A 107,925-nucleotide genomic window follows, 5' to 3' on the forward strand; every position below is an offset into this window, starting at 1 on the left:
TTGGATTGTGAGTTAAAGGAAAAGTCCGGCTAAAATTTTTATTAAAGTATTGTATTGCCCCCCAAAAGTTATACAAATCCCCAGTGTACACTAATATTACGGGGGGACACTGAGGGACACAGGGCACTGGAGGGACACCGAGCATCCCCCTGCCATCATCCTCTTCAGCAGCCACAGCCCTCACAGCTCTGGGAGTCGGGTCGTGACATCACCATGTTATCCAGGAAGTGAAGCCTTGATGCAGTAGTAAATGCAGGGAAAAAGGCACTTAATAAGCATTTCCCATAATAAGTGTATATTGGGGATTTGTATAATTTTTGGGGGGCAATACAATCCTCTAATAAAAATTTTAGTTGGACTTCTTCTTTTAGAGTCCAGGTTTATTTATTTGTTTTTCATTCATCTCAGTGGCAATTTGTCTACAGTATTTTTTTTGCTCTTTTTAAGTTTATGTGCTCAATATAATTGATTGCTTAATCTTTTATAGTTTTATATTACACATATATAATATTATACATTATATTATACAGTATAAAATGTACAGATAGAGTATAATGCAGTATTATATTTAGGGTGACTTTGTGGCAGTATTATATTCAGGGGCACTGTATGTGGCAGTAATATATCCAAAGGGTGCAGTTTGTGACAGTATGAGGAACTTACTGTGGTAAACAGCTTACGATCTGCTTCAAAAGTGAGGGTCCTTTATTCACTGCCCGACATAGGGGCGTGCAAGGATGCAAGGCGTTCATTTTCAGTGCCTCTTGAAGCAGGGACGATTCTGGGTTCTCTGCAAACCTCAGGTGGCCACCCAATCACTGGCGTGTCCCCCCGGAACATGCATAACCACCCAAACCACAACCAGCGCCCCCCACCCCCGGCGACCTGACCGCCACAGCGCGACCCCCGTCGACCCCTAGTACTAGAGTGGAGGGCAGGGGTGATGACAGCTGCTTGATGACATCGCGTACTGAGCCCGGCGGGACGTGGGGACAGTGGTGAGTGTGGGCGGCGGGTGGCTGCGGCAGGACAGGTGAGGAGCTAAGGGCAGTGGCTGCTGTCATTTTTGTTAAGTGAAACTTAACTAAAATGACAGCAGAGGGGACATTATGCCGCCCCCTGCAGGACCGCAGAATCTGCCACCTGAGGTGGAATGCTCATTCCGCCTCATGGCAGAAGCGGCCCTGTATAGAAGGCACAATTAATCATTATAGGAGAAATCCAGCGATTTTAATAAATTGCCATCAGGGGCAGGGAAGAACATAATAAATAATCATTGCTTACCTCTCCACACGCCCACAAAGCGCTGTGCCAAGATCTGTCCTGGGGTCCATTCAGCAGGTGATGCAGTTATTGTCCTAAAAAACAAAAGTTTAACCCCTTAAGGACCGGGCCAATTTCGGTTTTTGTGTTTTCGTTTTTTCCTCCTTGTGCTTAAAAGGCCATAGCACTTCCAATTTATCACCTAGAAACCCACATAAGCCCTTATTTTTTGCGCCACTAATTGTACTTTGCAATGACAGGCTGAATTTTTCATAAAGTACACTGCAAAAGCAGGAAAAAATTCAATGTGTGGTGAAATTGAAAAAAAAAATGCATTTTGTTTATTTAGGGGGGAATTTGTTTTTACGCCATTCGCCCTGGGGTAAAACTGACTTGTTATATATGTTCCTCAAGTTGTTACAATTAAAACAATATGTAACATGTATAACTTTTCTTTTATGTGATGGCTTGTAAAAAAATTCAAACCATTGTTAACAAAAATATGTTCCTTAAAATCGCTCCATTCCCAAGCTTATAGTGCTTTTATCCTTGGGTCTATAGGGCTGAGGGGTGTTAGCTGTCATGTTTTGTGCCAAGATGTGTTTTTTCTATCGGTACCTTGATTGCGCATATGCGACTTTTTGATTTTGGGATTTTTTTGCACTTGCGCCGTTTACCATGCTAGATCAGGAATGAGATAAATTAATAGTTCGGGCAATTACGCACGCAGCGCTAACAAACATGTTTATTTATTTATTTTTATTTATAACATGGGAAAAGGGGGGTGATTCAAACTTTTATTAGCGGAGGAGGCTTTTTATTAATAACACTTTTTTTTTTACACTTAAACTAGAAGCCCCCCTGGGGGACTTCTAGTATAAGCACTCTGATCTCTCATTGACCCATGCTGTATATAGTACAGCAACCGAGTGCCGAGCCGGGATCACCGCCATTGAGGCGCAGAACCCGGCCGGCAGCAGATATAGGGATCGCTGCTCGGGGGGGGGGCAATCTCCCCCACTAGACACCAGGGAACGGCTGCATCAGGCAATCGGATGCAGCTGTCATCTTTGACAGCTGCATCTGATTACCATATCAGCAGGCACGGCGATCGGACCGTGCCCGCTAATAGCCGCGGTCCTGGGCTACATGCGGCACCCAGGACCGCGGCGGTTCAAAGCAGGGTTGCCGCACGGCCCTGCTTTGAACACCCTTACCGACTGCAGAGCATAAATATACACCCGCGGTCGGTAGGGGGTTAAACTTGCAGCCTTTGCCAAATTGGTGTGGCCTAGAGTGTCTATGCCCTAGGCTTGCAATGCCTCTCTGTCCCTCCTCCCTGTCCTCTTAACCATAAGGAATGCCCCAGGCAGGATTTCTTCTATTCATCACCTGTGTGAACACTGCACATGTGTTGGATTGTTAAGGCACCTGTGCAGTGTTCATACTGGTGATGAATAGGAGAAAAGCTGCCCAGGGGCGTTCCAAATGATGAGGAGGGCAGGGAGGAGGGACGGAGAGTCGGTGCAAGCCTAGGGGATAGACACTCTAGGCCACGCCAATTTGTCACAGGGCTGCATGTTTTTAGGACAATAACTGCATCACCTGCCGAATGGACCCCGGGACAGATCTTGGATTGAAAGCAGCTATCTGAAGGAACAAGTGGTTTGGGGAGGTCAGATTGTGAGTACAGAGTCTCTTTAATACATGCCTATTTTTATGTAGTTTAAAAATGGGGGGGGTGCTTTGCATTGTAAGCAGCATGACAGAAATTAAATCTAGGACCTTTCTCATGATTCCACTTAGTAAGTAAGCGCTTCAGACCTGAATGTGATGTGGAGATCTGTCAAAAGTAAGGGAGAACCCTGAACACTGCTAGGTTAAAATTTGTTGGTAACTGAAGAGGATTTAGTAGCAGAAGACAGGTGTGGGCTGAAAGAAAAGAAGTGACCAAGCCTCTGTTACCTAGGGAGGATGAACTGCACTGCCAAGCATCAGCTCTGTTCAATGAATCGTTGTCAATGAGTGATACTCCCCATTCAGCACTATAATATTGTACATAATTAATGTCTATCACATCATCACCTACATAGTTACATAGTTAATACGGTTGAAAAAAGACTCATGTCCATCAAGTTCAACCAAGGAGGGGATGGATGCAGGGAAAGGGGACGGATGATGATAGGTTCCCTACATATGCATGTTATTTTGGTCTAAGCCTATTTTGAAGCCTTCCACTGTTTTTGCTGTGACCAGATCCTGTGGTAGACTGTTCCACAGATTCACAGTTCTCATGGTAAAGAAGGCTTGTTGCCTCCGGAGATTGAACCTTTTTTTCTCCAGGCGGAGGCAGTGCCCCCTTGTCCTTTGAGGAAGTTTTACCTGAAGCATCTTTTCCCCATATTTCTTGTAGGGGCCATTTATATATTTAAATAAATTAATCATATCTCCCCTTAAACGTCTCTTCTCAAGACTAAACAAGTTTAATTCTATTAATCTATATGCAAAACTAAGATGCTCCATTCCCCTTATTACTTTGGTTGCTGTAACATCTGCACATCCTGTAACATCTGCACATCCTCTATAGACTGTACTGTACTACAAATCTTGGTGTCATCTGCAAAGATAGAAACATTGCTGTTAATTCCATTCTCAATATCATTGATAAACAAGTTAAACAGAAGAGGGCCCAGTACTGACCCTTGGGGTACACCACTTATTACCAGGGACCATTAGGAGTAGGAATCATTGACCACCACTCTCTGGGTACGATTATTAAGCCAGTTTTTAACCCTTTGGCGACCTGGACATATCTATACGTCCAGGGCCACCTACATGTGCTCAGAGCGGGGCCGAGCGGCGGCCGCGCTCTAAACCGCAGCGGTCTTGGGTGCCGCATGTACCCGGGACCGCGGCTATTAACGGGCACAGTCCGATCGCCGTGCCTGCTAATAAAGTAATCGGATGCAGCTGTCAAGGTTGACAGCTGCATCCGATTACTTGAATGCAGCCATCCCTAGTGTCTAGTGGGGTCGATCCGTTGTCCCGGAGGAGCGATCCACACATCCTCCGCCGTCTGGGCTCAGGATAGATCTCAATGAGCGATCAAAGTACCTATACTAGAAGTCCCCCAGGGGGGCTTCTAGTGTAAGTGTAAAAGAAAAAAAAAAGTGTTATTATTAATAAAAAGCCCCCTCCCCTAATAAAAGTTTGAATCACCCCCCTTTTCCCATGTTATAAATAATAATAAATAAATAAGCATGTTTAGTATCGCCGCGTGCGTAATCGCCCGAACTATTAATTTATCACATTCCTGATCTCGCACAGTACATGGCGTAAGCGTAAAAAATCCCAAAGTGCAAAATTGCGCATTATTAGTCGCATCAAATCCAGAAAAATTGTAATAAAAAGCGATCAAAAAGTCGTATATGCGCAATCAAGGTACCGAAAGAATACATAATGGCGCAAAAAATGACACCTGACACAGCCCCATAGACCAAAGGATAAAAGCGCTATAAGCCTGGGAATAGAGCGATTTTAAGGAACATATATTTGTTAACAATGGTTTGAATTTTTTACAGGCCATCTCAAACAATAAAAGTTATACATGTTACATATCGTTGTAATCGTAATGACTTGAGGAACATGCATAACAAGTCAGTTTTACCCCAGGGCGAGCGGCGTAAAAACGAAAAAAAATAAAATAAAATAAAAGAAATGCGTTTTTTTATTTCAATTTCACCACACATTGAATTTTTTTCTGGTTTTGCTGTGTGTTTTATGAAAAAATTCAGCCTGTCATTGCAAAGTACAATTAGTGGCGCAAAAAATAAGGGCTCATGTGGGTTTCAAGGTGAAAAAATGCAAGTGCTATGGCCTTTTAAGCACAAGGAGGAAAAAACAAAAATGCAAAAATTGAAATTGGCCCGGTCCTCTAAGGGTTAATACAGTTACAGACTAAACTTTTCAAACCCACAGACCTTAACTTACCCATCAGACGCCCACGAGGGACTGTGTCAAAAGCTTTTGCAAAATGCAGGTACACGATATCCACAGCCGCGCTCCCATCCAGGCTTCTACTTACCTCTTCATAAAAACATAATAGGTTGGTTTGACAGCTTCTGTCCTTAGTAAAACCATGCTGGTTATCACTTATAATACTATTAGCCACTACATATTCCTGGATGTAGTCCCATATAAGGCCCTCAAATACTTTCCTTACAATTGACGTTAAGCTTACGGGTCTATAGTTACCTGGGGAAGTTCGAGAGCCCTTTTTGAAGATCGGCACTACATTTGCCTTACGCCAGTTCCTCTGCACAATACCAGTCACCAAAGAATCACTGAATATTTCATACAAAGGTAAAGAAATTACAGAACTGAGTTTCCTAAGAACTCTGGGGTGCAATCCATCAGGCCCTGGAACTTTGCTTACATTGAGTTTATTTAATTTATCTTGGACCATATCTATAGTAAACCAGTTCAGTACATTACATGTGTTAGCAGCACTGGCCCCTACCACCTCAGTACTGGCCCCACCCACCTCAGCTCCATCCTCTTTTGTATATACAGAGCTGAAGAACACGTTCAGTAACTCAGCTTTCTCCTGATTCCCAGTTATTAACTCCCCATCACCATTATTTAGGGGTCCTACATGCTCTGACCTTGGCTTTTTTGCATTAATATATTTGAAGAATTTTTGGAGGGTTTCTTTTGCTATCTATGGCTACCTGCCTTTCATTGTGAATTTTTGCTGCTTTTATTACATTTTTACAGGTTTTGTTGACTTCTTTGTAATGTTTAAAGGCTAAAGCTGACCCTTCTAGCCCTTCTAACCTCAGTTGTAAGCCATGTGGGATTTGATTTTAATTGTTTCTATTTGTTACCCATAGTAATATATTAAGCAGTACAGTTATTTAATGTGGATTGAAAGATTTCCCATTTTTTAGCTGTATCAGTATGTGACTCTCACTGACAGACATAAACTCACACCCTAAGGTGATATAACGTTTATTTACAATATCGCTAAAAACTTGACCAACAACAACAAAATCTTTGTGAACAAACATGCTTCTTAACAATACACCAGGGGTCTCTATAGATATGGGGGGACTCAAGATTTAAGGCAAAGGGGAGGGATGTGCTCTCTCACAGCTAATTCAGATGTAAAACACTCACCCTGCCTTTTGGGGTGCCCACCTCCTTAATAGAGTGGCCCAAACCATGGTGCCAGTCCCTCCCTAGCCACTAGGTGCAGGGAAAAAATAACAAAAGGAGTGACAAAAAGAACATGTGTTTTAAAACCAAGCTAAAAAAAGCCTCACCAAACCCTATATACAGTAATATATGTACAGTTCTGACGTGTTTCTCCTGTCCAGTTTTACAGGTTCATCAGGGAAACAGGTGTATTACTAAGTCGTATGAATTAACAATAGCAGATAAATGTAATCAATAATTTGTTAAATAATGCAAAACAGACTACACATGAATTTATCACAAATATTAGGTTCAGGTGGTCAACTATTGTCACAGAAACATTATTACACTTTTTACACACACATATTATAATGTCACAAGCCCACTGAGATCAATCACAGTATGCAACCAAGATCATTACTGCAGTATGCATTCTTCTATCAACAGTATACTACCCTCCTTTAGGGTGCCTTCACACCTACCGGATCCACAGTGGATCTCACTTCTGCGGATTCAAAGCAAGAACCGCTGTGGATCTGGTATCAATTCACCCCTATGATAGCACATATTCGCAGCGGGATTAACATCCCGCTGTGAATATGTGCTTTAACTCCCTGGTGACCGCAGCCCCGCCGGCGCATCCCCCCATCCCGGCCACATCCCCCCATCAGCCCACCCCCAGCCCGCCGCAGCCTGCATCCCACCGCCGCGAGCATACAGTACCTGCTTGGCGGTGTGGCTGCAGTGAGGCTGCCGACTCCGGTCCCGCTCACATCAGCTGAGCGGGGCCAGAGCCGGGAGCCTCACTGCAGCCGCGCCGCCGAGCAGGTAATGTATGCTCGCGGCGGCGGGCCGGAGATGGGCTGATGGGGGATGTGGCCGGGATGGGGGGGATGTGCCGACAGCGGGGCTGCGGGCACCAGGGAGTTAAAGTACATATTCACAGCGGGATGTTAATCCCGCTGCGAATATGTGCTATCATAGGGGTGAATTGATACCAGATCCACAGCGGTTCTCGCTTCGAATCCGCAGAAGTGAGATCCGCTGTGGATCCGGTAGGTGTGAAGGCACCCTTAAGGTCCCGGCATCCGCCATTAGGTTTAACTTGACGCCCAATAGAATGATAACAATATACTGGATAGAGGGATACTTAGCTCTATAGATCAATGATGGGAGATGTCTCCATTCCGGCTACCCCAGAAGATATCAGCATAGTGGATGTGTGTCTAGCAATAATGTTGGTCAGAACACATCTTGCCAGACACATATCTACTGTGTCATGCTGATATCTTCTGGGCCAGCCGGAACGGAGACAGCTCCCATCATTGATCTATAGAGCTAAGTATCCCTCTATCCAGTATATTGTTATCATACTATTGGGCGTCAAGTTAGAGCAGTTGAAGCTTTATTTTTTTAATACAATAGTGTCTGATTGTAGTCACCAATAGATGCTGTTGTAAAACTAGTCAGTTTTATGTATAAGTAGAAGGCTTAACCCATTCAGGACCATAGACATAGCTGTACATCCATTTGTGCAGTGTATTTCCGCTCTTGGATGCACAGTTATGTCCTCGGGTGAAAGTGGCACAGAAGCTGCGCCTTCTCCATCCGCGTTAGGTGCTGGCTGTCATTTAAAGCCAGGGCATCCGATGCAACTGCTGAGACAACTGCCGTGGCGGTTAACCCTATAGGTGCTGCGATCAGTGTGATCACAGCATCTATGGAGGAAGACAGAGGGAGAATTCTCCCTCTGTTCACTATTGGGGCTGTGCGGAGTGATCGCACAGTCCTGATGGTTGCCATGACAACCAGAGGCCTCTACGGTGACTGATCAGGCTCAGCTCTAAGGCTGAGTCTGTCGAGCTGTGCCTATGACAGCCACATTACGTTGCAATGTAGATCATGACGTACGGTAAAATAGCTTAAATTTGATGACGGACTATGCATTATGAGGGATACCCTCTTCATCTGCTCCTTGGTGATATTCTTTTGGGGGGAAGGATAAAGTTTGTCAGCTCCTCCATATGCTGGATATGGGATATTTCTGAATTCGACTCCTCCAGAGCTGGAGGCTCTGCAGACTTCCATCATCAAGGGATTACTGTTTTAGCAACTTGCTCACATTAGCAATTTTTTATAGACTGTACCATGTTAAATATAAACAGAAAGAGAGCCTCCGGCATGTTGGGAATTGTGACTCTTGGTACCCCCTGTATTATGTTTAAGTTGTGTTCACACATTCTGTATATGCTGAAGACTTGATTCTGTAAATTTTAGCCTGTGTTCCGAAATTTGTTTAGGTTGTATTCACACGTACAGGACCTGCAGCAGATGTGTGTTCCATCATTTAAGTACATTGATATCTGTAGCATCAAATCTGCAATTTCAGATATGCAGCAGATGCTGTACTTGTGAATGGACCCTAACACAACATAATATCTGCAGCATGTACAGCATGTTTTTTCCAATGATAAAGCTTATTTACAACTTCTATAAATAAACATATATTGGTAAATAAAGTTTTACTGCCCATCTGTGAACGTTCATGCTTTCCTTCTGCATCTGAAGCTTTTCATTATATTGAACTCAATGATAAAATAGCCCTTTGTACCTACACACATTTATTTTATGGCCATAACTTTTATGGCTGTAAACTTAAAGAAAAAAAAAACCTTTTCACTTGTTACAGAGACATTGACAAAGAGTAAGATTTCCAGCATTCCAGTCACCCAATATTCTTTATTGCAACAATGTGAAGTATAGAGAATGGCAAAGTTTTGACCGTGACATAGGGGACCATGTGAAGCCATTGACTGGAATGCTTAATGTCTAAGGCTAGGTTCACACTATGTAACTGTGCGGCTGTATTTTTTATGCGGCTGTAAATGTGCAGATGAAACTACGGCCGTGGGAAAAAATAGACATGCGGCTCAAAACATACGGTCATTTACTTGGAAATCTGGTTCAACTAAAAATAACAAATAAAATCTTAAGAAAGTGATGCAAACACCTCTGGATGCATCTGGGAAAGCAGGGAACACAGTTTACATGAATTGCTATTACCGGGGTTTGCGATCCTCTGCACTATAGCCGATGTCTCTCATGGTTAATATATTAACCCCTTAAGGTCAAAGCCTATTTTCGTTTTTGCGCTTTTGCTTATTCCATTTTAAGTTTAAAAGTCCATAGCGCTTGCATTTTTTCACCTAGAGACCCATATGAGCGCTTATTTTTTGCGAAACCAATTGTACTTTGCAATGACAGGCATTATTTTTCCATAACATATGCTGCGAAACCGGAAAAAAATCATTTGCGCTGTCAAATTGAAAAAAAAAAGAATTTGTTTTGATTTCGGGGAGTTTTGCATTTACGCCGTCCGTCCTATGGTAAAACTGACTTGTTATGCATGTTCCTCAAGTCGTTGCGATTACTATGATATATAAAATGTATAACTTATATTGTATCGGATGGCCTGTAAAAAATTCAAACCATTGTTAACAAATATACGTTCCTTAAAATCGCTCCATTCCCAGGCTTATAGCGCTTTTATCCTTTGGTCTATGGGGCTGTGTGAGGTGTCAGTTTTTGCGCCATGATGTGTTCTTTCTATCGGTACCTTGATTGCGCATATACGACTTTTTGATCGTTTTTTATTACATTTTTTCTGGATTTGATGCGACCAAAAATGCGCAATTTTGCACTTTGGAATTTTTTTGCGCTGACGCCGTTTACCGTGCGAGATCAGGAATGTGATTAATTAATAGTTCGGGCGATTACGCGCGCGGCGATACTAAATATGTTTATTTATTTATTTATTTATTTATTTATATTTATAAAATGGGAAAAGGGGGGTGATTTGGACTTTTATTAGGGGAGGGGATTTTTTATTAATAAAAACACTTTTTTACTTTTTTTTTACTGTAACTAGAAGCCCACCTGGGGGACTTGTATATAGACAGCACTGATCTCTCATAGAGATCAATGCTGTGTATATACACAGCAAAGATCGATTAGATCGGTCATAGATTACTATGGCCTGATGCAGGCCATAGCAATCTATTGCCGAGCCGGGATCAGTCCCACTAGACACCAGGGATGTGTTTACCTGAGCCTCTAAGTGCAGCTGTCAGGTTTGACAGCTGCACTTAGAGGCTTAATTAGCCGGCGCGGCAACGGGACCCGCGCCGGCTAATAGAGGCACTGCCCGGCTGCACGTGTCAGCCGGGATCAGCGCCGTTCAGAGCGGGGTCCCGGCGGGACCCCGCTCTGAACACCCCGAGCGGCACCATGACGTATCAGATACGTCATGGGTCGCTAAGGGGTTAAAATAATAAAACACATTTTCGTTGTAATAAAGTGCCTTTCGTTGTTCAATAATTAAATTTAAACGAATCCATCATTTTGCAATTAAATATACTGTTAAAATAAATAGATATATAAATAAATGTATATTTATATATATATTTATTTTTTGACAGTATATTTAATTGCAAAATGATGGATTCGTTAGAATTAAATTATTGAACAACGAAACTGAATTTATTTAATCGAAAATGTGTTTTATTAATTAAATATTAATTAGTACAGGAAGCTCCATAAGCCGTTAATTCATATTGCCGGCAAAAGAGCATTCTGTACTAATCATCACTTTACTTTAATGAAAACATCAAATGTTTCTTCTAATTATAGCATTATTAGAAGAAACATTTAGAATTATATGTGCGCTCAGCTGATTGGCTGATCGGCTGAGCGCACATATAATGAGCCGGTCCGCAGTGCAGTCACTTCATTGTGCTGCGGACCAGCGAAGAGGACACATCGGGGTGAGTATAGAGCTCTCCCCACCCCCTCCCCAGCACTGCACCCCTCCCAGCAAGGAAGGGGGGTCACTTAATTATTTATTTATTTAAAAAAAAAAACGACAGCAGCCTGGTAACACCAGGGTGGGAAGAGCCATTGGTTTAGGCCCTCCCCAGCCTAAATCTTACCAGCCTGCTGCCGCCCGGTCCAGGAGCGACAATTTTGACGCTCCGGGACCACTGGCACCCGGCTGTTCCCAGTACCCCTGGTGGCATTGGGTACTGGGGTAATAATAGGGGGTTAGTGTTAGCCATTTTATACCGGCTAACACTAGGCCCCAACTTAGTAATGGATTCCGTCTATTAGACGGCTTCCACTACTAAGTCTATAAAGTAAAGAAATAAAGACAAGACACAAGTTAAAAAATTTTTTTATTCAAATAAAAACACCCCCACACCCCTCATTGACCATTTTATTAAAAAAATAAAATAAAAAAAACGCTGGTCATAGACGTAGTCCACGGAATCCGACGGAATCCCCAGGATACCGATATCTGTAAAACAAAAAGGGAGAAACACACAAAAAACACACAAACAGGAGCACAACACCCATCATTGTGAGCGGTGTTGTGCACCTTACAGTATGCAGCATCTTTACAGATCGCTGCTTACAGTCTGGCCCCCAAGGGGTTAAGGGAGGATGTATTGCATCCCCCTTAACCCCTTGGGGGCCAGACTGATGTCAGACTGCACCCATCCCAGCAAGGAAGGGGTTAACTGACCCCCCTTCCTTGCTGGGAGGGGTGCAGTGCTGGGGAGGGGGTGGGGAGAGCTCTATACTCACCCCGATGTGTCCTCTTCGCTGGTCCGCAGCACAATGAAGTCACTGTGCTGCGGACCGGCTCATTATATGTGCGCTGAGCCGATCAGCCAATCAGCTGAGCGCACATATAATTCTAAATGTTTCTTCTAATAATGCTATTGTGATAACATAATTAGAAGAAACATTTGATGTTTTCATTAAAGTAAAGTGATGATTAGTACAGAAAGCTCTTTTGTCGGCATATGAATTAACGGCTTATGGAGCTTCCTGTACTAATTAATATTTAATTAATAAAACACAATTTCGATTAAATAAATTCAGTTTCGTTGTTCAATAATTTAATTCTAACGAATCCATCATTGTGCAATTAAATATACTGTCAAAAAATAAATATATATATAAATATACATTTATTTATACATCTATTTATTTTAACAGTATATTTAATTGCAAAATGATGGATTCGTTAGAATTAAATTATTGACCAACGAAAGGGACTTTATTACAAAGAAAATGTGTTTTATTAATTTAATATATTAACTATTAGAGGCATCGGCATTCGGCATCATTGCCGGCTATTTTTGAAGTACTCCGTACGGACCGCCTGTCAATCCACGGCCGCATGTCCAGCCGCAAACAATGGTCTGGTTCATTTTTTACGGGTCCGTTTACGATCGGGCCGTAGATTCATACAAAGTGTGCACTGTGCAGCCGTATATCCTATACTTTCCAGCGTATGCATGAACCACCAAAAATACCGCCGCACAATTACAGCCGCAAATACAGCCGCACAGTTACATAGTCTGAACCTGGCCTAATAGTGCGTTTACACAGACAGATTTATCTGACAGATTTTGGAAGCCAAAGCCAGGAATGGATTTGAGAAGAGAAGAAATCTGGGTCTTTCCTATATGACCTGATCCCTGTGTATAGTCTGTTCCTGGTTTTGGCTTCAAAAATCTGTCAGATAAATCTGTCTGACTAAACGCACCATAAGGGTCCTATTACATGGGCCAATTATGGCCCGATCATTTTAGTAAACGAGCACTGTTCTGCTAGATTGGCGCTTGTTTACTGGAGCTATTAGACGGCCAGATAATCATGTAGTAAGGGCTTCATGGACATCGTTAGCGATGTCCATGCAGCCCTTGCCCAAACTCCTGATACCTTACCTCTCCCCACTCCCGGTCTTCTCTCCTGCTGGAACTGCCGCCAGGAACGGGAAGCTGCAGAGCACAGGTTAGAAAACCTGGAGTGGGGAGAGGTAAGGTATCAGGTGTTTGGGCATTCATCAGCTGTCAGCGGCGCATCGCTATTACATGTAGCAATGCGCAGTCCGTGCAGACTTTGCCCAAGCAGTTTACATTACCTGTCCACATTCTTGTTGTTCTCCTGTGTGCTGCTTCCTCCCCGGTCCCGCACGCTTCAGAGCCACCTGACAGCCCGCTCAGCCAATCGCTGGCCGAGCCAGCCCCGTGCGGTGATTGGCTAAAGGGCCTGTCAGTGGCCTGTCAGCAGCTTGCAGAAACGGGGAGGAAGAAGAGCGCAGGAGAACAACGAGAATGTGAACAGGTAGTGTAAACTGTTTCTTCAACCGTCAGCCATGCATCTCTATTGCATGTAGCGATGCGCGGTTGGCGGCTGATCGTTGCCTCTATTGCATGAAGCGAAAATCGGCCAAATCACTCCGTGTAATAGGGTCCTTACATTATTTGACCATCTATTTCATGGAAATGTGGACTTTTACCTCCTCGTTCTGCTGATAAAACGTTTCGTTTTATTTAATATAAATGATGAGGGTATGACATTCCTGCTTGCTGGTACGAACCACTGAAGATTTTTACAACCATCATGTTTCATTTTAAATATTTGTACAGTACTTAAAATTGTAAAGTTTTAGGTGTTTTCCTCTCTCCAAAGCAGTACACATGATATGTTATCTTTCTCCAGCCATAATTACACTATTATCTAGACATACTGTATTTGCTCTTTCAGTTAGTATTTTCAGGAGAAGGATTATCTTCAACAACTTATTTATTTGTTTTTATGTTACATATGATTTTCAAGCGCACAGAAGATATGTTGCACATACATTTTGTGTAATGTATAATAGTAATTTTCGATTGTGACACTGAAGGAGGAGAGCCAAAATGAAAAGTTCAGGTAACGAGCTTGACGAGCATTTTACATGTTATGTAATAATTGAATAGTACATAAAAAGTCCTCAAAGAAATCAAATTAGGAAACCTGAGAGGCTTGCTTGAAAAGATGAGGTTTGAGGGCAAATTTGAAGTTTTGGGTATTAGAAGTGAATTTGACATTGTTAGGCAATAAATTCCATAGAACTGGTGCAGCTCGGGTAAAGTCCTGGAGACAAGGAGTGAGATGTGCAGATTAAGGAGGATTTTAGGTACAAAGTATTAGAGAAGCGTAAAGCATGGGTAGGACTGTAGACAGAGATGAGGGAGAAGATGTAGGGAGGTGCAGCACTGTGGAGAGCTTTGTGTGTGAGCAGGAGGAGTTTGTATTGTATCCTTTCCCTAATAGGGAGCCAATGTAGTCATTGGCACAGTGGGGAGGCATCAGTATAGTGGCTGGACGGGGAGGTCAGCCTGGTTGCTTTTAGGAACAGTTTTTGTAGGGGTGCAAGGGTGATATCAGGGGAGGAGGTCATCAGCATAGAGATGGTACCAAAAACCAAACTTACTGATGATTTGCCCAATAGGTAAAGTGAGAAAAGAAGAGAACCCAACACTGATCCCTGAGGAACCTCAACAGTAAGGGGACGAGAAAATGAGGTGGAGGCGGCAAATGATACACTAAAGCAGGGGTGGGGAACCTTTTCCATGTCGAGGGCCGGTCGGGCATTAATAAAATCATTCGAAGGCCGCATACCGTGCGCGGCAGTTAGTAGCGGGGGTTTGCAGCACCCAGGACAAGGCATAGTATTGTTCCCCTAGTGCCCCTGCTATTGTAGTTAACCCCCAGTGATACCCCTTGTAGTCTAGTTAACCCCCAAGTCATGTCCCTGGTAGCCTAGTTAACCCCCATCAGGCATGTCCCTGGTAGCCTAGTTATTCCCCCCCCATCAGTCATGTCTCTGGTAGCCTAGTTGTCCCCCCCATCAGTCATGTCCCTGGTAGCCTAGTTATTCCCCCCCCATCAGTCATGTCCCTGGTAGCCTAGTTGTCCCCCCCCATCAGTCATGTCCCTGGTAGCCTAGTTATTCCCCCCCCCCCCCCATCAGTCATGTCCCTGGTAGCCTAGTTATTCCCCCCCCATCAGTCATGTCCCTGGTAGCCTAGTTGTCCCCCCCCATCAGTCATGTCCCTGGTAGCCTAGTTGTCCCCCCCCCCCCATCAGTCATGTCCCTGGTAGCCTAGTTGTCCCCCCCATCAGTCATGTCCCTGGTAGCCTAGTTGTCCCCCCCCCCCATCAGTCATGTCCCTGGTAGCCTAGTTGTCCCCCCCATCAGTCATGTCCCTGGTAGCCTAGTTATTCCCCCCCATCAGTCATGTCCCTGGTAGCCTAGTTGTCCCCCCCATCAGTCATGTCCCTGGTAGCCTAGTTATTCCCCCCCCCCCCGTCAGGCATGTCCCTGGTAGCCTAGTTAACCCCCATCAGGCATGTCCCTGGTAGCCTAGTTGTCCCCCCCCCCCATCAGTTATGTCCCTGGTAGCCTAGTTATTCCCCCCCCCCCATCAGTCATGTCTCTGGTAGCCTAGTTATCCCCCCCCCCCCATCAGGCATGTCCCTGGTAGCCTAGTTATTCCCCCCCCCCCCCCATCAGTCATGTCCCTGGTAGCCTAGTTGTCCCCCCCATCAGTCATGTCCCTGGTAGCCTAGTTATTCCCCCCCCCCCCATCAGTCATGTCCCTGGTAGCCTAGTTATTCCCCCCCCCCCATCAGTCATGTCCCTGGTAGCCTAGTTGTCCCCCCCCCCATCAGTCATGTCCCTGGTAGCCTAGTTGTCCCCCCCCCCATCAGTCATGTCCCTGGTAGCCTAGTTGTCCCCCCCCATCAGTCATGTCCCTGGTAGCCTAGTTGTCCCCCCCCCATCAGTCATGTCCCTGGTAGCCTAGTTGTCCCCCCCCATCAGTCATGTCCCTGGTAGCCTAGTTGTCCCCCCATCAGTCATGTCCCTGGTAGCCTAGTTGTCCCCCCCCATCAGTCATGTCCCTGGTAGCCTAGTTGTCCCCCCATCAGTCATGTCCCTGGTAGCCTAGTTGTCCCCCCCATCAGGCATGTCCCTGGTAGCCTAGTTGTCCCCCCCATCAGTCATGTCCCTGGTAGCCTAGTTGTCCCCCCCCATCAGTCATGTCCCTGGTAGCCTAGTTGTCCCCCCCATCTGGCATGTCCCTGGGATCCTAGTTAACCCCCAAATAAAAAAATAAACATCCCACTCACCTTACCTCCGTTCCCACGCTGCCCAGGTCCTCTTCTCTCCCAGGTCCTCTGTGCCGGTCTTCTCCTGCAGGCGGCGCGCGATGAAATGACGTCATCGCGCGCGGCCCGCAAGAGAGTAAAGACACGCGCCGCTCTGCTGGGGAAGAAGCCGGCACAGACAGCATCCTCCGGTGTCCGCCAGCTGTCACAGACACCGGAGGATGCGGTGTATGCCGGCTTCTTCCCCAGCAGAGCGGCGAGTATCACAGGGGAGCTGCGGGCCACATCGGGAGCGCTCAGGGGCCGGATGCGGCCCGCGGGCCGGAGGTTCCCCACCCCTGCACTAAAGGGTCAGAGTCCATGAGACCAATGGTGCAGAGTCCTTGAGGCCAATAGTGGAGCATATTGAGGAGGAGCTGGTGGTCTACAGTGTCAAAAGCTGCAGAGAGGTCTAGGAGAATTAGTAAAGAGTGGTCACCTATAGTTTTGGCAGTGAGGAGATCATTAGAAACTTTGGTTGGGACAGTTTCTGTAGAAATGAGATTTCAGAGAGATAGTGGGCTAGGCAGGAATAGACCAGGCATTCCAAGAGTTTAGGGATAAAAGGGAAATTAGAGACAGGTCGATATTTGGCTTTACAGGATGGGTCTAGAGAAGGTTTTTTCAGAAGTGGGGTGATGGCTGAATGTTTGAAAGTTGAGCGAAAGATCCCAGAGGAAAGGGAGAGAATTGAATTAAAGGGGTTATCCAGTGCTACATGGCCACTTTCTTTCAGAGATAACACGACTCTTCTCTCCAGCTCAGGTGCGGTTTGCAATTAAGTTCCATTCACTTCAATAAAACTGAGCAGCAAAACCCCGTCCAAGCTGGAGACAAGAGTGGGGCTGTCTCTGGAAACAAGTGGCCATGTTTTTTGTAGCACTGGATAACCCCTTTAAGTGGTAAGAGCAGGAGAGAGAGAGAGATTGGAGGTCTAAGGCAGAGAGGTGTGAGGAAATAGTTTCACTAAAGCTATTAGAACATAACAGCAATTCACTTGCTCTCTCTCTCTCTCTCTCTCTCTCTCTCTATATATATATATATATATATATATATACTGTATATACACTGCCTCAGGGGTCCCATCCATCCAATACACTAGGCCTCCTGAACTGTCATCATACTACCAAGGGAGATGCCTATCATGGGGGATACTATGTGCGTGGGGGCAGGATACTAGGCGAGATGCCTACCATGGGGGACACATGGGGGCACTATCTACTGGGGGATACCAGGGGAGATACATATGCTATCTACTGGGTGGAGGGCTAACTGGGCGAGGTGAGGGGCCCAATAAAAAGTTTCCTATGGGGCCCAGCCTATTCTAGTTACGCCCCTATATATATATATATTTATATATATATATATATATATACAGTGGTGCCTTGGATTACGAGCATAATTCGTTCCGGGGCCGTGCTTGTAATACAAATCCACTCTTAAACCAAACCACATTTTCCCATAAGAAATCATTGATATGCTGACAATTGGTTCCACACCCCAAAATAATGATTTAATATTCTGAATAATATGTAAAACTAATGAAACAAACAATGAGAAACATCAGAATATGTGATATTATAAGTTACTGTACAGTAATAGAGAGGATGGTAAACACAAGGGCGGACAGAGAATGCAGGGAGCAGGAAGGAATGAGCAGGACAGATGTGGGCACATACATGCAGCACTCTCTGTCCGAGGAGAGAGGGGTTACAGCTATGAAGAGATTACCTCCACTGTCCTGTCCCCTGATGTAAGCCCCAGCCTGGAGTGGATCTGCTATGATTTGGAAGGTGAGGGAGACTTCCTGGGTCAGAGTACAGGGCTGTAGACCCCGCTATGCAGACCATGCACCTCCTCCACTCGCTCCCACCCAGTACAGGGAGCTCTTAAACCAAAGCAATGCTCTTACACCAAGTCACAATTTTGAAAAACTGTAAACTCTTAAACCAAAACGCTCTTAAACCAAGTTACTCTTAAACCAAGGCACCACTGTATATATATATATATATATATATATATATATATATATATTCATTCTGCACAATGCAGGGTACATTTTCTATATTCCTGAGACCACTGCCAGACTGAGCACTCAAGTCAGAAAGAGAGTCTAATTCTGCGCTTCCTGTATATCCTTGTGGTAGATGAGGTTGCCTGGAAAACAGCTGCATAACTAGATTTTAACCTCTTAAGGACGGAGCCAATTTTCGTTTTTGCATTTTCATTTTTTCCTCCTTGTGTTTAACAGGCCATAGCACTTGCATTTTTTCACCTAGAAACCCACATGAGCCCTTATTTTTTGCGTCACTAATTGTACTTTGTAATGGCTGACTTAATTTTTGTGTAAAATATGCTGCGAAACCAGGAAAAAATTATATGCACAATTAATATGGAAAAACTGACATGTTGTATATGTTACTCAAGTCGGTACGATTAAAATGATATGAAACTTGCATAACTTTTATATTACTTGATGGCTTTTCAAAAAATAAAACCTTTTATAGAAAAAAAGAGTTCCTTAAAATTGCTCTATTACTATGCTTATAACGCTTTTATCCTTTGGTCTATGGGGCTGTGTGAGGTGTCATTTTTTGCGCCATGATGTGTTCTTTCTATTGGTACCTTGATTGCATATATGCGACTTTTTGATCGCTTTTTATTACAATTTTTCTGGATTTGATGTGACCAAAATTACACAATGTTTGCACTTTGGCGGACATTAGCGCTTACGCCGCTGTGCGAGATCAGAAATATGATAAATTTATGGTTCACGCGATTACGCACGCGGCGATACCAAGCGTGTTTATTTATTTTTATTTATAAAATGCGAAAAGGGGGGTGATTCATACTTTTATTAGGAGAGCGGGTTTTGTATTAATGAAAACACTTTTTTTTAACTTACACAGTAATTAGAAGTCCCACTGGGGGACATCTAATACAGCTACACTGATCTTCCATAGAGATCAGTGTAGTTGTATTACACAGCAACAATCCATGAGATCGGTGCTCTATCGCTTTGGTCTGCTGATTCCCGGGCCGGTAAGATGAAGAGATTCCCCTTCTGCGGTCCCATTGTGGGGGGGGGGGGGGGGGGATCCCGCCACTAGACACCAGGGAAGGCTGCATATAAGACAGTTAGATGCAGCTGTCATGTTTGACAGCTGCATTTAACGGTCTTAATTAGCAGGAGCGGCGATTGGCCGCTCCTGCTAATAGCCACGGTCCCGTGCTGCAGATAGCAGTCGGGATCGCGGCAGTTCAGAGCGAAGTCGCGGCGCGGCCCCTCTCTGAGCCCCCCTTGCGGACATATGACGTACCCTTAAGGTATACGTCCTCAAGAGGTTAAAGAGACCACCTAGCATAGTCAGGGATGGGCCACCATTACCAGGGCCAGTTCACACAGAGCAAAAGCAGCGGAATTTCGCGGCAGAACTCTCCTCCACGGAATCCTGCCTGCATCAGTGTCCCACAGTGTCTTTATGGGAGGGCTCGTTCACCTCCACTTACGTTGCTCTACGCTCACAGAATCGACATGGCTGGTAGTTGATGCATTCACAAAGACCTTTCCTAGGTGAAAGTAATGTGAAAGTAAAGTGAGAGTAATGTGAACAACAAACAAACACTGCTGCCATTGTGGGGAGAAGCCAGTTACTTACCCTCTTATTCCTGAATCTGAGTAGTCCCTATTCCCTATTAGCCTATGATCCCTATAGCAACGGCTTTGACATTTACCTATACCCATGCTGGGAGGGACAAAATATTTACCAAATATTGCCCTGTATCTTCTGGAGCCAATGGGGGAGATTTATGAAAAGGTGTAAATATACAGCTGGTGTAAACTGCCCACAGCAGCCAATCACTGCTCAGCTTTCAGCTCTGGTAAAATATAAGTGGAGCTGTGATTGGTTGCTGTGTTGTGACTGAGTTCAGTGCACACAAAAGGTCTCAGTCTTGTTAAAGGGGTACTCCAGCGTGGGGGCTATTTTGGGATCTGGACGGGGAGGAGGTGGCTGAGAGAAAAGACATCCACTCACCTCCCCGGATCCAGCGGCAGGTTCCGTATCGCGGCACTCCAGTCCCCGGTTCCTGGCCGCTTTCTGGTGTCTGACGCGGGCTCGAGACGTGACGTCTCAAGTCCGCTCAGCCAGTCAGTGACAGAGGCAGGATCTGAGTTGACAAGAAACGAATCCCGCCTCTGTCACTGATTGGCTGAGCGGACTTGAGACGTCACGTCTCAAGCCCGCGTCAGACACCAGGAAGCGGCCGGGAACCAGGGACTGGAGCGCCCCCATACAGGACCTGCTGCTGGATCCAGGGAGGTGAGTGGACGTCTTTTCTCTCAGCCAACTCCTCCCCAGCCAGATCCCAAAATAGCCCCCACGCTGGAGTACCCCTTTAACAAGTAAATCACCTTTAGAACAGATACCTTTTATTTATCAACATTTATTTTCAGGATTCTTTAAATATCACAGATATTACAGATTTCCACTTGGATAATCTGTTAAAGTGACTTCAGCAATAGGTTTGTAATTACATCTTTCAATGACATGCTCCGTGCTCTAGGATGAAGAAAAGATTGCCGTTTCCTCAGATTGTTGGAAAACAAATGTGTTTTTCTATTCTGAGTCATCTATTAAGTGCACGCTTGGTTCATTTTCATTATATGAGATATCCCAAATCCGACTCTATTTATTTGCTTATTTATAGATCAAAAACCAAAGAAACAGGGATGTTGGTTTAGAATATGCACCATTTTATATATATATATATATATATATATATATATATATATATATATATACATATATATATATATATATATATATATATATATATATATATATACTCCTCAACAATCAAACTGAAACCATGAGATGGAAAAGTAGTAGAATTATGGAAATCGATCGATAGACACATGATAATATGCAAATGATAGATAAAAACAAAATATTCAAAACATCTTGATTTATTCATTTTTGAGTATGAGTGCCAGGCACACAAATACATGCACTTACACATCTTGGAATGCTATCAGTTTGGTTACTAAAGGTTGTCTGAGAAATTTCCTGCCACAATGAATGCACTTGGGCATGAAAACCATTATGTCAACAGTCGCTTTTATTTCTGATGCATGTGGAAACATAATAAAGACTTTGGATACGAAACCTCAAGTAGTTCTATGGTGCTGGAATTTACTATATACTGTCTGGCTGGAGAGCACAGGAACTGTTGGAGTGCCGGGTGAGCTGACTACTACCCATTTGCATGTTATTGTCATTGTTATGAAGTGCAGCCATTCTTTTTACATAGTGTGAACACAGCCTCAACAAACATTTCATGGTGAAATAAAACACGTCATTACAAATAAATTTAGTTTTGCAAAAAATAAGCCCTCATATGAATTTTTTGAAAAAATGAATTATGGATTTTAGAATGTGAGGAGCGAAAAAATAAAAAATGAAAAATTGCTGTTCCCTAAGAGTTAGAAACAGGATTCAGATGGATCATATTTTTATAACACAGGAGTCAGTAAATATGCCATAAATGTCTGAATACTAATTTAATAATTTTTTTTAAATTAATTTAAAATAATCTACAAAACTATTAGATACTTTAAAATTTATCTCCTGGACATATCAGTATGGATTGTATCTAGTACTTTGAAATCTATTGGTTTGGCCCTTAACATCAAAGTTCTTAAGTAATATTGATATTTTTGTTAGACTTTGATCGGTGTACTCACTTCTCAGCATATTCTGCAAAAGACATTCCTTTACATGAAATATGGATCTAATATTAACCCCTTCATGTCCACAATACGTTTATATACGTTCCTGCTGCACATGCCCCATGCAGCAGAAACATATAAAGCCCCTCCTGACAGTGACAGTGTGCGGGACCGCTGCAGTGAAAGTGGTCCTGCACAAATGAGTGTCCCAGGAGTCGGAGATAATGACAGGCAGCTGCGATCCTGCAGCTGCTTGTCATTAACCCCTTAAACGCCGCAATCTATAGCGACCCGCTCCTGCTGTCCCTGATGCTGGCCCCCCTCTGCCGCGTCATCGGCTGCTCAGCCGCGATTGGCTGAGCATAACTGTGCTCAGCCAATCGCGGCTGAGCAGCTAATGATGCGGCCGCGTCATCAGCTGCTCAGCCGCGATTGGCTGAGCATAACTGTGCTCAGCCAATCGCGGCTGAGCACAGTTATGACGCGGCAGAGGGGGGCCGGTATCAGGGACGGCAGGAGCGGGTCAGCCGGCTTCCCGAAGATGACGTCGTTGGCAGAAGATGGCGGACGGGGGTCGACACGGATCAGGTATGTATAGTACACTACACTTCCGGGTACACGGGCGGGGGTGGGGGGACACGGGAAGGGGGCCATTCACAGACATAACATACATTACAAAGTTGTATAACTTTGTAATGTGTGTTATTCTGTGAATAATTGTTTACTGCCGCACTACCCCTTTAAAGTTAGCTTGACTTTTCTTTCTAGCCCTAAAAGCCAGGAAAGAACTTTCTTTAAATACTATAGACACCTTTAGGCTTTGTTCCCATAGCGGGAAAATGACGGCTGTCTTTCTGGAGATCTATCGATAATGACGGCCGCAAATATGAACATGTGGCCGTCATTATTAAGAAACACTCATCTTTTACACTAGAATGAGGGCTGTCATCTTTTCATTGTGGGAACATAACCTTTGCAATCCATTTTAACAAAAAACGGATATAAAAACGGATGCATTTGTGTGTATTTTGATCAGTTTTTCCACTGACTTCCATTTTTAAAAAAAAGACCACAATGCATCATTTTTTTTTTACGTACACAAAAATGTGGTTGACCACGTTTTTGTGTACGTTAAAGAAACAGATGCGTTTATATTCAGTTTTTTTATAATAGGAAAAACAGATTAAAACAAATGTACACAAATGCATCTGTTTTTCCATCCTTTTTTTTTTTTTTGCAAAAACAGATGAAAGAAACGGATTGCAAAAACGCTTGAACCGAGCCTTCTTTTGCCAAATTTTTTTGAGAGAGCTGCGTAGTAAAGCAGACACAGTATCTGAGCAAAATATATGGGATATTTTTAAAAGTATCACTATGAGAGATACATACTGTATGAAAATAAGAGGTTAAGAAAGAGAATAAAGTCAGTAAGATCATGCACATGAAGAGGGAAATTATTATTTACTGAATGGTAAAAAAATATTAGGGACAACTGACATGGAAAAGGACTAAGGAGTTTTAATTTTTAATGAATTTATCTGTAGCAGCCAGTGTCAGGCAACTGCTGCCAAGGCAAATAAGATCATGGTAGGCATCAAGAGGGGCAACATTGAGGAAACAGTTCTACCAATGTATAAATCATGGAATATTGTGTACAATATTGGGCACTGATGTAAAAAAAAAAACACATCCATATTAGAGTTTGAGCGTGTTTAAAGGCATGCAGTCAGAGCAGTTAATAGAATGGGTGGACTACAGTACTCAGACAGATCAAATTTGGGTTCATTAAGTTTAGAAAAAGATTCCTGAGGGACTGCCTAAGAGCTCAATATATTGAGTGTCTGTGTCAATACATTAAGGGGCAATACAAAGTTTTCTCCTGTGATGTATTTATACCCAAGACAGTAGCAATAACAAGGGCACATTGTCTACACTAGCGCAATAAGGGATTCTCACGAACTGGAGAGAATGGAACCGCTGCACATCCCATCTATGGCTGATACTAATGCCGCTAGGCCTATATTAAAAATCAACACCAGAGTGTCTGTATATGAATTGATCAAGCCATATTGCCCCGTGTACCACCGCGCAGGTCCTCTGGTCCACACGGGTCCCTACGCTAACTCCACACCGTGTCGGTCAGCGACCGCCAACCCCGCAAAGCGTGCACGTACAGGGAAGGGAGGCCATGGAACGGCCCTGCAACCCCAATGTCACAGGACAAGACCCAAAAAGCCCCACCAAAACCCAGCCAGCACCACCGGCGGGGAAGGCTGCCCCCCAAACGACACAAGTATGGATATGGTATTACACTTACCATTGCTGCTCTCACAGAATGGGGAAGACATAGGGTCCAGACATGTGAGCACAGGCATATCCTGCAAATTTTGGTCATGTGGGTCTTATAAAGGAGTGCTAGCTGTTCAGAGAGGGAGAACTGTAAAACACGAACTGGAGAGAATGGAACCACTGCACATCCCATCTATGGCTGATACTAATGCCGCTAGGCCTATATTAAAAATCAACACCAGAGTGTCTGTATATGAATTGATCAAGCCATATTGCCCCGTGTACCACCGCGCAGGTCCTCTGGTCCACACGGGTCCCTACGCTAACTCCACACCGAGTCGGTCAGCGACCGCCAACCCCGCAAAGCGTGCACGTACAGGGAAGGGAGGCCATGGAATGGCCCTGCAACCCCAATGTCACAGGACCAGACCCAAAAAGCCCCACCAAAACCCAGCCAGCACCACCGGCGGGGAAGGCTGCCCCCAAACGACATAAGTATGGATATGGTATTACACTTACCATTGCTGCTCTCACAGAATGGGGAAGACATAGGGTCCAGACATGTGAGCATAGGCATATCCTGCAAATTTTGGTCATGTGGGTCTTATAAAGGAGTGCTAGCTGTTCGGAGAGGGAGAACTGTAAAACACGAACTGGAGAGAATGGAACCGCTGCACATCCCATCTATGGCTGATACTAATGCCGCTAGGCCTATATTAAAAATCAACACCAGAGTGTCTGTATATGAATTGATCAAGCCATATTGCCCCGTGTACCACCGCGCAGGTCCTCTGGTCCACACGGGTCCCTACGCTAACTCCACACCGTGTCGGTCAGCGACCGCCAACCGCGCAAAGCGTGCACGTACAGGGAAGGGAGGCCATGGAACGGCCCTGCAACCCCAATGTCACAGGACAAGACCCAAAAAGCCCCACCAAAACCCAGCCAGCAATAAGGGATTCTCTACTGTAAGAGGTTTCTACACTAAAACAAAAAGGAATTCTTTACAGTAAGAGCAGTCAAACTTCTAGACCAGAGGAAATTGTCACGGTGAACTCATTAAAGGGGTTGTCCGGCGCTAAAAAATTATTCACAGAATAACACACATTACAAAGTTATACAACTTTGTAATGTATGTTATGTCTGTGAATGGCCCCCTTCCCCGTGTCCCACCACCCCCACCCGTGTACCCGGAAGTGTGGTGCGCTATACTCACCTGTCACGTGCCGACCACGGTCTCCGATCCTCAGCAGTGACGTCCGAAGCTCAGCCGCGATTGGCTGAGCATAACTGTGCTCAGCCAATCGCAGCTGAGTAGCTGTGGCCGTAGTTGAGCAATGTCACCAGCAGGGACGTGCTTCTCCCCTAACAAGCACTCGGATCGGCGGTTGTAGTCATGTAACACACATTTCAACTACCAAAGGGGTTATGGGGAATGTAGTCATGTAACACACACCGGCTACCAGGGGGATGACGGGGACTGTAGTCATGTAACACACACCAGCTATCAGGGGGATGATGGGGGTTGTAGGCATGTAACACACACTTCAGCTACCAGGGGTATGATAGGGATTGTAGTCATGTAACACACTTCAGCTACCAGGGGGATGATGGGGGTTGTAGGCATGTAGCACACTTCAGCTGCCAAGGGACTGATGGGGGGCTGTAGCCATGTAACACACACTTTAGCTAACAGGGGGATGATGGGAACTGTAGTCATGTAACACACACACACCAGCTATCAGGGGGATGATGGGGGTTGTAGTCATGTAACACACACCAGCTACCAGGGGGATGATAGGGATTTTAGTCATGTAACACACTTCAGCTACCAGGGGGATGATAGGGATTGTAGTCATGTAACACACACCAGCTACCAGGGGGATGATAGGGATTGTAGTCATGTAACACACACCAGCTACCAGGGGGATGATAGGGATTGTAGTCATGTAACACACACTTCAGCTACCAGGGGGATGATGGGGGTTGTAGTCATGTAACACACACTTCAGCTACCAGGGGGATGATAGGGATTGTAGTCATGTAACACACTTCAGCTACCAGGGGGATGATGGGGGTTGTAGTCATGTAACACACACTTCAGCTACCAGGGGGATGATAGGGATTGTAGTCATGTAACACACTTTAGCTACCAGGGGGATGATGGGGGTTGTAATATCCCTAGTAGTCCCCCATGTATGTTGGCAGGTGCTTAGTTTAATAATATCCCCTCTAGTAGTCCCCCAAGTTGGTAGGTGCTGCTTTAGTTTACACAGCTCAGCCTCAGCTCACCCCCCTAAAATGAATTCCAGTCCGTCCATGCGCAGTGCTGCCTCGTGTGGCTGGAGGCATAATACTGCCTCTGGCCACAAGAATGATTGACACAGCCAGGAGCCAATGGCTCCTGATGCTGTGTCAATCACATCCTGGCACAGTAGGAACTGTATGCGCTCATTAGGAGTGCGAGCGCATACAGTTCCGAGTCCGACCAGTGTGCGGCGGGGATGAGGTCGAGGTGGAGGCTGGAGCCAGGGGGGTGATCCTCCGTCACCAGCAGGGGCCGGACTGACAGCTGTGACGCAGCGGCAGCATCCAACGCTGCCCACTGGGGACAGGCAGCATCAGTCGGGGGGCCCCAGCTGCCGGTCTGTCAGTGGGAGTGGGGGAGGGGCCCACCGGAGGATCCTCCGGTCCTTCAGTGGCCCAGTCCGACACTGGTTGCAGGATTTTTATGTCAAGGAAATAAAACTCTCATTTTAAAATTATACAACTGAGTTGCTAAATCATTCTCTGTATTATATATTTGCTTCTGAAGATCGCTGCCAGTAAACCCCTAATTGTCTGCAGGGGTGCATGCATGTGGTGGTTCAAACAGGTCTGGGTGCCAGATGTCCTGGTGACATTTAATTTTGGTGTTATATACTTTACTATTTACTAGATACCTGTGCTGAAGCTGCCCAGAATTTTCATTGTCCCTTATCTGCTCTGCCAGTGCCCCTAGGGTATTGTCAGGGGGCCCAGTCATCGGCCATCCATTGCAGAGCTACACTCTCATCGCCCACCTCCTCCTGCACTTTTGTGAGTATACCCATGGGTGGGCAGGCAGCACGCTGGAGTGGGGGTGCAGTTAACTCGTCCTGGAGGGGCTTGCTGAAGTGAACGATCGAGGCAGGGGTAGGGTAATGAGGCAGTATGGGCACTCGAGGGGCGGTGGCATCTCAGGTTTGCCACAGCCGGCAAAAAGCCTGGAAATGGCCCTGATTGGTGAGCAAACACAATAAAGGATAGTCGACGGTCCATGGTCAAAACAGCAAAAGAGTAGTCAGATGTCAGGCAACGAGGTCAGTGCAGGCAGATAACAAGGATGGCGAAAAAACAAAGCAGAGGATAAGAAATACCAGGCAATGATAGAGATAAGGAACACTTAGCAGGGATCAGAGAACTGAAATTAGCCAGCATCTAATGCAGGCACTGATGATGCTTTATGGGGGACCAGGGGTCTGGATCAGAACTGGATTGCTCCAGACCTCTGATCTCCAGTCACAGACACCTGGAAACCAACTAACAACCTAACTGGTGGGAGACCTGTCCTTCATTCACATCATGACAAAGACAAAAACAAAGTTAACTCCAACACTGCCAAAGGACTAAACAGGTGGATGGGTAAGGGTATCAGCTTTGACAGCTGCATCTAAATAGCTGATTACAAGGTGCACTCCGATTGCATAGATTGAATATCTGTGGTCCCGGGCTGCAGTCGTAAAGGGTCACTCTCGTTATGACTTTCAAAATCTAAATTAACAGTATATGCACTACAAAGCAAGTTTGCAATATACATTAATTTTTTATTTAATTTTTTTATTATCTTGTTAAACAAAGTTTTACTTATCTTAAATCCGCCAAGAGAAGCGCAGGCAGAGCGGGTGCGGCAGTGGCAGTGGCCCAGAGGACAGGACGCTGTGACGCACTGGTTATGTGAAATCCTTCACTGACATATGACCAAATACAAAGCAGTTTTATCCTTGTACTCTTCAAATACAGTACTACACTACAGTATATGCAGTTTTAGCAGTGTGAAAAGCAAAATGGCAGTGCATACAAGAAACTTACAACACTGTCTATTTTTAATCCCTTTATTCTTTTATCATTTTTTCCATTATAGAATCTTTAAAAAAACATACAAAGACAATTACATGGCAAAAAAGCGTCAGGCAAGTACATACAATCCATAACTCATACATAATAATTCCAATAATCATATTGCAAATGAATTTTACATCTCAGATCACATAATACAGCTAATTTTTGAATATTGCAGTATTTCATATTACTCAACATATAAAGGAAAACTTTTTCTTGTTTTTCCAATACATTGTTCCAGGTAACCAATCAATGGTATAGGATACAGTGTTTGTGTTTTATGATTGTAATCTTCTTTTATGATAGCAGTGAATGTGATCTGATCACACATGAACACTACAGGAAGCAATAATTAGAAAACAATTAAAATATTTGTAAGACAAGTGCAATGCAGGAAGCTGCGGTGTATGGGTACACGTGAATGTAATTATCAGGTTATTACAAATCATGAGATTTAGAATTCAACTATCACAAACACTATATAGGTAAACAACATAGGTAAACAAAGAGATCCATTCATTACAAGAATTAGGGCAGGGGCGGACACACACAGAAGAGGGCCCCTGTGCAAAAAAAATTATTGGGTACCCCATGTTATAATCATACCCCTACCCTGGTTCTCTATATAAATGATTACGGTGCTGTTACATCCAGTGACTCACAAGGGCATCAATCTCAGGTGACAAATTCTCTGATTAGAATTGTTCACCTCTATCACTTATCTACACTGCAGAATCTGCTGGACAAACATTTTAGGCTTCTTGCTCCAGCAACATCCCCACGTCTATACAAAGTATGCCCCCTTACAGTTATAGTGTCCCCATATAAGCTCCTTCTATGCCCCTATATAGTAATTATCCCCCTTTATTCTCCCATATTGTAGTTTCTTTATATGCCCCCATATAGTGTTAGCCTCCTATGTGCCCCAATATAGTTAGGACCTCTATTGTACCTCCATATAGTATATATGTCCTCTCTGTGCTCCTATACAGCATATCGGTCCTCACTGTGCTTCCCTGTAGTATACAGGTCCCCTCTGTGCCCCTATGAAGTATATATGTCATCTCTGAGACCCTATGTAGTATATAAGTCCCCTTTTTCTCCTTATGTGGTATATATGTCCCATATGTGACTCCATGTAGTATATATATCCTTATTTTGCAAACAGTACTCTCTATAAGGAATACACAAATTCCCCTGAAAATTAACTTTGCAAATCATACTTAAAGCGACTCTGTACCCACAATCTGATACCCCCCCCCCCCCCCCCAAACCGCTTGTACTTTCAGATAGCAGCTTTTAGTCCAAGATCTGTCCTGGGGTCTGTTTGGAAGCTGATGCAGTTATTGTCCTAAAAAACAACTTTTAAACTGGCAGCCCTGTGCCAAACAGCCATGGCCTAGAATGTCTGTGCCCTAACTCCAGGCTGATTTTCTACTATCCATCACCTGTGTCAGCACATGTGGCACATGGGCTAGATCGTTAAGGCACCTGTGCATTGTTCAGACAGGAGAAAATGTTCTAGGGGCATTCTTAATGATGAAGAGGTTGGGGAGGAGGCACGGAGGGGTGGTGCAAAGTTAGGGCACAGACACTCTAAGCCACGGCTGTTTGACACAGGGCTGCCAGTTTAAAAGTTGTTTTTTAGGACAATAACTGTGTCACCTGCCGAACAGACCCCAGGACAGATCTTGGATTAAAAGCAGCTATCCGAAGTTACAAGTGGTTTGGGGGGGACAGATTGTGGGTACAGAGTCGCTTTAACTAGGCATATGGGCAGTCCTTAGCAGCAAAGTAGTCACTGCTGGCAGGAAATATGCAGTGTAATCATGCCTAACAGCCCTATTACACTGTATTTATAGCTGCTGAGACGATTTGATGGTGATTGGTACCCTTTGAAGTCAGCAAGGATGCACAGGATTTATCTACTTGTTCCATGGAATGTGCCCTGTTTATACACCAAGAAATGGGCAGGCACACAAAATCACAAATAATTCAAAGAGTGCATCTCTACTTACTGCCTAAGGTACACAACAACAAAAAACAGACACGCCCAATGATAGTATACAATAAAAATAATACCTTTCGGCCAAATTGTGGGTATGTGGCATGAAGGAGTAGCTGGGTTTGTGCCGCTCCTACTCCTTCCCGAGAAGCTATGACCGTTTCCCCAAGAGATATGTCCCTGGTGCGGGGAAGATGCGCTGACTCCCGGATAAACTGCAGACCACAGTCAGAGGATGCCATGTCGTTTGGAGTACTATGCAAGGGTTTTGGACAATAGATGTTTTAATGTGTAGAGGAATTTGCTTCTCCCTTTCCAGGGGAGTTCCTCTGTGGAGGTTTTAGTCGTTCTCTCTGTAACTGGGAAGCGTTGGGGAGCTTCTATGTTGCTGTAAAGAACTGTTACTCACTTACACAGGAAAATACTAGAAGGGGAAATCTAATGGACTTAAAATATGAACTTTCAACCCCTTTGCGTCCACAATACATATACGTTTCTTCTGCACATACCCCCTGCAGCAGGAGCTTATATATAAGTTCCTGAAGTGAAGGGACTTTTTGATGTGTGCAGGACCGCTGCAGTGAGAGCAGTCCCGCACACATCAGTGTGTCTGGTGCCGGAGATAATGAAAGGCAGCTGCGTTCCTGCTGTGAAGGTGCGAAGGTAGTCAGTGACAGGACAAGCACCTGTCACTGACTGATCGGGACTCCTGCAGCCATGCGGGGTTAAGCCATTTACCTCCATCCTGTTAGATTGGCCATCTGTGCATAGAGTCTTCTCTCAGGCAGGCTCTATGCACAGATTGCCGATAACACTGATCTATGTTATGGCATATCATACATCAGTATATGCAATCTAATGCAGCGGAATTGTCCGCTGCGGAATGTCGCCAGAGTGTCATTATGAAACGGAGGCTGGCGACATTCTGCAGCGGACAATTCCACCACGGAATTCCGCCTCTCTTGCTCTGTGTGAATGGGGCCTAAGTGGAAACCATACTAAGCCATGTTCACACACCGTTGTTTGCAACAACGGCTGTGATTAATACTTAATTTACATTGTGCTGCAGCTAGAGGGAATCCCAGCCAGAGTGTATACACATAGGGGGAGATTTATCAAAGGGTGTAAAATTTAGACTAGTGCAAACTGGCCACAGCATCTAATCACAGCTCCTGCTCATTTTACCAGGTCTGGAAGCTGAGCTGTGATTGGTTGCTGTGGGCAGTTTGCACCAGTCTAAATTTTACACCCTTAAAAATCTCCCCCATAGTATACACTCCAGCCGGAATCGCTAGCAGCCGCACAAAAAACTGACATGTCAGTTTAGTGCGGCCGCTATTCATTAAATAGCGGCCACACAAGCCTGACAAGTCACACAATGGAGTGTGCGGCTCCGGCCGCACATTCCATTGTCGGCTATGGTGACTTAGGATGCGGGCACACACTGATGCGTCCGTATCCCAATTTAGCAAAGTGGAAGATCATGATCTTCTCAAACACTGGCCATTTGGTGACCCGGCCGGGTCACAGAATGGCCGGTGTTTTACAATGTGTGAACATGGCCTAAGGGTGCATTCACAGTACAGGATCAGCAGCAGATTTGATGGCGCATATTTGATGCTGCAGATATCCATGCAACTAAATGACTGAACACAGCAACAAATCTGCACCATCAAATCTGCTGCAGATCCTGTATGTGTGAACGCACCCTAAGACTAAGTTCACAGAATGTAATTTTTCATTTAATAACGGCCATTGCTGCAGATTGCAACACCAGCCGATACTAAATGAAAAAATACATTGCATTGATTTCAATGGAATCCTGGCCGGGGTGTAAACAAGTTTTTAATGTCTGATTTGTTCAGAGCATATAAGGCAATGCACATATAGGCTAGAAATGTACTAAACTGTATGGTTTTGCATCAATTTCTCCTCTGCTAGAACTCTATGATGGTTGACTATTAGGGCTGAACGATGCCCCCTTGCTCTTTTGAAGCCTATAAGAGAACAAAATGGGACTTTAAATAGATACTAATTTGGCTCCTGAGCAGGTGTAGATTTCTGACATAATTTCTAATAAATCAGGCATGCCTCCTTCTCACCTTGATGCCCCCCCCCAGCCTGCCCATCGTGAAGGCATCTGCTTGGGAGAAGGGGCGAATCTGCACCTTCTCCCTGGTGTATGCCCGGCATGTAGCCATTCATTTTTTAAAATCAAATGTTATCTCATAAGCAAAGTTAGACATATCCTAATATACACTAATAATGGGAAATGCCGCTCTATCATACCTTCACCTCAACCACCAGCCCCATCCCAGCTTGCAGGGAGGAGGACGCCTTTGCCGGGCCGCAGATGGGATCAGGACCCAATTATGTACTGCATTGATCTACATAATCTCTGCTCAGTTACTAAGGGCTGATAAAGTGATTAGTAATCGAGCGAGTTTTAGAACCAAAATTAAGAATTAAAAGGAAATAAGTATTCACAAGGTACAGTACTAGTAAAACAAGCCAGGCATCAATTTATTTTATAACTAAGGGGGGGGGGGGGCACTTAACCCCCTTCCTTGCTAGTATGGGTACAGTTTGAGATCAATCAGGCACCAAGAAGTTAATTGTGGATGCAATGCATACTTGCCTAAAACCCTCGGGGCCACATTGTTCAGTATGCACCCAAAGGGTGGTTAAGTGTGCAGGATTTGTAAGGTGTAGAACACCTAACAAAATGATGCTCTTTGTGTCCTCCTTTTTATTTTCAGATATAAGTATCCAGAGAATTTTGTTGGATTTAGTGGACTATGCCGATGACCAGCTATTATTATTATTTTTTTTTAACTAGCCAGGTTAAAAAAAGCCGTCTGGTTATTTCCATAACCAGCCAGGTTAAAAAATAGAAGCAGCCTAGTAGTACCAGTGTGGAAAGGGCCATTTATTTTGGCCCTTCCCAGACCAATAATACCTACCTTCTACCATCCAGTCCAGAAGTGCCAATTTTGATTCTCCAGGACTACTCCTACCTAGCTCTTCCCATTACGCCTGGTGTGGTGGGTACTGTGTTAATAGTGGGGGAGTTAAAGTTAGCCATTTTAAACTGGCTAACCGAAAGCCCTGACTTAGCAATGGATGCCGTCTATCAGAGGCCGTAAATGAAACAACACAAGACATAATTGGTAAAAGTGCTCTATTCAAATAATAAAACCCCCACACCCCTCGTTAACCATAAAAATAAAATAAAACGCGGGTAATCAACGTAGTCCACTGAATCCGACAAAGTCCTCTGGATACCGATATCTGAAAAACAAAAGGGAATCATAATTTTGACAGGTGTTCTGCGCCTTATAGTATGCAGCATGTTGCCAGATGCTGCATAGGGTGTGGCACACAAGGGGTTAAGAGAGGATGCATCGCATCCACACTTGAAGGGAATCTGTCAGCACCTGGGCCCTAACCGAGGTGCTCACAGTGTGCTGTAGCTGGCAGTCTCCTAGTGAGCATGTTGCCTTTTGGTAATTTGTCCGTGCAGTGGATTGTGCACAATCTGTAATAAAGAGTCAAAGACCAGGTGTGTCTCAGTGTTATTTCTACACTCTGTCAAGCCTCACCACTGCTTCCTCCTTCCTCTCCTTCATAAATTAGCAATAGTGCTGGTCTCTAGACAGGTGATTTACCTCTAGACCACATTTCCAACACAGGCTAGGAGGCTCAACTACATACCTCCCAACCGTCCCGGATTCCGCGGGACAGTCCCGTTTTCGGGGTGCAGTCCCGCGGTCCCGGAACGGCCCCCCGTGTCCCGCATTATATGTGGCATTAAATAAGTAAACTGGATAGAATTTCAAGGAGTGATGGGCCCTTATTGCTATTCTATAGTAAAACTACCCTACTACGACTCTGTACCCACAATCTGTACCCACAATCTGAAGGTACAAGCAGTTTGAGGGGGACAGATTGTGGGTACAGAGTCGCTTTAATGGCTGACGTTGAGCCACCTCTTAAACTCAACCAAAAGAAACAATCTTTTAAATCATATTACAGATAATTGTTTGCAAACCTTTTTTTTTAATAGAACACATTGTCACCCTAAAGTACATGTGCAAAAATGCTAAAAAATTACTATGCTTTTTGTTTACTACTAGAAATATGCACTCAAATTATCTCACTCATTTATCGAGCGCTCTCTCATCTAAAAAAAGAAAATAAAGAATAACCACTAGGTGGCAGAAGGGAGCTACCGAATAATTTTTTTACATGGACTAGTATGAGTGTAAGTTATAGTATAGGTTCATGCTGCTCAGTGAATTGCTGTTAATAATAAGGCTTGGTGTCAGCTGCGGTGTTAGCATTAAGGGGTGGCTTCCATCAATTTCCACCACATCATAAATAGTAGAATATTACAGTAAATGGGATCAAATAGTTTAGAAACAAAGCTTATGCTTACATTAAGGGTGCCTTCACACCTACCGGATCCACAGCAGATCTCACTTCTGCGGATTCGAAGCGAGAACCGCTGCGGATCCGGTATCAATTCACCCCTATGATAGCACATATTCGCAGCGGGATTGACATCCCGCTGTGAATATGTGCTTTAACTCCCTGGTGCCCGCAGCCCCGCCGTCGCATCCCCCATCCCCGGCGGCTGCGCATCCCCCCCCATCCCGGCCACATCCCCCCATCAGCCCACCCCCAGCCCGGAGCCGGAGCCGGGAGCCTCACTGCCGGAGATGGACTGATGGGGGGATGTGGGCGGGATGGGGGGGATGTGCCGCCGCCGGGGATGGGGGATGCGACGGCGGGGCTGCGGGCACCAGGGAGTTAAAGCACATATTCACAGCGGGATGTCAATCCCGCTGCGAATATGTGCTATCATAGGGGTGAATTGATACCGGATCCGCAGCGGTTCTCGCTTCGAATCCGCAGAAGTGAGATCCGCTGTGGATCCGGTAGGTGTGAAGGCACCCTTAAGGGATTTTCCGATTCAAAAGTCCAATGTGATGCTTAGCACATCTTAAGCCCCCTTGTCCAAAATGCTCACTTGGAGCACGTCAGAGACATATACCATGGAGGCACCGAAAATGCATTTGGCACCCTAAAACAATTCCAGAAAAATATGCACCACAAATTGTGTTCGTCCCTCTTGGTGATTACCTAGCAGGTAATACTATTTAAGGAAGCCTTTGAGACCCAGTTGCCAGTAATGATGTAAGGGACTATACCAGTGACCTGACTATTGCTGCTTCAAGTCTTCTGGGGATACAAAAAAAGTTAATAACAATAATAACAATAAAAAAAATTAAATAGAACTAAAATAAAAGCGTGAAAAAAGAAAAATAGCATTTTTTGTTAAAACAGAAAAAAATACATACATATTAGGGACTGCTGCGTCAAGAACAACCCATATTATAAAACTATAATGTTATAATGCAATACTGCCTTATGCTAAGTTCACATAACATATTTTTTCATTGAATAACGGCTGTTGTTGCAGATTGCAACACCGGCCGTTATTAAATAAAAAAAATATGTTGCACTGATCTCAATCCTTGCGGCTGCACAAAAAACTGACATGTCAGTTTTGTTTGGCTGCTATTCATTGAATAGCAAAGACAAAACGGAAAAAGACCACTAGAAACCAGCACACCTTTTAATAAAAAAAATATATAAAATTTTATTATAGCACAGAAAAAAAAATTATATAAAAACAATTAAAAACAAAAACAAAAACCTAATATCACCACAATAAGGTGTGCTAACATCCCTGTCCCAGCAGCTGAAACCAGCTAACTACATCCCGCATAGGGGGAAAAGAGGTTGATGTGTATAAGACCAGGTTGGTGCAGAGAGTATCAGTATAGAGTAACAATACAAATATGACTGCTAACTGCAACCCAACCTGTAAAAAACACACTAAACCACTAAAAGGTGCTAAATCAAGTACTCAATATATACAACCGGCAACACGGAGTAACAAAGTCAGACAAAGATGGAGGATTGGCCTGTTCATTGAATAGCGACCCCACAAGACTGACAGAGAAGACAATGTAAAGTGCAGCTCCTCCAATTTAAAAGAAATGAAGTTCATCCGGCCAGGACTGCAGTACCGGCCGGGATGAACTCCACTGACAGTGGCCGAGTCACAGAACTCCCATACGTAGTGTGAACCTGGCCTTACTCAGGAGTAAAAATGTGAATTTTCATTTTTGCAATCTAATGGCAAAAACTTTCATGAAATGTTTGTGGGGTCTAAATGCTCGCTATACCCTTAGATTTTTACCCCTTCTCTGAGAAATGTAGTGTCAAAAAGGGATCACTTCCAAGCGTTTTCAGGGTGGCACCGCAAAAGCATATAGCACCCTAAGGGTGGCGGCCCGATCAATTTTGTAAATGAGCGTCGTTTACTGGGTCTATTACACGGCCTGATAATCATTTAGCAAGGGCTGCACGGACATTGTTAGCAATATCTGTGCATCCCTTGCACAACCAGTTAATACATCACCTCTCCACGCTCCCGGTCTTCTCCTGCAACCTGCATGTGTGCCGGCACAGGCTGTAGCTTCAGAGCAGCCTGCCTGAGCTGACAGGCCGCTCAGCCAATTATTGGCCTGGACCTCCTCAGCCAGTGATTGGCTGAGCGTCCTATCAGCTCAGAGAGGCTGTGCTGAAACTACAGCCTGCGCCAGGATGCATTCAAAGCACAGGAGAAGACCATGAGCATGGAGAGGTGATGTATTAACTGTTCAATTGTCAGCCATCGGGTGCAACACCCAGGGGGGCCCCCACGCCCCGCTCTTGTGCTCAAGACCGCTGGACAGGGCCGCTGCCCCGCTCGCTGCTGTCATCTGAACTGTAAGTATGAGCACTCGTAATGAGCGCTCATAGTTACATGCAGCAGCACTGACAGGGTGGGAGACATTGGCTCCCTTGCTGTCAGTCACTCTTGTGGCCGCAGGAAGGGTTTTCCCTGCGGCCACAAGTGGCAGCTTTGTCCTGGTGGTGCCGGCGCTCCAGTGACATCACAAGAGTGAAGAGAAGAGGAGACGCCCGGACCCAGGTGAGTATAAGTGTTTGTTTTATTGTGTTATATACTATATGGGAGGGGGAGCACACAGGGGTTTGTTTAACTGGGGGAGCGCACATCGGGGGTCTATATAAATGGGGGGAGCACAAAGGGGGGCTATATAACACGTGGAGCACACAGGGGGGCTATAGACTACTGGGACATCACAGAGGGGTCTATATACTACTGGTGGCAGCACACAGGGGGTCTATATACTACTTGGGGCAGCAGAATGGGGTCTATATACAACTTGGAGAGCACACAGGAGATCTATATCCAAGTGGGGGAGCACACAGGGGGGCTATATACTACTGGGGGAGCACACAGGGGTCTATATACTACTGGTGGGGCACACAGGGGTCTATATACTACTGGTGGGGCACACAGGGGGTCTATATACTACTGGGGGAACATACAGGGGGTCTATATACTACTTGTGAGGCACACAGGTGGTCTATATATAACTGGGGAGCACACAGGGGTCTATATACAACTGGGGCAGCACACAAGAGGTCTATATACTTCTGGAGGGGCACACAGGGGGCTATATATAACTGGGGGAACACACAGGGGTCTATATACTACTGGGGGAAGCAAACAAGGGGTATATACTACTGGGGGCAGGACACAAGGGGTATATACTATTGGGGGCAGCACACAAGGAGTATATATTACTGGCGGTAGCGCACAAGGGGTATATACTACTGGGGGCAACACACAGCGGTCTATCGTTTTGAAACGCGTGTCGAGGGGGGGGCCCCAGACATTACTTTGCTTGGGGCCCCAGAAATGCAAAGACCGCCCCTGATCGCTATTACACGTAGCGATGTGCACTCGCCGCCCGATGACTAAAGAAATGATCAGTCGATCAGTCGTGTTTCTTTGGCTGATTGTTTTCCCTATTACATAGAGCAATAATCGGATTAATCAGTGCAATTCAGCCAATTATCGCTTTGTGTAATGGGGCCCTAAGTCTGTTCCAGCAAAGCCTACCCCAACATTGAGCATCTCCCTTTCTGAGCTCTGCTGTGTGCCAAAAAAAGCAGTTTCTGGTCGAGGTACTGTACTGAATATTGGGGTGAATATACTCCTCTGTTACTTTTTAAAATTAATAATTTGGTGTTAAATGTACATAGTATTTGTACTATGTACATTTTGTACAAAAACTTTCCTTAAACGTCTGCCCCTTAACCCCTTGCCTCTGCAGCCTGTTTTGGCCTTAATGGCCAGGGCCTGTTTTTCAAATCTGACCTGTCTCTCTTTATGTAGTGATAACTCTGCAGTGCTTTTAATTATGGCGGTAATTCCGAGATTGCTTTTTTCGTGACATATTCCTCTTTTTTTTTTTTTCCAAATATTTTTATTGGATTTTTAGAAATGATGATCAAAAACAACAAGGTGTCGTGCAAGACACAAAGATTACAACACATATAAAGCAAAAAAAGGGGAAACATAGTCCGATAATGGGATCATAACAAAGAAGATCAGGACATATGGAGAGACCCTTAGGAGTACAGAGTGGCCAACATAACATACAAAGAAAGGTACTCGCATTACAGCATAGCAAAAGGGTTTAGTAAGATGCAAACAGAGTAACAAAGAAAGAGAGTCAATGTGGCAGCTGTAAGGCCCCCAATGTACCTTTCAGCGACTCCATACAATACCATTTTGTGAACTGGAAGGGCTTCACTATGTCATGAATGGCCTGCGTATCATAATGCTGTAAAATAAAGGGTCTCCATTTCTGGGAAAACTTCTTTGAACCAGAGTCTTTATGCCTCTCCGTATCAATCTTATCGATTCCAAAAAAGAGCTTTTTCTGAGCCACTACCAAATCAAGGTCAGGTACATTAGGCAATAACCAATTGGTAAACAAACACCGTAAAGCAATCAGTAAGGTGATGTGCACCAATTGCTGTATTGCTCTGCTATCCGATGTCGATTCGGGGGGTCTCAATTGGTGAAATAAGAGCACCTTCGGAGCTAAATCAAGTCTAATCTTGTAAGAGGTGTGAATGTAAGTGATTATCATGTTCCAATAAGAGACTGTGGAGGGGCAAGTCCACACTCCATGCCACAGGTTGGTTAGGGGGGAGCGACATTTAGGACATTCAGTGATTCTATCAGGGAAGGATGGCGACGGAAGGATATTGAATCCATATAATGCTGAATGCGAGAGCTTAAAGTATGTCTCCCGCCATCGCTCATTTATAACACATTTTCTGATAACCGCCCATCCTGACAAAATTACTTCTGTAATGTTCTCGTTCCCGGTCAGCAGTGCCTATTTGTGGAAAAGCTTCGCAGGATCAACCTTAAAGAAGTCATTCCTTAGGGCATTATATAAGATAGATATGGATGCCTTATTAGTACTGTCACCAATAATCCCGTCTAGCCCATGCTGTTGGGATTCCTTCCTGACGTTCCTAAGTCTGGCGGTACAAAATGCATGAACCTGGTTATCAACGTTGCTGATTAGGATTCATGAGGTCACCAATGCAACTAAAGCCTTTTTCATGCCAAACTTTCAGCCAGTCTACATTTTGGCCCCTCAAAAATTCTGGATGTCTATCTAAAAGCATGTGCTTGGACAGCAGAAAAGGATGTCCAAGCATCTTTCTGAGCACTTTCCATGATATTATCGAGTCACGGAGTATGCAGGATTGCTTTATTTCAGAGGGTAATTTGGTATAGTAGGTATGCAAAAGGCTTATAAGGTTCCAAGGAAAAGCGAGATCCTGCTCTAAAAGAAGATTAGAAAAGTGGGAGGAGTTGTGCTACCAGTCCATAATATGGCGGAAAAGACTCACCAAATTGTATCCACGTATATTTGAAAAGTTAACACCCCCTTCCGCCTTGCATAACATAAGTTTTGCTAGAGATATCCGCGGCCGCTTGCCATTCCATATGAACTTGGAAAAGGCCGCCTGGAGTGCATTAACATCCGCATGCTTTATTAGGAGTGGCAAGGTTTGTAAGGGATATAACAATCGAGCAAAACTTATCATTTTAATCAAATGGCAACGCCCCATGAAAGAAAGCGGAAGGGAGCGCCAAGACTGCAATTCGGTGACGACATATTCTTCTTTATGTTTGTGGTTGATACATTCAGTAGTTTTTTTGTAAACAACACAAAATTTAGAAAAATTTACAATCGTTTATATACAAAATTCTCTTATCATAAGAACTAATAATTACTGCAACATCTACAACATGTCTACTTTATGGTGACATCATTTGGTGAACGTCCTTTCACTTGTTAGGATGTTAGAGGGCTTCAAAATTTTGCAGCTATTTTTCAAATTTTAAGGAAAATTTCAAATTCTAATTTTATTAGGGACCAGTTCACTTTTGAAGTGGATTTGTGGGGCCTGTATGTTAGTTACCCACATAAATCCCTCCATTGTAAAAACTGCACCCTTCAAAGTATTCAAGGTAACATTTTATAAGTTTATTTACCCTTTAGGTGTTTCATAGAAATTTAGGTTGGAGGGGAAATTACATTTTTTTATTTTTTTGGCAGATATTCCATTTTTTCCTCTAACACAGCAAATACTAACTGAAAAATGGAACTCAATATTTATTCCTCTTATTCCAGTGTTTATAGAAATCCCCCATAAGTGGCCGCAATGCGTCACCTGACTCAACCACAGGCCGCAGACATGACAGAGACCTGGTGAATTTTGGGGTCTTTTTTATTTCAGTTTTTTTTAGCCATTATACCATGCCACTTTGCAGTGCCAAAATATTTGTGCAAGACAAGTTGACGTTTCCATCTGTTCCATTCGGGGGAACAAGTGACACCCTGATCAATATTTATTAAATTTTTTATGAGATGGTACGAACAAAAACACACAATTTTTTTATGCTGAGGTTTTTAACGGTACACCTTTTGGGTACATGTGACGTTTTGATAGCTTTTATTTATATTTTTTAGGGGGCAAGATTAAAGGGGTTATCCAGCGTGGTGGCACTTTTTGGGGGGGACCGGGGAGGAGGTGGCTGAAATAAAAGACGTCCGCCGCTTCCTGGTGTCTGACGCCGCCCGAGACGCTACGTCTCAGGGCCGCTCAGCCACTCAGAGAAGGAGGCGGATCCGTTTGAAGTCCGCTCGGATCCCGCCTCCTTTACTGAGTGGCTGAGCGGCCCTAAGACGTAGCGTCTCGGGCGGCGTCAGACACCAGGAAGCGTCCAGGAAACGAGGACCGGAGCGCCGCGATGGGTGACCCGCCGCTGGAACCAGGGAGGTGAGTGGACGTCTTTTATTTCAGCCACCTCCTCCCCGGTCCCCCCAAAAAAGTGCCCCCACGCTGGATTACCCCTTTAACAAAAAATTGTCATTTTGGTTTGTTCTTTATTTAATTTTTAATGGCGTTAATCGGGCGGGATAATGAATGTAACAGGTTAATAGACGGGGTCATTACGGATGCGGTGATACCAAATATGTGTATCTTATTTATAGGGGATCATTTATAAAGGGGGATGGGGAATGTGTATATTTAGTTATATTTATTTAATTATTTTATTAGTTTTAATTATTTATTTATGTATTTGTGTGTGTGTGTGTGTGTGTTTTTTTTCTTACTTTTGCAGATCTATATATATAATGCATTACAGCACATGATGTCAGCTGTAATGCATGATATAGTGAATGAGCTGTCAGCTATACAGCTGACAGCTCATTAAAACGATCAGGTCCACTGATCGCTGAGCACTGGGGGGGGGCAGCCGAAGCCAGGCAGGGGGGAGCAATTGGAGGGAGAGGGAGCTGGGGGGGGGGGGAGCCGAAGAAGGAACGAGGATGGCGGGGAGCACGTGGTGGGAATGCCAGGGAGCAGGAGCTGGAGCAGGTGCCGGACCGAGGGGGGGGGGGCGTTTGGGGTGCAGGAAGCAATCATGTGACCTTTTTAGGGGTTGGGCATATTTCTTTATTAACAAGCACTGTAAAAAAATGTTGAATCAGCAAAAAAATATGGATTGCGGTTGCACTATAGATGCATTTCATACTGATTTTTTCTTAGCAGATAGGGGACATGTACAGACCAAAGGCCTAAGACAACATATATGGTACTGCTATACATAGGAGAAATTCCGCAGTACATTTTGAGGCATTTAATCCTGTATGATCCTTGTGAAAATGAGAATTTTTGATCCAAAAGTGAATTTTGCGTAAAAAACAAATGTCATCACCAAATGCTACAAACGCCTGTGAGGTCTAAATGGACCCATCACCCCTAGATAAATTCTTTTAGGATTGTAGTATGTAACATGAGGTCACCTGTACTGGTACCTTAAGGGGAACTACAAATGCGCAAGATGCCCAAAAACGGTTCTAGCAGAATCTGCACTGAAAATGAAAAATGCCACTCCTTCCCTTTTGAGCCCTGCCATATGCCTTAAAGGGGTGTTCCACTCAAACATAACTTTTGATATGTTGCTGCCCATGGTGAGACTAACAATTTATTCCATACTTATTATCTGTTCAGTCTCCTTCCCCCAGTTCTCAGTAGCAGCTTACTGCTGAACACACAAAACACTGTGTGTGAGCTTTTCCCTCTGTCTTCCTCTCCCCTCTCCCTTCTGAGACAGCTCATGTAAATAAGTCCCTGATTGACTTTATCTACAACATTGTAGCTTCTTTGTAATGCTGGGAGGGTAAATCACAGTGAGTTCTTTAGCAACTTGACCTCACATTACCCACCCCCCAGCATTAGAAAGAAGCTAAAATGTTGCAGATAAAGCCAGTCAAGGACTTCTTTACATCAGCTGTCTCAGAAGGGGGGGGGGAGACAGAGAGAACAACTCACACACAGTCTTTTGTGTCTTCAGCAGAAAGCAGCAGCTCAGATCTGGGAGAAGGAGGTGGAACAGATAATAACAAGAATGGAATGAATTGCTTGTCTCACCATGGGCAGCAAAATATGAAAAGTTATGTTTCAGTGGAATAACCCTTTAACAGCAGTTTACGGTCACATGTGGAGTACTGATGTACTCAGGATGAATTACATAACAAATTTTGGGGTACATATTTTCCTGTTTTTAACTTTTTTTTTTTTTTCATTTTTACAGCCAAATTCCAATAAATTCTATGAAACATCTGTGGGGCATCAATAGCTCCCTACCTCCCCAGATATATTCCTTGAGGGGTGTCATTTCCATAATGGAGTCCACTATGGGGGTTTGCTATCATTTTGCACTTCAACTCCTTTTTAAACCCAATATGGTTTTCGTAAAATATCATAATTAAAAATTTTACAAAATCCACAGGATGCTCCTTACCTGTGTGCGCGTCAGTCAGTCCACTACGACACACATGGGATATTTCTAGAAACTGCAGATTTAAGGTAATAAATACTAAATTACATATTTCTGTGAATACTAAGTCCCCTAATATCTGAAAAAAATTAAAAGACCACTAATCATTACGTATACTCAACAATTACACACCACACTGACAACTATCTCCCATCCACTTTTACTAGAGATCAGGACTAGAGGTGTGTCAAAGGGTGCAATATCTTTTAAGCCCCGCCCAGATAGCACAATCCGCAGATGATAAAAGATCATGTTTTACTGGAACAAGCACCATATAGTATGATATAAAATAAGGAATGAAAACTGCTAAATTTACCCTTTACACCTGTGTAGAGAAGTCAAAACACAAAAAAAGGGTGATAGTGTCACTTTAAGTCATAGTTTGACTGACCAACAAAGATTTTCAAAAAACAAGAGTATTATCCCAAGCATCAGAGATTGGTATGGTCCAAGGAAGTTAATAGGAAAGATGACTTATAGTTGGAGGAAGGACAATTACCATAAAGCTCCTGGTGACCCACGTTTAGTGTAAGTATTGCACATTTGTACAGGATGTTACTGTCTTGTGGGTAAGCTGACAACTACCAATTCATAGCATTTGGGGGCACCCTGAAAGTAGAAATTTAAATATCCCCAATTTTAATAACCCCTTTGGTCTACCAAAAGATATGACACTACCATGGATGACCCGCCAATGCTTATTCCACCTTCATGATGGATGTAAGCATGCATGCTTTGTGGATTCCAGCATACATGTTTATGTGGAGGCGGATGAGACAGCAGTTAACATAGGACCAGACCTATCTTGTGTGATCATGAAGGGAGTACTGCCTTTCCCTTTGGATGTGAAAAGATAGGTGCACACATGCTGTTAGGACTCAGGCCGGGCGTTCAGCTCGGCGTCCATAGCAGCCATATTTTTTTCACTAACTCTGCTCTGCTGTTCTGTGTTGTAGCAGAGGCCAGGGTTTCACTCCCCTGGCTGATCAGCTTAGGTGTTGTGTGTGTTCACTAATTATTGACTGACAGCTGACTCACCAGTTAGATGTCTGTATCTGGGCAGGACCTGGAGCCTCAGCCCCAATCAAGTCTGGGGCTGGGACTCCAGGCTCCATAAGTATCAGCCCTGAGCTCTCATTCCTCGCCTGCGATAGTACCTGGTTCACCCTAGAGTTACTTGACCTAGCCTTTAGTCTGTATTTGATTCCTGGTTACCTGACTTCTGCTATTAACCCTTTGACTACCCCTTTGGACACGATTTTGTACTGTGCTGCCCGTTTGGTATTTGACTTGGACTTCTGACTTCTCCTTATTGTGTTTTGTCTGTCTTGTATTGTTCTGTGTTTCACTCAGCCAGCCTAGGGACTGCCGTCCAGTTGTCCGTTTGCTATTTTAGAGCATCTGAGGCAAGAAGGTAGGGACAGCGGGGTGGGTGCCAGCTTCAGGGCTCACCTGTCCTTGTGTCTCCCTGTCCCAATCCTAACACATGCCTCTTGGGAAAGCTGCCACCCAAGGCTGGCCTGCCACCTTATGGATAGGGCACCCCTGCGTGATGTTGTTTTGCAATAGACGTTACAGATGTGCCACTATACATCATTAGGCGTTGATAACTTTGGTCAGACTGGCTTTGTTGTACCAGCTGTAGGGGTAATAGTGAAGAAAAAGCGCACAAAAAAGACTATGGTAATCACAATGCCAGCGCAGACCCCCCAAAAAGTGTCCAATAAAGTCCAGAATGAATGAACTAATAAAATTTTATGAAATAATTTTTTTTTTTATATAGAGAAGTGGGGGGTATGGGGGAGTATAGAGAAGTGGGGGAGGGAGAATCTTTATATTTATTATGTGCTTTTTTTTGTTTTGTTTTGTGTGTGTGTTTTTTTTTTGAGGGTTGGACAGGGAGGAGAGGGGTAAGGAGAAAGGTAGTAGAGTGGAGATTAGAGATTACCTGAGATGAGTGCAAAAGATACTATGTAGCACTCAAAAAGGAGATAGAAGATTGATATAAATAATAAAATGTATGTGATTGTAAACGTGGGATGCACTCCCCGAGAACCGAGGATATTACGTAATAACAAAGAAAAGGGGATGATAGTATGGAGGGGGCGGGGGTAACTCTGGGAACTGGGGAAGGCTCCCGGTGTCGATTCTTCCTACTGTGGGGCGCTTGCCAACCAAGGGGACTGATCTCATCTGGAAGGGGTAAATACTGGAGATGGAAGGAATTAAAAATTGAGTAAAAACAATAAACAAATGGAATTTAACACATGACTGTAACTTAGGAGAGGTGGATGGATGGTTACTGGGATAGGCGGTGAAGACATGGGGGGAGATTTATCAAAGGGTGTAAAATTTAGACTGGTGCAAACTGGCCACAGCAACCAATCACAGCTCGGCTTTAGGCAGTGCTGAAAGGAAAGCTGAGCTGTGATTGGTCGCTGTGGGCAGTTTGCACCAGTCTAAATTTTACACCCTTTGATAAATCTCCTCCATAGTATACAAATACTGTTGACTGTTGAGCCACCCCAGGAAGATGCCTCTAGGCTACATTATAAATGTGGTCTGGAGTATCGGAGTGAATGAAGAGGAGTCGGGAATAGGGAGAGGGGCCTTTATAAGGTCTGGATTGTCTATTAAGATTGAATAATTTATTTCATTTTCTTTTTTTGTACAAATATATAACAAAGTATATGTAATAAGGTTATTAAAATTAAATTGGGCTACTGGTTGTTGGAGGTGCCCCATAGCGGGATGTGGAGAGAGATCAGGGGGACCTTAACCAGGTTCTTAGTCAGAGCCCTCCAAACTATTCCTTAGTAAGGAGAGATATGAGAATAGAACATAGATATAATTATAAAAGAAATATCTAGAGGTATATGGGTCGGAACTCGGGGAGGTGCATCCCATGGTAAAGAATTAATGTATTCCTCAGGAACAATAGATAAGCAAGAGAAACAAAGACATTTTCTTTCACAAATGATGGGAAACTCTAATCTCTGTATTTTAAGAATTTTGGAGCTTTGATTTATATATATATATATATATATATATATATATATATATATATATATATATATGATTATGTTAAATAAAGAATATATAAAAAAAAGAAAAAGAAAATAAATAAATATCAAAACCAAATATGTTGCACAGTATAAGGCGTTTCAGGAGTGCAGACCTCCTTTCATCACAGCACCAGCACCAGGACCGCTTGGCTACAGTACATAGTAAACAAATCAACAAATAGTTTCATTATACAAGAAATAAAAAAAGTTTTAGTATACATATTTCTAAACATAGATAAATAACAGACATATGAAATTGATGAGTATCAATATAGTTGGAAGCTCATATGCGTAGTCAACATCTACAACTACATTGATACTCTTATCAATGTCTATTATGTATCTATGTTTAGAAATATGTATACTAGAACTGTTTACTTGATGACTATTTTCTTCATGTATAATGAAACTATTTGTTGATATGTGTACTGTATACTGTAGCCACGCCCCCCAAACAGTCCTGGTTTGGTGGGTTTCGCTGTCTGTCATTGCCTATTTAAACTGGTGCTGTGTTATTATGTGTTATGCACTACTCTGTATCCAGAGGCGAATTATAATGAGGGCAATCTGGGCAACCGCCCGGGGCCCGGAGTTTGCCCCCATTATAATCCGCCGCTGCCGCCGCCGTTCCCTGCTCACCTCCCCGAGTGTATGTATATATGATATATACAGCAGCAGTTCTATGCACTGTATGTATATATGATGTATACAGCAGCAGTCCTGTAAACTGTATGTATATATGATGTATACAGCAGCAGTCCTGTGCACTGTATGTATATATGATATATACAGCAGCAGTCCTGTGCACTATATAGATATCATGTATAAAGTGGCAGTCCTGTGCACTGTATGTATATATGATGTATACAGCAGCAGTCCTGTGCACTGTATGTATATATGATGTATACAGCAGCTGTCCTGTGCACTGTATGTATGTATATATATGATGTATACAGCAGCAGTCCTGTGCACTGTATGTATATATGATGTATACAGCAGCAGTCCTGTGCACTGTATGTATATATGTAGTATACAGCAGCAGTCCTGTGCACTGTATGTATATATGATGTATACAGCAGCAGTCCTGTGCACTGTATGTATATATGATGTATACAGCAGCAGTCCTGTGCACTATATAGATATCATGTATAAAGCGGCAGTCCTGTGCGCTGTATGTATATATGATGTTTACAGCAGCAGTCCTATGCACTGTATGTATATATGATGTATACAGCAGCAGTCATGTATATGATGTATATGATGTATACAGCAGCAGTCCTGTGCACTGTATGTATATATGATGTATACAGCAGCAGTCCTGTGCACTGTATGTATATATGATGTATACAGCAGCAGTCCTATGCACTGTATGTATATATGATGTATACAGCAGCAGTCCTGTGCACTGTATGTATATATGATGTATACAGCAGCAGTCCTGTGCACTGTATGTATATATGATGTATACAGCAGCGGTCCTGTGCACTGTATTATATATGATGTATACAGCAGCGGTCCTGTGCACTGTATGTATATATGATGTATACAGCAGCAGTCCTGTGCACTGTATGTATATATGATGTATACAGCAGCAGTCCTGTGCACTGTATGTATATATGATGTATACAGCAGCGGTCCTGTGCACTGTATGTATATATGATGTATACAGCAGCGGTCCTGTGCACTGTATGTATATATGATGTATACAGCAGCAGTCCTGTGCACTGTATGTATATATGATGTATACAGCAGCAGTCCTGTGCACTGTATGTATATATGATGTATACAGCAGCGGTCCTGTGCACTGTATGTATATATGATGTATACAGCAGCGGTCCTGTGCACTGTATGTATATATGATTTATACAGCAGCGGTCCTGTGCACTGTATGTATATATGATGTATACAGCAGCGGTCCTGTGCACTGTATGTATATATGATGTATACAGCAGCAGTCCTGTGCACTGTATGTATATATGATGTATACAGTAGCAGTCCTATGCACTGTATGTATATATGATGTATACAGCAGCGGTCCTGTGCACTGTATGTATATATGATGTATACAGCAGCGGTCCTGTGCACTGTATGTATATATGATGTATACAGCAGCGGTCCTGTGCACTGTATGTAAATATGATGTATACAGCAGCGGTCCTGTGCACTGTATGTATATATGATGTATACAGCAGCGGTCCTGTGCACTGTATGTATATATGATGTATACAGCAGCGGTCCTGTGCACTGTATGTATATATGATGTATACAGCAGCGGTCCTGTGCACTGTATGTATATATGATGTATACAGCAGCAGTCCTGTGCACTGTATGTATATATGATGTATACAGCAGCAGTCCTATGCACTGTATGTATATATGATGTATACAGCAGCAGTCCTGTGCACTGTATGTATATATGATGTATACAGCAGCAGTCCTGTGCACTGTATGTATATATGATGTATACAGCAGCAGTCCTGTGCACTGTATGTATATATGATGTATACAGCAGCAGTCCTGTGCACTGTATGTATATATGATGTATACAGCAGCAGTCCTATGCACTATATACATCCTGTACCCGCCGCTGCATATTGTGTGCACCGGTAAGGAGTCCCGCATGTGTGAGGAGGACGGGGGACACCGGGAGCCGATGCAGGAGGAGGAGGAGGAGGCGGAGGGATGTGGCGGTCTCTCACGCTTTGATTACCTCCTCCTCCTCCTCCTCCCTCCTCTCGCGCTGCCCCATGCGGATGTGACATTTCATTGAGCCGCCATTTTGCAGAGCCTGGCGTCTCCACACACAGGCTGAGGAGAGGGAAAGAGCAAAGCACGACAGGGGACAGGAGAAGGGCCACTGGGTGACGGTGGCTGCCGCCTGCTCCGCCCTGCACTCGGGGAAACCAGCGGCCCGGGGTCGGCTGTGTGTGAGGGGAGCGGAGTGCATGAGACGCGGGGGCTCCTGGAGAGGGTCAGGCCGCAGAGCTCCCGCTGCACCGGCTGTGCTCCCGTCTACCCAATGAGCAGGGGGGCGCCACCTGAGAGCAGCAGCACTAGAGCTGGCCGCGGCCCGGAGCTGCCCGGCCCACTGACGTCTCTCCGCCGCCTCCGTGTAGCCCGTGCCACTACCCCGGCCGCCGCCGCCGCTGCTGAGGGCCCCCGGGGAGCAGCATCCCCAGCGCCTACCCCCCAATAAGGCGCCGAAATTGGGCGAATAGCGAGCAAATACGTGCGCGTATCCCTGCCGCCGGCTCCCTCCGCTCTCCCTGCCCCGGCTCATCTGCAGGCGCCCGCGGGAAAGGCCCAGGCTGCAGCCGCTGCGCAGGCCCTGCCGAGGCCGCTCTCCGCCCCATCCCAGCCGGGCCTTCAGCCCCAATCTACGCCGGCGCAGCGAGCAGGATTGATCGAGGCCTCTGAGGCCGAAGCCACCGACATGAACCACCATCAGCAGCAGCAGCAGCAACAGAAGCCCGGGGAGCAGCAGCTCAGCGAGCCCGAGGACATGGAGATGGAAGGTACAGGAGCGGCGGGCGGGAGGGTACAGGAGCGGCGGGAGGGCGGGCTGCAGCATCATTGTGTGCCCTCATGTACCCCGAGCTGTGCCCCATATACAGCAGCATTGTGTGCCCTCATGTACCCCGAGCTGTGCCCCATATACAGCAGCATTGTGTGCCCTCATGTACCCCGAGCTGTGCCCCATATACACAGCAGCATTGTGTGCCCTCATGTACCCCGAGCTGTGCCCCATATACAGTAGCATTGTGTGCCCTCATGTACCCCGAGCTGTGCCCCATATACACAGCAGCATTGTGTGCCCTCATGTACCCCGAGCTGTGCCCCATGTACACAGCAGCATTGTGTGCCCTCATGTACCCCGAGCTGTGCCCCATATACACAGCAGCATTGTGTGCCCTCATGTACCCCGAGCTGTGCCCCCTATATACAGCAGCATTGTGTGCCCTCATGTACCCCGAGCTGTGCCCCATATATACAGCAGCATTGTGTGCCCTCATGTACCCCGAGCTGTGCCCCATATACACAGCAGCATTGTGTGCCCTCATGTACCCCGAGCTGTGCCCCATGTACACAGCAGCATTGTGTGCCCTCATGTACCCCGAGCTGTGCCCCATATACACAGCAGCATTGTGTGCCCTCATGTACCCCGAGCTGTGCCCCCTATATACAGCAGCATTGTGTGCCCTCATGTACCCCGAGCTGTGCCCCCTATATACAGCAGCATTGTGTGCCCTCATGTACCCCGAGCTGTGCCCCATATACACAGCAGCATTGTGTGCCCTCATGTAGCATCCTGCCGGGCACATCACCCCGAGCTGTGCCCCATATACACAGCAGCATTGTGTGCCCTCATGTAGCATCCTGCCAGGCACATCACCCCGAGCTGTGCTCCTGATGTAGCATCACCCCTGGCACTGCCAGTCACCCCCGAGCTGTGCCCAATATACAGCGGCCTCACCCTTCCCATAGTGCGGGGGGCTGTGTGTACCCGGCCACGTGATGTGTGTGCCCCCCAGCACCTCTGACTGCTGCCATACCGGGTACAGGGGGAGGAGGGCGCTGCCTGGTAAGGCTAGGTTCACACTGCGTTTTCAGCATCCGTTTAACGGATCAGTTTTTTTTATCGCCCAGAAAAATAGGGTCAGCAAAGTTTTTTGGTCCGCCAAAAAAAACTGATCCGTTTTTTTTTTATAATGGAAGTCAATGGAAAAACGGATGCACACAAATGAATCAGTTTTTTGCAATCCGTTTTTCATGCGTTTTTTGCAAAAAACGGATGCGTTAAACGGATGCTGAAAACACAGTGTGAACCTAGCCTAAGCATCACTTCCCCGCCCGGTAGCGGAAGGATTACCCGGCAATGTGTCCTGCAGGGATGACAGTCAGCATCACCCACCATAGTGCAGAGTCATCATCATCACCAGGGGGGGAGGGGAGGGTCACCATACACACTGCCTGGCATCTGTATACGGGGAGACCATCATACACACTGCCTGGCATATGCATCTGTATACAGGGGGACCATCATACACACTGCCTGGCATATGCATCTGTATACAGGGGGACCATCATACACACTGCCTGGCATATGCATCTGTATACAGGGGGACCATCATACACACTGCCTGGCATCTGCATCTGTATACAGGGGGACCATCATACACACTGCCTGGCATCTGCATCTGTATACAGGGGGACCATCATACACACTGCCTGGCATCTGCATCTGTATACAGGGGGACCATCATACACACTGCCTGGCATCTGCATCTGTATACAGGGGGACCATCATACACACTGCCTGGCATCTGCATCTGTATACAGGGGGACCATCATACACACTGCCTGGCATCTGCATCTGTATACAGGGGGACCATCATACACACTGCCTGGCATATGCATCTGTATACAGGGGGACCATCATACACACTGCCTGGCATATGCATCTGTATACAGGGGGACCATCATACACACTGCCTGGCATATGCATCTGTATACAGGGGGACCATCATACACACTGCCTGGCATATGCATCTGTATACAGTAGGGGGACCATCATACACACTGCCTGGCATATGCATCTGTATACAGTAGGGGGACCATCATACACACTGCCTGGCATATGCATCTGTATACAGTAGGGGGACCATCATACACACTGCCTGGCATATGCATCTGTATACAGTAGGGGGACCATCATACACACTGCCTGGCATATGCATCTGTATACAGTAGGGGGACCATCATACACACTGCCTGGCATATGCATCTGTATACAGTAGGGGGACCATCATACACACTGCCTGGCATCTGCATCTGTATACAGTAGGGGGACCATCATACACACTGCCTGGCATCTGCATCTGTATACAGTAGGGGGACCATCATACACACTGCCTGGCATCTGCATCTGTATACAGTAGGGGGACCATCATACACACTGCCTGGCATCTGCATCTGTATACAGTAGGGGGACCATCATACACACTGCCTGGCATCTGCATCTGTATACAGTAGGGGGACCATCATACACACTGCCTGGCATCTGCATCTGTATACAGTAGGGGGACCATCATACACACTGCCTGGCATCTGCATCTGTATACAGTAGGGGGACCATCATACACACTGCCTGGCATCTGCATCTGTATACAGTAGGGGGACCATCATACACACTGCCTGGCATCTGCATCTGTATACAGTAGGGGGACCATCATACACACTGCCTGGCATATGCATCTGTATACAGTAGGGGGACCATCATACACACTGCCTGGCATCTGCATCTGTATACAGTAGGGGGACCATCATACACACTGCCTGGCATCTGCATCTGTATACAGTAGGGGGACCATCATACACACTGCCTGGCATCTGCATCTGTATACAGTAGGGGGACCATCATACACACTGCCTGGCATCTGCATCTGTATACAGTAGGGGGACCATCATACACACTGCCTGGCATCTGCATCTGTATACAGTAGGGGGACCATCATACACACTGCCTGGCATCTGCATCTGTATACAGTAGGGGGACCATCATACACACTGCCTGGCATCTGCATCTGTATACAGTAGGGGGACCATCATACACACTGCCTGGCATCTGCATCTGTATACAGTAGGGGGACCATCATACACACTGCCTGGCATCTGCATCTGTATACAGTAGGGGGACCATCATACACACTGCCTGGCATCTGCATCTGTATACAGTAGGGGGACCATCATACACACTGCCTGGCATCTGCATCTGTATACAGTAGGGGGACCATCATACACACTGCCTGGCATCTGCATCTGTATACAGTAGGGGGACCATCATACACACTGCCTGGCATCTGCATCTGTATACAGTAGGGGGACCATCATACACACTGCCTGGCATCTGCATCTGTATACAGTAGGGGGACCATCATACACACTGCCTGGCATCTGCATCTGTATACAGTAGGGGGACCATCATACACACTGCCTGGCATCTGCATCTGTATACAGTAGGGGGACCATCATACACACTGCCTGGCATCTGCATCTGTATACAGTAGGGGGACCATCATACACACTGCCTGGCATCTGCATCTGTATACAGTCGGGGGACCATCATACACACTGCCTGGCATCTGCATCTGTATACAGTAGGGGGACCATCATACACACTGCCTGGCATCTGCATCTGTATACAGTAGGGGGACCATCATACACACTGCCTGGCATCTGCATCCGTATACAGTAGGGGGACCATCATACACACTGCCTGGCATCTGCATCGTATACAGTAGGGGGACCATCATACACACTGCCTGGCATCTGCATCCTGTATACAGTAGGGGGACCATCATACACACTGCCTGGCATCTGCATCCGTATACAGTAGGGGGACCATCATACACACTGCCTGGCATCTGCATCCGTATACAGTAGGGGGACCATCATACACACTGCCTGGCATCTGCATCCGTATACAGTAGGGGGACCATCATACACACTGCCTGGCATCTGCATCCGTATACAGTAGGGGGACCATCATACACACTGCCTGGCATCTGCATCCGTATACAGTAGGGGGACCATCATACACACTGCCTGGCATCTGCATCCGTATACAGTAGGGGGACCATCATACACACTGCCTGGCATCTGCATCCGTATACAGTAGGGGGACCATCATACACACTGCCTGGCATCTGCATCCGTATACAGTAGGGGGACCATCATACACACTGCCTGGCATCTGCATCCGTATACAGTAGGGGGACCATCATACACACTGCCTGGCATCTGCATCCGTATACAGTAGGGGGACCATCATACACACTGCCTGGCATCTGCATCCGTATACAGTAGGGGGACCATCATACACACTGCCTGGCATCTGCATCCGTATACAGTAGGGGGACCATCATACACACTGCCTGGCATCTGCATCCGTATACAGTAGGGGGACCATCATACACACTGCCTGGCATCTGCATCCGTATACAGTAGGGGGACCATCATACACACTGCCTGGCATCTGCATCCGTATACAGTAGGGGGACCATCATACACACTGCCTGGCATCTGCATCCGTATACAGTAGGGGGACCATCATACACACTGCCTGGCATCTGCATCCGTATACAGTAGGGGGACCATCATACACACTGCCTGGCATCTGCATCCGTATACAGTAGGGGGACCATCATACACACTGCCTGGCATCTGCATCCGTATACAGTAGGGGGACCATCATACACACTGCCTGGCATCTGCATCCGTATACAGTAGGGGGACCATCATACACACTGCCTGGCATCCGCATACAGTAGGGGGACCATCATACACACTGCCTGGCATCCGCATACAGTAGGGGGACCATCATACACACTGCCTGGCATATGCATCCCTGCCCCATATCACACTGGCAGCCCTCACCCTGTACCTTCCAGCTGTACTGTCTGTATACATGACAGCCCTCACCCTGTATTCTGCACTGTCCCTTATAGCTTTATTGCTATAGTATATGTAATAGGTTATTACTATAGTTTGTGGTATAACTATATATTGTGTTGTAGGAGCTGTACGCTACACACATATACACCCATAGTCTCCCCTGTGGCTTTAGGTTCTTCCCTTTTGATCACATTCTTCATGAATGAACAAAAAAAAAAATCACTGTCCTGTGTTAGAGTATGTTCAGACTGAGGAATCCACGCGGAGAAGTTCTGGCAGATTCCATTGCCCGTCCCATAGACTCCATTCTATGGTCTGGCGGATGGCAGAATTTGCCTGACCATAGAATGTAGTCTATGGGACGGGTGGCAATGTGCGCGGCCGCAAGTGGGGATGAGCGACTGAATCCGCCAGAACTTCTCTGCAGATTCCTCAGTCTGAACATACCCTTACAATCTGACATGGAACAGCTGGGACCGTGCTTCCCATCATGCAAGATCTGCTGGTGCCTGCAAAGTGGTCTCACAGTCTGCCCTGTCCTCTATATAGATAAATGTCTGCTGGAAAAGATGGGGTCTTCCAGAGCAGTCACTCCTAATCTTAAATCATCGAAGAACCCTTGTCACCTACTTGAAAAGAATCGTATAGGAACAGCTAAGGCGTTTTGTAATTCTGTTTCGCTGCGTATGTAAAAACAGGTATTGCTAACTCGTAAAGGTATCACCTATCTATAGGTTAGGGTTTCTTTGAGAAGTTTGGTTGGGACCTGACTGCTGAGACTCACATTGATCACCAGATTGGAGGAAACTGTCCCCCGAATCAATGGAGCTTAGCGCACCTGTGCAGCCATGTCTCCGGTCATGATGTAGGGGGCTTCTTTGCTAAGCATTCTGATTGGTTGGGGTTTCAGCAGTCAAACCTGCAACTTCGTGGATAGGGGATAACTTTGCAAACTGGCAGTACTACTTTATCTGTACGTCCTGGATTTCTGACCATTGATGCTGTATGCTAAAAAATAGACATGATGACCAGGTGGGCACAGAAGCTGTGCCTGTGCAACCAATGGAGTGGGATCCTGCCAGGCTTTTACAGTAACAGCTGGAATCAAAGAAATGTCGGATCCTAAAGATTAAACAATATGTTGACCATGGTATCGAAGAAGGGTGACAAAGGAAGAATGGCTGTGGTATGTAAGGAGCCAGCCAATAAAGGGTATTTCTCTATGGTTTTCCCATTGCTCATTGATGCCATGGACAATGGTGTTGGTATACTGATGGATGACCATGGTAGATGGGGACCTAACCATGATCACCCGCCCTATCATAGGCACAATAAACTGCCTTTATAGTCTGCATGACAGGCCATGATTTTGTATATGATGAAATGATCACAGCTTTGAACCCACTAGACAGACTAAGGGGCAAAAAGTCCCACAAAAAGCAAACCCTCATACAGATGCATCAATGAATTAACAAAAACAATTTATCGGAATTTAACACATTACCTCCCCCCCATAAACATGTTGTATTGCACAAAAGTGCTAAAACATAAAAATTGCTGTCGGTATGTACCGACCCCTGAAATAAAGCCAACTTACTATTTTTACTGCATGTAAACCACAGGGAAAGTACTACAAAAGGTCAAAATTATTAGCTAAGTGGTGAAAAACAAGCTCTAATAGCAATAGGATGAAAATATTGTATAAGGAATATTTAAATATAACTTTAAAAAAAATCCTTGGGTTTTAAAGGGAAAAAAAGGGGCCACCCTGTTTCCCTATTTATGTTCCAATACTCGCAGCCGAGTGGGACTTAAGGGACTATCTATAAGGGTGATGTGGTGCTCTCCCCATCATGGAGGCACCCTGTGGCAACCGGCTAGGGATATCTGGCTATTCCTGTGTTTTGAGACTCGCAACCAAGGCTCCACAGACTCTTGTCTTGTATATTTGGGTCCTGAAGCCCAGAACCATTTGGACCTTTTGGGGGGGGGGGGGGGGGTTAAGGAAGCTCAGCAATATTTTCTGTAGTAGTGACGGCTTTTGCTACTGTGTTTTGTAAAATCTCTCGTTTCTGGGACTCCTGGTAGGATATTATTGTCATCAGTGGGTCCCTGCTACTGGGACCCTCAGTTTTGGGAAAACAAAGGAAAAGAGGTCTTCTGCATTCCTCTTGCTCAGTGGTGCCCCGGGCCATGGGACAGCAAAGGGTACTTAAATATGTATCTATCAACCCACCCCCAAACCACGCCTGGGGCTGTGGTTGGGGTGAAAAACAATCTTTGACATGTTGATGCTGCTTAAGGGCCAAAGAGGCATGGCCTAAGCCTGAGACGCCTTTCCCCCTTCTTCTTCCTCTCCCTGCCCCCTTGTTTTCCATTATGCCCCCGAGCTGTATTTCTCCTATTTAGCCCTAATTGTCCTACTGGCATGCACTGGAGCAAGCTTCTTGTTCTAGGCTACCACGTCAGCCTGCGCTGTCTTCACCGCTGGCTGGTTCACATTGGCTGGTTAGTTGCAGCGTAGTGTACATTCGCATGGCTGTATTTCAGTCCTTATAAAGTCAGTAGGTTTCCAAGGCAAAAATAAGTGGATATTTTTCACCCTTGTTTGTTCAACATTGTTAAAGACTCAGTACATCTTTGAACACGTTTTTTATAGCATTGTGATATATGAAAGTACAAACAATGTTGAAATCCTGACTACATAATCCTCCTTGCCTCAGTGGTCTGATGTTAGAAACTGTCTACATGCGCCCGTACATAGTATATTGTCAGCCTCTTCTGCTGAAGAAGACTATATGAGCAAGTTAGATAGCTTGAACGGCCGTATTACACAGCCTGATCAGTGCTCATTTATTTAGCCTATTACACAGCTCGATTAGATCGCAGCAAGGGTTGTGTTTACAATATCTATCTCAATCATTAGAGATGTCTGTGGAGCCCTTGCTGTATATAGTAAATAAACTGCAAATGTTACCTCTGCACACTCCTCGGTGTCTTCCTGATTTTTCCACCCTCCCTGCAACCGCCATTACTACTGCAAAGCCGCTCTCTAAGGTAGTACCGGCGGGAGCATGGAGAAACCAAATAGACATCGGGAAGCGTGGATATGTAATGTTTACAGTTTCATCAGCTGTTGGCCGCACATCACTAAAACACCTAGCGATGTGCAGTTGGTGGCCATTGATTTTAGGTCTGGACCAAAAACACGATCAGCTCATGAGCCACCTGATTTGCCAGGTTATCGCTGTGTAATAGGGCCCTAAGACACAGTTGTGCCAAAAATATGCTCTGGGATGGAGCAAAAAAAAAAAAAAACTACTATAACTTCAAGAGAAAATGATGCATACATTGCATCCCTAATGACTAATGATAGTCATCCTGCTAAGGACAGTCTGTTGTAAAATAACACGCTTTACAATACCTAGATACATTAAGAGGCTTGCTAACAAAAAGGTGATTGTCACTTGGTCACCTTGTGCACTCTCCTTGCAAATTAAGGCATCTATTGGTTGCACTTCATTGCGCAATTTCTGATCAAGAAGCTTCCCAGATCTTGCAGAAGGTGTATGGCGGACCTTCATTGAGGACCTCTGTGTATTCACTGAACTGCTGAAATGAGGATCTCTATCCACTGATTTCAAATCATGGGAAATCTAAGACATGCTCAAGATGTGTCCTGACATTGGAGAGGTCTGCATGCTCCCTAGGAAGTTGTCCTATGCTTTATGCTGGGCACTTACATGTATCTGGTGAACCTGCTGGTGTTGACTGGCGGATGTTCATGCGTGTGGGGTTGACCTGATGACTGTCTCTGGACATCAGATATCAGGGAAAACAAATCTGTTAAGTTGGATTTTAACATGACCGATCCTTTGTTGTGGATGAGCTGCTCTTTTCCCCATTGAAGTAAGTTTAAAGCGACTCTGTACCCACAATCTGACCCCCCAAAACCGCTTGTACTTTCAGATAGCTGCTTTTAATCCAAGATCTGTCCTGAGGTCCGTTTGGCAGGTGATGCATTTATTGTAAAAAAAAACTACTTTTAAACTTGCAGTCCTGTGCCTAACGGCCATGGCCTAGAGTGTCTGTGCCCTAACCTTGCACCACCCCTCCATCCCACCTCCCCGCCCTCTTCATCATTAGGAATGCCATTGGCAGGATTTTTCCTATTCCTCTGCAGTGAACACTGCACAGGTGCCTTAACGATCCAGCCCATGTTCCGGGCTGACACCGCTGATGAATAGGAGACCATCTGCCTGGAGCATTCCTAATGATGAGGAGGGCAGGGAGGAGGGACAGAGAAGTTGTGCCAGCCTAATGCACACACAATCTAGGCCACAACCGTTGGGCACAGGGCTGCAAGTTTTAAAGTTGTTTTTTAGGACAACTGCATCACCTGCCGGACGGACCCCAGGACAGATCTTGGATTAAAAGCAGCTATCCGAAGGTACAAGCGGTTTGGGGGGGGGGGGGGTCAGATTGTGGGTACAGAGTCACTTAAAAGTGGAAATTGCAGTGATGGCTATTGTGTGTACACAGATGCTTTTATACGGCACATGGAAGGCATAAGTGGGTTCCCTTTGAATAAAATGCTAGTGATATCCAGTGGTAGCAATCCTTTCCTACTTTGTGTGTATTTTATTGTTTGTTGTGGGCCTTCATGCAGTGGTGATACATGTGTGCGTTCTGTATCCTGTCCATGTGTATCAGCGGTACTTATGTCATTACCTGATATAGGTCACCTTCAGCATTTCTGTAGGTGATTGGTAAGTGATCTAACACTAGCTGATGTGACCCATGGGAGTAGAGTTGCTGTATAGTCATTCTACATGATGCAAAACACTGCTCTCCCCAAAACTCATCTGTACACTTACTCAGGAAAGTACCTGGGGGACATTTACTATGATTGCGCCCTGGCATACACCAGGGAGAAGGCGCAGATTTACCCCTTCTTCCTGGCATACACCTGCCATGTCCTTTGCTCACCTGATGGATGGGCAGGGGGAAAATAGTACCGCTCCATCCCATACTGTGCTGAAGTGTGATAGTAGGTGCCCGCAGAGCCCCCCCCCCCCATCATGCCAATAGGCAGCAGTGTAACGTCATGGAGGTGACATGACAGCCACTGTAGTGACTCGCAGACGTTGCCTATAAAAAGGGAGTCTGCAATTTTTACTTCAATGCTTTGACAGTGCCTCTACTTCATGGCATCTTATGAGTATGTATATTGCTGCAGAATAACTAACCATTTGGTACAGGTCAATGGGTTTTAATGCCATGTACACGTAGCAGAAATTTTCAGCAGGGAAAAACAAGCCCGCTGCGCCTTGGCAGATCGGCTGTGTTTTTTATGGGGGTTAAGCCGCAGCCAGAGAGCAGGGGTTGGGCAGTGATTTTTTTTTTTCTCTTGTTGGTGGACAGTCGGAGAACCCCATACACCTATATACAGAACCTGCAGAACCTTGAGCAGCAAATACAGCCAAAGATTTATAAGGTTAATGGAGCCTGGACCTTTAGTCCAGAGAGCCATTCCAGTTTTAAGTTCTTGCCGGATGAGGTAAATGACTGCGCACGTCACTCTCCAGCTGGTGGCACAGTTCGGCTGACTACGCAAGTCAAACTTCATAGACTTAGCTTATCTCCCGTAATCAGTCAGGGAGTGAAGCAAGTGGCTGTGTGCTTCTCTCTGCATGATCCAAACCTTTGAAATGTCTGGTTTACACGTCAAACTGTAAGGCTGGGTTCACAATAAGTTTTTGCAATCCGTTTAACGGATCTGTTTTTTTTTTTTTTTGACGGACACAAAAATGAGGTCGATCACATTTTGTATCCGTCAAAAAAAAAACTGATCCGTTTTTTTATAATGGAAGTCAATGGAAAAACGAATCATAACTAGAGATGAGCGAACCAGGTTCGGGTGCGAGTTCATCCGAACCCGAACGTTCGACATTTGATTAGCTGGGGCTGCTGAACTTGGATAAAACTCTAAGTTGTCTGGAAAACATGGATACAGCCAATGACTATATCCATGTTTTCCACATAGCCTTAGGGCTTTATCCAACTTCAGCAGCCATCGCTAATCAAATGCCGAAAGTTCGGGTTCGGATGGACTCGAGCATGCAAACAGTTGCATCTGTTTTTTGCAATCCGTTTTTTTTTTTTTTTTTTTTTTTTCTTTCCAAAAACTGTTTGCAAAAACGTAGTGTGAACCCAGCCTAATCTGAGGGGATTTATGCAAATAGTGGAGTTTTTGTATAGTGTGGTGTACAGCCTTGTGTTCTGTATACTGCTGAAAACATTGCTTCTAGAGAAACAGCGTAATGCAACTTAATATGTATTTGTACAGACAGGACAAATGTTTGCTTTGTTAGGGATCTGTGTTACACTAAACACGGCTGTGTGAATGAGACCGTAGGCAGAATACCAGATACTTGACAGCTGAATTTGCTGCAGTTTGTATCCCACTAATCTGTGTAGTCCTCTACACTGATATATTGTAACAAACTGCCAGGACAGGAGAGGTCTCTACTGCTGATCTTCAGTTCATCAAGCATTGTGTACACTGGGAACCATTGTTACCAGCACTCAACTGGGAGAAGCATCAGGTCCATATCCATGTAGTCTCTGTAGTCTATGTAAACTGTGGGGCTGTGATCCAGCTCTATTACAGCGTCATATGAGGGTAGAATAGCTTAGCGCTATGTATACACACACACACTTCATATAGGCAATAGAATTAGTTAACAGCTTCTTGACCTTTTTGTTTTGCACCAATTTTTCTGTGCCAATATGACACACACATCAAAAATGGAAGTATTAGGAAGTGAGGATCTATCTGCTCTAGAGATGTATACTTATGATGACAATAGGGATTGGACAGTGTCTATGGATGCAGGACAACCCCTCATCTCTACCAGAGCCATGGCTGTAATTCAGAGTTCTAATAAAAGATTCTTCATGAAGAATACGAAGATAGACCAGTCATGACTAAAGGAACAGTCTTCTCCCGGGGTTTGATAGTGTTGTTCCTGCTTCCAATACTTAGGAGAATGCATTGTAGTCTGCAAAGTGTCAAAGGCTATGCCAAGCTGCTGAAGTGCCACGGGCAAAATTAGGAGATAGCGCTTGTGCTGGGAATTCTACGCTGTCTGTCCACCAAGGGGAGGGGAAGCTAGGAGGTGTACCAACCTGTGGCACTTCAGGAGCTCACCATCTCCTCTGACCTTTGCTGCAAATAAAAAAAAAAAGCATTTATTTATTCTTGGAAACTAGAACAGCACTATTAAAGGTCCAATGCTTCAGCCTTGGCCTGGTGGTACAGTCACTTTAAAGGAGACCTGTCACCCCCCTGTGCTGGGGTCACAGGCTCCTAACCCCAGCTAGATCCCCTTATACATACCTCATCTGGCCGGGTTCCGGGACGGAGATATCCTGGTCAGAAGCCGGCGCGCGCACTGTGGGGGGGAGGTCCGGTGTCCATAGAGAATAAATGGAGCCGGACTCATCTTTGCTGCGTGCACACGGCTCCATTCATTCTCTATGGACGCTGGACTTCTCCCCACAGCACGCGCGCCGGCTTCTGACCGGGATATCTCCGTTCCGGGACCGGCTCCGGCAGCGGGATTCGGCCAGATGAGGTCTGTATAAGGGGATCTAGCTGGGGTCGGGAGCCTGTCACCCCGGCACGGGGGGTGACAGGTCCTCTTTAAGTGCTGTAGGGATTGTCTGTGGCATTTGAGGGGTTAACCAGCAGGTCAGACTCTCCAGCACTTGCTTTACTGGTAGCGGCAAATCCATTCAGATCTTAGAGAAAGGTGTATGTAGCAGAACCAAAGGCCCATTCGTGGCTACCATGAAAACACATTGGGGTGTAAAACATGCACTAGTTTGAACTGTTTATAGCAACAAATCACAGCTTAGCTATGGTAAAATGAAAGCTAAGCTGTGATTGTTTGCTATTAGAGATTAACAAGCTTACAGTACAAACTAAGCAAATCACTTTGTTAGCTCCTCAGTCTGCTTATCAGCCAGCTGCTCCTCCAGGTGCCTGGAGAAGCTGGGTCCAGTCAGTGGAGACTTCATCCAGGGCTGGGTCCAGCCTTTTTCAGGCACCCCAGGTGGAGCAGAACAGAGCGGCATGGACTTCTAAGGCTTTGTTCTTACTGTAAGTTTGCTCACCTCTAGTTGCTATGAGCAGTTTACACCACTGTATATCTTACACTTTTTGGCAAATCTCCCCCATTGGTAGTTGTAAAAGTGGTCAAATATGTGAGTTGCTGTATTTTATAATGCATTCTAATTCTGGGGGTATCTAGTGGATGACAGATTTGTGATATTTGCGTTTTGTAAGTAGAACCTCTCCTTTAAATACCTTAGTATGAATCCTGTATACATAACTAAAGAGAACCAATCATGGACGAAAGTTAAAATTTTTTTATTCCTTAATTAGATGCAAATCATAATTTAATTGACATTTGCAAATATAATTAATTATTTTTATTGTCACGTTTTTGAATTATTCCCTTTTTACTTTCCTGTCTCGAGCCGGCTCTTTTCAAAAGAGCCGGCGCGAGACAGGAAACTCCCGTCATGCAGAGTGGCAGGAAAGGTTCCCATGATCCTTTGCCTGCCGCTCTGTTAACACACAGTGATCTCGCGCTATACAGCGCAAGATCGCTGTGTATTATCTAAAGTCCCTCTTCTCTATTCTATTTATGAAGATACAGACTGCCTCTGCAGTCTGTATCTTTATACTTTACCTAATCCTCTTCTTCGGTGCAGCAAGGCCGGCGGCGCCATCTTGATTACGTCACTTGCGTTCCAGCGGTGGAACGCAAGGCCCGTAATCAAGATGGCGGTGCCCGGCCTTGCGGCACTGAAGCAGAGGATAGGTAAAGTATAAAGCTACAGACTGCAAATGCAGTCTGTATCCTCATGAAGTCTATCTATGAAGATACAGACTGCCTTTGCAGTCTGTATCTTTATACTTTACCAGATCCTCTGTTCCCTGGCTGTTCCGGCGGCGCCGCCATCTTGATGACGTCACGCTGGAACGCACAGCTGGAACGCAAGTGACGTCATAAAGATGGCGGCGCCCACTGGAACAGCCAGGGAACAGAGGATCAGGTAAAGTATAAAGATACAGACTGCAAAGGCAGTCTGTATCTTCATGAATAGACTTGGGGATAGATGTACTGTCATAATAGGGACAGTTATATTTAGGTGATTGGTTCTCTTTAAGGCCATACTCTTAGCTATTGGACTCAACTCCTCCTTGGTTTCCCATAATCCTAAGAGATCCCTCCACTGCTGCAGGGAACCCCAGGTTATCCCATGAGGAAACAAAAGATCAGGTACTCCAACATATGTAACTTCTGCCACCCAGAGAATGTTGATCTGTCCCTATACACAATACATTAATATACATGAACAGTTTGTATTAACGCTATTGACTGTAGACATCGGTGGATTGGTCATGTTAGGGCCTTTCTATACCGCCAAATGAACTGTCTGTAACAAGTGCGATCAATGATGCAGGGATGGTATTGGCGCTAATTCAAAAATGTCAGTTTTTTTGTCTCAGATTTATAAATCTGTCCTGGGCCATTGTTAGCAACACAAGTGATTTTAACGTTTGTGAACAATGCAATGAGCTGGTAACCAAGCTGATCACGCAGCTGACGGCAGGGATATTTATGTGGATCAGTCTTACGCAACAAACATTTAGGGGAACGTTGGTTCAGTCACCAGGTTTTACTCCTCCTGTAGGTGGGGATACCCCTGTGACTCCAGATTATAATGCATAATGAATCACACATGGAGTGGCATTGATGTATCAGTATTTATCTGGCTTTTCTGGTTGGGGCCCATGGTATTTGAGCAGCAGGATTGCATTGGGCAGTATTTACAATCCAAGAAAGTCGACCATATTTGCTTTCAACTCGAGAGTTGAAAGATCACTGTTTAATTCATACATTGTGCGCCAGTAGTCATGCTGAAACCCTGGCTAAGAAGGACTCCGTAGACTACTACTGGCTCAAGTGTGTTAAGATGTAAGGAAACCCCATGGTACATCTCCATAAAATCCAGCGCATTTTATTGAATATCCATTAAAGGGGTTGTCCGGCGAAAAAAAATTATTCACAGAATAACACACATTACAAAGTTATACAACTTTGTAATGTATGTTATGTCTGTGAATGGCCCCCTTCCCCGTGTCCCACCACCCCCACCCGTGTACCCGGAAGTGTGGTGCGCTATACATTACCTGTCGCGTGCCGACCACGGTCTCCGATCGTCAGCAGTGACGTCTTCTTCGGGAGCTTGGCGGATCTTCCCGAGTGCCGGCCGCCCTCTGCAGCGTCATCCGAAGCTCAGCCGCGATTGGCTGAGCATAACTGTGCTCAGCCAATCGCGGCTGAGCAGCTGATGACGTGGCCGCGTCATCAGCCGCTCAGCCGCGATTGGCTGAGCACAGTTATGCTCAGCCAATCGCGGCTGAGCTTCGGATGACGCTGCAGAGGGTGGCCGGCACTCGGGAAGATCCGCCAAGCTCCCGAAGAAGACGTCACTGCTGACGATCGGAGACCGTGGACGACACGACATGCGGTGAGTATAATGCACCACACTTCTGGGTCTAGCGTGGGTGGGGGGAAACACGGGGAAGGGGGCCATTCACAGACATAACATACATTACAAAGTTGTATAACTTTGTAATGTGTGTTATTCTGTGAATAATTTTTTTTCGCCGGACAACCCCTTTAAAACTAAGTGGTCAGGTCCCAGAAAAGACTTGCGTTAGAGTTTGTGGTGTAACTCTATGTCATTCATAGAACCGTTCAGGTTGTGTCCTCTATTGCTTCTCTGAAGGATATATTGGGCTCTGTCCTCCCACCTTCCTATGATATAATAGTGCAGTGTGAAAGTTCACTGCAAGGGGGTTTTACTTCAACAGCCGTTCACTTACATAGTCCTCTAGTAATGTAATCTAGTATAAGGCTGCATCCTTGTGACTCCGACCAGTGTCTAGTGACCTTATACGCTGATGTGATCTGACACACAGAACTTTGGATGCACTCTTCTGCTGGTCTCTAGTGGTCTATGGTAAATGCACATTGCCTACACCTTTCTGGCTGCACTAGTATTGTATGACAGTGCACTTTACGGTACTATGAATCACCTGTATAATGAATAGGTAACACAGTGCTATAACATTAATATACCAGTATAACCAGATTCTCACTCATATGTCATGTAGCTTATTTTAGAGATCAGATGATGGTGTACTCCACCAGTATTTTCCTATTATAAAGTAGTGGATCCAACTAACAACTATGCAGCAAGGTGCTACTTTCAGTACTTTATATGGGCACATTTGTAACCATTTTATTTTTTCCAATGCATGCAACAAAAAAGATGCAACTTTGTAGTTATATATCCCTATGGAAAGGTTTCTGGAGATGTGATGTCAAGTTATTTACGTCCATAGCCCTATAGTTGACTGACTATACATGACTATACGCTTGCTTACTGGAATTATTTTATAGGCTTATTGACAGTAAGGGCGGATTCACACTACGGAATTCTCGCGGACAATGTCCGCGGAATTCCGTCAGCTGTCCACCCGCACGGGCACGCGCTTTTCCGCCGGCCCCATAGACACCATTCTATGGGCCGGCGTATTCCGATATATACTGAAAGAAGTGTCATGTCACTTCTTTTAGCGGTCGCGGAATACGCCGGCCCATAGAATGGTGTCTATGGAGCCGGCGGGAAAGCACGTGCCCGTGCGGGTGGACAGCTGACGGAATTCCGCGGACTATGTCCGCGAGAATTCCGTAGTGTGAACCCGCCCTAAAATAGGATAAGATGGGCTTTTCATTTATGCATCTGTAAGATAATTACTAAACTTGGGGCCCTATTACTCGGAGTGTACACCGCCCGATTTACCCGATTATCCCTCTGCTTAATGGAGACAACGCATTGGTGGTTTCAGAGCATCCTGTCTGAATTGACAGGCCTCTCAACCAATCACTGGGCGGGACCGCTGTCTAGTACAGTCAGACAGTCGGGGGTGAAATTCAGCTAGAGGTAAAATATTTGGTAGCCACAATCATTGCTTTTCTTGGATCAGCTTTTGTAAAAGTGACAACCTAAATTTATCACAGCCCATAGACAGATACATAGCACATACACAGCACATACACATTCATGTCCTGTCTAAGGGCCCTATTACATGAGACTATTATCGTGCGAAAAATCGTTATATCGTTTGAATTTAAACTATAAACGTTCTGTGTAATTGCAGGCAATGATCGAAAAATCTTTGTTGTTAATTTTAGGTTAACGATAAACAATCTTGTTTGCGATCGTTTATCGTTAGTCGTTAATAGTTAAAAATCGCTCCGTGTAAAAATCGCTCCGTGTAATAGGACCCTAAAGCTGGCCATACACACTCAAAAACTGACAGCTGAACAATCATTCACATTGTTGTGTCTCCCGCCTAGCCTCTCCAGGAACTTTCGGCACGGCCAGTCGTTGGTGTTCTTTATGGGAAGAGCTGAGCTGCAGTGAGAGAGCTTTCATCTCTCCCTGAACAAATGAGTTAGGTGGTAACTTTTCACACCGTATACATTAGGCGGACACCACAAACAATAACACCAGAGTGCTAGTCCTAACCAGACCAAAAAACAACCATATTGCCCAAGAAGAAAATGTGATCTGGAAAAACAAGGTCTGCACCTCCACAATATATTCAATATTCTTTATTTTAATCCAAAATGTTAAAACACCTTTAAAAACACACACACTGGCCCCAATAAGGCACAGTGACAAACTGATCCATCCCACATAATAGTGCAGAGATAGCAAGAAATAATAAATATAATAATGATGTAAAGTGCAAAAGAATATTTGTAAACTATCTGACCCTATCATTAAGTGCCACAAAGTGCAAGTGCAAATGATATAAAAGGACAAAGCAATATCCTAAGGCAAGAAAAAAATTAACAATATACAATAAAGTGAAAAAATATGCATGAAAAGTTAAACAAACGGATAATGTAAAGAATCACATATGCTATCTCACGGATGGATCAGGCAGATTGACTTGAGATTCCGTCACTTGAGATAGAAGTAAATCTATATAACTTTCTGGCATCAGTTGATCTGAAAGAAAAAAAATTTAGTTGGACAACCTCTTTTAGGCTGGGTTCACACTACGTGTATTTGAGTTTGTATTTTTGAGGCTGTATAGCAACCAAAACAAGGAGTGGATTAAAAACACAGAAAGGTTCTGTTCACATAATGTTGTAATTGAGTGGATGGCCGTCATTTAATGGCAAATATTTGCTGCTATTTTAAAACAACGGCTGTTGTATTGAAATAATGGAAGTTATTTACCGTTATATGGCGGCCATTCACTCAATTTCAACATTGTGTGGACAGATCCTTTCTGTGTTTTCAATCCACTCCTTGTTTTGGTTGCTATGAGGACCTGACATGAGGACCAAATACAGCCTCAAATATACATAGTGTGAACCCAGCCTTAAAGTGTAACTATGATTTGTAACAACATCTGACATGTCATATCTGTGGGGCTGCTGAGGACCCTTCATCTCTGCTATATGGAGTTGAATTCCATAGACTGCTAATACAAGCAGTCTAAGGAATTATAATGGGAGCTTATGAAATTTCCAGCCGGAAGTTCCATAGGCTCTAATATAATTCAGTTATACTGCAGTGATAGCAGAGATGAAGGGGCAGAGTGTGCGCTTCTGAGCGCTTCTGCCCCTTTATTCTAGCGATCAGCGGGGTTCTCAGCACCCAGACCCCCACTGATTCGCACATGACATGTCAGAAGTTGTTGCAAATCAGTTATGCTTGAAATGGTTGATAATGATATGGAATTTTCTGCCCTTATTAGTGTTTGTACTGTCCATGCTGTCTGCGTTAAGTGGTGGCTGTACATCTACTGCGCCCTGTTGGAAATTGCTTAATTCTGTAGGCGTTTTGCTGTTGATGATTTTGTATTATGTGACCTGTCACTTTCCAGTTTCTTTTAGGGAACCTATGAAAATGCAGTCCACTCTGTGAGCAGCATGTAAAAGAGCAGGAGGAGCTGATTGATATATAGTTTTATGGGGAATGTTCCAGGATAACATGTTGCTTATTAAAGGAGGAGTCCAGAAAGGGACATTTAAAAAAAAAAAAAAAGTGTCGGGGAGAATGAAAAAAATAACATGCACTCACCTCCCCAGCTCCAGTGTTGATTACCGCATACTGGTACTCAAGTCCGCAGCCCTTTCCTGGTTTGAGAGGGGATCAAGCATGTGATGCTCCAGGCCAGGCAGTGGGGGGACCCTGCTATAGCTGAGCCAGCTGGAAACTTCACGTTTCAGCTCCCTTCTCAAACCAGGAAGCAACTGGTGAACTGGAGCAGCTGTATGCTGCTGCTGCTAACACTGGAGCCGGGAAGGTAAGAGCATGTGATTTTTTTTTTTTATTATTATTATTTTTTATTTATTTATTTTTTCATCCTCCCTGACACTTTTACAAATAGAAATGTCCCTGCACAGAGTTCTCCAAATCTCTGCTACTTCTGGGCTAGTTTGTACTCAAATAGCTGTTGATCTCTGACAATAGAATGGCTTGTCCCTCATAATTCAAATTACTGTAATATGCAGGAACTTTTGAAATGCAGCTATGTGTACAACAAACAGAGAACATGGACCTCAGCATGTGGGAATATTTTACAGACAGGACACACCTAGAGAGGAGCACAACTTGAGCATGCTCCGATCATTCAACATTTGAATACTGTTGGCTGAAGGTGGTGGATGCAGCCCAAGGGAGTCTGGGAAAATATGGATACAGGCGATGGCTGTATCCATGTTTTCCAGTCAGTGTTAGATCTGCATCCACCGATAATCAAATGGCCAACAACCGGAGCAGGCTCAAGTTGTGCTCCTCTCTAGATACCACTCAAAAAAGTAATTTCATGTCTGTGCATACACAGTGGTGTGGCTACCTCTGTGCTGTTGTTGTGGCTTAGGAAAGCCCTGCAGGAACCCTTTGTACTGATGAATGGTGGGGATCCCAGCTTGTGCACACTCGCTTCACTATGCAAAGTCATACACATAACCTGTATATCCGGGGCAGAGGTAAATGTATACAGAAGCATATTGATGTCATTATATAGTGATGTCCTTTGCAATCCACTAACAATATTAAGTGTATTGATGCCGCATTATGATGTGTACACTGGATAACATGGGTAACTTCATGTTACAGGAGACTGCTTAGTTCAATCCACTGTCACCAGATGGGTGTTTTGTCCCTGTCAGTCCCAATTCCACTTATAAGCCCCATAGCTGCAGGGGGTACCTGGGAATATGGGGCTTCAACTATTAGGTGAATTGTAAATTCTGCCCCACAAATCCACAGCAAATTACAGTATAATACATATGAAAAGGCCTTTAAAAACCCATGTGTAAAACCACAGATGAAGCCGTGGAATGCTTAGGGGGGGGGGGGGGGGGGGGCGGTTGGAAGCCATGTAAGATGCATACATATATTATGAAAAGTCTTACATGTCCGTGTTTTCTTTAGATTCCTTCATAGCAGGAGGTACATTACAGGGATTGGCCAGTCAGTATCAAGGAGAAATTATGGCTAGTCATTGCTGCATTTACTTTCAAGTGAACACTACTAAACCACTTTCTGTTTTTATTAATATTGTTTTTAGCATTATTGAGATTATCAGTGTTGTCATAAATTTATATGTGCTAAAACCATCTGTATGATTGCCGGCATCCATATGCTGCTGTTCTGGAAATCTGAATTGGGTTTGACGTGATTGTTGTCTTCACTTATGCTTAGGATCAGGACTTTTAATATACTTGCCAACAACCCAGCCCCCCCTTCCCACCTCATAGTTGAGTTGTATTTTCCTATAATTCAGGTATTGCTATTTTATCCCTAGTGAACAGTGCCCACTGCCCAGGTTCTCCGCTTCCACCAATACAGATCGCCAGATAACCACACATACCATTCAGTTAATCCGTAACGTGTTACACTCTACTAGAAAGCAATAATGCTTGGAAATGATGGACACTGAAAAGATTCAGCAGATAAATCCATAGCCTGTGTCTCATCAGACTGCATCAGTTGCGCATGTGGTTAGAATCTCGCATTTGGGCCGTATTATTATTATTATTATTATTATATATAATTTTTATTTATTTTTTGTAAATGTGGCTTTTGCTTTCTTTTCAGCTGGAGATGCTGATGACCCTCCAAGAATTACACCCAATCCTGTGATAAACGGCAATGTTGCCATGGCGGACGGCCACAATAATACAGAAGAGGATATGGAAGACGGTCAGTTTATTATTGGCATATTAACATTCAGCATTTCTGTTAAACTTCCTCCAATATCAACAAGAATTACTTAGTTTTCTAAATCCTATATCTATAGGAATACAGTCATGTGGTCAACATTATTGGTACCTCTTAAATGTTATGTCGCATTGTGCAATTTTTAGATTTACATAACTTCATCTTTGCAGACATAATAAAGTATACCTTTGTGCATTCAGGCTCTTGGGTAATGTTTGCCTCTTCTTTTGAATGCTATTGGTAAAACTGCAAGATATTCTTTATGTATTCAGCTATAGGGTGAAAGGTGATAGTGTTCTTCTGCTTTCAGATACCAGTTGGCGGTCCGAAGCAACATTTCAGTTCACTGTTGAGCGCTTTAGTCGACTTAGTGAATCTGTTCTGAGCCCACCATGTTTTGTGCGAAATCTTCCCTGGAAAATTATGGTGATGCCTCGATTTTATCCAGATCGACCACATCAGAAAAGTGTGGGATTTTTCCTTCAGTGCAATGCTGAATCTGACTCCACGTATGTCCATTTTATTATTGTTGCTGTCAAAGTTATTTCTATGTAATTTTGGTATTTTTATGAAAAGTACAGTCCACTTTTTTTTTTTTTTAATTGAATACAATTCATCATGTTGCACACCAATAGGACCCACTGCTTGTGCCAAGGGAAAGTACTGTGAGGATGTAAGAAGTACTAAGGAAACACAGTGCAAGATGTCACAGGTTTGCCCTAATGTTTCATTAGCACTACTTAACACCTTACAATACTTTATTTTAGCACCAGTGATAGTGATGTTTTGCCAGTTTGATAAAAACAACATGCCCAATAATAAAAGCAAGTGTGTGAAATGCTGTCAGACTGTCAGTTTATGTTTATATTTACATGGACCTGGATTGTAGTCTGGCACCCGTTCTCATAGTCCTGTAGGGTTATTTTGCTTGCAGGAGAAATTTATGGAAAATGTACAAAATTCATGCTACAATTATGTTATATCATGAAAGCAAGGCATTTAAGTAGAGGCATGCAATGGTGATTTCCTAGTTTTAAACAATTTACTTAAACGCCAACAGTGGTCAGTATACCCTAAAAAAGGTCAGTGTCTCAATAACTTGTCATGTGCCCTTTTACACAGCTTGAGAATGACGTCTCATGCTGTTCACAAGTCAACTTATTGTCTGCTGAGGTACGGCATCCCACTCTTCTTGAAGGACAGCCCTCAAGTAATTGAGGTTCTGGGGTACAGAGTTACGAGCCGCTACACAGTGACTCAGCTGATATCGTAGGTTTTCTATTGGATTTAGGTTTGGAGAAAGTGCAAGAAACCCTATTTGAGGTACCTTAGTCTCCAGCAGCCGTTCCCTAATGATGTAACCTCAGTGAGCTGGAGGATTGTCGACCATAAATTAGGCCTGTACTGTTCATACAGAGGCACAATGACTGGGTTAATGATGTTATTTAAGTAGTATGGGCTTGTCACTGTACCATTTACAAAGTGTAGGGCAGTTCTGTATAGACTAGACACACCTGCCCACACTAACGCCACCACCAAGCACCATTTAACAAGCTACTGGTTAGAGAACCGCAACTCACTGAAACATTAAACAGTTGGACATGTGTATGTATACCTGGGTCAATTGTTTTACTGAAAACCTGTGGCAACATACTAAGTTAAGCATTATGATGTTGAAAAGTCCCTTACCTAGCAGGTGTCGAGATTTTCAGCACTAGTGGGCCTGAGCAGTTTCATGACCAACCGTACCAATGTGCAACACTCTCAGACATTTTCTCAGATTTTGACATGTTTTTCTTTTATCTTGTAGGTCATGGTCTTGCCATGCACAGGCTGTTCTGAAGATAATCAATTACAAGGATGATGAGAAATCTTTTAGCAGACGTATTAGTCACTTGTTTTTTCACAAGGAGAATGATTGGGGATTTTCCAATTTCATGGCGTGGAGTGTACGTAGCGTCTTTAATGTAGTTTGTGCTCCTTTTATTGAATGCGGAATGACTGGGGTTTAAGAAAAATTGTGCTGGCTATTTAGTATAGACATATATGAATTGCATAGTCACTTATTACAGGCGTCCACAAGCACTCCTCACAGAACTCTTACCTTCTCACCTCCTCCCTTCTTTAATTATTGGGTGTTGTGCAGATATGTAGGTTTTCAACACCCAGACATGGAAGGATTTAATAGCATAAGTCATGACCATTACTGTCCAGTGTGATGGCATAATACAGTGACTGAGCTGAAATTGGATTATGTAGAGGCAAAGTCTACAAGTGCTTTAAACCAGTGTAAGCTCCTAGTTACCCTCCAGTGTTAGGGTCCTATTACACTGGCCGATGAAGGCCCGATCAGTGTTGCTAACGAACACCGATCTGCTAGATCTGCGCTTGTTGACTGGGCCTATTACACGTACCCGATAATCATTTAGCAAAGGCTGCAAGGACATCGTTAGCGATCTCCGTGCAGCCCTTGCCCAAACAGTTAATACCTGCCGTTCTCCTGCGTTCTGCATGTGTCCCGGCACCGCGCGGCTGCAGCTTTAGAGTGGCCTGTCTGAGCTGTTAGGATGCTCAGCCAATCACCGGCCGTAGTGGTTCTGGCCAGTGATTGGCTAAAGGGCTTGTCAGCTCAGACGAGCCGCTCTGAAGCTGTTGCCGCACAGTGCCACGACACATTCAGAACGCAGGAGAACAGGAACATGGACAGGTAAAGCGTTAATTGTTTGGGCAATCTTACCCATCGGCTGCACATCACTATTACATGTAGCCAAAGCTAGAAACAGACTATACGCAGAGATTAGGTCAGAAAGGAAAGCCTGAGATTTCTCCCCTTTTCAAATCCATTCCTGGCTTTAGCTTCAAATCTTTGGCAGATAATCTGTCAGATAAACTTTGTGTACATGGACCCTAACATGGAGCGATAATCAGCTGAATCGGGCCGGTTCGGCTGATTTATTGCTCTGTGTAATAGAGGACCCTTACTTTCCTGCCTGGCCTGACATGAGTGGAGGGATGCATCTCTATGCTTGATGCTACTGTTGCCAGCAAACCATATGATGCCCAGCAAGTATCATGTGTCGGTCCTAATTATAAGAAAAGAACTCTTGCACAATACTGGCAGCTGTGCTACCCAGCGTAGATAGTGATTCAAGGATTTCTGTTAAGGAAAATGGGAGAAAAACAGTCCACATACATGTACATGTGGGTTCGTTTTCTTTTTTTGTATTTTTATCATACTATAAACAACTAACTGAGCATATAAAACATTGCCTTATTCTAAGTATAATATGCAACATTAATGTCTATAGGAAAAATGTAAAATATGTTTTTCACTGTGTGCAAAGACAATAGACTTTAATCGTATGCTATTAGATTTAAAATACGGCCACATTTTGTCTGTTTTACTGTCAAACCTTAGTTGTATTTTACTGTGTGTGAACATAGTGTTAAAGTGAGATGTTTATGTAGGAGTTGAGTGGTATGAGTGCAAAAAAGTACATTGCTTTGATCCAGAACTCTGATTTATTTTGACATATCTCTTATAGGAAGTTACAGATCCAGATAAAGGTTTCATAGAGGATGATAAAGTGACTTTTGAAGTCTATGTGCAAGCGGATGCTCCGCATGGAGTAGCGTAAGTATTGCAAGCCACTTAATTATATATATATATATATTCATAGATTCATGTGGAGCATGGAAATCATTGTCATTGTTTATGACCTTCCCACCTGCTGCTTGATGGCTTACTCAGCAGGTCTGTGTGTTTTAGATAATGCTCAGAATATCACATCTTCTCTCTTTACTTGTCTGTAGCTGGGATTCTAAGAAGCACACTGGTTATGTTGGACTGAAGAATCAGGGAGCAACATGTTACATGAACAGTTTGCTGCAAACGTTATTTTTCACAAATCAACTCCGAAAGGTACGTGGTGTGTTTTTCTTCATTTAACTTTTTGTTATGTAACCTTTTAAATGTTACATCCAAGGGTTTTTATATTTTGAAATATTTTTTAGTATTTATGGTCAATATATTGTCTGGCTCTTGACCTCATTAAAATGCCACGCATTATTCGGCCTAAGCTGAAATATGACTGTATGTTGTATCTGTGGCTGGCTTTTAGGTCTTGTGCTGGTTAAAAGAGACCAAACGGGAAGTCCCGGCCAGTACAGTGTGTCCCGGCTCAATGCGTCTGTCAATCAGATGACTGCCTTCTCTCTGAGCACCCAGATGACTGAGACTTCTTGCCTTTGCTCTCTTTTTTACAACCGTTTTTTTCCAACCAATAACTAGAAGTTATTGTAATTTGCAAAAATGCTTTATTTCACATGCCCTGTTAATTTAGATTGAAACTTGGGTACCCTTGAAGAAGTCATTTATAAATCTGTATAAGTCTGTGGCACCAGTTGATTTAATTTTTTTACATTTGCATAATTTTTTTATTTTAATGTATTGAATTGAGCGACAGATTAAGCAGTGTGGTTTGGTGTAGAGTCGTCCTTATATTGTGCATCATACTTGGTTATTTTTTATTTTACAATGGGATCCCATGAGCAATGTATGCCACTATATGCTTAGGCAGTGACATTCCTGTAAAGTATGCATTGTGGAGTTCTTCTGATGCTTATACCTGACACACGCACTGCAAAACCCCTTAATGCAATAATGTAATAACGCCAGCGTGAACAGTGCCTGGCAATGCTATAGTCTGTGTGAAGACTTAAGTGAATGCATATCTTGCTTTCCTAGGCTGTGTACATGATGCCCACAGAAGGTGATGACTCCTCCAAGAGTGTGCCACTAGCACTGCAGAGGGTCTTCTATGAATTACAACACAGTGACAAACCTGTAGGAACTAAAAAGCTAACAAAATCCTTTGGGTAAGTTATTAGGTTTTTTTTTTTTAAGGCTAAGGCGACAGCATGGTGGCCCTGATGAATCTAATTAGAGAAAACTAGTTGGAGGGTACTATAGGGCTAATATAGGGACTGAACCAAGGGGTGGACTGGGTAGGAGTTGCCCTTAAGGGCAAATGCCACACTGATCCCTGTCTAGACATTCTCTCAGCACTAACATATATAGTAAGTGCTCACTATAGCTAGCAATTAACTCCTCATACTTATCCTTTGCTCATAGTAGAATTACCTAGGCTGTATGCAATTGTATCCACATCTTGGCTGAAAAGTCTGTATACTAGGCTTTCTTACTCTGGATGTAAACAAGGATTTTTTATTCACAATTACATGAGTGAGAGAGTGTGTATATAATTTTTTTATACATACTTATAAAACCCTTAACGTTTAATTGAAAGTTCAGTAACAATCAAAATACACCAAACCACTCACAAATTGTTACAATTTTTTGTATTGATTTCAGTATATGAAAAAATGTGACAACAAAGTCAATACCAACAAAGGATGATCCACGACTGATGAACACAGGGGGGCCTACAAATCTGGGTCATATACTATATTCGGCAGATAATGGTGACAGTAATAAATCATGTGACGATATCTGAGGGTAACATCCCTATCCGCCCTATTTAAACATCTAGGCTGTCAGTAGCATACTGAGGCTGAAACTGAGGGCACCAATAGTTAGGAAATAAGGGGACGGAGGGCTAGATATTTTTTTTTTTTTTTTGAGTGCTTGAGTCCGTAGATAAGCATCTACATATAGATGATGCTTATTTTCTCTAGAGGCCACAGGCCCCCTCTTATACAGAGGGTTTATGATTCAGTCGTGAAGCAGTAAGGAAGCAATAGTCATGCGTGCAAAATAAGTAAAGTTTTAACACTTTTACATTAAAACATATTTTGCTTGAACTGTTTAACCAGTGTGCTGTTGATATTTACTCAGAATAGGTTTTCTTAATTTGTTTTGCATTTGCTTGTTAGGTGGGAGACTCTAGATAGCTTCATGCAACACGATGTCCAAGAATTATGTAGAGTGGTAAGTTATCCTGTCCAGACATGCTACCTCAATGATCTCCGGTCTGACCTAGTAAGAACATTAATACAGAGGGCTCAAGAAGCTGTAAGGAAGCAATAACAATGCATACAAAATAAGTAAGGGAAACTATCAGCAGGTTAGACGAATCTACCTGCTGATAGCTCCTTTTTGCACACAGGGCGCTAAAGATGAAGATATGTGCAGTGCCATTTCCGTGCACTTTGCAGTTTAATCCAGTGTGTAGTGAGGCCGTTTGGAGCCCTGGAGGTGGGGCTACTACCCTCATAGCAACAATCCGCTCTGGCCTGGCCCCCTCTAATGATTAGTAGTGGAGCAAGCGGGCCAGCTCTGGTGCACCTCCCCGCCTTCATCCTCAGTGCCCGGTGCAGTTGGGAGCTGTCAGCAGGTTAGATTTGTCTAACTTGCTAATAGTTTCCCTTTAACTTCAGGTGATTCTAACTTTAAGTTTTACTGTCAGCTTTTCAAAACAAAACTTTGACACGTCTAAAGTTTGGGGTTTTAGTGTTCTGCACGCAGCCCCCCCCCCCTCCAAAATGTTGATTATTTGAATGAAAGGAAACTTCCTGCTCTACCTGTCTTGTTGCAGAGTAATTCTGAAACTTGTCTTGTTGCAGGAGTCTAGTAGAGCAGTGAGCTGGGGAGTAAAGCACTCAGCATTGCAATTCTCCTGCCTTTATTTAGTGATCAGTGGGTTTAAACTATAACTTTGTTTAAAAGCTATCATTAGCTGAAGATACTAAGTGATACTGATATACCTGGTGCAGAGTAGGGAGATAGTGATTGACAGAACACCCACAAAAAGAATCCCATGTCGTGTTTCCTCAAACCCTGCACAAGGCATATCTGCAGTAACTGCATTACCAGTTGCATACACTTATCAGATGCATGTGGTATAGGCTTTTGCATTAGGGGGTAGAATAACCACTTAGCAGTACGTAATTAGATTTTTTTTTTATCTTAGTTACTGGACAACGTGGAAAATAAAATGAAAGGAACATGTGTAGAAGGCACCATTCCAAAGTTATTCAGAGGAAAGATGGTGGTATGTGTCCTATTATGTCATTGATAAGAGGGTGAAGAGGGTGTTTTCCTTTTAGGCTGCTAAGACTCTCATTCTGTTTCAGTCCTATATCCAGTGTAAGCATGTAGACTACCGGTCTGAGCGGATAGAAGACTATTATGATATTCAACTAAGCATAAAAGGAAAGAAAAACAGTGAGTACAAAGTATAAGTAGAGGTTACTGTATTTGCTCTCCCCCTCCCCCTTGTTTTGAAGCCTGTTCTACAGTCTTAAAGGGGTTGTCCGGCGAAAACAAATTATTCACAGAATAACACACATTACAAAGTTATACAACTTTGTAATGTATGTTATGTCTGTGAATGGCCCCCTTCCCCGTGTTTCCCCCCACCCACGCTAGACCCGGAAGTGTGGTGCATTATACTCACCGCATGTCGTGTCGTCCACGGTCTCCGATCGTCAGCAGTGACGTCTTCTTCGGGAGCTTGGCGGATCTTCCCGAGTGCCGGCCACCCTCTGCAGCGTCATCCGAAGCTCAGCCGCGATTGGCTGAGCATAACTGTGCTCAGCCAATCGCGGCTGAGCGGCTGATGACGCGGCCACGTCATCAGCTGCTCAGCCGCGATTGGCTGAGCACAGTTATGCTCAGCCAATCGCGGCTGAGCTTCGGATGACGCTGCAGAGGGCGGCCGGCACTCGGGAAGATCCGCCAAGCTCCCGAAGAAGACGTCATTGCTGACGATCGGAGACCGTGGTCGGCACGCGACAGGTAATGTATAGCGCACCACACTTCCGGGTACACGGGTGGGGGTGGTGGGACACGGGGAAGGGGGCCATTCACAGACATAACATACATTACAAAGTTGTATAACTTTGTAATGTGTGTTGTTCTGTGAATAATTTTTTTTCGCCGGACAACCCCTTTAAAATATGTAATAGTGACATAAATTGCTGCAGGTAAACCCTGGCTTTGGTGCCTTGAAATGTGGCTGTCTCTGATTTAGTAAAACTGCATGGATGTTCTAATAAAGTGCCAGATTATTAGTCTTTCCATTATGATCTGTGTTTAGTCTTCACCTATCCATTTTTGTATGTGAACGACCAGTCGAGCTTCAGAATTTCCCAATAATGTCAGGCTAGCAGCAGATTACTTGCCAATCCAGCATTGGTTGTTAGATGTTGAAGTGGTTCTGGCTTAGAGCATGTTCACAGGTAGGTGTGTGTGTTGTGGTTTACATGCAAAGAAATCTGCAGCATGTTATCGGTGAGTTTTAATATTCACTTTCTTTCACTCATTGAACAATTAAGTCCAAGGCATTGGGTGCAGGTTTTATTCCGAGAACGAGCAGATTTTACTTGCACAATGTGTGTAAATGTGTTCTTTAACTTTAAAGATAACTGGAATCGTCTTTACAATCTTATTACATTATTGGGATACAACATTGTCAGCTTGCATGGTTTTAAGGTATTGAAGGACACTGTCACCCCTTGTTGCATTATGACTTCTTTACACAGATGTAAGTAAGGAGGTGTAAGGAGTTTTCATACGTTATTTTCTATCATAGGTCATGGTGCTCGTTCCAGTAAAAAGTGATTTTTTTTTTTTTATCATCTGCTGGTTCTGCTATTGGGCGGGGCTTCATGGCTGAAGTGCCACTTAGCCCCGCCCACAACCCACAGTTGGCCTCGCCAAGCATTGGAACAGGCCAGCCCAAAGTTCTAGGCCCCACCCCCTCTAGGTCTGCTCATAGCAATGGCTGCGTCGATGACTTCACGAGGGGCGGGGTCAACAGTGGTGGTGTAGGCCGGGGCTAAGTAGTGCTTCGGCCGTGAATCCCCGCCCAGATAACACAATCCGCAGATGATAAAAAATCAATTTTTACTGGAGCAAGCACCATAATGTATTATATAACCCATTACACCTGTGTAGAGAAGTCCTAATGCAAAAAGGGGGTGACAGTGTCACTTTAAGCTTGTTGTGTCCTTAGTTTTTAATTGTCTTGCGTGCTGCTTTGTGATGCCAGTTTATAGGAATTGCTTTAATGTGGTTTGAGAAACCATTGATCAAGTGTAAATCGGGCGTAATTTACGCCCTGGTACTTAACGCATCAGGGCGTAAATTTACGCCCGATGTTTCCCCGATCGCTGTGTGTTCGCACACAGCGATCGGGGAAGATGGCCTGCTATAAATCATAGCAGGCCATCTTAGCTTCTCGGCACGGGGGGTGGTTAACACCCCCCGTGCTTACGATCGCCGCTATTGGCACCAAGCGCCATTACTGTAAAAAGTAATGGTGGTCACAGTGCCACCGGCCTGATCGCCGTGAATTCACGGCGATCGGGCCGGTGGCACGGCGATCAGAGTCCACAAAAATAGTAAATACCTGCTCTGGAGGGGTCCTAGCTACCTAGCTGAGGGGTCCAGAGCAGGTATTTGTACATTACTCACCTGTCCCGGGGTCCTGATAGGCATCTTCCGGGTTCGCGGCGTCCTCCGTCTTTCCGTCGGGTCTTCAGCTATTTCTCGCGGTCCCCATCGCCTTTTTTCGGCTCCAGCCTCGTCTTTTTCCGGATTTTGCGCTCTGCTGCCCTCTAGCGGCTATGTGTAATACACTTAGCAGCAGCTACAGGGATGTTCAGAATGTAGAAAGTGTTTTGTTTTTGTTTTTTCCCAAATAGTTTTTTTTCTATTTTCCGCACCCTATCGCCGCTGAGTGTTGATCAGCATCGCATGAAAGTGCGCTGCTAATCAGCAACTCCTCCTTTTTGGCGTAGGGTGTTTTTTTTTTCTATATTCTACTGCCACGGTCTGCTGATAAGTTTATCAGCAACTCCTTTGTTGGCGTAGGTTTTTTTTTTTTATACTTACTGTAAAAAAACACGTAAAAACACTACATTACACCACACTACATTGAATAAAGTTTGACACTACACCACTACATACCCCATATACCAATCCCCGTATAAAGATGGCCCCCAGGGTGTTTTTGGCGTCGGACGCATACGTTATTATTGCCTCCGACACTGAAACAGCCAGTGAGGATGAATGGGGGGATCCTTCTTTCCTCCATTCATCATCATCCAGTGATGTGTCTGGAGGTAGCATAGCGTACGCTGCCCCCCAGACACGTTTTTTCCGCCAGTACCGTCCCAATTAGAGATGACGGTATGAAATTCTACAAACTGTGAGAGTACCTCAGGGTGCACTTACAGATTTAGGGTACATGCACACTGCGGCATGGCGAAGGATAACCGTTAGTGCATTCTGCAGCTGGCACCCGCCGGCGGACTAATGCGGACGCGTGTCTCCACCCGTGTCATAGACTCCAATCTATGCATGGGCGGATTCCATCGTCCATCCAAAGAATGAACACGTTGGACGGAGAGCGGAATCCACCCGTGCATAGAATGGAGTCTGACACGGATGGAGATGTGCGCCTGCATCACTCCGCTGGTGGGTGCCAGCTGTGGAATGCACGAAGGGTTATCTGTCGCGATTCCGCAGTGTGCACGTACCCTTATAGTGTATTTAGGAAGGGACACCCGAATCCAGCCCCAAATGCCCCCTCCCCCCATCCTTGGAACAAGTGGGAAGATCGTCCGGGAACTGATCTTCCCACTGCTGGATAAAGGTTACCACCTGTACGGGGATAACTTTTATACTAGCACCCCCCTCTTCCGATCCCTCGTTGCCCGAGCTACTGTAGCTTGCGGCACGATCCGAAAATATCTGAAGTAGTAATAGCGCCCTAATATTTAGCAGCCATGGAGCGGACCCAGCGCTTCTGGATATAAAGGACCCCGTATCGCACCAGGACAACATTTTTCAGGTGACGTCCCCCACACTGGAGAACGGGAGACCCCAGAAGAAGCGCAGAGTGTGGGGTAATGGGGTATCAGGAAGGACACCATTTTCCAGTGTGACACCTGTCCTGATCACCCCGGCCTCTGCATACTGGATCGCTCCAAGGCGCACCACACGTCATCTGAGTTCTACATTAGCTAAATTCTGTCCCTTATTCCTATTTCAGGGGTCACATTGATCCGGGGATTAATCTGATCGCCATTATGGAGTCAGGAAGGAATTTTTCCCCTGTGATGAGGCTACTGTCGTCTGCCTCACGAGGGGTTTTTGCCTTCCTCTGGATCAACACAGATTGAGTTTGATGGACACCTGTTATTTTCAACCTTATAAACCAATAATTGGCCTAATACCCCCAAATAAATTAGAATTGTCCCTTTTCCCCAGCTAAATAGGTATGGCCGCCATTCCCATTAGAGACTTGCCATGATGCAATTACAAAGCCTCTGTGCTGCCAGGACAGTAGAAACCCCCCACAAGTGACCCCATTCTGGAAACTACACCCCATAAGGAATCTAACAAGGGGGGCAGTGGGGATATGGCCCCCTGGTGACGGCCACATTTGGGACGTGAAAATGATAAAAATGGTATTTTTTATTTTCTCGGCACATGTTCTACGTAAGTGCCCGTCACCAGTGGGGTCCATATGCTCACTGCACCCCTTGTTAGATTCCTTATGGGGTGTAGTTTCCAGAATGGGGTCAATTGTCGGGGGTTTCGACTGTCCTGGCAGCACAGGAGCTTTGTAATTGTGACATGGCCTCCATCCTCCATTCCAGCCTCTAAATGGCGCTCTGTCCCTTTGGTGGCTTGCCCTGTGCCCATATGGCACATTATGCCCACATGTCGGGTATTTTCGTACTCAGGGGAAACTACCCTACACGTTTTGTGTTCATTTTCTTTTTTAACCCGTTGTGGAAATGGAAAAAATCAAGGCTAGAACAACATTTAGTGTAATTTTTGTAAAATTTTTACTCTAAATCATTAATTTTGTCATGATTTTTTCATTTTCACAAGGGGCTAAAAGATAAAAAAAAAAAAACACTAAATGTGTAGCGCAATTTCCCCTGAGTACGGAAATACCCCACATGTGGACATAAAGCGCCATGCGGGTGCAGGGTAAGCCTCCGAAGGGAAGGAGCGCCATTTGGTTTTTGAAGGCTGGATTTGGATGGAATGGATTTCGAGGGGCCATGTTGCATTCAAAAGGCCCCTGTGTTGCCAAGACAGTTGAAACCCCCCGCAAGTGACCCCATTATGGAAACTACACTCCTCAAGGAATGTAACAAGGGGTGTAGTGAGCATATGGACCCCACTGGTGACGGGCACAATTGTGGGACACGTGGCGTGAAAATGAAATATTACATTTTTTACACTATGTTGGTTTAGCCTTAAATTTATCATTTTCACAATGGGTTAAAAGAGGGGAAAAAACAATGTGTAGAGCAATTCCCCCGTAAATACCCCACATGTGGACATAAAGCGCCATGTGGGCACAGGGCAAGCCTCCGAAGGGAAGGAGCGCCATTTGGATTTTGGAGGTTGGATTTGGCTAGAATGGATGATGAACGCCATGTCGCATTTACAGAGCCCTCGTGCTGCCAAAACACTGGAAACCCCATTCTGGAAACTACACCCCCTCAAGGAATCTAACAAGGGGTGCAGTGAGGATATTGACCCCTTGATGACGGTGAAAGTGGAAAAATGAAAATATTCCCTTTCACGTCACATTGTTCCACATTTGTGCCCGTCACCAGTGGGGTCCATATGCTTACTGAACCCCTTGTCAGATTCCTTGAGGGGTGTAGTTTCCAGAATGGGGTCACTTGTGGGGGGTTTCCAGTGTCTTGGCAGCACGAGGGCTCTGTAAATGCGACATGGCCCTTGAAATCCTTTCCAGTGAAATTCAGCTTCCAAAAGCCAATTGGCGCTTCTTCCCTTTGGAGGCTCGTCCTGCGCCCGCTTGGCGCTTTATCGCCACATGTTGGGTATTTCCGTACTCGGGAGAAACTGCGCTACACATTGTCTTTTTTTTCCTCTTATCCCTTTAAGAAAATGAAAAATTGAAGGCTAGAACAATGTTTTAGTGTAAATTTTTTTTCTTTTTTCACGCCATATTCAGAAAATCTGTGAAGCACCTGTGGGGTCCAGTTGCTCACCGCACCCCTTGTTACATTCCTTGAGGGGTGTAGTTTTCTTAATGGTGTCCCTTTTTAGGGTTTTTTTTTTTTAGGTTTTGGCACCCCAGAGCCTCTGCCAACCTGAAGTGGTACAGTCAAAGATGACCAAATATAACGGAGGCGTTGAAATTCACTAGGCGCTCCCTTATATCTGAGGCTTGTGGTTGCGTCAAATAGCGCAATAGGGCCACATATGGGGTATTTCTATAAACTGCAGAAATGGGGCAATAATTATTGGGGTGCATTTCTCTGGTAATAGTTTTATAATTATGAAAAATATTGGATTACAATAAAATCTCTGCACAGAAAATTAAAATTTTCTAATTTCTTACACACTTAGCTTTTATTTCTGTGACTCCCCTAAAGGGTTAAACTTTCTGGATATGCTTTTGCAGAGTGTGGGGGGTGCAGTTTCTGAAATGGGGTGCTTTGTGGGGCTTTCTAACATACAGGCCCCTCAAATACACTTTAAACCTGAACAGGTCCCTAAAAATATCTGATTTTGAAATTTTACTGAAAATTTGGAAATTTGCTGCTAATGTTTTTAAGCTTCCTATTGTCTAAAAAAATGAAAGATCGTTTAATAAATGCTGCCAACATAAAGTAGGCATGTTGCTAATGCTATTTATTATATAATTTATGTGGCATAACCATTTTCTGTATAAGCAATAAAGTTTCAAAGTTGGAAAAATGCATTTTTTCACGTTATTTGGGGTTTTTTCATAAAGATTCGTTATGAGTATCGACTCCAATTTACCAGAAATGTAAAGTACAATATATCACGAGAAAACAATCTCAGAATCGCACGGATAGGTAAAAGCATCCCGAAGTTATTAATGAATAAAGTGACACTGGTCATATTCATAAAATTTGTCTCGGTCATTAAGGCCATTTCAGGCTCTGTCCTTAAGGGGTTAAAGCTCTGTAATAACACTCAGCACGGTAGCCAGCAGAATAAACTGTTTAGGCCCAAGGTTCCTACAAGATGGGGGGTAAACATGACACTGATTCCTAAGTGTGGGCATATTTTCTGAGGGCATTGGAAATAATATGAATTCTTGTCATAATGTTGGGAAGCTTTCAATGTGAAGTATCAGCGATTTCTTGCCACTAACCTGATTTTTACATATTGAAAGTCTTTAGGGATAATGTTAAAAGCTCCATACCCTTTAAAACAGGTGGTTCATGAGGATTTGCATCCAAAGCTACTTTAGGAGTGATGATAGGTGGGTTTGGTTGGCTTAACGTTAGTTTATCCTCTGTGGTACAAATACGTTCTTACTGAGTAATTCAAATAGAGATCAGTAAGTTGTTCTTTTTTTCATATGCCATGCAACAGATTATTAGATTTTGCTTTTAATATGTATCTAAATTTTTGTTTTCCAGTCTTTGAATCCTTTATAGACTATGTTGCAGTGGAGCAGCTAGATGGTGACAATAAATATGATGCTGGCGAGCATGGCTTGCAGGTAAGTACTTGTAATGTTAATTTACCTAAACTTCTTGTATTTACTATTGACTGTGCATTGTAAACATACGGCGATTTTTCCACTTATCGGGTTAGTGAGAACTGCTGGTTGTATGTTACTTGTCTACAATTGCTGTCCTGAAGACAACATCTATGTCTTTGGGGACAGAATGCATGCAGCAAGTAAGGAAGCCCATTGTAAGATCAAGTCATTAATTCTGAATACTAATCATATAAGTAATGACCAATACACTTTTATGTTACATTGGTATGCAGCTTTTATGGAACATTGCAACCCCTCAACCAGATAAAGCGATCTGGAGTTGTCCAGCTTGCTGGTAGCTCTATTCCAATCACAGAGAGCTTCATATTCTTGCTGTTTTTGGACACCTCATTGACTGTAGGAGTCTAAAATTCACCCCCTCTACCTGAGGCTCAGGGTACTGCTCTCTACTTCTGTATCAGCACAAGTTCACTGAGAAGTTGGTGATTGAGAGATGAATTTGTAGTAACTCAAGTATAAAATGGTGGTAAGCCTCCAAGCTACTGAACCACTAGTGAGAAAGAAATTGATAATTTATATACAAAAACTGTGTTTTAGCGGCCTGTAAGTAAAAGTGCAACTATTTTTTATGTATTTGTAGCTAACTTGTGGTTTTGATTTTCTCATTTTGCAGGAAGCAGAGAAAGGTGTAAAATTTTTAACATTACCACCGGTATTACATCTTCAGCTCATGAGGTTCATGTATGATCCTCAGACAGACCAGAACATAAAAATTAATGACAGGTAATGAATAATACTGTTTGCCCTCACAGTACTGTGAATGTACGATGCAGGGATGATGTGGGGTCAGGAGCTTCAACAGCAAGTTTCGACATTGGATGTTATCCTGGCCATTTTAATCCTGTATATGTTGGGGTTGGTAGTAGTGTCTGTGCCATCTAAGTAGTTTTACAAAGGATAGGGATTTCCTCTGTAAGCTTATCTGCTCTGCTGCAACACAGTTGGGTCTTCCATATTGAGCCTTGTTTTGCTATGCAGTTTTCCCATAGTGGGGCTAAAAAATTGTAAATGAAAGTTTCCAGAACGAAAAAAATAAAACATTTTACATTCAAAAGGAATCATGCATGGGTCGTTTACAATTATAAAAAAACAATTATTTAACACATTATGTATACCACAAAGCAGTGCCATAAGAATAGGTAACTCATCCTATATAAACCAAGCGCCTATGTTTACAGAAAAATAGTCATGTCTTTCATATTCAGGATGACTTTTGTTTCAGGAAGGATAATGTAATGTTCAGATGTATCCAACAAAACTTTGAGTCCAGCTTCCAGCAAATAGTTGCAAAAATAAGATTTATTAAACCTTCATCCCCGTACACACACTGCAGCTTGCTCCCAACAAGACGCCTACGCGTTTCAGCTGCGTCACGCAGCTGAAACGCGTAGGCGTCTTGTTGGGAGCAAGCTGCAGTGTGTGTACGGGGATGAAGGTTTAATAAATCTTATTTTTGCAACTATTTGCTGGAAGCTGGACTCAAAGTTTTGTTGGACGCATCTTATGGCACCTGTTGGAGTGAGAGTCCGAGCTAGGAAGCAATAGGAAAGAGGGTAAGCTGGCTTTTCTTTTTCATTACAATGTTCAGATGTACTATGCATAATCCCTGTATAGGCCTGCAGTGGTGTTTGTCTGCAGCTATATATCTCTTGTTTCTCTTCAGGTTCGAGTTTCCAGAACAGTTACCACTGGATGAGTTCCTGCAAAAGCCTGATGTCAAAGACCCTGCTAACTACATACTGCATGCTGTGTTGGTGCACAGTGGAGACAACCATGGAGGACACTACGTTGTTTATTTAAATCCTAAAGGAGAGGGCAAAGTATGGAGGAACTATTCATATTATCTAGTTGTCTTGTATAGCGTTAATACTGTAGATGTAAAGACTCTCCCATTCTCTGATAATTTTGCTGGATTCCTGGAATGTCATCAGAATGTGTATTAGGAAAAGGGCCCTCACGAATAGAAAATTTTACAATGCGACCATGTAGTATAAAATATATATTTTTAAAAAATTCACGCACATTGCTACAAATGTAGCATGTATTTGCATAATAGAAAACAGGACAGGAAGTGTAGGTGATTGGGCAGCTTGTACAGACAGCTAGATATCAGTCTGTGCAAAATGTTAGAGCCTTTTCCAAGCTCCTGAATTGCTGCTGGCTGGAATGCCTCTTTGGTTCCTCTCCTATCCCTGACCTGGATTGACAGTCATCTGGAAATCCCAAGCATGGTCAGCTAGGGGAGGGGGAATGAGAAGGCATTGTAGCTTGCTGCAGATCAGGATTCTGGGGAAGCCCCTCTCACACTTTGCACAGTATAGAAGTGCAGACTAATATATGAAAGGTAACGTGTCTCCCTATTCTAATAGCTGTCTAAGTGTCAGCAGTTTGGAACATGAATTTCAACTTACTGATTAGGCTGGGTTCACACTACATTGTACCTTTCCGTTCAACGTATCCATTTTTAATTGGTTACTTTCAAGAGACAGAAAAACCTAGTCAACACTATGTTTGCGTACGTTAAACGCATCTGTTTCGATCTTTTTTTTTTTTTTTTTTTATAATGGAAATCAATGGAAAAACTGATTCAATTGGATGGCACACAATTGCATGTTTGTTTTCCATAAAAAACGTATACGTTAAACAGATAGGAAAAACGTAGTGTGAACCAAGCCTTAACCTTAATGAATGTAAAATCTGTGACCAGCTTTACTAAGTTTTTCTGATCATATTGCTGTAGGGGGCTTACACAACTTTTCTCAGGGGAATGGATACAAGCAATGATGAATGATATGGTTTCAAGAGGAAAAAGTCACCATTAATTTAGTTTTGAGAAAAATGGAAATAAAATATATTTATGAGAAACAATGGCTACTATTTAGGCAGTGGCGCAGTATGTTTGTGCTTTTTGGCAACAATAAAAAGTGTCTGTGTCTAGTCTTCAGGAATTGATATAGCATGTATAACTGCACCAGAATCTGGAGACTAAGATTTAAGTTGTTTGCATGATACTTACACTAAGGCTGCATTCACACGTTCTGTACAGTTGTCTGTGCGCAGGGACAAATTTATAGCCAATTCCTTTGTGTTGGGCTATTCACATATTCAGTGTCTTGACGGATCTCCAATCTTCCATTTAAAAATGACATGTCATAACTCTGAACAGAAGCACGGATCTGATTCTACATAGCAATCAATGAGAGCCATGTTTTTCATGGATGTGACATCCGTGTTCGCCTTTGTTTTTCACGGATGTGATGTCATCAATGTAATTTAAAATGCTTTAAAACAGATCCGTGAAAAAATCGGACACTGATGCGAAACAGATGACAAAACGGACTGTTTTGCACAAATCACAGAGGTAGCTAGCTGAGCACAATCACGGACCAGAAAAAACACTGTGAATGCAAGGTTTTCTTAGTGTCTGGAGTGCTGTACATAGTGTTTGCTGTAACTATGTACGATTCACTTTAACTACCTTTTAGTTATCTCCATATTGTCTTTGTCTGCTGCAGTGGTGTAAGTTCGACGATGACGTAGTGTCAAGATGTACAAAGGAGGAAGCTATTGAGCATAATTATGGAGGTCATGATGACGACTTGTCTGTTCGGCACTGTACAAATGCTTACATGCTGGTTTACATCAGGGAATCAAAGCTTAGTAAGTATATCAAAATTGCATGTATATTAAAGAGGGGTTTCTAGGACTTTTTTGATGGCCTGTGGTTAGGGGGAACCTTTATTGTCGGGTCAATGATGGTTGGACTTCCACCACCCCAGCTGATAATAGTACAACTCTGCTCCAACTAGTGATGTGGCCTCTCCAGTATTTACCAGGCACAGCTCTGTACTACTTGTAGTCAAAGACCGTTGTATTGTAATTCAGTCCCATCTCTAAGGACAAGCCTTCAATATTTAAGTCTCAGAAAGAAGTATTGGATATACATGGGTTAGCATTAGGATGAGCGTATGAATTATTAAGCAGTTTGTACTTTACACATTTGGCTTATTGAAAGTGAAATTTTTTTTTATTTCTTAGATGAAGTCCTACAAGCTGTTACAGATCACGATATCCCTCAGCAGCTTGTAGAAAGACTACAGGAAGAAAAGCGTATAGAGGCTCAGAAAAGAAAAGAGCGTCAAGAAGCTCATCTATACATGCAAGTTCAGGTATGCTAATTTTTGCTTCATTTTTATTTTATTTTTTTCTTTTTCTCTCTCCCAGAATTTTTTAGGACATCAATTATGTTGCTTTTAAAATGCTTATGACTACAAATTATTTTTATAGATGGGCAGTGATTTTGCCCAGACACGTCAATAGTTTAGATCATACATAGTCTTTGTCCTGAAACCTGCGGCAATTATGAATCATAAGCTGGGGAAGTTCACATCGGTGAGATTCACTCACTACCGGCCACCCAATCTGACGGATTACAGGTCTCTGGCTCCATAGACTAAAGCAAAGGATAACCCCTGTAAACAGTCTGATCAGGCAGTGGTGCGAGCCAACATTCAAATGACTGTCAGTGTTGATATATAAACAGTCAGGTCTACCAAAGAAGACACTGACAGAGGTAGTGTTTTTGAGACAACACTTTTAAAAATAATCTTGATTTTAAAAAAGTGTCTGAAATATTTGTGGATTATTAGGTATGGTTTTCCTAGAATAACATTTGTTAATAGAATGGATTAGGGGGAGGTTTCAACTCCATAACTGCTATGAATCTGTTTTTTTCTTTTTATTTATGTTTACTTCAGCAAACTGACTTTAAAAATATAAAATTTTTTCAGATTGTTGCAGAGGACCAGTTCTGTGGTCACCAAGGCAATGACATGTATGATGAAGAAAAAGTTAAATACACTGTGTTCAAAGTATTAAAAAACTCCACACTTGCCGAATTTGTTCAAAATCTTTCACAAACTATGGTAAGCACTCATCTTGGCTATCTGGTGACCAGCTTGGCACTAATAGATCTTACACAGTTTAGGGCTCGGCCACACTAGCGTTTTTCTTTGTTTCTAACGGATCCGTCTATATTAAACGGATGAGCATAAACTGATGAGCAGACTGATGCAAACTGATTGCAAAATGTTCATCTTTTTTTTAATGGTCTGTTGGTATTTTGGCTTAAAAAAACTGACTTTTGTACATCAGTTTGCATCCATTTGCATCAGTCAGCAACCGTTTTTCTATCTGTTTATTTTTCTTTGGTTTCTTGCTGCTTCTGCGCATGCTCAGTGCAAAAACGGATGTGAACGGAAATACCTTCAGTTTTAGATCCGTCCTCATTGACTACAATGTAAAAAAACCCGGAAGTGCACTTTCCGTTCGTGATCCGTTTTTTTAAGCGGAAAGAAAAATACTGCAAACACTATTTTTTCTTCCGTTCAAAAAAAAAACCGGATCTTGAACGGATTGCATGCAAACGGAGCACAATTAGGGCAAACGGAGCACGCTAAAATAGCATGGGAACCTATGGGGATTTTAACCCTTTAAGGACAGAGCGAATTTCGATTTTTGCGTTTTAGTTTTTTCCTCCTTGTGCTTAAAAGGCCATAGCACTTGCATTTTTCCACCTAGAAACCCACATGAGCCCTTATTTTTTGCGTCACTAATTGTACTTTGCAATTACAGGCTGAATTTTTGCATAAAGTACACTGCGAAACCAGAAAAAAATTCAAAGTGTGGTGAAATTGAAAAAAAAAAAGCATTTTGTTTATTTGGGGGAAATGTGTTTTTACGCCATTCGCCCTGGGGTAAAACTGACTTGTTATATATGTTCCTCAAGTCGTTACGATTAAAACGATATGTAACATGTATAACTTATATTGTATCGGATGGCCTGTAAAAAAAATAAACCATTGTCAACAAATATACGTCACTTAAAATCGCTCCATTCCCAGGCTTATAGCGCTTTTATCCTTTGGTCTATGGGGCTGTGTGAGGTGTCATTTTTTGCGCCATGATGTGATCTTTCTATCGGTACCTTGATTGCGCATATACAACTTTTTGATCGCTTTTTATTACAATTTTTCTGGATTTGATGTGACCAAAAATGCGCAATTTTGCACTTTGGGATTTTTTTGCGCTCACGTCGTTTACCGTACGAGATCAGTAATGTGATTAATTAATAGTTTGGGCGATTACGCATGCGGCGATAGCAAACATGTTTGTTTATTTATTTATTTACTTTTATTTATAACCTGGGAAAAGGGGGGTGATTCAGACTTTTATTAGGGGAGGGGGCTTTTTACTGTTAACAACACTTTTTTTTTTACTTTAACACTTATACTAGAAGCCCCCTTAGGGGACTTCTAGTATAAGTGCTTTGATCTCTCATAGAGATCTCTGCAGCATAGATATGCTGCAGAGATCCATGAGATAGGCACTCGTTTGCTTTCGGCTGCTGCAGCCGGAAGTAAACGAGTGCCGAGCCGGGGACGGCGCCATCTTGGAGCGGTCCCCGGCCGGCTTCAGAAACGGAGATCGCTCCTCTGGGATAACATCCCGGGGGAGCGATCTCCGCCACTAGACACCAGGGAGACGCTGGATCCGGTAATCGGATGCAGCTGTCATGTTTGACAGCTGCATCTGATTACTGTATTAGCGGGCACGGCGATCGGACCGTGCCCGCTAATACCTGCGGTCCCGGGCTACACGCGGCACCCGGGACCGCCGCGGTTCAGAGCGGGGTCGCCGCGCGGCCCCGCTCTGAACTCCCTTACCGGCATCAGGGCGTAAATTTACGCCCGATGTCGTTAAGGGGTTAACGGATCCGACAGTTTCCATTTTGCTTACTCTAAAACGGAAAAGGTAGACGGAATGGTGCCGGATGGTCAAACGCTGATGTGAACGTAGCCTTAGTCTGTCAGATTTTTAGTGTGTAAGTTCTTTCTGTTTGCGTGAAAAATAACATTTACTAAAACATGAGACTCTGCTCTCCTCCTGCTGCTACTTATCTGTGATAAGTGTTTGGACCTTATGTGATAAAAATGTGCAGTACTGTGTTGCTGCTTAGATTTAGAGTGTTCTATCCCATACTCCTATACGTTGCGGTTATCAGATCTGCTACTGACGGGAATAATCCAGTTATAAAGCTGGGAAGCTGCAGGGAATTTGGTTCTTCTGGAGTGGGGGCCTTTAAACACCTGGTGATTTGTGCCTTGTGTAACAGACCCAATGATCGGCTGACAAACAAGTCATTGGCTGATTGACTGTTTATAAGCTCATTGCCAAAATTGTGTGGCTATCAAAATTGTAAATTGCACGTCAGCCTGTGTAATTTCGCAGGTAAAAAGCTGCACAACAATCCAGAGGTCTTTCCTGCAGCTCTTGCCACACAATCTCTGAGCCGTGTAAAAGACTCTTGAAACAAGCACCTCTTTGCTAGAACAGTGTGTTTGTATAGTCAAGACCCATGCCTAAGGATCCTAGTGGAGACTGCTTACTGACAGACTGAATGGGCCATCAGCATATAGTATGTAATGTATACATCCAGTCTGGCGTTTAAAATGTATCTCAAGCTCTCTAGTGTAGTTTTAGTCAAAGTTTAGAGTAAGACCATTAAAAAGGGGGTTCACGGGATTAAAGGAGAACCTTACCCATCTCTGTGCCCCTGTAGCACCAATTTGACATCCGCCAGATGTAATTTTCCCCCGGCTTCCTGGCACGTCACAGCCCTGGCTGCTGCAATGTCACAACCCCGCTGATGGATTGCCCTAATAAAGTTACTAAGCGGGCAGTCCATCTGCAGGCCTACGATATTGCAGCTGTCAGATCAGGAAGGCATCACTGTGGCGGCACAAGGATGTGTGATGGTCCATTTACACAGAAAGATTATCTGCCAAAGATTTCAAGCCAAAGCCAGAAACAGACTATAAAGTGAGATCAGATTATAAAAGAGAGCCTGAGATTTCTGCGCTTTCCAAATCCATACCTGGCTTTGGCTTCAAATCTTTGGCAGATAATCTGTTGGATAATCTTTCTCTGTAAATGGACCCTAAGAATACATTCTTTTTTTATGTTCTCACACACCCCTACCTGCACATTATTTATTTTATTTTCGGTGGACTTCCCCTTTTAATAATTGTACTTTTTTTTGTCTTTTGCAGGGATTTCCGCAGGACCAAATTCGGTTATGGCCCATGCAAGCTCGCAGTAATGGAACAAAAAGGCCAGCAATGTTGGATTATGAAGCGGATTGCAGCAAAACTGTAAATATTCAATATATATTGAGAGCCCTCACTTCTCTTCTGGATTCATTGGCTTAATGTAATTAGTGTAGCTTTTCTAAATGTCACTTATTTGTGGTCTCAATAGATCATGGACCTCTTGAGCTGATATAGGTCTACAGTGATCAAGTCAGGTCAAGCTTTTACCTTTTGTAGAACAACAGCTGTGAAATGTATACTGCTATGTTATCTAATGCAGTTAAATGTGAGACTTGTATTCTCTACAACTATTCATGGCATATTGCTTTATTATACCATTAATCTCTGATCAGCAGGTGTCTAACTGGATTCTCACAAGATCACATCCTTCCCTAACGGAAGGCAGATGCTGTTACCCATCCCTGCCTCCCAATTGCTATACACAGCACTTACTGTTGTGTCTACTGCTCAGAAGGTGGCCATAAAGCTTCTTGATTTATTTTGTGATGATCATGTGATCACTAGGTGTAGCGTACCTGTCGATGGCGCTGGGTCCTAGGAGACCCAGATCATGTCTGCAATACAGTTATGTTTAAAATGCCTCATGGGGGCACAGGGTGTAAAACAATACAGTGGGGAAAAAGCAGCCCACTGCTTCTGTCCCTAAGGGGAAACATCAGTTTTGGGTTTTTAGTTTGATCTAGTGTGATATCAGAAAACACATAAACATATACTAAGATAAAGACACTAAATAAAGCCCTCTCTGTCCACTTATACTAAAATAAGTGCGGCTGGTCATATGGGTGGGGACCACCCTGGTCCTGAAGTGGCTGTCCTTTAGCAGTTTAGGTACTTATTTATTTTCTTTATGGTATGGATCTGACAGAAAAATTGCTCATATATAAATGGTTTTTGTGTTCACAAATGATATCTGAGATTCTGTTGTCAATATGCATGTCTGGAAATAACTTTTGTTTCTGCTGTATTTCCACATTATATTTGTCATGTAGATGATTGAGCTGAGTGACAATGAAAATCCTTGGACAATATTTTTGGAAACTGTAGATCCAGAAATGGCTGCTAGTGGGGCAACGCTTCCCAAGTTTGACAAAGATCGTAAGTGTAGGCTATCCTCTCTAAATATTTCTCTTTCCACATCTAATTTTTTTGGTTTGGGAATTGGGGTTTAGGTGGCCTGATGTCATCACTGGTTTTGCCGCAGTTAGATACCTACTTCACTCCTGCACATTGGGTAATTGTTGAGACCTTTACAGTCCAGTAAAATTTGTTAGACACTACTCTGTGGTACGGAGTACATACTTGACAACTGGATCCACTTTCTTAGTAATAAGATTTAGATGCTTATATTTACATTTTTCCACTTCACCCCGCCACTCAGCACTTAGTTTTTTGTGAGTCTTATTCTTACTGAAGTTTTCTTCTTTACAGACGATGTTATGCTCTTTCTAAAAATGTATGATCCAAAAAGTCGGAGCTTAAATTACTGTGGACATATCTACACCCCAATTTCCTGTAAAATACGTAAGTTTGTTGCATAGTATTTATTTTTATTTTTAATCTGTCATCTTGTAGACTGACATCTAATTTATTTTTCCTTGTCAAACAGGTGACCTACTGCCAGTTATGTGTGAAAGAGCTGGATTTCCGCAAGGAACTAACCTTATCCTCTATGAGGTAAAATGCTCTACATGGTAGTTTGTGTTTATGGATATATAGAGAGAGGTAAAGAGATCTAAAACCTATATTACTTTTCTTGGCAAAAAGTCTGAGGGTTAGAGGAAAACAAGGATAGATACTAGGAGCACCAGCTACTAAATTTGGCCCAGTCACCTAGACCCAGAATGGTGCCAAGATGTTTTGGCTTGCCTTGTAATATTTCATACTCCAAAATATGGATAGAATATTCAGAATTTTTGGCTTTAAACGTATTTGTTGTGGTCACCGTCATGATCAGTAAGTGGAAAACTTGGATAAAAAAATGGGGAGAGACAGGACCCAATGATTATTGGTACAGAAAGGAAGTAATCACCCACCAGGTTAGTGTCAGTCTAGCTAATCTGTATGGGCTCCTTTGGACCAATAACTTTACTGTATAAAATATACTGATATTTTAATCCTTTCCCTCAGCATACATTCTAAGATTTAATGCAAAAGTGGGTTTTTTTTTTTCATATTTGTGTCTCAAGCAGTTTGACTGTTGGCATGTGTAGAAAAAGGGGATATGTATTTGTGAGGAGGGTTTTTTTTTTCTTAGTGATCAGCAGATCACTACTATAGTACGCTAAATTAGTTGTTTAGTGCAGTGTATTCAGCCTGTTAGCATAATGCCTGGCCATGCTGCAGTTATGACCAGATACCCAAACACCGATTGCAGGCCTTTCACAATGTCCCCCGGCTGCTATGGAGACACATCGGCACCAGAGACTGTTGTCTGTAGGACGATCTGACCGCAGCATTAAAAGGGTTAATCTGCCAGAAACAGAAAAAGATATACTGATAAGATAGCTGGTAATGGTATGATCGCAATAGTGAATCTGACTGTGTGTCTGTTTGGCGCAGTGATTGATGTGAGTGGTGATGGAGTATGTTGGTGCTTTATCAACAAAAGCAATTGGAAACAGGAAAAAGATTTTAAAGTTATCAGTTTCTTTGATATTTTTATACTTTTTTTTTTTTTAATTTCCTTAAGTTTGATACATTTTGAATTGTTTGCAGGAAGTCAAACCGAATTTAACAGAACGGATTCAAGATTATGATGTTTCGCTTGACAAAGCATTGGATGAGCTTATGGATGGTGACATTATAGTATTCCAGAAGTGAGTACATTTCTTATATTCATGATCTTTTATTTTCTTCCACTTCCTTTGACTTGTATTTCTGCTTCAGTGTCAACCCTCTAAAAGGCACAGGTCACACTTCCAGCAGCTTTCCTCTGACCACCAATGAGGATCATTTTATTTCACATAACAGTAGCTACACACTGGAACATTTTTTTGTAGATGAAGATAAAGATGTGTAAAGTTTTCAGCTGTCATTTATTACTGTTACTACTTGTGCTGTGCTCAAGAACAAGGAGACACAGTGAGAGGTTAGTTGGGGGAGAGATCAGAAGCAACATGAGAAAATATTTTACTGAAGGAGTAGTAGTTGCTTGGAACTAATTTTCAGCAGATGTGGTTGGTAAATCTACTAAATAACTGAATATAATGCTGCCTGAGAAAAAAAAATATATATCTATCTAGTCTTTTTCTGCCAACAATCTTCTATATTTCTTTGCTGCCCTCTGCTATTTGATTCTGTGTCATAACATCAGTCTGTGCCCATTGCTGGTGAGAAAAAGATGCATTTTATGTGCTGGTCTTTATTAGCTAACCTGAATGAAAGAAGGAATCACTTTTCCATCCACGTAAAAGAGGATTTGGTTGGTGACACTAGCTAGGGGCATGTTGAGATCAACAGAATACCAGGGGGCGCAGTCACATGTTGTAATAGCTATACTTTAGTTTCCATGTAAAATATTGTTACATATTACATTACTGTGTTGGATAAGGCAAGAAAACCCCTTTTAAGGGGCTATTCTGAGTTAGTTTATGTTAACTATCTCCTATCCAGTCAGCTCGCTTCATAAATGCATGGAGGAGCAGTGCACATGAACAAGTCATTAAAATTGTAATTTACTTTTTTACTTAAACATTTGTTTTACTCTTGTTGACTTCTGTAGAGATGACCCAGAGAATGAAAACAGTGAATTGGCCACTGCTAAGGAATACTTCAGAGACCTTTATCACCGTGTTGATGTAATATTCTGTGACAAGACAATTCCTAATGATCCAGGATTCGTTGTTACATTGTCTAACAGAATGAATTACTCCCATGTATGTATAAGATTATTTACTATAATTAGCCACATTTCTTTGTTATAAATTGTCTTCCATGTAAAATACAATGTGGTCTCTGCTAAGTGGGATATGTCAGCAGGGCAGACCTATGAACTCCTGCACTGTGTGTAGTCCCAGAAAACAGCTAATCAGCTATTTTATATCATGCCCTTTTTGCAACTATAAGGTAAATCCCGTATGTAGATAGCATTCTAAACTGCATTCAGTGTCTGTTTTTCCGATATTTACAGTGTTTGAAGGGGTATTCCACTCAAACATAACTCTTAATTTGTTGCTGCCCATTGTGAGACTAACAATTCTTTCCATACTTATTATCTATTCAGTTTCCTTCCCCAGTTCTCAGCTGCTGCTTTCTGCTGGAAACACAAAAATGTGTGAGCCTTTGTCTCCCTCTCCTCCCCCTCTCTTCTGAGAAACCTGATGTAAACAAGTCCCTGGCAGGCTTTATCTGCAACATTGTAGCTTCTTTGTAATGTAACTTGACCTTAGATTAACCCTCCCAGCATTACAAAAAAAGTTACATTGTTGCAAATAAAGCCAGTCAGGGACTTACCCTCCCCTCCGAGACAGCTGATATGGTGAGAGAGAGAGGCTCAAACACAGTGTTTGTGTCTTCAGCAAAAAGGAGACGCTCAGAACTGGGGGGGAAGGAGACTGAATAGATAAGTATGGAAGGAATTGTTAGTCTAACCATGGGCAGCAGCATATGAAAAGTTATGTTTTGAGTGGAATACCTCTTTAATTTGTGTGTGTGTTAATAATAATAATAATAATAATAATAATAAAATAATAATAATTATATACACACATATTAAAGAGGCATTCCACTCAATTATAACATATATATATATATATATATATATATACATATATATATATATATATATATATATATTATTATTATAGCCTTCAGCAAAATGTTGAAGGCTATAATGCTTCCTCCCTCTCCCATACCTGACCCTGTGACAGCTGGTATGTACTGCATGGATCTCTGAGCAATAAATGCATTGTACATAGATGTCCCCTAGGGTGGACTACAAGTTACTACAAAAATTTTAATACAAAATGATATCCCATAATAAGTGTAAATCACCACATCTTCCCATTTTGTGAATAAAAAAAAATGTTGTCTGAACTGTTAAATTATCAGATCCCTGATCCCGCTTGGTAGACAGCCTAAGCGCCAAAGAAGTGCAAAATTGCAAAATTTTTTTTTTTTGTCAAATCCTGAAAAAGTTATCAAGAAGTCCCATATGTGCAAGCCAGCTACCAATAGAAAGTGCACATCATGGCGCAAGACCCATAGACCAAAGTATAAAAGCCTTACAAGGGTCGTAATAGTGCAATTTTAAACACGTTTTTAAAAAGCAGTAAAATAAAATTAAAGTTATATAAGTAAACTATTGTAATCGTACTGACTTGAGCTGCAAATGTAAGCACTTTTAAACACAGAGGAAAAAGCATAAGTGCAAAAATAAAAAAAATGGCCGGATTGGGTTAAAGGGGAACTCTGGATAATGAAAACGTGTTTTCTATTAAAAGTGCATTAAAAGTTATATAGATGTGTCTATACAATGTGTTACTGTATCTGTACGGTTCTGCCACACTGGTAGCTGATAGAAATCCAGGAAGTGAAAAAAAAAATGGCCTCTGTGCAAATCCACATTGTCTCCTGCTCCCACTGCTATCCTACCTTAGGAGACCAATATTCCAGGCCTCTGTCTCACATTGTGTGTGTTTTCTAGACTCAGGCTGATGATGCAGAGAGGGGGCAGGGCGTGATTCACTATCTCAGACCGGCCAGAAGCAGGTGTTTCAAATTGTGCAAAAGTCTACAGAGAAATTAGGGCTGTGTTCACACATGTTGGAGTGTCATTGCAGTATCTGCTCAAAAATGATGCAGTAACACAAATAGATAATGCTAAACAGCGGAGAGGATAAGAGTCGGCACTGCCAATCCCACCTGCACAAAAAACAAGGCATAAACAGTATATCCCGTGTAAGATAGTATCGGATAAAGTCCTTTTTGTCGGGCTCAACTTCAAAGATAAAATATGCTTGATCATATGTGCGTGGAGATGAAAAGAGAAAATAATTTAAAAAGTTCTTTGCTTTATTCCAATATCCGCATTACAGGTAGAGAATACAGCGTGCTGTGCGGGTGGGACCACAATGAAATGATAAAGTACTGCAAATAATTCAGTAACACAATGAAACTGCAATGTGTGAACACAGCCTAGATGTTCTGCAACAACTTTGGGTGGGGAATAGGCAGGGTGGGGTACTGTGATGGAACAGCTGAGGGAAAGCATGGCTTTCTGGAACCTGTAGTACTGAGTACATCTGCTCAACCAGGAAATACAGAAACACAAAACAGAACAAACCCCCCCAAAACAAATGGATTTTTGGTAGTTTCAAAACTGGGATAGATAGGTAAGTATTGTTATATGCTTCTGCAGAAGTTTCATTTTTTTCTGCCTCTACCCGGAGTTCCCCTTTAATGAAATTTGAAGATACATTTTTAAAATTGCGGTGTTGCTATATTGAACTCATAAATCTTTTGGTACTGCAGAAACTTAAGTACAATTCACGTCAATAGCATTGCAATCCTGTTGTGCAGTATTGAACATTGTTTTACAGGTGGGGTTTGGGTGCTTCATTGGTCTAAACCAGTGCTTCTCAATTCCAGTCCTCAGGCCTCACCAACAGGTCATGTTTTGAGGCTTTCCAATACAAAGAACACCTGTGATAATACCTGATGCACTGAGTATCATTATATCACCTGTGAAATACTAAGGAAATCAACGAAACATGACCTGTTGGTGAGGCCTGAGGACTGGAATTGAGAAGCACTGCTCTAAACAAAGACTTCGCCAAGTCTTTAGAATGTTGGGATATCTGTTTGTATTACAAATAATGGTATTTTCCCTGTAAGATTTACATTTGATCTGTAAAGAACAGACTTCCATGGACATAGGGTCCCTTGGAAAGTAGAAACTCTAAAATTTGGAAGCCTAAATATTCAGTGTTATAATTGACTGTTTTTCAGGTTGCAAAGACTGTTGCACAAAGGCTGAACACTGACCCCATGCTTCTACAGTTTTTCAAATCTCAAGGGTGAGTACCATGTGTGCAGGAATTTGTTCACAAGTGTCACACGTTCGGCCATGCAGCATCCACTGGTTTGTGTTTGCAGTCATGGAGTCTTTCAGTTATTTTGCTATATGTGATGCAGTTTATAGAGGCTAGCGAATAGTAAATTGGTAAAACACATACACAAGAGATTTCAGGAATTGTTATGGTTTTGTCTAACCAAAAGGATGAGAATTTCACAGCTTAACAAGTAGATGTTTTGCTGGATTGTGTCCTTTTTAATCTTGTCACTTACCACTTATTAATATGTATAGTTACAGGGATGGTCCTGGAAACCCTCTTAGGCATAATTACGAAGGAACTTTACGGGACCTTCTGCAATTCTTCAAGCCTAGGCAACCGAAGAAACTTTATTATCAGCAGGTAAGCCTTCGTATAAAACACAAGTTCTATAGCACTATAACACGGTCATGTCTTATGATTTACCTCATTTCTATTTCAGCTTAAAATGAAAATTACAGACTTTGAAAACAGGAGGAGCTTCAAATGTATATGGCTGAATAGCCAGTTTAGAGAAGAGGTATGTGGCCTATTAGCTTAATTTCTTAGTCACCATTAATATTGGGTATTAATGTGCAAAAATGAGAAAATGTGTTTACTACAGGTCACAGTACTTTAGCACAGGAGTCTTTTATAATGTAGTGGACATAAAAGCAATTGGGCACGCTGTAGCCTTGGAACTTTGTACCCGAATATTGTGATCTGCAGCAACGCAACAATAACTTGTAAAATGTGTGGGTGACATAATGTCTGCTACTGGTAATATTGTGGTTTGTGACCTCTATTTACTATTTAAGGGTGCGTTCACACCTACAGGATCTGCAGCAGATCTGCAGCAGATTTGATGCTGTGTTCAGTTATTTAAATGAAATCTGCTGCAGAAAATCAGCTGCAGATCCTGTAGGTGTGAACGCACCATTAAGGGGTATTGTGATTTCCACAGAATAGCAGATAACCAGTGGATTTTTGTATTCTTATTCTATGTACAGGAAATAACACTATACCCAGACAAGCATGGTTGCGTACGAGATCTTCTAGAAGAATGTAAAAGAAATGTTGAACTCTCTGAGAAGGGATCTGGTAAATTGAGGTAAATGTTTTTGAAAACCATGAAATTTACCTGCTTGCACAGTCTGTGATTTGTTGTAAGCAGAACTGCAGCTGCTAACTCTCAATTAGAAACCATCCTATCCTGGGGAGAGTGTGGCTTCATAAAGTCAGACAAAACAAAAGTTAACCTTATCACTGGGGTTGTCCCATTAGAGCCAACAACTTGTGAGATGCAGTAAGGTCATCAGCTGGCTAACCAAGGTCCCACTGTTTTGCAGGAAACACCCTGTCAGGGGCTTGGTAAATCTTGCCCCATTGTGTTAATAATTTGAATCTTAGCAATGTCTAGGTAGCATTGATCAGCAGAGACCAGACACCATAGAAATGGCAGGACTTTAACTGGGCGTTATCACTCCCTTTGTGAGTTGACGGTTAAAATAATTTCATGCATTTGACGCTGGATTTACTCCGGCATTATTGTACTTCCCATGAAATGGACTGGTATGCAGAACAGAAGGATCCTTTTAAATCAAGACGTCTTTTAAATGTTTCAACCCCCCCCCCCCCCCCCCCCCACACACACACACACACACACACACACACACACTATTTTGTGAATTTCGTGTCTGCAGATTTGTGTAGAGTGGTAAAAGCTATGGTAACCTGATGGATGACTTATTTGTCTTATTTTTATTTTAAGGCTGCTAGAAATTGTAAGCTACAAGATAATTGGGGTACATCAGGAGGAAGAACTACTAGAGTGTTTATCACCTGCTACTAGTCGAACATTTCGAATAGAGGTAATTTCTTTTGTGTTAAGATTTGTGTTAACTTTTACACCCCCAAATTCCCTGCTATTAAGAATGAGCTCACTCACAGCAGATTTGTATTAGACTGCTACAGAAAAAAGCGGTCTTAAACCTGAATGGTTTTTCTCTAGAAGGTGCATTGATTTCTGCCTAAGGCCTCATTCACACCACCTTAGTGCTGTCCGTGGCCGCGGACCCACAGCTATTGACAGCACTACAGATGTGCATGTGTAGCCATCCAAAATTGCATAATGAATAGTAATCCTTGTCGCAAAGTATTTTTTGCAGCATGGATCACTGCCCCATAACACAGACTGGCATGCGAACGGGGCCATACAAATGAATAGGTCCTTAGTCTGTCTGCAACTGCACAAAAATTATGGAAATGCGAGTGAAGCCTTATTCAGAGAAATGGGACAGTCATAGAAATTCTGCATTTATAATAAACTATAATATAATTACCCAGTGTTTTGGTTTTATTATTCCACAGGAAATACCTTTGGACCAGGTGGACATAGATAAAGAAAATGAAATGCTTATTACCGTGGCACATTTTCACAAGGAGGTGTTTGGCACATTTGGGATTCCGGTTTTGCTAAGGATACAACAGGTATGTTGCTGTCTATTCATGTAATATTTTGTGCAACAGCATTTTAGGGACCGTTTTTTTTTTTTAGTGGACGGCTTTTTAGCATATGTGTTTGAGCAGTAGTTTTTGTTTTGCTATGCCACTGTTTTACAGATATATAATTTACTACTTCTATTAGGGTGAGCCATTCAGAGAGGTGATGAAGAGGATTCAGGCCATGCTGGAAATCCAAGAAAAAGAGTTTGAAAAGGTAGGGATTTTGATTTCTTGGGATTGTTTTGTGCTCCTGTGCTTACATAACACATGATTGTAATCTTTGGCAAAAAAAAAACCCTTTAACCAAAGTTCCACGTGATAGGCCATCAATCACTGATTGGTAAATATTCAGCACACAAACAACCAGCTGTTCTGGGGGCTGCCGCCACTGGATCTTTGTAGTGAATGGGGTCGAAGTATTTGGCTACCTTCACTGTGTAGTGGCAGTGACCAGATAAGGCAGCTCTGTGTGTTCTAGTCTGCATTTAGCATTGTTAGACTAATATGTGGTCTTACACTGTTTTTTTTTATATGTAGTAGTATCATGAACTGCAAGATATAAGATACAAAAAAAAACGACATGTTACAAATGCATTTTGTGGTCAACCTTTAATTTTTTTTTTATTTTCTTAAAGTTCAAGTTTGCAATTGTAATGATGGGTCGGCATCAGTATATAAATGAGGAGGACTATGAAGTGAACTTAAAGGACTTTGAACCCCAGCCGGGTGAGTATATTTGACACACATTTGCAGTCATTTACAGTCATAATGTACGAAAGTGTACCCAAAGTGTATATTACAGATTACATTCAGTAAAACTACTCTCCTAGTACACTTGAAGAAGTAATCCACATTGCTAGGGGTTCTAGCAGCTTTTTGACTGCTTAACACATGGCTTTTTCACTAAATCAACTCCCACCAATGTTATGCACTCAAATCATGCACTTTTTGCACACGCAAGTTTTTTAGCTCTTTCCTTTATACTTTTAGTAAACTTTTCAATAAGTAACCGTGCCAGGCTGTTCTAAAGAAACTGTAGTCTACATGACAGCAGAGAAGTAAGGAACGCTCTTGTAAATTGTATTATTGCACAGACCTATTTGCATAGTGATGTGCTTGGGTATATGTTAGAGTATGTACCATCAGGTACATCCTCTTTAATATGACCCACGGTTTGAATGGCGCCGTCACGGGGAAGCCGGTGCCACGGTCCACTTTTTGGACTGCGGCCCGGTTCCCGTGTACAGCGCTGTTCTATCCACTGGTACTGGGCCAGGGCTAAAGCACAGCAGGCGGGCCTGCCAACCCCCAGTGGGAGGGAATTCCCTCCCCTCTATGATGCGGCTCCATTAGAATCCACTTATACCAGAGCACCTCTTATATTCCCTGCAGGACAACCCTTATTAAAGAAGTGCTTTTCAATATAAATTAGAACTGTTTTTTTTATTGGCATATTCTATGTTACCATATAGTTGAGGCTACACTGCAGTAGTTTTTTTCCATCTTAGTCCTGTGCGATGATTGCACTGTATGACCGAAATTACGTAAATATCATCATGTCTTATCTGTTTCCAGGTAACATGTCCCATCCAAGGCCTTGGCTAGGGCTTGACCACTTCAATAAAGCCCCAAAGAGAAGCCGCTACACATACCTTGAGAAGGCAATTAAGATCCATAACTGACTCACCATAACCAAGTTTATCCAAACCAAGGGACATATAAATGTGTGTGTGTGTGTGCACCTTTCTAACAAAGCTAGAACTTTGGTACACGTGCACTATATTTGAAGTCTACAGCAAGAAGATTTGCTGCTGATGTTAATTTTATTTTGTTGAGGCTGTTCCGTTTGGCTTCTCTGTATCTATTGACTGCCCTTTTTGAGGAAAATGAAGGTGTTTTTATAAAGCTTGAATGCCAATGTAATATTTTATGGTAACTGTAAAGCAAGACAGAAAAAAAGAGAACGTGGGGTAAATTTAGTTGAACAAAAGATTTGGCCCAATTTGTTCCTAGAATATATTGTATGAGGCATAAGATGGCTGGCTGCACGCCAACCCTGGTGTTCCTATTCTACCTTCATTGCAGCAAGTAACTCTTATGTTTACACTCACAACAAGTTTCCTCCCTTTAAATTACTTCCTTGTGCATTTGTAAATTCAGAAACCCTCACTTCAATAAATAGCAATCTCTACATCATTGTGTACATTGTTGGCACTTTTTTGGCAATCGTCAAATACCTACCGCACAGTACCTTCAAAAGATGTCTCTCTATTTTGTGAAGCGGTCTATTACATACAGGGGGTGGCCAAAATAACTAGAACACTGTCTACAGATCACATTCACTATCATGTGATCAAGGAAACTTTAGACATCGCCACACACATCATGTGACACAGATGCCCCGACCAGGCATTTTTCAAGTTTTCCATTGGAACGCTTTCAGGTCTGACATTATGCCCCTAAAATAGTTTGTTTTTGTTTTTTGTTTTTTTGTTTTGTTTTTTTTGCAACCACAGAAATAATGGTTATCAACAGTGATGTAAGTTACGTAAATGAGGATAAAAAGGGCACTTTCAGTGATTGCAGAGGTCAGGCAGGTAAAATGAGTGTCCTGGGTATTTTGTCCATCCCCTGTTGGAAATAAGCCAGGATTCTCTTGCTGTCTGTTTACAATGTAGAAAGACATCCAGCCTTGGGAAAAATAAAGAGAAAAAAAAATAATAAAAATTCTATGTATACCCACGTGTGTGTATATATAGTTGTTGATGCTGATTGAAAAACACCATTTTCATTAACCGCCTTGAGCACAGAGGGCATGCTCACTAGTGTTTAGTAGGATAACTTTGTACAAAAACTACAGACCTAAAATGTATATTTAATGAACATGTACAAATTAACACATGGAGGTTCATATTGTTGGTTGAGTCTCGGTCTTTCACTGATGTTGATATTCTTGTGTGTAGTTTTATTTCCTATTCCAGTTTTTCCTCCCTTTGTTTTTTTTTTTTTTTTTGCTTTTTATTTTTTTCCCATCTTTTGTTTCTTCCTCCCATCACACATAAGGACAGATGCGTGTCTAGTTTGAGTGCGGTAAATAGGTTACAGCCATTCAAATTAATTTTACTTTGTTTCTTGGTCTTTTATTTTTCTCCTGTTAGCAGCAGTGTACAACTCTACCTGTATATTGCCTTTTTTGCTGGAAAATGTTGTCTGTTGAATAAAAATTTTCTATAAAAATGACATTTCTGTGAATGATATACAATGTTAACGCTGGTTTGAGTTATCTACAACTTCAGGAACATTTTCAGAAATGGTTTGTGTCTGCATTTCTGTGGAACGAACACTGTGTTTGGACAGTACTTTGGAGGTATATACTGTATTTGCATACCAGGAAAAAGGTACAATATAATGCAGCATTGTCATAGTGGGCTTTGAGTTTAATGGACCAAACATTGATATTTTTTTTTCAGTTTCTTGCATGGATAATGCAAAGTGTTCACTGTAATTTGGAGATCCACAAATTTGAGTCCAACAAAATAAAAGTATCTTTGGAAAATGGACTAAACGTGGTCCATTAGAGCGACTCTGTACCCACAATCTGTCCCTCCCAAACCACTTGTACCTTTTGGATAGCTGCTTTTAATCCAAGATCTGTCCTGGGGTCCGTTCGGCTAGTAACATAGTAAATAAGGTT

At 43.4% G+C, this 107,925-nt stretch overlaps 1 protein-coding gene across 2 annotated transcripts; it reads left to right on the plus strand.

Moving 5' to 3' along the window:
* Positions 1-49,854: 49,854 nt before the first annotated feature.
* Positions 49,855-107,276, plus strand: USP7 (ubiquitin specific peptidase 7). Of its 2 annotated transcripts, none has more exons than XM_069983678.1 (31): positions 49,855-50,620; positions 71,838-71,942; positions 72,271-72,469; positions 73,771-73,909; positions 75,506-75,594; positions 75,774-75,882; positions 76,708-76,838; positions 77,856-77,910; positions 78,893-78,973; positions 79,056-79,146; positions 86,379-86,461; positions 87,138-87,247; positions 88,188-88,344; positions 90,040-90,184; positions 90,563-90,693; positions 91,315-91,449; positions 94,636-94,737; positions 95,685-95,796; positions 96,124-96,216; positions 96,302-96,369; positions 97,411-97,511; positions 98,417-98,570; positions 101,644-101,711; positions 102,002-102,110; positions 102,190-102,267; positions 102,737-102,837; positions 103,498-103,597; positions 104,097-104,216; positions 104,374-104,445; positions 104,867-104,957; positions 105,807-107,276. In XM_069983678.1, the coding sequence occupies exons 1-31, from the start codon at positions 50,539-50,541 to the stop codon at positions 105,911-105,913; spliced, it is 3,318 nt and encodes a 1,105-aa protein (XP_069839779.1). In that variant the 5' UTR covers positions 49,855-50,538; the 3' UTR covers positions 105,914-107,276. The 2 variants fall into 2 exon arrangements, with proteins under 2 accessions (XP_069839779.1, XP_069839780.1); XM_069983679.1 differs by having other exon boundaries at positions 95,685-95,790.
* Positions 107,277-107,925: the final 649 nt, after the last annotated feature.

The sequence above is a fragment of the Dendropsophus ebraccatus genome, chromosome 9 (genome assembly GCF_027789765.1).
Source record: "Dendropsophus ebraccatus isolate aDenEbr1 chromosome 9, aDenEbr1.pat, whole genome shotgun sequence".
In the NCBI taxonomy this organism is placed as follows: Eukaryota; Metazoa; Chordata; class Amphibia; order Anura; family Hylidae; genus Dendropsophus; species Dendropsophus ebraccatus.

Excerpts from the sequence above, each read along its gene's own strand:
- USP7 (XM_069983678.1), top strand. The coding sequence starts at position 50,539 with ATGAACCACCATCAGCAGCAGCAGCAGCAACAGAAGCCCGGGGAGCAG. Across the intron at positions 96,370-97,410 it reads CTAACCTTATCCTCTATGAG|GAAGTCAAACCGAATTTAAC; the intron begins GTAAAATGCTCT and ends AATTGTTTGCAG. Across the intron at positions 102,838-103,497 it reads AAGGGATCTGGTAAATTGAG|GCTGCTAGAAATTGTAAGCT; the intron begins GTAAATGTTTTT and ends TTTTATTTTAAG.